Genomic DNA, 141,258 nt, shown 5'->3' on the forward strand with positions numbered 1-141,258 from the left:
CAAAACCTCTGCTGAGTCTGAAGAGTAACATCATGTTTATCTCATAGCTCTGCTTGGTCTATATGTTGCTTCCACTTGCCAGTCAAGACATTCTGGTTTCAGTAGGCTCAGGCTTCTGAGATGCTTTAATTACACAGCCAACTAAAAGAGAAAGAAAGGATTAGCACAGATCACATCCCTAATTCACCATAAATCAACGTTTCTCATCACCACTTGGTTTGAATTGCAGTGTATTAGAAATGTATTGTGTGCAAATCGATTTTCCAATGTGCTGCATTCTGTGCACTATCGATTCGGTGGAGAAGCCACACAGCTGAAACAGCCAAGAGTCTGCAGTCAGTAATGGTTTGTCTGACCTATTTATCCATAACCCGCCAGTGACTCTTCTGCTTTTTTTCCAGTAACTTCTGCCATACACACAATACTACAAAGATACACAAAGCAAGACACAATAAACCAGGAGATTATTGTATTTTTTAAAATATATATGTATTTTCTGTCACTAACACAAGAAAAGAACTTGCATTATGACAATTCCTGTTCACCTCTTGATTAACACAGATTTGGCAACGGGGACGAGTTCCCTCCAGGTAAGTAAAACGGGAAATATTTACTATCACTTTACATCCACTTTAGCCCCAGGACAAGAACTCTCAGACAAGTTTACACAAGATAGCTGTGTTTTCTAGGCATTTTTAAAACTGATAATTTTTCTTTTAGGTAAAACAAACACTGCCACTTTGAATACTTCACTTGAGATGCTTGAAACTCTTCTTGCACTCACGTCTAAGCACTTCCCAGCATCTAGGAAACATCTTTTTCACACAGGGACTTAATATTACAAGGATGTATTACGTCTGCACACATGAATACAGATGTAAATAAGTGTGTTGGAAGAAAAAAGTGTCGTTATCCTCATCCCATTCCTCAATATTTCTCAGAGCTTGAACTTGTGAGTCCCTCTCTCAGCACCCTGACTGCTCTGTAAGGTGGCTGTAAGGTTGGAGGAAAAAACAGCTGCTCCCACCTGTGTTACTTCCACTGCCATAAAGATTTCAGAAATAATCAGAAGAACTGCTTATATTTTTGGCAGCTTTTTTTCTTCATAGAGCATTGGTTCTAAATGGAAAAAAGCAGGGGAATCCCTGAACTGGTGATTGAGCACCTGGTGAAGGGATGCTGTTGGCCTAAGGAACACATTGTTTGCACCTGTGCTCTCCCATCTGCCCAGAAGGGCTGGACCATCCTGGGCTCATTTAAGGGGCAGCCACTGAAGGGTGAGCATTTCTTGGACCTAGGCTGCTTCTTGAGGAGTGCTGCATTGCCAGAGGTGCTTTCCACTAGCTGGGTGAGTTTAGATCTTCTTATTGTATATAACTATTGGTCTACTTGTGAGCACTTTGGTATTGCCTGGAGCCTGCCAGCAGCTGTTTTGCTCCTTTTTGAGCAGGATGAAAAGCCTCGCTGCTGCTTCTCAAGCACCTTCCTTGAGCTTCTTCTCAAACATCTTCCCTGATGTGCTTTCAGCAGCACAAAGACACCAACTCCAGGAGAAATGCCCACACAGCCCTTAAACCTGCTGACAATACTGAATGTACCATGGAGGCATAGGGCACCATTTTCATAGCCTGTGAGTCATCCAAGGTGCTGATGTGGCAGAAGACAAGGCTATGGCAATGCACAGCTGCTGCTGAGAGCTTAGGTCAGGGCTTACCTCAGCCCCAGGGTCAGCAAAGCACAGAATGCTTTACCTGTATCTGTAGCTCTCAGTGGTGATGCTCTTCATTTTGGGGTGAGTACTCCTGTTTCTTTGAAATGCAGAATGTTTCTGTGCTGTATGGCAGTACACTGCTGAATTCATGTGATCTTAGGGGGAATATGGTTTAAAGAAGCTTACACAAGATGCCACGGGGATGTGGAACTACTGCAGTAAAGGCAGAGAAATAAGTGGATGCAAACCTGCAGAGAACCAGGATTCGTGAGTTCTGTGCTCACATAATGCTGTATAAAGAGCTTCCCCTCTGATTCCAGAGCACACCTTCCCTTATGCAGCCTGACATCACTATCCTTCACCTTTCATGCAGCAGCTTGTCAAAGCAAGAGAATCCTCAGCTCACAGAGGATAAAAGAAAACGTGCATGTGGTAAAACTTAAATCTGTGTTTCAAAGCACTGCTGGAAGGAGAAGATGTGACCTCTGTGCCATGCTTTCAGCCACTGGGCTCTGCCTATAGCAGTCCACCTGGAATTAAGCACACTGCAGCGTGCCTGTAGCACCACACCTATTCCAGAAGCTAAAATGGTGTTTGTTTGGGGTATGTGGGAACATAAAAGCAGAGAATGCGTGCCAGTGCTTCATCCCAGAGACTGCTGCAGCTTTCTTTGCTGGTGTGAACTCGGGAGGTAGAAGAACAGGGTGCAAAAGGAGTGTTTCTTCAGACAGAAACAATGCAACTGATTAAGTACAAATATGGTATGTTATTGTTACAGTGCCCTAAAGAGCTTTTGTGGTCACGCTCTTAAGAAAAAGGCAGCTTTTCCAAGAAATCTATTGTAGGGATGCTGAGCATTAATGTCTTGTCTGTTTTGATGCTGTTTGCTGCAGCCACCACGGGCTGCAACGCTTCTTCAAATGCTGCAGCACAAAGCCCTCATCTGTGTGTATTCTAAGAAATGAGTGCAACAAAATGCTCACTCAACACAAGAACAGTTTGGCATTTCTGCAGTGAAATATGAAGCTAAGGCCAAATTCTAAGGTCAAGTTTTCAGGCAATGCTTTCCCAAACTCTGATGGCTGTCTGTGCAAATGAAGGCATCGCGCTTTGGCCTGTGACTTGCACAGTGTGTGGAAAGCATTTTTCTTCTAGAAAAACAGAGCAATTTGAGCTGCGTAATTCTGGCAAACTGGGCTGGTAGTTCTTGCATTAATCATTTTATAGGGAGAATTTCTTTAAAGATAATTCAGGCCATTTTAAAAGGACACTGCTTTAGAGTCCAGTGCTGAAGCCTCTGTTATATTTGGCACCATGAGAAAGGAATAAGAATTGTCTTATTAACCTTAAAAGATGTGAAGATCTGCTTGGTACACGCTCAAAAAAGAACGTATCCATGTGGCAGGTAAGAAACACCATGATCTCAAAGCTGCTTTTCCTTTTGCTTCACACCTTTCTGCATTATCTTCCACACGTTGGTGTCTTTTTTTTTTTTCCTGTGTCCAAAAGATTGTAGGGATAAGTGTCTCTGGATGGCTGCCCTCTTCTGGGTGGAATGGAAAGATGTTTGATTATTGCCACATTGAGAAAATGCACTGTTCTTATTTTCCGGGGAGGACATCCAAATAACTTCTGTTGCTTCTCTGTGCAATCACAAAGGCTAAATGATGATTGATTTCCAGGTGAGATCCCAGGTGGCTGCCTTGCAGTTCTCAGTGTAGTTAGCCAACTGCCTGTGGCTTTTCTTTATCTTCTGTAGTTCTTCACGTTTGTATTCCTTCTGTTGTCTATCAGTGCTTAAAACACACCATTGTTTCCTTGCTGCAAGTGCTTAATCCTCCTTCATAAAAAATAATGGAAAACATTTCCATATCTCTTTACTGCTCAAGGTAAGCATGTTAAACACGGAATATTATGGCTAGAAGGGATTCTACATAATCTTTTCCTCTGCCCCAAGTCAGGATCAAACATTTCTTTGCTACTCTTGAGCTGTGTTTGGCTGAGCCCTGTTAAAGAGGGCCAATAGTGGGGATTTCTGCAGGCAACCCAGTGCACTGCTTCCCCGGTTAACTGTTAGCGTTCCTTCAGGTTTGTTTATCAACAGATGACATCAGTGAAGGGCACCAGAGATGAATTTCAAAAGGGCCCATTAATTACAGAGCCCGGAGTTTCTTTAATTTGAGCGCAGGGATTAAGATGCAAAGTAGAAATGCTGAAGACCTGGGGAAAAAAAAAAAAAAAAACCACCCTTAAAGAGTGTCAGCTCTTGACAGTGGAACCAGGAAGTCGGAGGCTTTTCTTGCTATTATGCATGCACAGTCATACAAGCAGTGCATGCTTTCAAACTTTCACTGCACATCTGTCCGTCACTGCACGGGCTAGGCACCAAGCCAGCAGCAGAATTCCTACGAGTCTGTGCAGCTCCCACACGTTTACAGCACTAGGACCCTGAGGGAGCTTGATTTCTGTGAGTCAGTGCAGCTAGCTGAGCCCTGAGAGCAGTGAATGAGGCTGGGAAGGCAGAGGGAATGTGAATGGCTCTTCTGGCTTGGGAAAGTATCCGCAGACCGGGGTGCTACAGACTACAAAACAGCCTGGACAGCCCTCCGGATTCCCGTCCCCTCTAAGGTGAGTGACCACACATCAGCACTTTTCACAAAGCCAGTCGTGTGGGATTGAACCCTGAGTTGTGGAAGTTTGGGATCTTCAGCATCAGCCGATGTGGTTTTTTTTTTTTTCTTTTTTGCTGTGCAGTGATTTTTGCACTCTCTTGAAGAGGAGTGTTTGAAATACAGGGTGCTCCTTGCTTAGAAAAACCCTGTTTGCTCAGAAAAATGTTGGTCTGGTGAAGCTGAGGATTATATCTGCTAATGCATGGTAAACTGTCTGCATGTTTGGAGCGTGTTCATGGAGCTTCTGTGCTTAAATTCAAAGCTTGAAACAAATCTTTTGTAAGAACAGTTTAACCTTAGGGAGGTAAGTATTCTCCTTGTGGTTTTTATCCAGGTAAATAAAAATCTAGTTCTACTTGCACAGCACAGCAGTTACTTCTGTATGGAAATTCTTGATTGCTTTAGTTCTCAACATAAGGCTTAATTATTTTTTCCTTTTCTTTTATGGCAATTCTACTGAAAATAACTTTTTTCCCCCTAATATGAATAGGAATTGTGGTAGTGTGAATGGCCCAAGGCAGAAACCTTCCAGCTGTAGGGACGGCTGGAGGTTACACCATCTGTATCCTCTAGGATGTCCACTTGAAAAAGCTTACAAATTGCCTTGACAGACTGAAAGTGACAGTGCTTATTGATTTATATGGGTGCTAACGCTGCTCTGTCTGATGCATCGGTCAGAGGCAAAAATGGGGATTCCAGTCACAGGGACGAGAAGAATTTGTGTGCTGGGAACAAAAAGTGCTTGTGCTTGAGTTGCTTTCTTCACTTTAAATTTCCCTTATATGCTCAAGGAGTTTTAAAGAAACAGGGGAAGTGAGCGTGCTTGTCAGGCTGGTTTTTCCGAGCTGCCACAACTTCAAAGTTGCCTTGTAACTATAAGACAAATCACTGATGGGTGTTTTCAAGCCTCAGTGTCACAATAAAGCCTTTTTCCTACTTTTCTTTTTGCGAAGCGTAAGTAAAATGTGACAATTATCTGCAGAAAGATGGGCAGGAAGTGAACTTGCCAGCAAGTTCATTTGGTCTTTGCACTTCTGAGCTGGTTTAGATATTATGGAAAACAGGCTTTTGTGAAAGTGACCCTGACAACCATCCCATGTTTGTCTGAGAGTCAGGAGGTTACAATACTGCAGCGGTGGGATGGAGAACCAGTAAAATCAGCAAGATTTGTCCCTGAAAGATGTTGAAGTTAGAGATGAATCCTTTTCTAATAGATCTCAGTAAGATCTGGAGAGGAACTCATTCTGATGAATGTGTGCAGCATAGTCGTGTCACATCTTGACTGGTCCCAGCCCCTCACCCTGAAGGGATGCATCAGTCCCACAAAAATGACAGCAAAGAAAGTAACCATGGCTTTATTTTTCTCTCTCTTAGCAAAGCAGTGTCCATTTTCTCAATCAAAAGCTCAAATTATCCTTTCAGATGTCTTCATTTAAATTCAGTGGGGAATTAGCACAAAGGATCATTCGAACCCACACGCCAAGTAGTTGTTATATGGAATGATAAGTTAGCATTTTGCAGCCATTATGTAGATTAATTCAAACATCAGATCAGACAAATACTTAATATATATATATAAAGGTTGGCATTTTTGAGGGCAAAATGCCCTTCTTTAGTGGGATAAACAGAACAGGGTCAACACATTTAAAGACTAGATTACTTCTATCCATAGAATAAATTACTGCTCTGTGACTTTGGGCACAGAGAAATGTTCCTTTAAGTGTAAATTCCATGAATTGCTTTTCTCTACAAAATGCTTTTAGAGCTAATAGAATGCTGAATGCACAACAATTAGAATCAATTGAATTCAATTGAAAGCATGGAGGAAAAAGTGTATCCATAACTTCAAGGAGGTAACGTAGTTCTGCCATTTGTTTCAGTTCTTAAGAAGAAATGTTAAAAATAAAAGGTTAATAACACGAATGCTTCATTCCAAATGAGTTAATATTCTAGCACCAACAGTCAAATGATGGTATTGGTGGCCTTAGAAGTGTCTTTTGAATATTAGTCCAATAAAAACTAGTGAAACCCAGTGCCTATCAAATGGGCTGCAGTGATGGTGAGCTCTGCAGGTAACTGCCCTCTCACCAGGAGGATTCAAAGGGCTGATTCAGAAACTGGTAGTGAAATAGAACATCTTCTAGGTGAGCTGATATGCTTGGAGAAATGGAAGATAACATCTTCCAGCACGACTTGTCTCATGGTAAGAGGCACATGTAACAATCCTACTGCTTTTATTTCGGAGTAGAAAGGCAGTTCTCCCTATTCTGAATTTGATTGGTGCACACTTGTCCAAGCCAATGTATTTAAAAGTGTTCAAGTAGATCTCCTCCTTTGGGATGGATGTCCTATGGGATGCGTGTGGCTGTATGGAGCCTTTTTTACAGCTCTGCTGAATTAATTACACAAAAAATACATGGCCAAGCAAAGCAAGATCCTTTCTGCTTATGCCAAGATAGGTGATACCTATTAGAGCACACACACCACTTTATCTGCCAGATTCCACTGACATTAAAGCTACTTGTGCATTGTAGATGGTGGCAGGAAGAATTCAGGCTTTTGATAGAAGCCTACACTATGCCCAGTATGGGACATATATAGATCCTGAATATTGCTTGTGGTTCTCATCGTTATCCACATCTCAGGAAAAGAATAAAGTAAAACAAGGAAGCATACTGGCTGTATTGGTGGGGAGTTGTAAAGTCAACAAAGCTGGTGAGAGTTGACTACAGCAGCCTACAGGTCAGCATGTTTCTGAGTGCACGAGGTCCAAGTGAAGCACACCCAAGGGCACCACACAACTGCTTTCATGTGCTCAGGTGGATGAGAGCACTTGATTACTTACAGGCATAATGCCTGCGTGGTTATATTCATTTGAATGATGTTTAAATTACACCATTACTGTACAGCAGGAGAAAACACACAAAGTACTGTTCAGTAGTTGGAGCCTTGCATAGAGCCATTAAAATGAAAATTACCATATTAGGAAGAAATTCTTTGCAGGAAGAGTGGTGGTGCAGTGACAGTGCTGCCCAGGGGGGTGGTGGGGTCACCATCCCTGGAGGTGGTCAAGAACTGTGGAGATGTGGCACTGAGGGATGTGGTTACGGCCATGCTAGGCATGGGCTGGCAGCTGGACTTGGTGATCTTAGAGGTCTTTTCCAACCACAATGATTCTGTGGGTCTATATGTGCATAGACATCGGGCTGTACCTGCATGCACCCATGAATGAGACTTTGCTTAAGCTCAAAATGAAAATGCTTTCATGATGTATTTGGAGATAACACACAGATGGCTTTACTGCTAAGCTTCAGTGGTGCCACTGAACAATGAATGAAACACCTCTGACTCTTCCTTGCCTTCGAGGCAATGATTATTTGCTAGTAAAGACTTTTTTTTTTTCTCAGCTCTTGCCCTTACAGTAATGCTCTGCGATTTTACAGCATGGTAGTTCACAGTATCAGAAGATCCAAATCAATATCGGACTCCCATCCCCTACTGCTGGGAACGGTTGTATTGTATGAACTTGGCTTTCAGATTTCATTGTACTTTCCTTCCAAAGAAAATATTTCATGGATGTTTCGTGCACACAGCAAAAATCCTGGGCTGGATTTTAGAATCCAGGCCCCTGCGTGCTTCCCTCAGTCTGACAGGAATCCCTATAATGTTTTTCTGAATGGTCGCTTTCAGAAATCATACCTGCAGTAACCAGAAAGCTTCATGTGCTTCCTGAATTAGTTTCTTTGGGCACAGGCCATTACAGTGATTCCAAAAAAATGTGTCCTGATCCTTGTTCTTTACTCCAAAATGTAATTTCCTGTTTCCAAACAGTGTATAACAATGTGCTAATAAAAGATCAGAGTGTGCTCCCATTGAACTGTTGTATATTGAGACTGTCACTGTCAGTGCAAACAGATCCAACCACAAAGGTGGACAAAAAGATGTAAAACAGAAGATAAGATGATTTTTTCCATGTCATTTTTGGCCTCTGTTTACATAACATCGACAGCAGAACCATCACTGCACTTGTTATGCAAATATGAAACTTCCAGGAATAAAAATGAATGCAATAAGTGAACAACTGTCAGGACGAACCTGCTTCCTTGTCATAGCAGATCATTTATTTGAGAATTCTGTGTTTTTTAAACGTGGTTTTATTTGCTTGAGGATGACTGTTTAATTTTTTTTTCCCTATTCTTAATCAGTTTGTATCTTTTCCCTCTGTGTTGTCTGGGAATAGAGACAGACCTTTCTGCGGTCTGGTTTATTGACTTGCTTTGCTTGTCTTTATTTTGTTATTGATACAACTGTATTCAATCCAGGCCATTAAAAAAAAAAAAAAAAAAAAAAATTGGAAAATTTTGTAATGGAAATTAACCAGGTACCTCCTTGCTGTGCATTACTTCGATTACGACACGTTTAACAGCTCTATCTCAAAGAATATCTGTTTTTTCCATTTTGAAATATATCTTTTATTTCTGGAAGCCTTTACGGCCTGGGTGACTCAGGTATTAAACACTGCTTGTTCATAAAGGCATTTCTTTGCCCTGCGGTGAACAACACAGCCTGCACTTTCTGAAATGCATCATTTCCTGCCCATTATTTTCATGATCCTTTCGAGATACTCTGTGTAGCAGCCCCAGCTCTGCAAGGTGTTTACGCTCACGCTTTACGACAGCCATGTGAGCAGCTCAGATGTCAAGAAAAACTCACAGTTCTGATGAACACAGCTGATCAGTGCAGCTCTGCTGGAATGCCATCACTGCGCCGATGATGGAAATTATTCTATTAAGGCCTTTAGGAAGGGCCACCAGCGCCCATCTGCAGAGGGTCAGTAGGCTGAGTTAACTGCAAACTGGTTTTTCACTGCAGCTATCAATTTCTTTTAATTCCCTCTTGCCTTCACCCAAATGCTGTTTTTAGGAGGACTGAACATAAAGGTAGAGAGAGAAATTATTTCTGGTTTACGTTACGTAGTGCAAAAAATTGGACTGAAACCGGGCTGAAAAACTGGCATTATAAACAGATTGAAACTTGGTGGGTATTCAATACATGGTTCATAAAGGGCCCAGTGGGAATTGGGAGTGAGAATTTATATTGCTTTCCACATTCCCCAAAACTCACGAGGGGAAGCTCCACATTGCCTGGAGAATTAATATGGCCTTGTGTGAAGACACACAGCCCAGGAAACAGGTCTGAAGTCTGGAGAAGAGCTCTGACAAAACCCTTCTCCTGTTTCTTTGAGCTTTATTACACTTTTCTCCCAGCACTGCCATCATTCAACAAACCATAAAAGCCAAATAAGAAATCGTCCATTTCTGGTGTTTATGTTGGGTGAAGCCATTAGAAGAATTCATCACCTTACGCCAGCGGAAAAATATAAAAGCAGTTATTGTTTACTTTGTAATATCTTATCTAAGGCTCTCACACCTCCTTTGCACAGCCTGTAATGGAGCTGGGTGAAGATGTTTAATTCCAGGTGTGTGATTTGCAGCCAGATTCTGCGTTGTAAGGTTTATCATTCTATGACTGCTAACTGAAGACGAGTGCTGTGTCCTATCGTGGAGGCTACAGGATGATTAGGGATGCATTAACTGCAGCGTGGTATTAAGGTGTTTTTTGTGCTTGGAATTTCCGATATTACCCACGGGATGGAAGAGCTTCACATGACAAATATCCAATATTTTACGTCAATGCAAGCAGGCAGTAAAATTGTGAAGCCATGTGAGTGCAAGAAGCAAGATGAGTCATTTACAGATGTGCTGATGATAAATTCTTCATCACTGCACGTAACCTGGGGCATCAGGAACTAGACTAATGTTCAGATAACCACTGTTTTTCCAAACTCTTGCCAAAAATCGACAGGAACTTTCTTCAGCTCCTGTTTGAAATGCTCACTGCTAGATATAAGAAAAAAAAACCCATAGAAATAAACTTTTTGGGATCGATTCCTCTAGAAAACAACAACTGAACTTAACTGACTTCACTCCAAACTACCCCATTTCCTTTCCAGGTGGGATTTTTGCTGCTCGTGGTAATATCTGCAAGAGTTGCAGTAGGTTGATATCTTCTAAAAGCTTCTAAAAATTTGCTGCCTTCTGTGAGTCTAAATCAGGGAGTTTCTGCCACTTATCTGTCCCAAAAACAAGGCAGCATTGCAGCACTGTTCAGAAAGAAGAATGTGAAAGGGCAAGTGCTGTGTTCCAGTCCCTTCATCTGTACATTGCAGCGTAACATAACGTAAGCTTGTAAAAGGGGTAATAAATTTCCAGTTGGAGGGGGCCCTGGTGGAAATCTTCTAATTGTTTTCCCTGCAAAATACGAATTTTCAGGAATGGATCAACTGCATGATTGGGAGAAAAAAAATCCCCACTTTCCATTTTATCAAAAATTCATGGTTGATATTTTGAAACAGTTGATTGAACTCAGTCACTAGGTCTTGATTACAGTCTAGCATTTCCTTCTGCGTAGGCTGATCCATAGGGAATGCCATTCATTCCAGCACTGAACTAGAGCAGGATGACTCAGATGATTAATCAGCTTTACTTTTTCTTATTAAGAAGCAAATATTTGACTTCCCCATCTGCTAAAGTGATGAGTGTCAAGCTCATGTTATAACACACATCATTTTGGTCACCCTTGACTCATGTTCTATGAGAGGGAAAGTAAACTCCTAGCCTATGATCCGTTATACAACCACAGGATTAATGAACACAAACAGCAGTACTGTTGCCTGTGTTTTCTGTTTGACATACAGTCCTTGTCATCTGGGGCCTTCCTCGTTGCTTTCTGATCAATATTTGTCCCTAATTTGGAAGCAACCTTAAGCTCGTGGTTTATGGGTTCTGACAGTGGTTATCTATCAGCTGGTAGAAAAGCAGCCACTGAAACCTGTATTTTGCCAAATCACTTCCTAAGCTAGAAATGAGAACAGAATCTGCAGATGAACCACGTCTCTAATCTTCAATTCAAACATTTGCTGAATTTATGATGTTAACAATTCGGTTAAAGATTCTTCTTGCAAAAATCATCATAATTAACCACAGAGCCTTTTTTTTTTTTTCCTTTCACTAATAGGTAAACCACAACAGAAATGCAGCAAAGTTTGTGATCGCCATCATGAAACGGACATAATGAACCAAGTAAACAGATTTCAATTAAAAGGCACAATGATTCTAGACAGACAAACCATCACTCTCCCAGCTCCCAACTAAGTAGGTCTCTGCATGGAAAGGCTGCCAGCTATGGGGAACAGTTTAGAAAGTTAATGACATTAAGAATGGGATTCATTGGCGATTGTAATTCTAACTTCACTAAGCATTGCCAGAGGCATGACATGAAGAAACAAGTACTATTTCAAGCAGACTGCAAAGCCAAGGGACAGATTAGCATCTGTTGGAATCGGCTCCAGTTGAGATTATTTATCCTTGAACGTCACAAGACTTCAGAATGCCTAAAAATGATTATTTTTAAACTTTTTTTCACAAATCTCTGAATTCGGTTCCTAAATTTAAAATGACCTTTCCCTGCGTTTTCATTGAATGCTTTCAAATAAGTGAGTGCGAGGTAACTCGCAGTTGGAAGGCAGGGGAAGGGGCAGTTCTTTCAAATTACTCATTGTCAAATTTAACCTTTTATGTCACAGAGGACAGGGAGCAGTTCTGCTGCTGCAGTACAGGCGGTGCAGCCTCCAAGCTGCTGATTTTCACATTTAGGCTGCGTTGCTGTGGACTTTGTTTCTGCCTTATCCCTCTCTATCCTTACTAATAAGATTAAGCCTTCGTCCACATTCTTCTAATTAAAATGCCATAATTCTGGGAAGAGATTTCAGGCCTACTTTTAGCGTAGTGATCAGGTATTATCAGTGTATCTGTGAGTTCAAGTTATCATTTTTCAATATGAAAGTTTGCACAAAGCTAGCACTCTGCATGCGGGCCAGAGAAATGCTCCTAACAAAGGATTATGTTATGAGTTATGTCTGAATATAACTCGTTATCCACAGTGATTAGAATAGCAGGCTTCATTTTGTAGCAGCATCAACAACATCCAAACGCTACAGCTTAGCTGCAGTGCTGCTCAAGCTGATGAGTTCATGGGTTTGGAGATGTCATCCAATAATTTGAGCAAGCAGAGGTTCCTCATATCTTGCTTGGAGCATTTCTGCATTTATCTGCAATGTTTTTCCCTTACTTCACTGTAAGAAGCACGTCCTGAGGTTCAAGCTGTGTTGCATGTACCAGCTGCAGCCTTTAAATGTTACTTACAAGTTATTATTTCTGTAGCTTCTCGTTCCCATAACAAGTTACCGTTCCAGGATTTGCAAACAGTGCCTCCTCCCACTTCATCTCCTTCCTCTGTATGCTGTTTTTTTAAACTATGTGAAGCTGAAAAAGAAGTTTTTGTTTAGTCAGCTCCTTGAGACTGTTTTGAAGAATGTACGGTGAGAACATTTTTTTGCAGTGCTTTGGTCATCCCAGTTCCAAGCATTTGCACATTCAATCTAATCGATTTTTCACATTGTGGAACCAGAAAAATGTTCTTGCCAAATATAATATAAGACCACGGGGGTAATAATGTAATAAAAGCAGTTGCAGTGATTTTCTAATCCTTCTAGAAGTAGCCTTCTAATCTATTCTTAGAATTTGAAACTCTGTATAAGGGGAAAGTCAATGAGCCACACGTAGTTTAAGTGTGAACGATGTAACATCAGTGATTAGCATTAAGGTTTATTTAGATCTAGGACAAGGCCAGAGAATTCTAGATGAAAAGCTGTGGAACCATGCAAGAGCACAACAAAAGGGAAACAACACATCTCCCCTGTTATGCTTTTTGACTGTAGCAAAATCTGAATTCGGTAACCAGGTGATGATGGAATACCAAAAATAAAAATGTAGGAATATTTACTCTGCAAGGGTAAGTGGTGGGTCCTGCACTTGGGTCACAACAATCTATACAGCAGTACAGGCTTGGGTAAGAGTGGAAGAGCATCTGGAAGTTGCCCAGTGGACAAGGAGGGACCCAGGGGTGCTGGTCAGCATCTGGCTGAGTGTGGGCCAGCAGTGCGGGCAGGTGAACAAGGCAGTGCCATCCTGGCCTGTATCAGAATTAATGTTTCCAGCTAGGGAAATGCTTGTTGCCTTTTTTGCAGGCGCGTGCCTCAAATATTGTTCAGCTTTAGGTCCTCACTAAGGAGGACAGTAAATTGTTCAAGGGCGTGCAGAGAAATGCAACAAAGTTGGTGAAGGGATGAGAAAATAAGACTTTTGAGAGGTGACAGAGGGAATCGGGGTTGTTTAGTCTGGAAGAGGCTGAGAGGAGAACTTCAAAGCTGAAAGTTTTTCTTGCACCCAACTTAAGTGTTCAGTTGTTTTGAATGTATGGGGGAAAATGGGTCACAGAACCACAACAATGGGAGGATTGGATTGTTACAAGACAACAAGATCATTACAATCTTCAGAAAAAGCTCAGGTTTTGCAATGCAAGTATCTGCCCAAATCTTTGCATGTCACCCCATATACAGCAGCACATGGCTCCCTGGTCACCATTGCTTGTTTGCTACTCATTCCCAATCAACATACCTCTCAAATTTAATCCAACCACTTGTTTGACAACAAACAATTGCTTATTTTTTTTTATGCATTTTTAATTTTTTTTAAAGGCATTTTAAATCTTAAGTATTATTCCTATGTAATCACAAAATCATAACTTATACGTATTTTTAACAAAATGAGTTGAATAGGGTAAAATAAGGCAGATGTAGATTGAGTGTGACTGTGTTGGGAAATCAACTATAATAGAAGAAAGTCAGTTTCTAAAGCTCATTCTTATTTTCTTGTCACAGTTTCCATATAGTCAGGTAAAGTAAGTCATTAGAGAAGGTCTTCAACCATCAGGAAGTCTCCATAGGTCTCATGAAGGTAGAAGAGCTGGTTAAGAAATATCAATGAATATCTTACAAGTTTAAAAAAATAAAAAACAAGGGAGCATAGACAGCTTTTAGAGAAAGAAACTGCTCAGTAGGGATGCTGCATTGTTCTTCAGGTTCTTCACCTTCTACAAAAGGGATTTCTACAGATAGGCCATAAGTTAGTGACCAGTTTGATTAAGTGATCTAATTGATGCATTCAGTGGTTTGATATTTTTTTCATGGGAGATACTAAATAGCACATACTCAATTCCATTACTATTTCTCCACTATCTCAGAAATTTCTAAATGATCACAGGAACATCTCCATTTTGTAAGATGGGAGTTTTATTTTGCAATCCTTTATCTTCAAGTTGTTTCTTTAATGGAATAAAAATCCAATATATCACTGTGAGCTCCTCTGGCCACAGAGTTTTTATGGAGTGCAAGCAGCTCAGCAGAGGTCCAACATACATTTGAAGTTTCTCTCAACTTCAGCCCTCTTTGCTGCCTTCTTCCTATATTCTGACTTGCCAAAACCAGACAGAATTCATCTTCCCTTTGGTATTTTCAGAATCCCCACCAAAATACATCTGATGCTTTTAATCAGTATGAATGTATTGGGAGATAAGATGAAATTCCTTTTTGAGGTAAAGAATGAACGGAACGGGACAGTCTGAAACACAGAGCTATTAAACATTGAGAAGAGCATCACTATCATTTCTAGGTGCTGTTTGTGCTCACATAATGTTCTGTTCCAGGTTCCAAGGAAGGTCCCTAGATCCAAAGATCTAGAGAAGCATTACAGGTTATGGAATCTATCTTTGAGAATCTGAACGTGACATATCAGCTTACTTTATTTTCTTCATTTTTGGAGTCGTTACACTTCATGCATCACACTTGAAGATGTGTTCTATCTCTGAACATCTCATTTGTTCAAATTTGTTTGCACAGCGGTAGAAAAATGAAGAAAGATTTTAAAAAGAGAGCTTGAATTATTATTATTATTTTTTTAAAGCTAGTATCACTCTTAGAATTCAGATGGTTCTTATTAACAAAGGTTTGGACAAGAATCAGGATTTACATTCCCTTCTGAATAGCTGGAATAAGATCATTAGTTGGAAAAGCTTACTGGCCCTTAAAGACGTATTTTTCTGCTGTAACTACTTTTGGCTGTAAGATGGGATACTAACATTGTAGTCTGATTACCCTTTACTTTCTCTTTCCAGATGAATTCTAGTTTGATACTGGCACTATCATTATTAAAAAAAAAAAAAAAAAAAAAAAAAAAAAAAAGGGCTGAAATTCCAGCTCTTTCATGTGGTACAGCACATCTTTTAGTTCTTTGGACTTCATTTCGGGTCATTTCATATTGGAAACCAAAAATCCCAAGGTACACACCTGGCACAACCAGCTCCAGAACCATCTGGGAAAGGTGCAGAGAGAGGAAAGGACAAGGTGGGATGGATCTGTTTGCACGGATCTCAAACAGAGCCAACTTGGAGATGGATTTCTCCCATTCGTGCTGGCAGTAGTTTCCCTGTCAGTGCCTGAGATCTCCAGTCACTGCTGGTGCTGGGGAATTAGGGTGTAGGAAACCCTGCTGTCCTACGAAACACACACACACTTTGTAGTCCACGCTGAAAGCATCAAACAAATCAACATGTCATCACGTGTCAGTCTTTAATTTTAGGGTATGCTTTCAAACATTGTAATATGGAGATTAGATACAACTGTAATAGGTTAGGTAACTTCTTTCCAGCATTTTTCTCTCTAGCTAACTTCAGTTTACCATTTTTATTCCATTGAGGCCATTGACTTCAGGCTAATCAGATTCACATGATCCTTCTAAAGTTGGTTTCTGTTATTTATTTTCAGAGAGATTTATCTCAAGTGGCCATTAACTCATTTTTCCCTCACTGCACTAAAGGGATTTCTATCCAAACTGAGATCTGATATCTTTTATTTGTTGAATATCAGTTTGTTATCTTATATATGATATAATTGTCTGTCAAAGCAACTTTGTGCACGTTCATCAGTGTGTGAATGGTCAATCTGGCACAAAAAGAGCTGCATCCCATTGCAAGCTGAGCTCTGTGTGTCCTGTGCAAGAATCTTCTCCTTGTTGTGCTCTTCTGTTAAGAGTCTCCAATGTCTACTGCAAGAATCCAGCACCTGTTGCTGCAGGCTGCATCTCTCCTACTGGGTAGCTTCATTTGGAGTGACTGGCCTGTCAAAGAAGCCAGAAAGTTGATGGGCAATAGACTTGGTTTGTTTTCTGGGGTCAAAGTGTGTATAGAAATCCAAAGGAACTGTGCTCCTTCGTTCCGCTGCTGAGGGCTGAGGTTTGGGAACAAACAGAACTGGGGTTTTAGGAGCCCTTCGTGGTGCTCTGAAATCATCCCCTGAAGTGAGGCCCAGGCAGGCAGGCGCAGGGAAGATGTCATCTCAAGGTTGCTTCTTTGCAGAGGCATTAGCAATTGAAATATTTGGGTACCGGTTCAGGAGGATAGGAGTGACAAAATCAGGTGCTTGCAAATAAGTCATTCTGATTACTTACGGCCCAAGAAGAATAAAATGAAGCTTAAATAAAAATGCTTTCCAAATTCTGATAGGTTTCTGGTTTGAATCCTCACCCTGCAGACCATGATTCACAATACCCTTTTTCTTTAGCTGTCCAAGGACAGAAGCATGGTGGGCTATCAAGCATCCTTATTATTCTCACTGCCTAGATTAAGGCTGTGTCCATCCTGTGATGATGATGATCATGGTGACACAATGGATGATCAGGGCAGCATTTTTCTCAGTCTGCTGCTCTCCCTAGCAATACTCAAAGGAGCATTTCAGTACTGGAGGCCTTCAGAACAAAAGGAAGTACATGAGACACAGGTAATTTCCAACTGGCTCTTCAGCATACATAAACCTCTTATTTACAGGATGAGTCACTGTAGATGTAATAGAGGAATTAAATCTTGAATTCATTAAAAATTCCCATTTTCTTGCTCATCAGCTTAGTGAAGAGACTAAGGAATAGGAATAAGGTGATCTTTAATTTTTTTTTTCCCCCAAAGTTCGTATTCTTGAATGCATGTAAATTCTGAAGCGAGACATTAGGAGGATATTATATTCATCTCTGGGACTACTAGGTACAAAGGAATAGTGAGTAGATGCTGTCTTCAGCATCATTTGAATAACACTGCATGATTTACTGGATTCTGCCACAGCTGGCAATCCGGGAAGAAGACAGCAAAAGAACTTAAAAAAATACAACCTTCTGAAAATAAACTCTTTTGTGGTTAAATAAGCAGCCAGTTGGAACTGAAGCTGTGTTTTCTTAGGGTGGCAGAACAGTAGGAAAAGCTGTTGGATTGTTTTTGGCAGCGGTCACTATTTTAGATCTATCATTACTAAACTGACAGAGTACATTGAAAGGGTTATTGCTTTATTAGTACATTCTTCCAAAAAACACAGCATACAGAAGTGCTGCACAAAGCGATACAATGAGCACATAACACGAGCTCGGAAGATTTCAGGTTTATGAAAATGAAGCTGTTGTATTTGGATCTTGGTAGCAGAACCAAACACAGTAAGCACACAAAATGGCAGCCAGCTCTCCTGTGGACGTGTGGCAGGCGTAAAATGAAGTCAACTTCAGAAAAAATGGAGCATTACTTTGTACATTGATGTTAGGAGCATGCTCTCCATAGCAGCTGCACATTAATTTCCACACTGAATCTATCGGGATACTTTGCTATATGGGAGCACCTTGTACAACTCTGCTTTATCTTATTAAATGGGACAGATCAGTTACCTAAGTATTTAAGATGAATTTACAGTCTGAAACGTATTCTGCTGAGAAGAGAGCTGAATACTGGATTCATCTGAGAAGAAAGAGAATGGTTTTCCTTTGATTTGGGTCTAGGTGATCATTTGCAGTGTTACAATTAAGATGAGTTATTTTTTGCCTTGATAGTAGCCAGTGGTCCAGCACTTAAATCTGCGTCTTCGTGTGCCTGCAAATTTTGTACCCTCAAATTCTTTTCAAATATCAGCAAAAATCAGATAATTCTTTGATAACAAACAGCCATCTCATCATTCCCCTTTGGAATATCTGTTGAATTCAGGTTATGATGTGCAAGAGCACACATGAATGAAAGATTTTAAGCATCATCTCTTCACCAAAACAGTGCTGATTCCACACAATCAGCAGAGTCCCATCACCACCACTGGATATCCTGTGTGATGTTTCACCTGTATTATTTTTTTCCTTTGGAACTATCCTGTAGGTATTATAAATGCCTGTGTGGTCCTGGCAGACCTGCTTTAGGTGGCTCTACTTGAGCAGGTGGGTTGGATCAGATGGAGGGAAGGTTTGGATTGGATGTCAGGGGGAAGTTCTTCATAGAGAGAGCAGTGAGGTGCTGGAACAGCTGCCCAGAGAGGCTGTGGATGCCCCGTCCATCCCTGGAGGTGTTCAAGGCCAGGTTGGATGGGCCCTGGGCAGCCTGGGCTGGTGCCAGATCTGGAGGTTGGTGGCTCTGTATGTGGGGGTTGGAACTTGATGATCCTTGAGGTCCCTTCCAACCCAAGCCATTCTATGAGATGGCCTCTGGAGGTGCCTTCCAACCTAAACCATGCTGTGCTTTTGTCTCTGGTTTTCAGTGAGTACTGATGACATGTGGTGTCATCACCTGTAAGCAGATTTGCCTTCCAGATGAAGAAGATGGGAGGTCTGAATCCTCATCTGTCCGTATCTGTTGTGCAAACTGAGCTCAGATGGTTCCATCAGCAAGCATTGCTTGGTTATGCTGCATTTCTCCTGCTTACAGTGAGCCTGTAAGATGCCTGAGAGGGATTGGGGACAGTGGATAATTAAGTAGGATCTCGTAAAGGGGCTGAATAAGGTATCTTGTCTTACAAGCACACTGCTTGTGAAAGCCAAGATCGGCACTTCAGACAATTAATACAGCATAACAGTGAAAAAGGCACAGCTCAGAGAGTCAGGAGCGTGGATTTGTCCCTGTACTCCTGCTATTGGGTGGGGAAGGGCACTGAAAACATGTATTTGCTGGCTATTTACTGAAACAAATACTTCTAATTCTAGTTGAACACTGAGTAAGCAACTCCCAGACTCAGCTACGCAGCCAAACTGGCCCGATGGCATGCTGCAACAACCCCAGCTCAGCATCTGGATGAAATAAAGAGCTTTCTCAGGAGCAGCTTTTCGTGCAATATACACAGAGGTAAGCACAGCACACACACAGCAGACTGAAATCTTGTATTACCAGCATCACACAGCAGTCCAAACATCTCTACCAGGGGAAGTGTTTGTATGAGGATAGGTAGCAGGGCGTCTGATGAACAAATGAGGGAAGAACTGTCATCCTGAAATTAAAAAGTAATTGATCTGTCTTCTGAAAAGTGAAGATGAGGGCAGTTTGCATTTAATACTCTTATTTTTTGGAAATGCTTGGTTCTCTGACATATTAAACAAGCTGCATCACTGGTATCTGCTAGCTAGCTATTGTTTGGCTAATAGGGGAGTTCCCACGTATCTCTTCTTCCCATATTCTGCCTCCAGAAATGCCTTTTGTGGAAAATGGTTTATTACAATGAGAGAGAATTCACTTAGAAGTCACAGGGCTCATTAAATATCCTCTGGTTTTGTACAGCTGTTGCATTTTTGGTATTGAAAGGTTTGTGGTAACAGTTGTGGCCCATGTTACAAAGGCTGTAGTGCCAGCACTGGTGCTGCTGTGCATCTCCAGGGAAGCTCAGGTGGCTGCACTGGATGGGAACTATGTGAACACTTTGCAGAAAGGACCATGGAAGAGTCCAGTAGCTAAACACAGAACAAATTTAGAAACAACCCCCTAAAACAACTTGTAAAACACCTTCACATCAGCAAAAGTCACAATCCTGACAGTCTTAAGGCATGCCTATTCCATAAATGTTAATTCTTTTGCTTGCACTGTCTTTGAGATTAATCCACTTTTTGAATCTGTTTTTTTATTTCTAATTGTTTTCTACTATGTTATAATAGATTAAAAGATTCAGTTCTGAATCTTCAGGAAAGTACCACATACCCCAAATACATTTGCTTGTGTTTGGGCCACGATCCCATAGAATGCTTTGCCAGAAGGACAGGAAATACAAAGAAAGATTTAAAATATGCAACCTAAGAAGCTCGGAGAAAAAAGTATGGCAGAAAATCAGGAAAGAGCTCTTTGCTGGCATTGCTATGCCTCTTTTCTATAGAAGGGAATAATAAAAATGGGTATTATGTATAAAACGATAGGCTGAGGCTGTTCTGGCATGTCTGAATTGCGCCTGGAGTTCGTTCTGCAAACCTTTTCCATTAACATTTCTGTTGGAAAAGCCAACTTTTTAGAGATGCAGTGACCCATCTGATTTTAATTTGGTTGTTGAACAAGGGGTTACTCTTTGAGTTGTGCACAGCCAAGCTATTGAGCTACACCTAGTTCTATTTCCTTGTACAGCTGATGATGGCTGCTCAAGTATGAGCAGCATGTGGGCAAGCAGCAACCCTCAGCCTTCTTTTAAGTAAATTAAAGTAGCTGGAACAGTAAGGACTTTCTCTGTGAGAGGCATTTGACTCCTAACCATCATATCATCCAGTCCAAAGGCTGCAAGGAGAACTGCTACTGTTGCTTATGGCATTTCTCTCTTTTGTCCCCGTGATGCAGGGACTGTAGCATCTCTTCAGTCTATTTGGCATGTCCTGCTGATTTCTTAAATGCTTGCTCAGCCCTGCACAAACACAGCTGTTTATTTCATTTCAGCTCGTTTGAGATAAGAAGTATCCACACAGGACCCTATGGTGCACGTCAGGGTTCTGCATCCCAGCAAAGCTTTAGTGCCTCTTTGAATTCTAGTTTGAGAAAGCTGAGCAGGAAGGAGTGAAGTCAACAGTCATTGACCCAAACCCAGAAAAACATTAGGACATGCTGGGAAATCACAGCAGAATTGCACAGCCTGATTCCTCTGTTTGAAAAACCCTGTTTGTCCAGTGGGTGTGAGGCTGCCTGCCTGCTGGCTGGACGCTGCAATTCAGGGCCAGCTGAAGCACGTCATGCAAAACAGAGCACCAGGACAGGGGAGGAGCCTGCATTGATAGGGTTTTATGTTTTTTTCCTGTTTATATCCAGTCTGTACCTCATAGTTCTTCACAGAGGAATACAATGTCAGCCCTTGACTGCAATTTCAGATCATGTTTTCAATGCCTGTGCTGCTGATTTGTTCCCTAACATATGGCTGATTTAGTCAACACATGGCAGTTACCTAATAAAGCATTACTGCTGCTGGTGTTCCAGCATAATATTGTTCTTAGAGATATTTTAGATATTTGTCCCGCATTTTTCCACACCCAAACAGATGTGCACATTCTCCAGGCTACAGGAAGACTAGCACTGACTTTGGGTCTGCTATACAGGGACATGTGTGCAACTCCTTGCTCGTGGCACTGAAAAAAGGACGGTGTGTTCCTCTGTGCCCAGTACTGTGACCATAATGGTTTTAGCTATGCTCTACCTAAGATACCAACCAGAAATAGTCTGTCACCCATGGTGCTCCTATGTAATACCCATATTTGTCCTAATAGGCAGCCTGAACTTGGACAAATCCCATCTGCCCTTGTGACATGTGATGTCTGAGCTCTTCTGGGAAGGAGCGTGGGCTTTATCTGCCCCAAATCAGCAATGTGGTGCGTCCCGAAAGGGCAGATGGGATAGATGGAGGCTGCTGGAGGCTGCTGAGCCAGCCAGAGTGCTGGGGCCTGTCCACATGGCAGGTAAGTGTGGCTGGGAGTGTGTGCTAATGGCCGGATTCAGGGGGTTCCCCCACTTCCACAAACACCAGCTCGGTGGTCCCCACCCTCACCCAAAGGACAGCCATGCAGACGGATGAACTAAACAGACAGCTGTTTTAGCCAAGGTCCTATTTCTATGCTTGCTCCTCTGCAGGGTATTTGCAGCCAAAAGACCAGTGCTGGCCGAAAAGGTTATTGCAAAAATCACCAGAGATTTTACTCCTGGGAACATGCTGTCGCCATATGGTCTCCGCGTTAATAATACCAAACAAGTGCTTCACAGTGTTCTAATAACAAATACCAGAGGAATTAATAATAATCTAGCTATTATTTTCTAATGTTCTCACTTTATGAACAACTTTTATACTGTCTGAATGAGCTCTTCTGGAAGATCAACATCTGGCACCCACGTGAGAACCTGATGAAACCTGTATGGTCCTGGGTATCTTACACATTTATTGCCAGCAACACCATCTGTTTCTGCCAGCGTGGCTTACAGTAATACTACATTTTTCTTTTGTTCTAGGTGCATAGCGTAATGTCCATGCTGTACTACACTCTGATTATAGCTTTTTTGATCGGCACACAGGCAGCTCCAAAGTCAGAGGACAATGGTCCACTGGAGTATCCTGCAGAACACTCCTTACCCAGTACACAACAGAGTAACGGACAGCACATTTCCAAGGCAGCCCCACAGACAAGCCACGGCCGCTTTGCTTGGATGCCAGATGGAACGGAAGATTTAAATATCGCGATGGACCAAAATTTCTTTAAGAAGAAGCGTTTCCGGTCTTCTCGGGTCCTGTTCAGCACGCAGCCACCTCCAGTGTCGAGGAAAGGACAGAATACGGGATTTCTCAGCAGCGCAGTCTCTCTCAACAGGACTGCCAGGACCAAGAGGACTGCACATCCCGTACTGCACCGGGGAGAGTTCTCAGTGTGTGACAGTGTCAGCATGTGGGTCGGGGACAAAACCACAGCCACTGACATCAAAGGCAAAGAGGTGACCGTGCTGGGAGAGGTCAACATTAACAACAACGTTTTTAAGCAGTACTTTTTCGAGACCAAGTGCAGGGACCCTAGGCCAGTGTCCAGCGGGTGCCGAGGGATCGATGCGAAGCATTGGAACTCTTACTGCACCACAACACACACCTTCGTCAAAGCACTGACCATGGAGGGCAAGCAAGCAGCCTGGAGATTCATCCGGATTGACACAGCCTGTGTTTGCGTGCTCAGCAGGAAATCGGGGAGACCCTGAGACGGAGCTGAACCCCACAACAACATCCTCCTATCCCCCTACCTCAGCCTGTAAATTATTTTAAGTTAAAAAACAAAAAAAAGGACTGCATGGTGTATTTATAGTTTATACAATACAAAAAGAACCTCGTTATTTATTAAACTCTTTTGGAAACCTTTCGTGTTTTGCAATTCATTGACCAGCCGGACTCTTCAAAAGACATTCACCTTTGTCATAATGCAGCCCTACAGCTCTGAGCTGTTCAAAGGGCCACTGGACAATCTCTGTTCAGCATTCTGCAGAAGTGCAGTGCTTTTGCAGCCCTTACGTGTATCCCTCTCTTCCACAACAGTTTCCATCACGCAACCCGTCAGCTTACTTAGACAAATAAGCTGAAATGTTTTGAGCAGTTACCAAGAGGCTGAAAAAAAGTCTTTTCAAAACTTGACTCTCGTTCTACTAATTATCCGTAGAGGTATTAGTCTTATTAGTCATATCAGTGAATTCCTGGTAGAAAACACTAATCTTCATGATGCCAGATGCATTTCTAAGCATGACTCGTAGTGCGTTTTTTTACAAATTGGCAAAGTGTTTTCACTGCAAAAATGATCCATTCTCAATTATTTTTGAATATTTGTCTGCATACGAGCAGAATCCAGGTATATGTATTTTTTAATTAAAATGCTGTTCTACAGCTCATTGCTCATGTATATATTATACATGTAAACCTAAATATGTAAGTCAAAAACCTTCACGTAGTCGATAATTAAACAGTAGGAATGATCTGAAGGTGGTTTTTTGGCAGTGAGGCATTGACACAGGAGCAAATGTTTTCACGCGTGATAGAAAAAAAGATCTAAAAATACAAGTCCGTGTTTTAGCAAGGAGCCCCAAAACAAACCCTGTGCTCATCATTTCTGTGCTTTGGAGAACACTGATTTCGGGAAGCAACAGCGGAGCCTGAGCTCCATGCTGGGTGTTGCAGTCATTACTCAATGGATAAAGCTGTGTTTTCTCTCTCACTGTTTCCTTTGGAAGAACAACTGCTATCCATTGTAGAAACTGTTTCAAAACAAACACCATTAGGGTTTTTAGCTTTGTTTCTTCCAAATCCTAGAGGGCACACTTCACTCACACACTGTTCTTTCCGTGACGGAAAAAAGCAGCCCTAACATTTGCTTCTCCAACCTCAACAGCAAAGGACAGCAAACCTTCAGAGAAAATGTAAAATAGTGTCAGTGTGAGATATAAGGTGACAGTACAGAGCCCATTCCAGATAACCACTGGTACTCCACTTTTCAGCCTCCTTTAGGAAGCGATTATGGTGTGGGACAGCAATATTCCAGTAAGAATGTTATGTCCTCTCCAGAACAGCATTTCTGCAATATTTGCATGAATAACCAGTTATCTGAAAGGTCAGGGAGCGGGCAGGATCCTGACTGTCCTCAGTCCTCCAAATAATGACCTCCTGTTCTGTCGCGGGGGAGGCAATGAAAACTATGAAATACTTTGAGTGTGATCACATAGGCTCTGTCACAATAGCAGAATATGGTAAGCGTGGCAACCACCTGCCAGTCGGCACAGGAGGGATGGAAGAAGAACAGTGAAAAACACAGTATTTTGAAGCCAAGAAAAAAAAACAAACCAACAAAACCAACATAATTGGAGCAGAGTCATGCTTGTGCACTTCTGTGGCCTTAAAGCAATGGACAAAGGTCATAAATCTGGTCTTTACCATGAGTGACAGCATGACCAGGGAAAACTGTAGCCCTAAAACTGACCTTAAAGCAGTCTTGGGAGCTAATGGTCCTTCTGCAGCTAGCTGACTGTGCTACACCTTCAAGCATGTTCTTGCCATTCAGTCTCTGGAATCTGGAGGTTACCTGAGGGACTGAGGTAGGTGAGGGGTGTTTTGGGTGCAGCTGTGTGCCCAACTTGATGATTTTTTAGAGCACCTGACCAGGCTGTGACAGGAAGCTGCCAAGCTGAGGTGGATTCAGCAGTAAGAGAGATTGATTGATGCTTGGAACCAGAAAGGAGTGATCATGTTAGAAAAGTGCAGCTGTGGACCCAGTCATTACTGATGCCACTAAAAAAAAACAAAGGGTCTTTGAAATTGGAGGCTCTTTGCTGAGAGGCACTGAGGCACCCATCTGGATAACCTCTCTAGAGGGGTTTTCTGCCTGCTGGGAGCCTGCAACCAGAACATCAAGAAGAGGATACCAGGTATGGTAAAGCAGATCCACTACTATCCCCTCCTGGCTTTTCGAGCTGGGTTGCACGAGGCTGTGACCAGGAAATTAAATATCAAAAAAGACGTGAAGCCCCTTGGGAAGATGTTGAAGAGACTGGGAGTGCAGGTGGTGTTCTCAGTCCTTCCAGTTGGAGACTGGGATCTGGGCAGAAGGAGAATGGATCAGCTGAATGACTGGCTGTGTGGGTGGAGGCACACCCAGGGCTATGGGTTCTGTGATCTAGGACACACCTTCATAAACCAGGAATGTTGATGTGGGATGGGACACAACTGACTGGGAGGACTAGGTAACAAGCTGGCTGGACTCATCACCAGGGCTTTAAACTAGAGCTGCTGGGGGAAGGGGATCTACTGCTGAGTGACAGAGAAGAGCCAGGGAATGCTGTCACCTTAGGAAACAGCAAGGAAAAACATCAGATTTGTCCTGGAGGGTTGTGGGAGAGCTCCTCTAGGGAGGTAATGCATCCAAAAGCCCAGCTGAAGTGCCTCCATAATGCACACAGCATGGGAAATAAGCAAGAGAAGTTAGAAAGCACGATGCACTTGGAAAACTATGATCTTATTGCTGCCACAGAAACACGTGGAATGGTTCACATAACTGGAATGCCACCATTGAGGGCTGTAAGGTCTATAGAAGGGAAGGCAAGGTAGGATGGGTGGGGGAGTTGACCTCTATGTTAAAAAGTGGATAGACTGCAAGGAGCTCCCTCTGAGTAACTGTTAGGAACAAGTGGAGAGCTTATGGGTTAAGATAAGGGACTTAATGATCCTTAAGGTCCCTTCCAACCTAAGCCATTCTATGATTCTATGAAAAAGACACAACCTGTGCCCCAGAGTGAGAGAAAAAGAGCTGTCATTACAAGCTCTATGAGTTACTGTAACAAATCTGAACTTGATTAAAGTCACTGCTGGTAAACATTGAGCTAGTCATTATGGGGTGGTGAGAGGTGTATTTACTCTTGTAGATATTGCTGTGATCTATTCTGTGCTTATCACTTCAATTGATTTTGTGGTTCCAAGACTGCAACCAGGCTTCTGGTTCATCCTACATGATGGTGAACATGATGGTTTTTACTCACATTTCTTGCTGTTCATAAAACAAGGGGTCCAAAAAAGAGTGAGTAAAAAGAGTGAAAAGGACTCCACACAAGAGTTAATAAATCTTTTTTATTGAATTCATGCCCATAGCTGTCATCCAGCTACAGATGGGCTAAGAGAGAGCTTTTGAATAATAAATGTATACAGACCCTGCTAAAGTGGCTCCATACTTTTGGGATTTCAATACATAGATGAAGGAATACAGAAGCCACGTGACAGTTGCTAACAAATGCTACATCAATTTTTCTACAGCACATCAGGATCAAATAATTGAATAATAAACAGAACAAAACGCAGGAAAGCATTTTTAACACCGTTGCTGACATTCTGGAGGCTTAGCCTTCCAAATCACAATGGACCAAACAATATATCTTTCTTAAAGAGCTTCTGATTACATCAATGAAAGTATCCTCATGTGTCAGAGACAGGTGAACAGTCGTGGAAAAGTCTTTAATGTCTAACGTTAAAAGTCTTCTATGATTCTATGGTGAGGGCATCTTAGCATTTTCCAAATCATACCAGCAGTGCCTTCAAAGGGTGACTTAATGCTTCCATCACCTAACATGGGACTCATCCTTGCACCACCGCTGCTATTGCAGTTTACCTTTGGTGGTGGTGGTTTTTAGGTTTTGTATTGACGTGTCTGAAATCCTGCTGCGTCTGCACTGCTGAGTTGTACCAACAGCCTGTCGTGCCAAGAGTCCATTCTAACCTTCAGTCTTGCAATCAGGTTATAATCTGTTGAGCCTTGCCCTGATTATTTTCATTTCAATTGCAATATAGACAGGAGGTTTTGACACTGACAGAGGAAGAGCCTGGTTATAAAACAGGGGCACACTTTCCCTATACAATTCCTTTCATCATGACACTGATGCATTATCTAATCCCTTATTCAAACATGATTAAGAGAAGCGCTGTAGATGCCACACCCTTAGAATAATTTCTTCAGTAAGCAGCATCTTTCACTGGAGCAATTAATACCATTGTCAGAGATCTTTCTTGTAGAGATTGGAATCACTGTGTATTGTATTTTTATTTTTCTCTGTCTTCTAGAGGAGTTTCACTGTCTTCTAGAAAAGTCACATCTGACAAGATCACAGAATCATAGAATGGCTTGGGTTGGAAAGGGCCCCAAGGATCACCAAGTTCCAACCCCTGCCACAAGCAGGGCCACCAACCTCCAGATCTGGCAGCAGCCCAGGCTGCCCAGGGCCCATCCAACCTGGCTTTGAACACCTCCAGGGATGGACAGAGCATCCACAGCCTCTCTGGGAGAGAGTTCTTCATAGAGAGAGCAGTGAGGTGCTGGAACAGCTGCCCAGAGAGGCTGTGGATGCCCCGTCCATCCCTGGAGGTGTTCAAGGCCAGGTTGGATGGGGCCCTGGGCAGCCTGGGCTGGGATGAAATGGGGAGGTTGGTGGCCCTGCATGAGGCAGGGGGTTGGAGCTTCATGATCCTTGAGGTCCCTTCCAACCCTGGCCATTCTGTGATTCTGTGATTCTGTGAACTTCCCCTTGACATCCAATCTAAACCTTCCCTCCTTGAGCTTAAAACACTCCTCCCTGTCCTATTACTGTCTACCCTTGTAAAAAGCTGATTCACCAACATTATAAGAGTTACGAGAGTCACTGGACCTGACATGTGATCTTAAATTCCAGCACTTTGAAGATTGTTCATTGACACTTCAACCAAGTTACTTTTCAAAAAGTAAACAGAAACTAGCAGAAACTAAGGAACACTGAATGTTGTAGCCTGTAGTGGAAGAAACTATGGGAGAATATGGAAGAACCATTATACAGCAGTTTAATACTTAAAGAAAACAATCCAGCAGAACACCTGGAAGCACATAGAGGGACTTGAAATTAAGAAAATACAAGACAGAATTATCCAGGTTCTAATCTGGCTCTGGAAACAGTACTCACTGGTTTTAGACAGTATAGGAGAGTAACTACATGACCAAAATCTCAATACAAAAATGGATGTTCCTTTGATTAGGTTGGTGTTAAAGAACAAAACAACTTCATAATTGTTGAAAACTGTCAACATTAGCTCCACATCCTTACTGTTTGTGGCTTGGAAGTCTGCATTCCTTCAGCCCAATCAGCTGACAGCTTTTGGTATTTCAGATAAACAAAGGTAAGGTTCACATGCAGCTGATAATAGAAGACAACATCCCAATCATGACAACAGCAGAGAAGAAGGGGCTTTGTAGGTCTGTGCAGGTGTTCTCTATCTCTGCAGGACAGACTGGTGACTAACGATGGAAGTCCAATTCTCTCAATCTAGAAAGACAAATTCTCCTTCAAAGTGCACTCCCAAAGCTGAGCACTGATGCCCAAACCAGCAAATTTGGTAAGGGCTAAACAGCTTTTCAGATGTTTGAAGTAAGTTAATAGATAAGCTAAAGTGAGAGCAATTAGGCACCATTTTCATGTCTTCTAACATGTGTCTCTTGCCACCCGTCTTGCCAACTGCAGGAGTGTCACTGAGCTGTAAAAGCTAAGCAAGAAAACTGAAAATATACTGCTCCTGCTTTGCCATAAGACTGCTAGCTACTAGATGACACAGAAACAGCTGCTAAATGGAACACTTTGCAAGGCTGGCCCTTTTCAGTTATCTTGCAGGCTTAAGATACGAAAGTGGCCACACGATAAGTAAACAGTGGTTTGCCCTCATTTTATTTTTTTAATGGGACTGGAAATGAGCACAAATTCATACACAGATGGCATATACATCACTGTAATAATGCTCTTTCAAAAAATATGCACATTTCTGAAAAAGCCGTTTGTTGGTTGTTGTTCTGATTTATTTCTTTTTTATTTGTTTGAAGAAATAAAGTAGCTATGAGGGTCAGAAATGTTTCTGGGCTGAGTCCAATTCCTTTCCTGACTTTTTTTCCCATGACATTCTACCCAGGGTTGTTCAAACTAGAAATCAGTAGTTCTGTGGTTTACTCATCCAGGAGAAAAAAAAAAAAAAAGGAGCTCTGGTACTTTTTTAGCATATATTACTAAAAGGGTTCAAGAGTACCCTCTGTCATGTGGCTTTGGCTGTTCATAAACATTGCTCTGACCAGTGGGGGAAAATTTAGATATTTCTCAGAATGATTTGTTGCCTTCTCATGACAGTTGCAATTTCAGACTGGATTGGATCCAGTGGGAAAATGTTTAGACAAAATACTGCACCAAACAACACTCCTGAGAGATGTGCCCGTGGTGAGCCTGTAACAGAAAGTAAGTTGATAGGAAGATATTAAACAAAAATACATCACGCTGTGACTGCATGTTGCAGGGTAAATGGCCCATTCACTGGGAGTAACACCCCAAAGGGACTTCAGGCAAGAAAAGCTGAGCATCACCCAAACATGAAGTCATTCTCATGGTCTGTAACACCAATCATTTGGTTCAGCTCTGTATAAATCATATACAGTGACTGTACTGAAAGAGATAACAGAAAGAAAAAAGGAGGTACATGGGGAGACTAGAAAAGGAAGATATCTCTTAACACTTTCATGCAAACCTTTCCCTCCATGACCCCTTAAATTTTGGGTTTCAAGAGTGCTCAGGAAACATTTAGCTAAAAAAAAACTCCTTCAGCAGGCTATGCCAGCTTTGAACACACAGAAAATGTCTCTGTGTAGCCAACAATATCCTTACAATCAAGGGGAACCAGTGAAAGTGAGAAGATTCTTGCACAGAGGTCTGGAGGTTGCTCAGTATGACTCAGCAATGTTGCAATGGAATATTTTTATATCCCTGGACAAGAAGGAACATACAAACAGTAGAAGCTCAATGGCTGCTTAAAAGAATTTAGTTAACCTACTTCAGTAACTAAATTATAGATTTGGCTTTTGAAGGTCATTAATTATGCGTGTAACATCTTTACCCTCCAGAATGTAGCATCTTTTGGAGTGACAGGGTACTGGAATGGGCTGCCCAAGGGGTGTTGGAGCCTCCTTCTCTGGAGATATTCAAAACCCATCTGGATGCTTTCCTGTATAATCTAATGTAGGCAACTGCTTTAGCAGAGCACTGGACTGGAAGATCTCCATAGGTCCCTTCCAACCCATATGATTCTGATTCTGTTACCATGATTATAAATTTATTTCCAGAGCATCGAATAATTTTTTTTTCTTTTTCAAGAAAGGCACATTTTTAACAGACTTACTCTAAAAGAATTTGTTTGTTACATCTTTGGAAACTGTAGTGGAAATGCTAAGTCACAGCCTGAAGCAGTGATTGAGCACCTGGTGGGAAGGCAGGCCAACCCAGGGGAGCTCAGGTGCATGCAATGAACCTGAGTGACTGGAAGGGGTGGAGTCAGGATCCACCCCTTCCCAGATCTCATTTAAGGGTCAGCAGTGGAGGTGAGGGTATCTTTTGTTGGAGTTCCCTACCTATCAGAGGCCTTCAGCATTTTTCTTTTTTTTTTTCTCTCTCCTTCTTCTTCTCTCTTTCATTTCTCCACCCATGGATGTTGCATCTTGTTATCTTGTTTGCTGTAGCCAAAGACTTTGTCGCCCTGCTATTATCATCCCATTACAGAAACAAGCATCTATTCAAAATAAGAGGTGATATTATTCATCCATTTATATTCCAGGGCAGCACAGTCAAGGGTCTGTATTATATAAACAGGGAACAATGAGATGCAAATACTTCACCCTTCAATCCTCTATTTCCAATGATGGCCAAACTGGATACTTACAGAAAACAAGCCAATGTATGTTCTTATTTAATAGCTGGTAAAGCTTAAGTACAACTGAAGCCCCAAACCAAAGAGCACACTAAAACACCAACCACTCTGAAGAATCTCATAAATAGCATGTGTCTTGCCACTCGATAAAGAAATGTCTTTGTCTTCTACAGGAAGACAAAAAGCAAAAAAATCTGCTGTTAAATCTCAGAATCTATGAAAAAGGGAGGAATATATCAGGAAAAAAAAATTCTCTAGCCAGCAATAGCATTATTAAATTATTCTAATCAAGAGAGCTTCAAGGTTGCCAAGAATCAACTGCAAATCATTATTCATGAAGTTATGGTGTAATCTCACACTAACAGATTTGATAGGCCTCTGGAACTCACAGACCACAAACGTCTAGGCAAATCTTGGGCTTCTGGAACAGAGTGAAAGCAATCCGAACACAATATTGATCACTGTGCTATAACCAAAAGTTGTATTAATTTGTAATTGAAATGGAGCTTGAGGATACACTAGTTCTATCAGGAGTCTGGGAAATGCACATTTGGGAAAAACAAACAGTGGAAACAGGTCATTAGGAATTATAAAGGACACAGCAATATATGTTCAGTTGCATGACACAAACCTACTAGGAGGTAAAACGTTGCAGAAGGTAATCAACTAAGAATCCACATAACCTCTCATGATGTTTTTCTGCCATGCAATACATCATTACAATCATCCATTATCATGTATAGTATATACCACAGGCCTTATATCCTGTCATACCTTTGATATCTCTGCTATTAACCACCTTGAGCCATATCAGTTGGTATGTGAGGAATGCCAACATATTGTATCAACAAATGATGGTGTTTAATTGACAGGGCAACCTTCTTCCATTTTAAATAATGGTGGGTGCCATTCACATTGCAGCACAGGTCATGCTGTGTGCTGTTACGATGCAAATTGTATTGGAACACTAATTTGCAGAATTCTGATTGCTGGACCTGAAGGCAGCAAAGGTACTTGCTGTTCACTACTGTGGAATGTAGTCCAAAGAAGTACCAACATTGATTATTATATTAATCTTATATCTGACATTTGTTTGGACTTATGGTGTGTATACTACTCTTTTCATTCTCCCTTGCTTTAACATTTCATCATCTTCAATTTACATATATCATTGAAGTTTATATTTCAGAAACATATGTCTTCTTGGCCTTTGAAAATCACCAAGAAACACTTTACTCCCACAGTGCAGACCCACGTTGTCTGAAGTATATTTGCATGTTATATTAATAGAATTCAGAAGATTGCTCTACAAAATTCCTAAAAGAGAATCGGCCAAAGTTAGACTTGGCATCTGCACAAATCTCAGCTATTTTTTAGAATACTTTGACAACACTCATGTTATTGTCTCTCGGTTCATTTTTTCTGCTCATGTATTCCCCAAAGAAGGAAAGAGTGGTATTCCTGTTCTCTGAATAAGGACACATCTTTCTCGTTAGAGTGATTTCATTATTTATTTTTCCTTTTCCTTGAACTGCTGGATCCCCTAACTCTTGCTCTTCCACACAAGGGCACAGAAGTCATCCTACTGCTTCCAAGTCAAAGAAATCACAACAAAATTTTACTGGTAGAGGAGACACTTCTTTTCAATTCTTATTTTTTCAGCTAGATGCTGAAAAGGAAGTCTTCAGAGATCACAGAAAGTCTGTTAGTTAACTATACATAATTCAGTGACACGAAAGACCTGAGTTCAATGTCGACATGAGCTGTGTTGCAATGCACACTCCCAACTCCACTATTTTGTCTCACACATGCATCTAGAGACAAAATAAATGTGAGGCATAACCAGAGTTATGCTCCTATAAAGCTGTCTCTGAAGAAACTCTGCAGTCTTTAGAGAACATGTTCATCTTTCTCCATTTGGTCTTCTCTGCAACATACTTTTTGTATTACTCCTCACGTTTTACTTCCATCTGGTATCAGCTTTTGATTAGAAACTTGTAAGTTGAAAACTTCAACAGTTCAGTGCAAAGAACTGAGCTGCTTCCAAGCCATTTTTTTCCCTGAAACATCTCAATTCAGTTCTTTTTTTTTTTTTTTGCTGTATCCCTGCCTACACTGGAAACTGCATTCTTAGTAAATACTTTGCAACTCTTGCAAAGAGCAAAAATCCCTCATCTCTGCAAACAAAGGAGGGTTCTGTTACCCTAAAAGAAGCAAACCTTACAAAAAAAGAGGACACTGCTTCTAAAACATTTGCTATGCAAAGTGTCATTATGTCACTGGACAAACCCCAGCCCAAATAAAACTCTTTAACACCCATGTAGTATTAAGAAGTAGACACTGCTTTTCACTACAGCCCTGGATAAAAGGGGGATATTTCCATCTAATGTGTACACTGACAGAGCAAAGGTTCATCCCTTCTGTACATTAAGTTAGGTACTGCAAAACTGTGCCTACGTGTTTGGAGAGAGGTCTGCAGTCATCTTGAGATTTCAACCCCATGTCTCTTATGTGTGCCTCTTTGGTCAGTTCACATCAGGGCTAATCTCTCTTCCTGCAGGTTAGATATGCATGCTAATTGGCTCCATGTTTCCCCTTCAAGATACTCCCAGAAGACAAGACCAGTCATATCTACAATTATAGGGAAGCTAAATTGCTAGGTTTCTCAAGCAGGATACGATACATACTGAAAATGCTGTTTAACAAAGGGTTCAGTCCACAGCTCATTGCAGCACCAACGAAACAACACCCAAGTTACTGCTCAGAAAGAAAAGAATACAAAATGTTCAATAATAAGCATAGTCTAGATGAGAAATCTATTTTTTCCATGTACTAGACTGAGAGAAGCAGGCAATTTTCAGCTGTGTAGTTAGGCTGTTGGATGGTCCATTTTCACCACTGGATCATCTTTACAACTTCAAAGCACTAAAACAGCATATTGAGTCAGACCAAGGGCTGATCCACGTAATCACATTCAATTCCAAATCATCTGTGGGACTGTATTAAGTGATTCAGGCTGGTGAAAACAAGTTATTAGTTTTAAAAAGAGATAAAGCAATGAAGGTAATGATTCCTGCTAGCAAGCAAGCCACAGAATGAAATAGGAGTGCTGCCATCCACTTTTCATGTATGAGGAAAGATGAAGACTGTCTTGCTGCAGATGCCAGTTTTGTTCCTTAGGATGCTGCTAATGAGTTTGGTGCAAAAACACTGGATGGGGCACATGACTTCTCCTCACTTTGGGCGTATCAATCTAATTTATCTACCAAATTACCACTGCCTACAGCACACCTGTACAAACCTGATAACTTGAATCTTTGCTCTTTGTTTACCCAGTGCTGTCTTTAAACTTTAAAACCACTCCCGTTTAAAAGTTCCATTCACTTTCAGAGGTTTTTCTTAATCACTGCTTTTAATGAAATATGGGGATTCTTATCCCACAGGCCAAAGTACACGGCTTGGGTCTGCCCACAGCCTAGAGGTAACTTCTGGCACCCTAAAGGTTATGAATGCAGACAAACAGGTTCTCCTGCATACAGCTCCAAACCATTTATGAGGTTATTACAATCTGACATATTTTATTACCCATGTGCTCTAAATTCTAATTACAGCAGAACTGAAAAAAAAAACAAACAAAAAAACAAACAAAACAACCAACACCCTGCAAGATACTGCAGAAGGGCCAAAAGCTGAAAAAACACGAAGGATTCAAGTTATCAGGTTTGTACAGGTGTGCTGTAGGCAGTGGTAACTCAGTAGACAGATTAGATTGATGTGTCTGTTTTGAAGAGTATTGATGTGCCCCATCCAGTGTTTTTGCACCAAACTCATTAGCAGTTTCCAAGCATAACCCAATAGCATCCTAAAGAACAAAACTGGCATCTGCAGCAAAACATTCTTCATCTTTCCTCATACACGGAAAATGGATGGCAGCATTCCTGTTTCTCTTTGTGACATGCTTGCTAGCAGGAATCAGATCAAAAACACATCTTGCATGTGAATGGAATTCAGTGAGATCGGACGTGGCTCGTGGATCCTGTGAGGGCTTGTTCAGCAGCCCTCAGTCACTCCAGCAGAGCTTTCTCCCCTGCACAGTTTTTCTTTGCTACAGAAATGCCATGTATGCATGTCAGACGATCAAGTGACAAGGCCAACCTCAAGCTGCTAGGCAGAGGAAAAACTCCAACTCTGACCTGATATTCACGAGACCCAAGTACAGGAAAGCCAAAAAGGATAAGCTAGCAATATTTTTTTAAGAAGCTTTTCCCAACTCTGAATTATTTAACCAAACAACGGCAAAATGGCAGCCAACTAACTACATGTTTGCCAGCCTAGGCAACTTAAGCGGCTCCCACTACAACTCTTGCATCCTTCTCTGATCAAAAAATCACATTTTCATGTTTGTGTGTGATGCTAGGCTTAAACTAGATGGAAAAGATTGAAGGCCAAGGAGGGAGAACCAGGACCAACCTGTCGGGAAGACCTCAGGCCTAGCAATAAGGCAGCAGCAGTCACACGAGGCTGCTGCTGGCCCAGAAGTTTCTGCAGCAGACCTATGCTATGAGCTCATCCCACCAACCCCCAACGCCTTGCAGATGCTGCTCATGACCTCCTTACCACAGCCCTCAATCGAATCAGATGGGAAATAAACTCACACTCTGAACTGTCCCAAGGCCCTGCTTGACTTGTGAAGATGCTTTTTGTAACTGCTGCTTCAGTACTGCTGCTCTGGTGTTCCTGCACTGTGATGGTGGGGACTGGGAGCCTTCCAGTAGCAGGAAACCTGCATGAGCTGAGAGGAGCATTCAGTGGGAGCCTATGAGAGCAGGGGATCCACATCTGGCTGAGGATGAAGATGCAGTAGATCCATGCACTGAAGAACAAATGAAATTACTGAGAGAGGAGTGTAAGGAATAAAGGAGAGGAACCAGACTGGGAGAGAAACAGAGCAAGAACATCACAGTGATGGCAGAGCTGAGGGAGCTTGGAATTAAGGTATGAAAGATAGGAGGGTGAGGTATGAAAGGGTGGAGGCTAGAGGTTGTTTGAGAGACAGGAAAAGATCCCTAGATCAGCCATTGTTGCTGTACTGCAGGGTGTGTGTATTTAGCAGATATTTCACAGTTGATATAAAGGAGAGGTGACTGATGCACCAGGTCTCAGTCCTTTGTATGAAACCTGACTCACCAGGAGGCCTGTAATTGCCAAAATCTCTTATCCCTCGCAGCTTGCAGCTTCACTTCACTGACAACTGGGAGTGAAGATGCTGGGGATTAGAGTTCAGCTGCGTCTGCTGTCAAGGCATAAGGAGAACTGTTTGAAACCCAGCCAGATCAGTACTGCTTGCTCTGTGGACAGCTGCCAATTTTCATGCAAAGTATGTTTGACACGTACATTACCATCATTTGCTTGAAATGAATTTGTAGTTCTGCTGTGCAGCTACATCTGGAGCCAGTGGGATGCACAAAGCACACAGAATGCACAGGGAGTGGCTGTGCTGTGGGTCCAAGGCTCCAAAACTGCAACCCCAAAATGGAGAGGGGGGCTCAGATGGGGAGGCTTTGATCTCAGAGAGTTGTAAACCTGCTCTGAATATCCGCTATGTAAATAAAACTGCAGGCTGTGCACAGGTTAACGTGGGAGGGAGAAGGAGCTGCAAATGGGGAAGGTAAATACAAGATCTTAATCTGCTAAAGCTTTATCAGTACCTGTGCATGCTCCTGTCAAGTTAGAAGCCATTGCCCACAGTGCTGTTCAGTGATACGGTTTGTCCATACAGAATGATACTGCATGTGTTTCATTAAAACCACACCATTTTCTGAAAGCATATCTCTTGTGTTAGAAAAGAAAACATCAGGCAACAGAGAGAACCTACAAAACGTGACCTGTATAACACTAAGTACTCAAAATATATTTTTAATGAGGCCATATCTATAAATTAAGACCTGACCCATTTGCTCAGAACGCTTACATCTTGAGTTGTGGTCTCTCAATGAAAGCTTATAGTGCCAATAAAAAAGATTACATATGGAAATGTACACCAAATCCCCCACAAGAGGCTATGGGGGAACATCACTTGTTGTTCTACCAACACAATGCCCAGAAATCCAACTCATTCCCATGCTGAATTCTGTCCGCTGCTGCTCCTGTGTAAGCATTCTGCTATTGTGGCCTTTAATTAATGACTTTGGAAGGAACAGCTCAAGTGCCCTCTAGTGTAGCTTCAGAATACCTTAATCCGTGCTCCTCTCACTCTGTGGGGCTCAATTAGAGCTTGGAACATTTGCACAGGTCCATGTAATGTATCACATAAGCCACTGTGAGCAACTTGATTAAATGGTGATTGATTGTGGGCTGAGTGGCAGCTATGACTGGTTTTATAGGCTGGAATCTGTTTTATTCCTGAAATGCAGAACAACGGTATTTATTATACACTTCTAATCTTTTCTTCATTCTGTTTATGAATTAATGCTGTTGCTGGGTTTAGTGTTCTTCATTACAAACCTTAATGGGCTTATAATATCACAATCCTAGAAAAAAAAGTATAGTCCTACTTACTTTTTCCAGTTTTTTTGTCTTTCCAAACATTTAATTTATATTTATTGAAGTATCTCCCAGTGTAGTGAAATTCTCAGAACTGACTTGAAAGAAATGCTCCATATACAAACATACATTCTGTCATACCAATGGTCCATCTACGTTTTTGGTAGCTGACAGTAAATGCTTAAAGAAACAGCATAAGAATGCAAGTATAAGAATAGGTGGAGTACTTTCCTAGCATTAGCCTTCTGGAATCTAGTGATGTTTGTTTTAAAAAGTGAAACAGGAAAAAAAAATTAAAGTGAAAATAGTGGAAATAAAGGACAGCTATCCAGCTGTGGAATGATTTATGTGGAAAAATCCTGTAATTTGGCTCATCCTTACACAAACAAACTTAAACATTGGAACTGAGTCTCGAATTCTTCCCTCCAGTTCACAAGATGGTAACAAAACCCCAATACCTTTTCCCCTGGTTTTGCTAACCACATATTCCTATTCCACTTTGAATGCCTTTTTCTATTACTTCTAAGACCTGGGAAAATCCCAGAATCTATTTAAAATTATGGCAACTTTCCAATCAGAAGTAGCAGCTGTAGCTGGGATCAGCAGCTCTCCCTTTCAGAAATTGTATTCTGCTGTACAAATACAGTATCTCAGTATCATCACTATATTTCCTCTCTGCTTCATATCTTCATTCCTTATCCTTACATACTTTTCCCTGCAGTCCTGCATACACTCAGTTTTAATGTAGTGTATGTGCCCACATGCTAACGTGTCTTCTGCAACACTATTTTCCCCTTACATCATTGTGTAGCTCTCTAAAGAACACATTCTTGCCCACCCTGTTGTCCTTTCAAGTTCAGAAATAAGTGAATCCCCGCACCAAAAGAATTTTGACTATCATTAAAGGTCATCCAGTGACTAATTATGAAAAACACCAATTTAGACATGATGACTGTTTGCAAAACGTCTGTTCTGATAACTGCTGGTCTTTTGAAGAACAGCCCAGCTATCCCACAGCTGCCAGTGAGGGGAATCCGTTACAACTGAGTAATGTTCATAAAAGCAGGCTAGGCTTTTTCTTTTTTAGAACATTTCCTTCATCAAAATGAACTTCAGCTGTTGGGTTTTGTTTACATGGCTGTTGTTCATAATGGCTTTCTCTGGTATCTTCTTATTCACCTATATCCCTAAAATAAGTGCAAATTGTGATGTTTTCAAGCCAGAACAGAAGAGTAGTGCCCAAGAAGACACATAAAGGGAAAAGCAAATTAGATGCTATCATGTTTGGAATAAGGATTCATAAGAGATAGGACCAACTTAGCAAAGCGTATCCCAGTGCATCAGTGATTTTCCACACTGCAAAAGTTTTAATTTAATAAAACACAGTGAAGTATTGTATACTTTTGGAAGTGGAATCATTACCAGTATGCAGCCTGTAGAACACATTAAATAGCAGAGAAATATCATTAAGAATGAATAAAGTCATTTACAGTAAACCTTTTGGACTGAAGATTCCTTGTAATGGAAACCATAACTTCTTTTAGACGCCCTGTGTCCAAATATTCCTCTGATATAACACAGGCAAAGCTTTTGTATGCCAAGAGAAAAATAACATTACTATAATGAGAACACCCAAGCAGCTTCGTGGTCCCTCAGATATAACACTAATCAAATGATACTAATGGTGCAGCTTTCCAACTCCAAAATATTGTCTGTGTGCTCTAGAGGCTATCAGTAAGGAATGAAGCCTGTCACTAGAATATTAAGAAAAACAACAATAGGATTGCCAGACATCTTCATCTCCTTTCGTTTTTTTTTTTTTTTTTTTCAATTTATCCAAGGAAATTAACAACATTGCATTCTTTATGACAGTAAAGAACACGTGTTCAGATATCCATCTGCCCTGGGTATTTCTCAGTGATGCTGAGCACCGTGTACAAATCACACGTTATCTTCTGTTGCTGTAACTATTTGGCAAAATTAAAAAGAAAATGTCTGTACCTCTACCAGATGCTATGTTAAAGCAGTTCTGGGGAGGCAGACACTTCTAAGGATTTCTCATGCTTACTCAGTTACTTCATCCACAAATATGAGATGCAAGCCTTACAAGTATTAGTCAGTCCCTGCAGTTTATGGTCTTCATCTTCTGGATGGAATAATTATTCTGTTGGAATAATTATGCCATCTGGAGGTAGGTCTGGACAGAATTCAGAGGCTGTTGGTGGGAGCATGCCCAGCAGGACATCGCTCCTTCGCTTCCTAGGAGCAGATCCAACTCACAGACCTCACTGGTGGGACTGTTGGTTCTCATCAGGCTACAAATCACCACCGTCTTTTGTGTCAATAAACTGAAGCGCAGAAAATATGCGGCCCCGATTTCACCACTCAATTCTCCTGTTTCACATTCCAGTCAGGATGCATTTTTGAAGGACCACAGAAATGTGCAGTTTAAAACCTGTCTAGTAAACTTCCTCAATCCTGAGGCACAGGCTTAGAATTTAAGTCACTTTCTTTTTTTGTTGTTGTTGCCTTTTGGAACAGTTTCATTTTCCTACTTGGCTCAAAGCATCTCAAATCCAGACAGCAGCAACAACACGTTGTATCCTGTGGTGCAAGCTGTGATTTGGGGCCTTTGGGACCTCAGTGCTGACCGCATGAAATTCCAGGCAGTTACCCCATTCCTGGAAGGGCTGGAAATACTTGCAGTACCTCACATTACCACAGATTTCTGCTGTTGAGGCAGCACAGGAACCCTGTGACTTTCCAGGCGAAGAGCAGAACTGCGCAGCCTCCTCTAGATCATCACACACAGCACAGGGATTAGCAAAGCCTTCCATGAGCTTTCTCTAACAGACACTGCTAGACCATTGTGAAATAAAACACAGAATCATAGAATCACTGAATTGCTCAGGTTGGAAAAAATCATGTCCCTGAGCACCACATCCAGACGGTTTTTAAAGACATCCAGGGATGGTGACTCAACCACCTCCCTGTGCAGCCCATGCCAGTGCCTAACAACCCTTTCTGTAAAAAAGTTTTTCCTGATATCCAAACTAAACATCCCCTGGTGCAACTTGAGGCCATTTCCCCTCGTCCTGTCAGCAGTGAGAAGAGACCAGCCCTGTTCTGCTGCAGTCAGATTTCATGTTCATGAAGGGGAGCAATGTCTCCCCTCAGCCTCCTCTTCCCCAGACCAAACAGCCCCATTTCCTTCAGTCTCTCCTCATAGGCCATATTCTCCAAGCCCTTCCCCAGCCTTGTTGCCTTTCTTTGGACCTGCTTCAGCACCTCCATGTCCTTTTTGTTCTGAGGTGCCCAAAACTGAACGCAGCACTCGAGGTGAGGCCTCACCAGTGCCGAGTACAGGGGCAGGATTACAAACCCCTCCTTTCTTTTGTGTTAGATTATAATTCCCTAAAGAGAGGAACAGATTTACGTGAAATGTGAAGGCTGCATACTGCAAGACTGAGCTAGAAAATGTTCTCATGAACTTATAATTATTTGTAAGGTCCCTGCAGCAGCCCAGTCTCTCCGGGAAACCTCCGATTTCATGCTGGGCTTCAGTCTGGTTGTGCTACAGGCCTCGCTGTCCTGATCCCAGAATAAACAAACATAAAACAGCCAGAAGCTCTAGAAGAACAGCCCTTTCATGGGTCATCGGGCACTGGGACAAAAGCACTGACTGCACCTCGAGGCATTCAGACTGTAAAAATGAGAGTTGTAACATCAGTCCTTAGCTTTTCAGGCTTTGCAGACCGAAGTGTCATGGCAGCTCCCAAGGCAAAGCAAGTAAATAGACATATATAGATCTATGGAAGGAAAAAGCAGGCTGTGTGCTCCGCTGGGGAAGGCTGGGAAAGTGCAGCTTCTTCTATCTCTACTCCAGAGAGCCATTCCTGAGCTGCATTCTGAGACAGACGCAGTGTTGCCAGGCCCAGTGTTACTCAGGGGAGTGGAAATGGTGAGATAGATGCCAATGGGATGATGCAAGCTTCAGCATCCCTGTCAGAATGGGAGTCCAATATGGTATCTGCGCTGTTTCCTTGGAGTTTGAAGTCAGATGTACTTCCATGAAAATTACACATTTAAGTAAGGGGAAAAAAATATGAAGAGAACTTCTCATTTCTTGTCCTATGCTTCTCTGAAGGGTTATTTTGGGCCCTGAATGAGGAATTTGAGGCTAGCATGCATAAAAAAGGAACGACACTATGCAGAGATAAGAAGCACAAATATGAAAGTTTTTCGGTTCCTAAATCACAAAATGGGTTTGTACAACACATAGGGAAGATTTCAGAACTAGAAATAACAGTATTGTGCCTTCCTAATCCCTTGAAGGTTAATAGCTTAGTAAAGAACAGTTAGGAAGACAATTAGCAAGAGTAGGTCAGACCTGGAAGAAGAAAATGAAGAAAATTCAAGCCTGTAGGGAAACATTTTGAATGTTTTAATTCTAAAGTCAGCTTAGAGATTATCTTTACAGGATTAAAATCTCTGACTTTATTGTAATAAATGAATTTAAACAGATCTTGCTCAAGCAAGGCTGGTTTCTTATCTATCTGTCATTACAAATAAAAGTGATATCACATTTAGCAGTAGCTCAATATCTACTGCTACAGCTGGATAACACTTCTTTCCAAAATGTCCCAGCATGCTCTGTAATGAGAAAATAACCAAAAACAAATGGTCTTTGTCTGAGGATCTGCATAATTGTAAAACTAAGAGATGTCCATGTAAAAGCAAAGAGATGTCCATGCTACAAAGCTGTTGCAAATACTCATATGCTTATTGCATCTAAGCTATCCTGTGTGAAAAGAAGGAAGGGAGAAGACACTTGGTAATAGGAGGTTATACATAAAGCAAAGGTTGAGTGAGAAACAGTGTGTGGATTTTGAAGCTGGACGTGTTCAGGATGGAAATAAAATGCCAATCTTTGCAGCCAATGTGAAATAATTTTGTGGGTTGTCTGAGTGTTTACTTCACAATTTGGTAACCCTGTTCACAAGAATATTGTGAGATACTTTTTTTTCCCCCAAAAATGATATTGATTTGTGCCATAATACCCTGTGAAATAAAATATTAGTCACTTTGTAGTTTTTGTCAAAAATCACTAGGTAGGCAGAAATAAAAAATGTGATGATAATAAATTTCAAGGCAGCACAGACACCGACGACCAGGAAAAGAGGAAAAAAAAAAAAAAAAAGCAGAAATCATTAAGTGGGATGACAGATATTGGTACATTTAGGGCAAGAAACGTGTTGGATTTGAGATAGAAATCTACATACCTGAAGTAAGGCAGCCTCCCAAGTCAGGACAGCAGTACTAATATTGTGAGAGCATCAGAATGGTAGCATTTCAGATCAGATGTCCCTTCTTTTTTCCTTTCTGCCGGGCTTTTTAATTTCTCCTTTCCTTTGTTTTCATTTCCTCGTTTGCAAAGTGCTGAGGATTCTGTGACTTAGCTCTTGGTGCTGCTGCCTGACATTGCAAGCACCGGCTGCTTCGACCACATAGGAATTGACAGAAGAGGGTGCTGCCGCATTGCAAAACGCGAAAGGCATTGGAATAAGGAGAGGCAGACAGCTCTGGTGAGTTCTGAGCATCGATTTCTGAGGAGAAGATTGCAAAGGACAGTTGGTTTCAGTTCTGTGTTGTGACTGTGGTTCAGCTCCCATGCTGTACCCTGAGGTCCCATCCTGGGAGGGCTGTGGGGTCTGTGGCTGAGCTGGAAAAGCAGAGATGTTGGAGTTCAATAGGAACTGACTGTGTGCCCACTTGATGGAGAACTCATCAACATGGAAGCTTGGGGAAAAAGGGCAAGATATATATGGCACATGCTCCTTGCCATTAAATCTGTGAGTGATTTGTCTAATCTTCATTTGTACTTTCTGTAGAGTGAATATGTAGTCTTGATTAAATCGGTCTTGTGCCTCATGTTTTACAGTGGTAATTAAGGTAGCACACACTAAATCTAGTCAGGAAACAACACATATCAACTCTGTCCTCCAAAATAAAGGGATCCTGTCCTCACAGCTCCTCTGATGTATTCAGTTGGATTCTGAATCTGAACTCACAATGAGCTCCAGTTTCTTGAAAGAAAGAGGGAAGGGAAGGGAAGGGAAGGGAAGGGAAGGGAAGGGAAGGGAAGGGAAGGGAAGGGAAGGGAAGGGAAGGGAAGGGAAGGGAAGGGAAGGGAAGGGAAGGGAAGGGAAGGGAAGGGAAGGGAAGGGAAGGGAAGGGAAATTATCTTCACAGCTCTCAGCTCCCTCCTGTGAACTCACAGGAACAGATTTTGCTGGATCCAAATGTTGAAGAGCCTAAAATTTCTGCCCAGAGCTCTATGAGAAATTGTGGAATTCAAAATGAAAGTTTGTGAAAGATGATCTTTTGAACTGCTTCGTGGAAGGAGATACACTCTGTGCTTCTTCCTATGAGAATTTGGAGGTGAAGAGGCTGGGTGATGGGAGTGGGACCAATCCTAAAGCTCACAAGGTAGCATTTTCTGCATGGACTGTATGGCCCATTCACCTCCAAGAACAGAGTTTAGAGGAAGAACATTGAAGAAGCAGTTAAATAATCATTTCTGAAACATTTTTGAGAAGAATTGCAAAAGGCTGCACTCTGTTCCTAAACTATTTGGGGAAATTAGTTGAGAAATAAACGACTTGTTTAAAAAAACTATTTTTCCCTCGTGAGACATGCAAAACTGTTCCTTCGTTTACATTTTTTTCTTACATTTTCAAAGATGAGGAGATGATGATTTGCCATATTTTGTCTCTTCAAATGGATTCCTAGATGACAATTTAGAAGGGGTACAATGGGTCTGTAGGTCAGTGCCATTTATGACACTTTATGTCATAAAACAGCTTGAAAGTTTCCCTAAAACAACAACAGAAGATATTTCATTGCTAATGGAGCAAGAGATGCTTCATAAAGATCAGCAGTTGCAGTGAAAATAAACCGTTTGGGGTGGTTTAAACAAACAAACAAAGCAAAACAAAACCTGGCAGGCTTTTTTATAGCAGCAGAAAACAAAGTGGGCAAAAACAGAAAGCACCCCCAACGTCCTTTGGGATTATTGGATCCAAGGTTAGTGTAATTGCATTTAAAACAACAAAACCCAAGCATCTTTCTTATGCTTTTTTGCACTGTTTCCATGTATACCTTTAGAGAAACTGACTCTGAAACACAAAAGTGGATGGGTACAATTCTGCCATTACTGCAGTACAGTAGAAAGCAGGAAATGACTGCTTTATTCGTTGAGCACTGGCAGGAAATGCCCAACATAGAAACCGCACTTCTCAAGAGATTGTGCCTTCCATCAAAGGGCTGCAGGCAGCTTCAAAGTGATTTCCTAAGTGTAGGAAAAAGTCAGAGAGGGAGGAGCTATGGGTGTAGTAGGCGTGGCGAGGAAACGGAATGTGACGGGGTCAGGTTCCCTATGCTCCGAGCTTGCCAGGTGATAGGACAGCAAGCATGCAAGGGGTGTAGACAAAGCAGGACAAGAATGTGGGTATTTAAGTGCCTGCTACATTCAAATAAACGCCATTTTGCTTCACTTATACTGGGGGTCTGTGCAAGCATTTGGCCCCGACCTGCTCAGGGTCGGTCTCGCTGGGCCGTGGCGCCCTCGGTTGGCAGAGGACGAACAACACGAAGAAGCAACAAGTGGTGACCACGACGTGATCTGCCTATCGAGGGTTAACCAGCCGGCGTGCCCGTGAAGCGGAGAAGAGCCTGTGAGGTGGCGGCAGGTCGCGTGTGTAACCATGGAACAAGTGATTAAGGTACTTCTGCAGTTTTGTAAAGAGCACTGCGGTAAAAATGCTCCTTCGCGGAAGGAGATCGCCGCGGTGCTGTGGCTTTTAGAAAAAAAGGGGGGAGCTGGACTCTCCCCAACAAGTGTTAGATTCATGCAGGTGGGATTCACTCACCTCGGCACTGTGCCAGCGTGCCATGAACAACCAGAAAGCCGCAGAACTTAAAACGTGGGGTTTGATGCTTGGAGCCCTTAAGGCGGCTAAGGGGGAGGGTAAGCTTAGGGCGGAAAAGTAGGGGGGAGGGGCCTCGGGGAGCGGGACTTTGGAAACTTGCAGGTCCGGCGAACAAAGGACGGCGAGCGGGACGGCGAACGGGGGCGGAGACATGAAGAAAGGGGAACGGCCGGATCTGCCATGTGACCCAGCGGCTCCGCCTCCGCCCTGCCCTAGTTGGCCGTTATATCCTTCTTTGGAAAAGTTAGCTCAGACGGAACCGCCCACAGAGGGAAGCGCGAAAGGCAGGAGTCAGGTTGCAGATTGGATTAAGATTAAGGAGGAGGTAGAAGAGAGGGGCCTCACGAAACTGGTTGCGCTTCCGGTCGTGGTATCGGAGGAGGGAGGACCGATTTGGGTTCCGTTGGACCCGAAAGGGGTAGCGAGGGTGATCGAGGCGATAGAAAAGACCTACCCAGAGCGGTCCATGGTCCTGTTATCTTGGACTGCTTGTATCAGAAATCGAGCGGGGATATACGAGCCTTGCTGAGAGCGGCCTCAGAAAAGTTTCATACCCCTGGTGAGGTCATCAAATATGTACTGGACAAGCAGAAATCACGTTCATCTGTGGCAGGTGAGGTTGCCGCCGCAGTGGCAGAAGTACTGGTGGCACACGGAGAGGTTGGCCGCCAGATTGGAGATCGACCACTAGGACCATGTTTTAGGTGCGGTCAGCTGGGTCATATCAGGGCCCAATGCAGGAGCAACACAGGGGGAAGTGCGGTATGTCAGCTGTGTGGAAGGAAAGGTCACACAGTGCAGAGCTCGCAGGCCTCAACATCAGGGAAACATGGGGGGGAGGCAGTTTGTGACCCAGGACCCCTTTTCTCGTCCGCGTCTGGAACGAGCCGTTGATCTGAGTTTGCCAATGGCAGCCTTGTCTTTAAGTTGCGGAGAACGCCCTTTAGTGAGGGCTACCATCTCATACACCGATCTCCCGCCTGACTTCCAGGGCCCGCGTTCCATATTTGTTACTGCACTCGTTGACTCTGGCGCAGACGTGACGGTCATAGCGGAATCTGACTGGCCATCTACTTGGCCTAAGGGGGCCTCCCAGACGATCACGGGAGTCGGGGGCGCAACGCCCTCGCAAAGATCCTCTAATCAGGTGGAGATCATTGTGATTAATAGGGATGGCTTTCTGGAGAAGCCAGCACTGATTACTCCATTGGTGGCACGCGTCCCGGGAACCCTCCTGGGACGGGACTTCCTGCGGAGTGTAGAGGCTCGTATAACAAATTTATAGTGGGGGCCACAGTCTGCCAGTTGTCAGCGTGATATGCCATCCCATTGCGCTGGAAGCAGGACGTTCGCCCTGTATGGGTGGATCAGTGGCCCTTACCAGAGAATAAACTTGATACTTTGCAGGCATTAGTAGCACGGGAACTTCACTTAGGCCATATAGAACCTTCGCTTAGTAGATGGAATACCCCAGTGTTCGTTATTGAGAAACGGTCAGGATCCTTTCGTTTGTTGCACGATTTGCGTGCTGTTAATGCTCAGCTCATACCCTTTGGCGTGGTACAGCAGGGGGTGCCCGTGCTATCTGCGGTACCAAAGGGGTGGAAGATTGTTGCTATTGATTTGAAGGATTGCTTTTTCTCTATACCTTTGGCTGAGGAGGACAGGGAAGCTTTTGCTTTTACAGTCCCTGTTCGCAATAATCAAGGACTGGCTCAGCGATACCAATGGCGAGTACTCCCGCAAGGTATGGCTCCTGGGAAAGCCGAAGAAAGAGATGGAGACGAAGCCCCGGAGGCAGACAAAAAGCAAATCGGGAAAGCCAGGTGGGTACCAACCGTTGCTGCCGACGAGAAAACATACCTCTGCCCTGCAGCCAGTATGGCTAGTGTGTGTGATGGTCATTGCTTTGATATCGGGGGCTGGGGGAGCTCAGCTCTTGCCACAGCCAGGAAATGTGTGGGTCACCTGGGCAAATAGGACGGGCCAAAAGGACTTTTGCCTTAGCTTGCAATCAGCAACTTCGCCTTTTCGCACCTGCCTAATAGGTATCCCGCAATATACGTTGGAAGCCTTTGCGGGATACACCACGAACCATTCCAGTTGCCGTAATGACAGTGATCTAGCAAGCCAAACGGCATGTTTGATAAAATCTCTGAATGTGTCTCTTCCATGGGATCCGCAGGAATTAGATATCTTGGGGTCGCAAAAGGTACGAAATGGGTCACATAATGGCACGCGTACCTGTATTACCTTCGGGTCAGTGTGCTGGCAGGAAGGTCAATTCACTACCTGCGACTTGTTTGACGGGGTATTCAACGGCTCCGAGGGATTGGAAGGACAATTGCAGGCCCTAATTGCCCGGTGGACAGGAACAGATCCGCGGCTGAGGCCGTACAATGAGACCTCTTGGACTATAGTTAGCCCTACAAACACAGACGCTTTCTCTATCCAGTCGGGTTATTGCGGATATACCAAAAATGAAACACGGGTCTTCACAGGGCGCAATACAACCTGCTTGTCAAAGGGTGGGATCCCTTCTAATCCTAGCAATGGATCCTCATTTAAATGTACGGCAGTTTGGGACTTTTATGGGTATGGGTTCTCTTTCAAAAGGGGTGCCAACGAGGTGCTATGGAATAACAAAACGGCCAAGGCGTTGCCCCCTGGAATCTTCTTGATTTGTGGGGATAGAGCCTGGCAGGGCATCCCGCACAATGCCTTAGGGGGACCCTGTTACCTAGGGGAGCTGACGTTACTGTCTCCGAATTTCACGACATGGATGCAATACGGTCCGAACGTGACAAGCCATCGTGTTAAACGGTCGAGCCCTGTTCCGGAGAGCTGCAATGACGAGGTAGAGTTATGGAGTGCCACAGCACGGATATTCGCATCGTTTTTCGCCCCTGGGGTTGCCGCAGCACAGAGCTTGGCTCAGATAGAACGCCTAGCATGTTGGTCGGCTAAGCAGGCGAATTTAACGACATTAGTACTGAATGCGATGTTAGAGGACACGAACAGCATTCGACATGCGATGCTGCAAGATAGAGCGGCCATCGATTTCTTGCTCCTGGCACAGGGGCATGGGTGTGAGGACCTAGAAGGAATGTGTTGCTTCAATCTTAGCGACCACAGTGTATCCATCCATAAAGCGCTGAAAGCCCTGCAAGACCACTCAAATTAGATCCAAGTGGAAGACGATCCCATTGGGGACTGGCTTAAAGGTGTGTTTGGCAGCTTTGGAGGGTGGGTTGCGAAGATTATTAGGGTAGTTGCGCTAGTATTGCTTGTAATAATTTGTATTGCGGCCATTTTGCCATGCATAATCATGTGCTTCCAGAATTGCCTCTCAAGAATTATGTGGCAAGTTATGGATCAGCGGATACAGTATCACAAGGCGAAGGGTCAGCTATGAAGTTTGCGTTCGCACTGTGACGGGTTAGTAGCTTTTGAGCATAGGGAGGGGGAGATGTAGTAGGCGTGGCGAGGAAACGGAATGTGACGGGGTCAGGTTCCCTATGCTCCGAGCTTGCCAGGTGATGCCCTGTGATAGGACAGCAAGCATGCAAGGGGTGTAGACAAAGCAGGACAAGAATGTGGGTATTTAAGTGCCTGTTACATTCCAATAAACGCCATTTTGCTTCACCTATTCTGGGGGTCTGTGCAAGCATTTGGCCCTGACCTGCTCAGGGTCGGTCTCGCTGGGACGTGGTGCCCTCGGTTGGCAGAGGACGAACAACACGAAGAAGCAACATATGGGTTGGGGGAACAGTGAGCATTTCTGGTTGAATCTTGAGGAGAAAAGTGGAAGTGTGAGTGAGTGGAAAATAAGCTTGAAGGGGCCGCAGTTGATGAGTGGGAGAACAAACAAAACACAGAATCACAGAATGGTCTGGGTTGGAAGGGACCTCAAGGATCATGAAGCTCCAACCCCCTGCCACATGCAGGGCCACCAAATTCCAGATTTGATACCAGCCCAGGCTGCCCAGGGCCCCATCCAACCTGGCCTTGAACACCTCCAGGGATGGACAGGGCATCCACAGCCTCTCTGGGCAGCTGTTCCAGCACCTCACCACTCTCATAGCAAAGAACTTCCCTCTGACATCCAACCTCAATCTTCCCTCCCTCAACTTCAAACCATTTCCCCTCGTCCTGCTGTTATCTACCCTTTCAAAGAGTTGGTTCCCCTCCTGTTTGTAGGCTCCCTTTAGGTACTGAAACCTTTTCTCTAGCTGAACAAGCCCAGCTCCCTCAGCCTGTCTTTGTAGGGAGGTGCTGCAGCCCCCTGATCATCTTTGTGGCTCCTCTGGTTCCTCTCCAACAGCTCCCTGTCTTTCTTGTCCTGGGGGCTCCACACTTGGATGCAGTGTTCCAGACGGGGCCCCACAGGAGCAGAGCAGGTTAATTAGAGCCGAAGCTGTGCTTGGGCTTCATCCCACGGCCGCGCGGGGGCGGCCCGGCCCGCATGGAGCGGATTGCGCTGCGCCCTGCACCTGCCGCCCCGCCCCGCCCGCCGCCCGCCCCGCGGAGGCGCTGCCGAGTCGGGCCGGGCCGCCTGGGGAGCGGAGCCGCCGCCGCCGGAGCTGCGTCCGCTATGGGGACGGCGTACGCGCGGATGCGCTGCATCAAGATCTTGCTGTTCATCTTCAATCTGAGCTTCTGGGTGAGCGCCGGGCTGCGGGCGGAGTGGGAAGGGCGGAACGGCGGCACCTGCGGGACGCGGGCTGGGCGGGGGGCTGCGGAGGGCGCGGCCGGATCACCGACCTGGGCTGCAGCGTGCTGCCGAAAACCGGCCGTCCCGTCGCCCTGCCGGAGCCCGTAGTGCTGTCCTGCATCGCAGGAGGAGCTCTGCGAGTCCCCCTGTACGACGGGCTGAGTTCACACTGCGAGAGAGCAGCGTGCCTCTGCGCTGCCGTTTCGTAAAGGTGCATCTCGTCGTGGAAAAACTTGATGGAGGAGGGCATTGCCGAGAAGAGATAACATCTTGTTTTCAATGATAACTTGAAATAGCGACCATCTCCACGACAAACATAACTTTGCAAACTGCAGAGGCCGTGTGAGATTCTCCCAGCATCCCCTGCAGCTTCTTGCAGTACTTATCCACAGGATGATGAGATCTGGTTCAGTGGCTTTGGTGGTGGGAGGACGGTTAGACTTGATGATCTTGTAGGTCCTTTCCCACCTTGTGATTCTATGATTATGAGTCTATGATGCTTTCTCATAATTTCCTTTCAAATGGCAAAGAATAACACTCACTGCAACACCCTAAAGAGATCAGAGAATGCTGTTCCCTTTCTCCTGTCATAACAGATTTTCACTATGCTCACAGTTTCATAGCACAATTTATTTCAAGTTATCTTTTTCCCCATGTTGTATTTTCTCTTCTCATAGTTTTCTAGTTTCACGTTTAGAAACAGAGCTTTTTAAAACATCTTTTTCTTGCTTTCTGATTTGCTGGGGGAAAAGAAGGTCACACAATAATCCTGTTCAGCCTCTCTGGAGCAACCAGCTTTGAGATTTTGTCTCCTTTAAACACATTATACTAAATGCTTTTGCTTCTTGGTGACAGCTCTGCGAGCCCTGGGTACACAGTGCTGCTGTGCTCTGGGAACAGAATTATGTTGCTCAGCTGCAGCTGCAAGTTAGTGAGAGAAGGACAAAGCTTTGTCACAAGAGTGACAATTACTTGTGTTTTGTTATCTGTCTTTTCACTGAGATGGAAGAAAGCAGCTCCTCAGCTGGGCTGGGGCGTTCCTTTCAAATGCTTCCAGACTGTCACAAGCTCTCATAGCCTGGATGGACAAGAGGGTCTGTGCTGCCCAGCAGTCCACAAGCTGAGCCCGCTCTGTAAGCAGGGGAGCTACAGACACCAGCACTGGTTCTCTGTGGTGGGATGGATTTCATTCTTCACCTTCTTGGAGGGAAGTGTGAATTCCAAGCCATGTTTGCCTGCTTTCTTTGCTTTCTGTACAGTGCTAGCTGAATCATAGTGCCACAGAATGCAAGGTAGAAGCAGAAGGCACCAGGTGCACTGGGGTATGGTCAGCTGCGGGTGTTTGGTGACTTTGTTCAGGCTGGGTGGTTGCTGCAGACCTGAGCTCTGAGCCTCCATCAGTAACGTAGGAGAGCATTCATGGAATCCTAGAATATCCCAGCTTGGCAAGTACAAGGACACAAGGATTGAGTCCACAAAAGGACTGCTCCAGTTCCAAACTCTGAGGATTCCAAATGCTCCTTGAGGGCCAGCAGCTTGGGGCCATAATCAGTGCCCTAGGTGACCTGTTCTGTGCCCAGCCATCCTCTGTTGCAGAACAAGGGCACCCAGCATGGTGCAGCTCCATGCCGTCCCCTTGGTCCTGTCACTGTCACCAGAGAGCAGAGATTCCTCCCTGTGAGGAAGCTGTATGCTGCCATGAAGTGTCTGGAGGCCACATGAGGCATCCCCTCAGTCTCCTTTTCTCTGGAGAGATCAGACTAGGAGACATCAGCCACCCCTCACACATCTTGCTTTCCAGACCCTTCACCATCTTCATAGCCCTCCTTTGGGTGCTTTCTACACAGAACTGTGCCAGGTCCTATAGACCTGAGGCACTGCCTAGAGGTGTTTCCCCTCAGCTGATGTTCCTTGGCACTCCTGTTTGATCTTGCCATTTGCATTAAAAGGAACGTTTCCCTGAATTTGGTAGCCTCTCATGCTTCTTTGTTAACCATTTATATGATCCAAGGTATTGTGCACTGTACTAATCAATTTGCCTCCATATTCTGATAGGGAGTCCCATAGGAAAAATGCCCTGCCAAAGTTGGTCCAGAGACACTTGACTTTAGCACATACTGAAGAACAATAAGCCTCTAAACAGAATCTTCTCACAACTCAGCAGCAACAGTAATTCTGAAATGGCAGAAAGTTTTCCTCTTGTTTGGTATGATGATGGAGGTCCAGTTGGTCTCTCCATACCATCTTGTGACCTGGAGCTGGACTTGTGATGCCTACATGGAAAGGGGGATCTCTTAGCACAAAAGGCAGTTAATTTGCCCTGAAACGGATAAGAAGATTAAAAAAATGTCAATTAATATACTTCTTTCTGTTTGGTTTGTATCATGGCAGCAGCGGTCAATTACTGGTCCAGCAGCTCTCCCACAGATGATGCTTTTCCCACAGCAACAGCATCTTGGCTCCGTGCTGAGGCCATGAGTGGCCTGCTGCCTACAGTATGGCTGCAGTGCAGTGGTGGATCTTCTGGTAGGAAGGAAAGCAGTATTTCTCATTGGATTTGCATCCTGTCTGTTCTCATGGGTGCTCACAGCCTCACGTCTCTGGCCCTTCCTCTCCCCTGTTCCTATCGCGGTTCTATTGCAATTCAGGGCGAATTGTAATGTGTGGAGGAGCTTATGTTCAAGGTTTGGAAGTCACTGGTAAGTTGAGAGGCACCACTGAGCTGAGGAGCTAGAAGAACAGAGTGCATTGCACTATGATGGGAGTTCACGTTATCAAATACTGGCAAAAGCTTCCTGAATTTTCTGACAGTGTAATCTTGAGCTATGGGATTTCAAGAAAGTGTAAAATGCCACAGGCACCTTCTTTATGCTCTCCAGCCAATTGTTATTAAAGTATTGACTAATCTGTGTGTTTTCCAGCTGGCAGGATTGGCTGTCATTGCCTTTGGTCTGTGGCTGCGGTTTGGTGGGGCTATGGCAGAGTTTGCTTCAGACAAAAGGTCTCCAGAGTATTTCTTCATAGGTAAGTTGTGACGACAGCAGACATTAGCCTTGGCTTCATTCTAGGGCATGGGAAATAGCTCAATCACTGAATTATACAAAGGCCAGCAATACCTGAGCCAGACTGCACAAAACCGGGTGTTCTGGAGCTGTGAGTGATGGCCTTCACCCTCTCTCTGCTTGTTATCAGTTTCCTTAGGCCTAACTGAAAAGCCTTTCTCTGCTTGTTATCAGTTCCTTTATGTCTAACTGAACTCTTCTCTCAGACTTGATCACTTCTCACATATCCTAAATGAATTGTGCTTATACTGTTGCAGTAGTAACTGAGATGGGTGAGAGACTCCTGCAACATAGAGCTCAATATATCCTTCCATAGTTTTTTGTGCAGCTTGTAACCAGAAAAGCTACAGTGTCATTTCTCAATGCCTCTGGTACCAGCAGAGGAAAAAGAAAGACTTCTGCTCCCCAGTCCTCCCTTTGTCTGTAAGCAGGGGCCTTCAGTGTGATTTTAAGTATCAGAGCAAATCCTTCTACGGCTGAAAACTGCACAATGCTTGGTCATCTCAAGAGCTGTTCATCCAAGAGAGGCAGGAAGCAACAAGTTCCCCAACCCCCACAGTTGGTTTTGGTCACATCTAATTTTAGGCATTTAACAATTTTTTTTTCCTCCCTAGGATTCCCAGTTATGTTTTTGGGAAATACCACCTGTACGTGTCTATAGAAGTGTTTATAAGAGCAGCTGTCTAGGATGGCCAGCAGCTGCATTTCTTCATCCACTGGCAGTTGTAACTTGTCTTTATATTAGAAGGGAGAAAGGTTTTTTGGTTTTAATGTTTCCACCTTGAGTTAGACTCAGCCAATACAATCCAATTTGTACAATTACTTTTGCCATCTGAAAATGCCAGGTGTGAATGAATACCCATTCAGCCATCAATCCATCCTGGCACAGTGTCCAGGAGCTGACTTGACCCAGGATGTCCTAACAGTCAGTCACCCATCACAGGAACATTAACTGGATGTGCAGTTACTTTAGATACACCCATTCTCTTAACAAAGACCACCACCCTGCTACACCACAGTCTTAAGCCAAAGCCTTTTTGATATATGCATGGAACAAGGCCAGAAGCACAGAGCTGACTGTACAGCACTGAGGGAATAAATGGGTTGAGTGTTATGTCCAGCAAAGCTTTCGCTGGAGTTTAGAAGGCTGAATAAAACCATTCAGATGGAAATGTGACTGGGATCTGAGGGATGCTGCAAAGTGCTCTGTAGCATCTCCACCAACACAGAGAACCACAAAGTATCATTTACTTTTTCTCTTACATCTGAGCTGCTATGTCAGCAGCACAGTGGACCATTGCCTTTATTTCCAGATTCAATTTATACCTGCTGAATTTCCTGTGCTTTATCTTGAAACTCTCCCCTGCCTTACCCACTTGTATTTGATCCTGGAGTTTGAACAAGACGGAGGGAAGGTTCTGTCCTTCAAATTAACTACTGTTGGTTTGTTAGAAGCCAGAAAGTAAAACTTGTAGAGAAAACAAGTCCTAGCTTTGCAGTGTAGTGCTGTGTAAACAAGATTTTCTTTGGTGGCGGTCTCTGACAGATTTAATCTGCTCCAGTCCTGAGTAAGAACTGCAAAAGCTATTGAGAATTGTTCATTTTAGGAAGTCCTGGGGAATGTTGTTGTGAAAGTCTAGTCATGCTCTGTGACATTCAGCTACTGGGCTGATGGTCACATATATTTATGGAACTGTATGCTGTAATATGTAACTGCTAGCAGAGGAAGTGATAAGGAACAGGACATAAATATGTTGAGAATTCTTTTTAACCTGCACTTTTGGCTGAACTCGAAGGCAAGGTTTTGACCCTTTATTGTAGTAGGCAGACTTGAGCAAGACTGATAAAGAAAAAAAATAATAATAATCTGCTTCCCACTCTCATAACAAATCATGTTAAATGCTGTTATGACTTCTGAGCATCTGAGAGGTCAGCCAGTCAGAAATCTGAGCTTGTTAACAATCTGTGACTAAGGCAATGGTAAAAGAATGGTGATGAATTCAGTACCAGTGTTTTAGGCAGCAAGCATGGCTGCAACCAATGGTCATTCTTGAGTGCTTTAGCTCTGTAGGAAATTTCAGCTCTAAGTTCCTCAAACATTTGCGCATGCAAACACATCTCATGGTGTTTCTAGGAGTTCTGTTTATTTGGCCATGTGCATTTGCTCAGTAACGTGCAGTCTGGGCGACAGCCAGAACTTTGCATAGCAATTCTTAATATGGAATACTGTGCAGTCCACAAGAAGCAGCTGCCCAGAGGGCTGAAGGAGAAAGCAGATTGTCAGCATGACCTGGAGATATAAACGTACTGCTGTATGTCTAAAAACAATTTTCTTAGCTCTACTACACTGGTTGCTCTTGTGATAACTTATCCTCTGTGATCAGATCAGCTCCATGTCAGTGCTTAGAACAACACTGCAGTTGCACTTAGATGTTCGTAGGCTGGAACGCTGTCTGGAATCAGCATCTTTTGGGCTACATCTCCGTTTCTTGCTTTCAAAGAGCAGCATATTCTGTTGGGTTTTATTATTTGTTCCTTTTTTTTAAAAAAAAAAAAACAAAAAAAAACCTGTTTTGAGCTGCCAGCTGAAGCTACCCAGCCCCTCTCTGTTTCCTAGTGATTTTTTTTTCCTGGATCGGAAATTTTGTTTTAGTTTAAAATAATTGGTAATTATATCCTTGCATTTTCCATTAGGATGGAGTGAGTGTCCCTAAATAGCCCTGTTCTTTACCAGCAGTTCAACCCCTGGAATAGTTCAGGCCAGGACTTGGCACTCAGGCCTGTTGAACTTTTCCAGCCAATTGAATGTTTGTGTTGGTTTGAGAGCAGCTAGCAGGCAGCAGTGTTGAGGTCAAGCACATATGTGGTGTTAGTTTCCCATTGCTTGTGGTTTTGTGTTCAGTGATCTATATTCCCCACTGCAGGTTGCAGTTTTTTAACCCACAACATAAGGGAATAGAACTGGAACTCCTTGACCCATGCAGTCTCCATCTGCTCTCCAGGATGTATCTCACAGAGAAGATAAGTTTTCAACTATATATAAGGAGCAGCCTTCTAAAATTGGGCATCTTCTCCTTCCAGCTCCCCAGCTTTTGGAGATCCCATTGCAGTGATGAGGCATGACAATATTTTCGTGTTGTTCCATCCCATTATGGTTTAAAAAAAAAATAAAAAAGATAATTTCAGCAAAGGTCAACAGCTGGATAATAACATCTGAGTTGTCTGTGGCGCTGTACTGACCAAATGGGGAAAAGATCTTTTGCTCCTTTAATTAGTTATTTGTAATAGTGCTGTTCTTAAATTAAATATACATATATATATACACTTAAGCACAAATGTGAAGACTGAGTGCCAGCTGAGCACAAGTTCAGCATTTATGAATAGAGAACTAACTTTTAAAGTGTCAGTTCAAGACATTTACTCTCTTCTCTTTGTATGAAAGTCTGTTTTGGCTCCGTGGGCAGCATGGAGGACAAATTTAGTGTACCCTAATAAATGAAGTGCAGGGAGGGTCACCTCACTGCCAGTAGCACTGAAAATGAAGCCTCATCAAGAAAGGTAACAACTGATGAATGTGAATGGATCAACTTGGATGGCTCTCAGAACTGGCAGCACTGAATCATTGCTTCTCCAGCACAGACAGAGCTCACCAAATTTCTGCTATGTTATGGTCTTTGCTCCAGTTCTGTGCTTCAATCCAGAGCCAGGCCAGCTGTGGGTAGAAGTTTCAGGGTGGCTGTGGCTTTTTCGTGGGGTCTGAGAGAACATGAGCGATCATTCTGGCTTTGAACAGCACGGTTAGATGGTGCATGCCTTAGGATATGAAGTCATGTCTGGAGTTGAAGGATATTAGTATTTTTTCTCCATTGGAATGGGTGCCCATGCAAACAAGAGTTGGCTAGCAGTTAAATCCGTGTAAACTGCAATTCCTGTGCCTCATTCTGTTATATTTTATTCATGTATTTTGTAGTCAAGCACTGTACCCTTACTTAGCAGTATTTTCTCTCCAAAATTCATAGCCTCACAAATTCTGTCAGTCTTAACGTGAGAGCTGCTGACAAAGGAGTCTCTGTAGAGATGCAACACCACAAGTGGGGCATTGAGTGGTCCTGCATTGGGCCTTGCAGAGGCTTTTAGTATGTGCTTAGAATGTAAGCAGTGAACTGATATGTCTTTCTATCATCTTCTGTACAAGTTTCTTCTGCAGTTGAAGAGTGGTTTGGCAAAAGCTGATAGTGGCCCTGGGTGGAAAATGGAAGCTGCTGCACTGGAAATCAACTTAAAATATATAATCAGTGCCTCCTACCTCCAAAAAAAGAAAGAAAAGAAAAAAAAAAAGAAAAGAAAAGCACCCACTACCTGAACAGTAGTGATTCACACAGTGTATGGGGTATCCCCTGGCCTACCTCAGAGAGTGATTACACAGCTGTATTCTGTTCTGGTCCCACTGCCCATGCAGAGGCAGCTGGCAGCACAGTGGTGTGCAGGCCAGAGCTGCACAGGTTTAACAGTTCAGCTTTTCTAGAAGCAGCTCCAAAGCAAAGAAGGCAGTGATGTTCTTGCACGACTGAATAACTGCTGAAGGCTGTATGACACTGTGTAGAGATGATTCTGGTTGTTATCTTTAGTGTGTGTCAATTTAATCTTTAATCCTCAGTCTAACCATGTTAAAAATCATAAATGCAATGGTTATATGCAGAATTACGTAGCCACGTTGCCAAGTGTTTTCATTTTACTGTCCATTAAATATTTTAATAGGTGTATATAGAGGTGCTGGGAGGCATCAAGTCAGCTTGTATCTGCAATTCTTTTTGTGGTTCCAGGAAGATTAACTACATAATATTTGTCACATTCACACAAAATAAGGAATTATGTCTGTACGCTGTGCTCAAATTAAGGGTGTGCTCCAGTTCTCCAGAAATCCATCTTCCTTCAGAGGACACTGCTTCTCTTCTCCATGTATTTTATAAATGTATCCAAAATATGTATTTACTACAGATCTGTTAGCATAAAAATGATTATCTCTGTTAACAAGCCGGGTAACTCTGCCACTCAGTGCATCGCTTGTCTGGCTGGTTATTTCCAACCTCTACACGTGTTTCCCATCTTTTCCAACACTGCATTTGCTCTGTGGGTTCCTTGGTGTTCTAACTGAGGGCTTGAAAGCCTCAGTCCACCCAGTGAGATATCTCCAGGAGTGTAATTCACAATGTCAGGAAAACCTATTCTGGTCATGTCTGGGTTCTAGGACTCCTGTCATCACTGCCTCTGGATCATTTCTGCCAAGAACAGAGCTGCTTGTTTTCTCAGCAGACTACGAACAGTTGGTGTTTTGTTTGCTGTCAGTTACTCAGCCCAAAAAAAGAAAGAGTCGAACTATTTAAAATGGAAAGTGACCATAGCAGCCAGGTAAACAAGGAACCCATGTGAAATAAAGCCAGAGAGATGGTGTATGATTGTCTGCTCTGGCTCCTTACGATAGGCTCCAGACTTTTATTTGTACCTCAGAGCTGTCAGTAAGATTTTGAAGAAAACCAGCTCTGTGAATGAGCTCTGCTTCAAACCCTGAATTGAGTTCTTTACCAGTCTAGGAGGCTGGCAGAGTATTTCTGGTGGTGGTGGTGGTGGTGGATTCATGTCTGAAATAAGAATGGTTTTAACATCAGCAGGTTCCTAATCTGCCTGGTTTGCATTATGTTTCCTTTCTGCTTCATAAAGCATGGCATTATATATATCTGCCTATCAGATTGCAGTGGGATATCCCCTTTGCAACGGAAGCAAGCTGACAAGTAACCTGGTCACTCTGATTTTTTTACAAGGTAGTCTTCAATATACCTGGTTTGAGGCAATCCCAGACAGACTGGGCAATGGGTGGATAAAGTCCTGTGGAGGAGGACGTGGGGGGACTGGTGGATGAAAAGCTCAACTTGAACCACAGTGTGCACTTGCAGCCCAGAAAGGCAACCATATCTTGATCTGCTTCGAAAGAAGTGCATCTTGCAGAGGAGGTGATGGACCCCACCTGGGGCCTGCAGCATGAGAAGGACAAAGACCCATTGGATGGGACCAGAGGAGGGCAATGAAGATGATCGGAGGAATGCAGCACCTCTCCTATGAATTAAAGGCTGTAAAAGTTTGGGTTTTTAGCCTAGAGAAGGCTCCAGGGAGACTTTATAGTGGCCCTCCTGTACTTAAAGGAAGTGAAAAGATGGTGAGAGACTCCATCAGGGAGTGCAGTGACAGGAGAAGAGGGAATGGCTTTACACCCCAAAAGGGAAGGATGAGGTTAGATGTTCAGAAGAAATTATTCACACTGAGGGTGGTGAGGCCCAGCAAAATTGTGGATGCCCTGTTTCTGTGAGTGTTCAAGGCCAGGTTGGATGGGCCTTGGTTGGATGAGCAACCTGATGGAGAGGAAGGTATCCCTGTCCATGGCAGGAGGTTGGAACAAGATGGTCTTTAAGGTCCTTTCCAACCCAAACCATTCTATGTCTGTTATAAAAATGTCTTATTTCTGGGTGAAAGGTTGCATGTGTGTATGATACTTAAACACTTAAAAGCATCTTTGGTTCTACAGATATATATATATATATATTTACATGTCCTCAGTATCTTCCAACTAGGAATAGCACTCTGAGTATCAGCAGTTACTAATCCCAAGCTGAGCATGGACAAGCTCTAGAATTAACTCTCCTGAATCCAAGATGGAAGAAGGTGGATTTGAACTCCTGGCTAGCAAAACTGTGGGCCCAAGGGCAAACAGCAAATTCAGCTTTGTTTAGAGTGTGGTGTGAGAAGTTCTTCCTGTAGCATGCCTTAAAATGGAAGTTCTGACTGAGGTAGCGATTTAGTTGTGAGTCATGCATGTGAAATGCTAAGCCTGCTCCTCAGGAAAGAGCAAATCCAGAGTTTGGAAAGTGGTCCTACCCCTGAACCTCAGAGAACTTTGTCTTTGCTAGCTGGAAGCAGCAAAAAGAAATGGGAAGGTTTCTCTCCTGTTTTCCTAATAAAAGAGTCTCTCCTAAGTTGCCTGATAAGTAATTACAGGGACTGAAGTAGGAAGTAATATGCAGAAAACTGCCCAGGAAACATCTTGGTAATTACGCTGCATTTGTTACCATGGAGATCTCAGAAAACGGCAGTTTGGGTGTTTGGCAGTTGAACAGCAGGTTCTGCACCCTATGTTGAAACTGATGGCATTTTTTCCACTTCTCCTTTGATTGGGGCTGGCCTTTACTCCTGATCTACAGGCATCTTTGTATGTCTTTCCCTAAGTGAAAGCCACTGTGTTGTGAATATGTGTCCAAGCATTAGAATGCTCAGTCCTGGGAAGCCACAAGATGCTGAATATTAAAAATCTAGAAAATACATAATATGAGCTGCCAGCACTGTCAGCAGCAAATCCCACTCATCCACTGTCACAGATCTGGCAAAGCCATATTAATTATAATTGTTTTATCACTATTTATAAGAATGGGGTTTTTTTCCTCAGCAGTAATCCCTGGCACAGGGCATGAAGGATGGAGGAAGAGGAGAATTGCAATACCTGGGATGGATATCTGGCTAATACAGCTGATACAGTGGCACTCCAATGAATGGACAGCAGGCAGGAGCCTGCAGTGGCAGTATCCTCTGCGCTTGTCTATCCTCATATTTTTTCTGTTACTTTATTTTCATTTTCCTAGCACTCCATGCAAACTGTCAATTGCAGGGCTTTGTATAGGCTAGGTCACACGAGGTCTGATAGTAATAAATGCCTGCAGCTTTGAACATGACGTCAGACCTTAGTATCTTTCAGTTTGGAATTGAGAATGCTAAATGCTGTCACAAAAAGTTTGAGTAATCAGAGCTTAGAGGAGAGCTCACTGTGCCATCTAGTGTGCTCAGCCTGCAGCTCCAGTGTCCCTTCAGTACAGCTCAGGGAAGGAAATGAAGCTGCTTTTTCAGACAGCAGACTGGCATGGCAGATCTCTGTGTCCTCCATGTTGCCTACACAAGTCCAAGGCTGGAATTACAAGACACTATGCAGAGCCTTTGGTACTTTGGCTCGCATGGCATCCAGAGATAAAGCTCAGACACAATTGTGGTGGTTCGATAGAAACTGACACCACCATGAAGTCTGTTCATGTTTGCCTGTGAGGAAAGAGAATTGGTTTCTATAGGTCAACAACAATTTGGCTCTGGTTTCTTTCTGTCCCAGATAAAGCCTGTATTAATAAATAAAGAAATAAACTGTTGGGTAGAAGTATTTTCAGCAGCTTTATAGATGGTAGAAATGAATGCAATTCCTCTTACCCTGCAGTTTTTGCACTACAAGTTCTGGGCATAGCTGGCATGCTAAGTCTGTTGTTCTAAGTAAGTGTGGGGCTACAGTGTCATCTCCTGTGTCCTGTACTTGTCTCAGGATTGCCCTTTGTTGGCAGTCTCATCCACAGATTGCTTCATTATGCTCTTAATGCATTTAGTCTGATGATCTACTGCTTGGTCTTTACATCATTAAATTTGTCCACAGGCAGATAACTACTTTGGCCTGTAGCCTCAAGTCCATTCTGCAACACAGTCCCACAGAGAGGTTCCCTGAGGTGTCTGAGCATTCCCCAGCACCAGCCAACAACTGCAAAACATTCAGCTGTGAAAGTCCAGAACAAGAAAGCAGTTCAGTGTTGCCACTAGCTGCTGCATGTGGACAGCATGTGTCATGAGATATGTCGTGAGTTTATAGGCTGTGCATGCAAGGTTCCTGGTCTGAGCTGCTCTGGAGAATGGAAGCTTGGGAGGTGGAATTCCTTTCATTTGTCTCTATGCGATTTTCCAAGAATCCTGAAGAAGTCTTGTTTTGTGGTGAGAGCATCTTTTCTGGGTAGCAGATATTATTTGTCAAAGCCAGAGACCACTGTTACTTAAAAATATGTGTTTTTTGGCAAAACAGGCATCGAACTTTGAGAAGAGAAGCCTTAAATTCTGACCTTGATCTTTTCCCTAGGACTGTATGTATTGGTGGGAGCAGGGGCTCTCATGACCACAGTTGGATTCTTTGGGTGCTGTGGAGCAGCGCGGGAGTCTCAGTTCTTACTTGGAGCAGTAAGTGAAAGGTTTCAAGGGCCTGGAAGTGCTGTGAAATGATTCCAAAAATTCTTCTGTCATTAGCGGAGGGATCTTTGCTGTCCAAGATCTGAAATGTCCTCTGTCCTTTTACTGGCTAATCCATCATCTGTAGTCACTGTGTTAATGCATAGCTTCCATACATCTCTCCTGTAACACCTTGTCATTCCTGAAACTACCATCTGAGCCACACTGTGCCACTTCCACCTTTGTTTTCTTAGTACAAGAAGCCTGACTTGATGCCCTTATCACTGACACTGTTCATCAGCTTATTGTCATTCACTGTGTGAGCTCTTGAGGTCTAGACAAGGATAACAGGTTGAGTGGCAGTAAAGCACACTGTGCAGAATAAGCTAACATAAGGTTCTTTTCTCCCTCTGCAGTTCTTTGCTTGCTTGTTGGTGATATTTGCAGCTGAGATCACTGCTGGAGTGTTTGCATTTATAGGCAAGAAAGTGGTGAGTAGCAATCTACTTCTAAGGTAATAATGGGGCAGTTCTGGCTTCCTATGGCTGACTGACCTACAGGCTGGCTCATATTCAGGAGAACTTTCTTCCTAGCAAAACTCTTTAATATTCTTATCTGCAGTCAATTAGAGCTTGTGTTATCACAAATCCAACTTCAGAATGGGATGCTGATTTTGCCCCTCCTCCTCCTCAATAAAGACTGTCTGTGCTGTTGAAGGAGCATCAAGTAGAACTCTACAATAAGAGCTCCCTTCTTGGGAGAAGGGCAAATGAATTCAAACACTGAATTTATCCAGCTAAGAACTGTTTAGCCAAAACATAGAATACAGCAGATTCTGACCCACGCAGAGTATCTCTGAGTGCCATCAGGCCACAAAACCTCCTATCTTTCCTATCATGTCTACTTCAGTTTACCAGGAATTATTTTCTGCTCTGGAGGTTGATGACTCAAGCTGGAAATCTGCACTGGATTGAGAGTAAGACTTATTTGCCTCTCACTTGGCAAGTCTGATTTCTGCAGGCAATACAGGAAGCCCAGAAAATCTATGAAGACATTTATGAGGAATACATGAAAAACCCGGGGAAGGTGAACAGGACCATCTATCACTACCACGTGGCTGTGAGTAGTCATCCTGAGCTTAAATACCTTGTATTACTACTCTACTGTCACACTAGCATTTAAAATTCAGAATATCTCCCATGGAGGTAGGAAGGATAGAACTGAGTGCTGCTTAAAATGGACTTAAAATGGCTTATGGCTCCGTTTCCTGATGGTTGTGTCACAATTCTGGGTTTTAGATCCCAACTGATTCCTACCTTTGAAAGCTGGAGTGGCCAGGCTTTTAAATTTGAGCTAATGCTTCTGGTCTTTATTGTGCAGAAGATATGTCTACTATGGACATTGTTTTATTTTAAAATACACCAAAATGCAGAGAGAAATAGAAAGGTGAAAATCTGGGTTTTTTTTTCTGAGGAAAAACTGCCCAGAGGACCTACAGTGTTACCAACAGCAAGTGAAGTGACTGAACTCAGACTGAGCAAGTAGAGAAAAAACAAAAAGAATAGAATGCATGACTCCATTCAGGCCACCCAGAGAGTCAGTGTCTGAATCAGAATTAGGACCTGTGACTTGGGAATGTCCCTTGTGTCTGTCATCCTGAATCTACAGTGCCTCCCATGGAGACCCAGCCCTCGCTTACAGCATTCTCATGTTCTTTAGGGTAAACATTTCACAACCTCAGACCTTTTTGTCCTTCCTTCGTGGCTGTTATTTCTAAGCTGAAGAGGAATTTCAAGCATTTTGTGGGAGAAAGGCAAACAGGAAAAGCACTGACTTATTAGGGCCTGCAGTCCTAGCACTATATTGTCAGAATTCTGATATTCTCTGCTGGAGCGTTTGTGCATTGTTCATAATCTTGTATGTGATATTAGAACTTTCTGCATTTAAAAATACCATTTCCTTGGAGAAATCCACTTGTTTGTTTTGTTAATAAGATACTTGTGGAAGATTTTGTTCATACAAATTTGTCTGTTTGCTGTGAAATTGATTTTTGAGAACTTTGGCCCATGCAGTTGGAACTATCAGAGGTAGCAGTTGGTACAGTGAATACATTTATGACTTGATCAGTATTTTTTCTTTTTTTCCCAATTATTTGTTGTTATCAGATGACTCACAGTCTATGATTTTTCCTTCCTTTGACTCTCTCCCTCTCTCATTTAGCTCCAATGCTGTGGTAAAGATAATTTGGAACACATAGGATTACCTTGTCCAGAGAAAATGCAGGTGCCAAAGGCAAGTGTCCTCTGCTCTGGTTGTTCTGACACCTTTTTCATGTCAATCACTGAGTAATACTGGAATCACTCTATATGTAAAAGAATGAAAGAGTGTCCTTTTCCCCATGCAAATCCCAGCATGGAATTTCTGTATGAAGTTTAACAAAGCAGAAGCTGGATGCCCAGCCCTAAGTTCTAATGCCTGCTTGCAGCATCCCATGTTGCTGTGACAGTATTACACAGCCTGGGAGTCAAGATGGGAAGGATGTAGCAGATGAGGAGTCATAGAATCATAGGGTGGCTTGGGTTGGAAAGGGCCCCAAGGATCATCAAGTTCCAACCTCCCACCGCAGGCAGGGCCACCAGCCTCCAGATCTGGGACCAACCCAGGTTGCCCAACCTGGCCTTGAGTCCTAAATAAAGGCCACTTAAAAGCTGAATTCTGTCAGCAGCCTGATTAATGCATAGAGACTCCTGAATGGATGCTCTGTTGTTATTAAGGATACTTTTATTTCAATTTTGGGGGGAATTTGATTATGAGTACTATATCAGTCTGAAGGGATGTGCTTCATGTTTTATCATGGCCTATCACAGAAAGGGTCTTAAGCTGAGGGAAAACTGTTGTGAGAAGACTAATTGTGTGTGTCAGCATGTACAGACAGTAGGTAAATAGCAGCACATGCAGGTACCAGTGCCTCACTGGGAAAGGCAGTATGCTGTCAGAATTGTCCAACAAAGCAATGGTGCAAGAGTTAGAGCAGTGAGTGCAAGAATCCCTTTTGTGTTCATCTGCTGTTCAGAGAGAAGAGCTGGCAGAGTTGTGCAGTGTGTTTTCCTAGGAGTGAAAATCTTTCTGTTTTGTTTTTGAATAGAACTGCCTGGTTGAAATCCATAACGTAATCGATGCCAGCCTGCATCTAGTTGGGATTGTTGGAATTGCAATTGCTGGCACCACAGTGAGTAAATCCACATTCTCACTCTTTTTATTGGTATTTGGGCCCAATCCCCCAGCCTTTACTCATAGCTCTGTTAAGCAGCAATTGGTGAGATTTCTCAAAAGTGAAACTATTCTTACTGCTCTGTGTCTCCTCTCTCTGGGAATTGGTCACAACTGCACAAATGGACTCAGATGACTTTGTTTTACCAATTCATGTTGTGTCCCTAGATAAGGTTCAAAGAATCTAGTGGTAATCTCATTTTGTTGTAATAGTAGGAAAGTGGTTTACACATAGACTGGGTGGAAAACCAAAAAGCCACAGTGGCATTTCAGCTATTCCAAAACAATTGCAGACATGGATGTGTTAGAGCCTTAGAGGATCTATTATTTAAATTTCACATATGGAATAGAAAGTATGAATCCTTTCTACAGAAAACACCTTTTCAGGAAAATGCCATCTGTAGCATCAGTTCAACGTGAAGGACATAACATCAAGTCACAGTTAATGACATCAGTGCAATTTCTGTTAATAACATTAACATCTGGGGACTGTTGAGCTGGCCTTCCCATTTAGAATAAGGAACAGTGAAACCAGTGTGGGCACAAAATCTTTGCTTTGAGTATCAGTGAAAACTCTCTTCTGTTAATTGTTGATGTCTTGAGGTTTGTAATGGAAGCAGTCACTTGCTACCCTGAAATAAAAGCATTCAGATTGCAGGCTGTTCAATGCAGTCTATTTTACAATTGTTTTGTGAGTGGATCCCTAAACTGCATTCCTTCTCTTCTAGATCTTTGGCATGATATTCAGCATGGTTCTCTGCTGTGCCATCCGTAACACGAGAGACATGATCTAAAACTGTCACTGCACAGCTGTGTCCAGAAGCTTTACAAGAAGCGCTCTTCTACCCAGCTTAATAATTGTAATGTATTTTAATTAGTGTTTTAACATACTGAGAGGAAAATACCCCATTAGGTTTGGAGGTGAATTGTATTAGTGACAGTAAAACTGAAACGAACAAAAAAAGGGTTTTAAAACGTCCTTTTTAATGAAAAGAGCCGAGATGGCATCGAAGACTAATTTGATTTTTAATGTTTGTATATGTGCAATTAAGAGCTGACATATCTATAGGCATTGTGTAAGTACATGCATTTCTCTCATTACAGATATGTATGCACATTATCTGTGTATGTAGTACCTTATGTAGGTAAGTATGTGCAAATGGGATGTGTTGTGTGTCCACATTTGCATGCATATTTTTCCAGTCTCACTATGCAGGAGTGTGCACACACCCATAGGTTGCTTGAAACACTTTCATTCCGAGCCCCCCTTTGCCAAGAAGTGGTGGAGGAACAAATGCCATTTTAAAAATGACCCAGCATCCATTTTGTAACTGTTCCATCCCCGAAGAGGAAATGTGTTTTGTTTTAATGACTTTATTTTTACAAAAGGGTCTCTTCCAGCACCCTCCTTCCTGGGAGATCTTCCAAAGCCCCTGGATGTGGTCCTGGGCTCTCTGCCCTGCATGGCTCTGCTGCAGCACAGTGCCTGGATCAGAGGGATGCAGAGATCCCTTCCAATTTCAGCCATTCTGTGATTCTGTGACTTCACTGGCGTGCACAGACCTGAGTTTTGTTTTTGTTTAAGTCCAGTTGCGTTTTCGTGCAAGTACAGAAAGCTCTGTGGGAGGAAACAGTCCAAGGAGACCTGGGCTAAACAAAGAGGGGAGGAGGTAGGAAGCTGGCAGCATGCAGTCATTTGGGAGCGATTGTAACACACGGTGTGGTTAAGCTTCCCATACCAGCCTGAGACCAAAACCAAACCACCAAAACCTCTATGTGTTAAAGGGGCCACTAAAATCTTAGTTCAGAAGTCCCTTTATGCTGTAAGACTATGATCTATAATGCTGGTGCAGGAGTAGAACCTATGTTAAGAAAAGCAGCAGCTTTGTTTGATGCCCTGTAGAGCCTAACTGGTGTGTAGAATCCAATGGAGGAGAAAAAATAGTCAGGGAAAAACACACAGCACTTTAATATCCTCTGGTTTTGCTTCTGTGACTATCACAGCTTCCTGAGGGCTCCTACCTCAACCTCCCACCCCTTCCTGCAGGCGTAAGGCAGAAAAGAAAGATGGGACTTCTTTTCTAAAAAAGAAAAAAAAAAAAGAAAAAAGTAGAAGAGCAGAGCCACAAAGTAAATTTTCTTGCTGGCATTTGTAGATTGCATGTCAAGTATAAGAAAAAATACTGTTCTTGAAATACCTCAGGGCTTGCCTTTGCGTTATTTGTTTCTATATTGTTATTTTTATATTCTTCATACTTATTTATGAGAGTGTTCCTTCTAAAGCAGCCTAGAAGGGAGAAAGTTTGTTCCCAGAAAGAGCAAAAAAATTACAGCAAGGGCTCAGAATCTCTTAATTTTTTCCTTAGTCCAGTTAATTTAGCATTTCAAAGAATAACTTTCTGCTAGCAATGCCCCTTGAATTATTACTAGCTCCGAGTTCTTATGCAGTTGTTCTTTTTTAAGAGAATGGGTCTAAGAGCTCAGTTAAGTGTCTCAGTGGAATGGTCCATGATGCCTAATGAGATTTGGTGTTTACAAGTCATTTATCTCTCTAAAACATGATGGCACTTCAGGTAATACGTGCAGTGCAGTAGCTGTGTTTGTGTGTAACATACATCCCTCCTGATGTTTGTCTCTCATTTCCAACAGAAACTCCAATTTCTATCAGTTTTCTCTTATTTCATATATTGGAAATGGTGCTGCTGTTCCACGTTTCCCACTTAATTGACACATCTTGCTGTCTTTTACATGGATGTCACTTTCCAAATTGTTCACCCGCAAGCTGTGACTATCCAGTGCCATTGATACAGCTGTGCACTTGTAGGGGAACCCTTAGGTCGGGGCTTGAACTGGTGATTGAGCACCTGGTGAAGGGGTGCTGTTGGCCTCAGGAGCACATTGTTTGCACTTGTGCTCTCCCATCTGCCCAGAAGGGCTGAACCCAATGCAGAGCCATCCTGGGCTCATCTAAGGGGCAGCCACTGAGGGGAGGGCATCTCTTGGGCCTAGGCTGCTTCCTGAGGGGTGCTGCATTGCCAGAGAGCCCCTTCACCAGCTGGGTGAGTTCAGTGCTTCTTTCTGTATAATGCAGCTATTGGCCTACTGTGAGTGCTTTGTGTGGTGTCACCAAGAGCCTATCAGCAGCTGTTTTGCACAAAAATAGCATTAAAAATTGCACTAAACGTGAACTGTGATAACAGCTGCGTGCTCAGCAACGTGAGCAGTTTCCAGGCTGAACCTCAGGTCCCCATTTGCAGAGAGGTATTGCATCACAGACCAGTGGGCTCTGCTCGTTTCAACTCTTAATGGTGCAAGTCCTCTATTCTTCACTGGCAGTACGGAATCATTTCCAAGTAACTGCACTGTGCATCCTCAGTAAGAAGGATTTTTAGATGTAACTAAATCCAACTCAGTACTTGAGCTGCTTCAGGTACACTTCATGCTCCAAAGCTGAATATCAGGATTTAATTAAACAGCTTCTGCTCCAGATTGGTACTGACTGCCTCAGAAGTCAGCAGAAGTGCCCATCTAGTCAGGAAAGTGGCAACAGACCAAAACCTTCTGGGGATAACTCTGAAAGCACAGCACACATCTTCTTCCTACCCAGTCAGCCACCTTGTTCTCGAGTATAAACGTGTAAATAGTTGATTCTTTTCTTATTTCTTTCAAGATCATTATTCGTCATTCCCTTGTCTAGTTTTCCTGAGTAACAGCCTCCAGTGGGAGCTTCACGTATTACAAGCTAACTGCAGCCTATCTTGCAGAGACTGAGCAGGAGCTGATGAAGCACAGCCCTTTAATATCCCTACAGTGAGAATCATATTTCACTTTTATACCAAAAGTGATAGTTTTATAGCAAGACATATTTCATGTGTATTGAGAAGGAAATTGGGTTATCTTAAGCCTCCAAATGCTCTTACAGCCTTCAGAGGCTGATTAACAGCATCAGGTGCTGTTTGTAGGACACCCACATAATGAAGCTCACCAATCTCACTTCTCTGGTCACTACTGGGTTCTCCACTACACAAACTGCTTCCAAGGTGACATTTGTTTCTGCAGCACAAATTCTGATTTGGGGCAGAACTGGGATATTTGTCTGTAGCAGCATTATCTCTATCACAGCTCTCTGTGGGAAACGAGAAGGAAATGGAGCAATGCTTATCCTGTTGCTGAAGGCAGCTTTTGCTTTCCTTTGGTTTAATGTGTACTAAAGTGGAAATGTGTTGGTTTTATTGTCTTGAATTTGAAACGATGTTCTAATAAAAAATAACCAGCAATACAAGGCTCTCAGAGGCTGTCCTGGTGCCCTCCTGTGTGCTCCCATGCTTTGCTGTGATTTCCTGGCTGGATCTCAGATCTTTGCCTCTTCTCAACATCGTAGGACTGTCTGCACTTCCGTTGCTTGGTTATATGGAAAGACACCATGAGATACAGCACAGTCACCCAAGCGACTGACCTGAAGGAATTCCTGACTTGAGAAAGGGTTGTTGCTGGACTCAATGGTCTTCAACTTGAAAACACATTGCTGAAAGGCCAAAAGGGAAAAAGTGCTTTGAGAACATGCAAAGGGTATTTGAAATGATGCATAAGACTCACTCAAGTGCCTTAATTCTTGTTGTGATTTTTCTTTTTAGCACAAAAGAAATCATCCAACCCAAACCATTCTATGATTCTAGCTGTTTTTCTCTGTGCATTCCCATAGGCTTTAACCATACAACTGGGTTAACTTCTTTTTGCATGCATGCTGTTAGGCTGAAGGTGTGTCCATGCAGCCACGAGGGATCATAGCAATAATTTTGCTGTGTCACTTATTGCTGTAAGGAGGTATAGTTCCTTTTCTTCTTTCCTCCTGCTAAGTGAAAGTGTTACTGAATTGCAAAGCCAGATAACTTGTTCAGGACTTGATGGTCCAAAGCTTTCTTACATCTTCTTTCCCTATGCTTTTTATAGTTGTATTGGGGCTTGGGAAGTATCAGACATCCTCACTCCCAGGGAGTATTTTGCTCTGGAATGGTACCACATGCTGCTCTTGGGCAAAGCCTTTGGGAAGGTCAACGCGTGGTTTTAAGAACTGATTGGCACTTATCAAGGCAACAAAGCCTTTCCTAGGAAAAGTTACTACTTCTTCCTAAGTTACTATTTATTCCTAAGAATAAATAATGTATGCAGGAATGCAGATGATTTTAAAAGGGCAAGACGTATAGCAGATGTGTGCAACTTGCCTCCCATGCAAAGAAAAATTGAAACTTTCAGTTAATTCTAAAAAAAACAAAACTATAATGATATGTAATTTAATTGTGTTGTTTTGTAGAGCTTTTTCAACCCTCTTCTGGTGTTGCTGGAAGCAAAAATAAACAGGAAAAAAAAATGAATATAAGATCAGTGCTGAGTGCACAGTGACTGTGAGGTTATCAGCAGGTTAATTCTCAGTGGGCACAAAGGCAATTGCTGAGTGTGGATGAGGACTCAAGCTGAGCATAACAAGTTTGTTTTCACCTTTCTGGCTGTAGGGATGTTCTGGATTTGTTACTTGCCAAAATAAAGCAAGTATTTACCTGGATAGCTGAAAGAGCTTTTGTGTGTCTGCAGATGTAGATGATAGCAGCAGATAAATCTGTACCATTTAATGCTCCCTTTTAAGAGAAGAATCTTTCTATAATTACACATTTGCAATCACTGAATAATTAAGAGAGCTCTACTGAGATAACCCCCTTTACAGGCCAAAACAAATGGTTGGGGAGCAGCAATAAAATAAAGCTTTCAACAGTGATTTAAGATATTATAATGTTGTATTTAATGGGGCTTGGAAGCTCTCACTGCTGCACGGAGCTGCAATTCTGAAGTCATTCTTACAATTCCTTGTTGATAAAAAATATTTTTACCACGTTGTTTGTGCATACAGTAGATTTGTTCTCCTGGCTGCTTCTGCAAAGACCTGAATGGTGACCTTGTCCCTCACTCGTGGAAGCATGGAAGGTTTTACTTATTTCCTGCTGGCTGTATTCATGTCTTCAGTGCAGCCCTGCTGACCTACCTGCTGCTCTTGGATCAGCAGATGTCACACTTGCTTGAGCAGATGCAGGTCAAACTGTTTTCACCAGTCCTGTTGTAGGTGATAGAGATGAGGGGAAAAGCTGCAACTGCCAATGGATTCTGTATGTATTAGAGGCAGTTGAAGCAGGTGGAAACTAGCTCTCCTGCTCAGTGGTTGGTGTAGTGTGACCACAGCTTGCCCCTGAGTCACCAGCTCTAAAGAAAAGGAAACATTTATTATGTTACATTTATTTTCATATTCCTGGGTCTGCGTTTCTCCCCTGTTTGTGTTCAGCACGTGTGATGGACTCAGCCCCCCAGCACACTGAAAGGGCTGGCTGACCTGTGTGGGGAAAAAGAGCTTCTTTCTGAGCTTCACTGCTCCTCTTCCAGACAACAGTAGCAAGGCTTTTCAGTCTAATAGCACAATAAGAGGAACTTGCTCTGCTAGAGCAAAGACACGAGGCGCTATGCCTAATGATGCTAATGAGCACAGGTCTGGGTGATGCTAGGGATGAAGCAGAACTGTGTGCAACAGCACGTGCTTAGTTCTAGCTGAATGCACAGTACAGATAGGGTCCTCAAAGCATCCAGTGTTACATACGTGTAAAAACAGTTGCTGCTATAAGGGCTGCAAGGCTGTGTCAGTCTAATTGAAATGTTTAATACTGAGAGCATGCATAGTCCTAAGATATATCAATTATTTTGTTCATGCAGTACCTGGAGATTAAGAGCAAAGGCCCATAGATGCACGGTTCTTTTTTCTTTCCTAAAGTAAATTATAGCTGAGCACTAAATATGAATTTCAGTCCTATGGTTCTGCTTCTGTGCGTGAATATCCAGTTCATTGCAGTAACTCTTGTGATCCCTCTTCAGAATAAAACGTTGTGCACACCAGTTTGCAAACCTGTTATGAAATATTGTTTTATTTATGCTTGGTTGTGAGCAGAGAGGTACATTTCTGCCGTGTTCTGGTGGAAGCTCACATGTTACAGAGCTTCTGTGGCTTAGTGCAGTAGTTTGTCCTAACCTTCTCATGGACACAGTCACTGTAATCAGTGTTACATTTGCCACACTTGCAGCTTATGGCCACGGGGTAAGAATAGTAAGGGATGGTGTGATGAGGACAGCCCGGAATCAGTGCTGTTTGATACAGCATCTCTTTATATGTGCACACGTTTTGGGACAGAGCACTTTTGAGTAGCAGCTTCTTGCCATTGCTGTCCTACAAAGAAAAGAGAAACGTGTTGTTTCACTGAAGCGTACATGGATGTCAGATGTCTTCCTTTGACACGCTCTCAAATGTGCAGAAAGCAAAACCTCTTCATGTTTACACTAGCTCGGAAATTTGGGGTGTACTTCAGATCTGTTTCTTTGAATTTCATGTGACAGGAGCTCTCTACACCTCCAGTAATGCTCGCTGTGTTTTTGTGGTTTTAAGTAACTCCCTGCTCAGCTCTCAGCACTTTGTATTATGTATTCACTGCCTGCTGACCAGGGTGGAAATTAAAATGCAGTGTTGAAAGCAAAGCTCATAGTGTTTGGTGTGCCCACATGTGCAATATTCTCCACAGCTGGCTGTCACAGCAGGACTTCATTGCCTTTAGCACCTGACAGATGGGCTGGACTAGCAGTTACTCAAGTAATTTACATTAATTGAGAGTGACAAATTGTAATTCATTTCTTGCCTGTACCACCCTGACCCTACAAACTGCAGAAGCTCTGCAGCAACAGCAGCAATAAGTTTGTTGTTATGCTGCTGTTATAATCTCCATAGTAAAAATAATAATCATGGGGAAAGAAAAGGGGAAAACAAACAACCATCAGCATTAGGATTTGGGAAAAATGTAGAAAATTGTTACAGGAAGCTGGAAGCCAGAAGATAAACTTGTCTGAACAAAGGCCAGCTGTAATGCCAAGGGACATTACTAGGTGGAGACAAGCTGCTGATGTGAGTGCAAAGCCATCAGTAACTGCTTGTGGCTGACAAACCAGCGTACACGTGTACAGCACAAGCTGTTAGATAAGTTGTAAAAGGAGTGAAGATTTTAAAACCATCATCTCCAAGCTAATACTCCTTTGCTGGCTGATGCTGGTTTTCACAAGAACTGAAACGCTGAGGGAACTTGAACACATTGAGGAACAGGCTAGAATGGAGGCAGTATTTAAAGGGAGGACGCAGGCCCAGGTAGGACTGAAGGAGATGGCCTGACATCCATCCCTGGTCAATCAGGTTAGAGAGCAGAAAGTCGATACAGGATTTGAGCAGTGAAAATTAAAGGATGAGAACATAATTAATGCCAGTTGAGATGGTGTTACATAAAATAGGTCATGTCACACAAACCTGATTTTGTTTTTGGAGGTGATTACAAATTTGGTTGTTAAGGTAACTACGTAGATGTGAGCTCCTTAGTTCCATCTGTGCAGAGCCCTGCTGACATGGGAAGTTAGAGCTGTGGGGCAGTGTGCTGAATGCTGGCAGTTCTCCACAATTTCTGCAGGGTGTTTATTCGTTGTAATTTTTTTTTTACCCAGCCTCTGAATGCACTGCATTATAATCTCCATAGAGCTCAGGAGCCTTGGCTTTTCTCACCCCTGCTTTCCCATTAAGCTAAATAGAAACCATGACAATAATGTGATTTTTCTATGACGGACACAATTAGCCTGAACAAACTTTACGTCGCTCTCCAGCAAGAATAAGAACTTCTTTTCTTGATGGCTGTTATGGAAACCACCTAAAAGAAAGTAACATCCTGTACCCGTGTCATGCAGAATCCAGCGCAGATGGTGGTGTTGATGGCCAGGCAATAGGCACACTCCCGTTTCTCCACGTGGATTGTGTACTCTGAAGGAGCACAAATTGATGCTGTTTGACCAAAAGTCAGGCCAAAGAGGAGAGACATCATGAAGAAGGGACTCATGCTAGACAGGAGGGGGAAAAAACAGAAACCCTAATTAAAATTAGATGCGTCTTCATGTCCTTTCCTTAGAATTTGACAAGAACAGCTCTGACAGTCACACAGTAGAAGTAATCTCAACTTTTTCAGGCACAGCTTCACAAATTCTTTCTAATCCTGGAAATGCAATTGAAATAATTCTAACCACTGGACGGACAGAGGACAAATAACTCAAACATAACACACCATATTCACCTTTTCCCACTGAACCATATGACATAGAACTTTTCACTAACGAGTGATAAAACACTGTTGCAGAGAAATAGTAGTAGGTTTTCCTATCCTTTCCTGATAAAGGATTTGAGAATGTGACACATCAGAGGCTGTGAGCTCTAGAATTAACCAAAGCTGCTAAAATAATCTCATTAATTTAAAATATTTTTCTAAAGAAGGCATCTTATCAAATGCTCAAGGTAGGATAAAAAATAGTTGTGCATGTTAGACATTATATTAGACATTAGACACCGCTGTAATTTTTACTGTCAAGCTGGCTTAAAAACATGATGAAATGGGAGCGCTGGCAAGAATTAAATAATAGATGCAAGCAAATGACAACAGAGAACATCAGCAAAGAGTTCAAATTGATGAATCCACACTTAATCCCTCCGTTGCGCTGACCCCGTTTCCCAGGCCTGCTCAGGAATCCCAGAAACAAAGCTTTGCTTGGCTCCAGAACAGTTTCAGGATGTTTTCTCTCTCTCTTTGAAACTACAAATTCTACATGACAGAGCCTACAAATATCTGGAATCGCCCTCTAGTCTCTTCCAGCTGTCATTTTCCTATAACAAAAGCCATTCATTACACGATCCAGTTTACCCAGTGGCTGCAGTAGTACGAGTCTGGAAAGACCAACCTCTTGTCAGATGAATTCTTCCCTATTTCAGGAGCCTGATTCTGCCTTGAGCTGGGAGAGGCAGTGATCTAGCACCAACTCTGTGTGCTTTATACACTCCAGGCTAATTCCAGGCTTATCTTCCTGTTTATATAATTGCATCTGAATTGCTGCTTTCTTATCGCAGAGCCATCTATTGAAAATTCATACTAAACCACAAAGCAAATGTGATAGGAACAAACGTGTCCATAATATCCTAACCTGGAAATTGGAGCTGGAAATCTAATTATGTTAACAGTCGGTCTTTCTCTTGGGCTTTTAAACTAACCACTGCTTTTAAAAGGTTGGTATTGATTAATTTGCTGCATAGGACAGCAACGTCATGACAGTCAGGCTAGCATGGAAATGGAGTCATCCAGAATCACACCTGACTAATTCTACCTTTATGTTTTTTGGAAAATCCAGCTCATTCAGTATGTTCGTTACCTGGCAGGCACAAATGAGAGATGCAGTGCTATATACATAAAATAAATCTCAAATCCAAGCAATTGATTGCTTTGTAGCGTGGATGGGTAAAGCCTCACTTATTTACTCAAAAAAAAAAAAAAACCACCAAAAAACCCACAAAAAAAGAAACAATGATAAAAAGCCATGCAGGCAAATTATTGAGCCTATTGAGCAAGTACTGAAGTGAAAACGATTCACTGAAATACTGAGGATCAATTGGTTTCGCTTTGAGATGCCGCTTTTTGTCGCACAGTGAGAAGCAAAATGTTGTACCAATGTCATTGAAACTAAAATATCCTCCAATGGGGGAATGTTCCTGGTTGGGGCTTTGAGAAATACCAAAGAGGAGCACAGTGAGGAGGGGATTGAGTTAGTATGCATGTCTTGCATTGATTTAGCACAGAGCCACTGTAATCTATTGGTTCATCCATGTCTGGCCAACCTTCTCACTGTGTCCTTCACCACAGCTCTGACACCGTGATTCACCTCCCTGCCATCTGGACTTGGCTTTTATGCGTGCCTTAGGCAGGTCAGCCACGTTGTTGTCTTACATGGCCATAAGGAAGATGAGAAAGTTGAACAACACATTGTGTTGGGCTGTAGGAGGAGCGAGCCAGACAGTCCTAACAAACATTTACCTAATTCCTGAGTGATATTGTCTCCTTTACCAGTGGTTTCAGACTGCTGCATGCAACTTTGTGTCCTAAGCTAATTTTCTGTGGGATTTTGTGTATAATGTAATGAAGTTCTTGTTCATTTAGGATTAGCCAAATATTTGCTGTTTTGGTGGAATCTTTAATTTTGGGTTAATCTCTACCATGGCTTCTCAGGCAGCTTGTAGACATGAACATGGTATTGTTTGTGTACTCAGTAGCATCTGTCCAGCTGGACCTAGCAACAGAATAGAAGATTTTGCTACTACTCCTGCATGTTATTTAGCTTTATATCTTTCTGAGCTGTTTGAAATGTAGTTAGAAGTAAAGGTTGTATATACAGTATAAGCATCCGAACACACGTAGACAATGATATGTGTGTCATGCATACGTGCATGATAGATTTGTGTGGGTTTGGTTGTATAAAACTTCAATCAAAGGAAAAGATTTCACATTGATTTTGGTAGATGGAGCCGTTTTGTATACAGAAAGAACCAGACATCCAGGTTTAAAGTGCCTTCAACGTATCCTAACTACTTTGCATGTAGAAAGAGGATGGTAGATGGAAAAGAGCATGAAGGCAAGTATCCTTTACTGCTCTGAAGTGCCAGCTTTCTCAGTTCAAGAAAAGTGAGTGTGGTTGACTGGGAGCGGGATGCAGGTTGGGGAAAAAAGGGTTCTGAATTTGCTGTGAGAATATTTAGTGAAATGTTCTCCTCTGGAAACATGGATAGCCAAGAAAAGAAAAATAAAGAAACAAGAAATGTTTGCAAGTATATTTTGGTGAAGATAAGAAAGATGATACAGCAGTAAAAACGATAATGATGCAGAAAAGGGGAAAACAAACAACTGTCAGCATTAGGATTTGGGAAAAATGTAGAAAACTGTTACAGAAAGCTGGAAGACAGAAGATAAACTTGTCTGAACAAAGGCCAGCTGTAATGCCAAGGGACATTACTAGGTGGAGACAAGCTGCTGATGTGAGTGCAAAGCCATCAGTAACTGCTTGTGGCTGACAAACCAGCGTACACGTGTACAGCACAAGCTGTTAGATAAGTTGTAAAAGGAGTGAAGATTTTAAAACAAGACCTGAAATGCTGAGGGAACTTGAACACATTGAGGAACAGACTAGAATGGAGGCAGTATTTAAAGGGAGGACGCAGGCCCAGGTAAGACTGAAGGAGATGGCCTGACATCCATCCCTGGTCAATCAGGTTAGAGAGCAGAAAGTCGATACAGGATTTGAGCAGTGAAAATTAAAGGATGAGAACATAATTAATGCCAGTTGAGATGGTGTTACATAAAATAGGTCATGTCACACAAACCTGATTTTGTTTTTGGAGGTGATTACAAATTTGGTTGTTAAGGTAACTACGTAGATGTGAGCTCCTTAGTTCCATCTGTGCAGAGCCCTGCTGACATGGGAAGTTAGAGCTGTGGGGCAGTGTGCTGAATGCTGGCAGTTCTCCACAATTTCTGCAGGGTGTTTATTCGTTGTAATTTTTTTTTTACCCAGCCTCTGAATGCACTGCATTATAATCTCCATAGAGCTCAGGAGCCTTGGCTTTTCTCACCCATGTGTTACAGAGTTATCTGGCCAAGTATTAAGAATGGAAATTTCTTTTAGAAGTGCAATGGATTAGTGTGAGTGGACCTTCAGACTAATGAGACTTCTGCTCCTTGTACCCACATTAGCATTGTACTGCTATGGGTACAGAGACAGTCTCTTTCCTAGTGCCTGCTTTAAGGCATCCCTTAGCCTGCCTGCACATCAGAAAGGCACTGAGTATCACTGGAGTTGTGTTCCTGCTTCTTCAGTACTTTACACAAACTGTTAAGCTGGTAGAAAAACATTTCCCAGATTGTTCTGATGTGACCATAGACTTCTTTCTTTCACTGCTGACCTCTCTAAACATTTACTGGGGTGAGAACCCAGAACTTTCTGGGAACAGCAGGACAATGTGGCAGCACAACGAAGTACTGCGTGATGACCTGTGAGTGCAGAAAGCTGCTTTCCTACAGGTTGCTGAAATTCATAGTTCAGTATCTGATGCTTATGGATCCATTTCTTTGGTTGCCCCCCTGCTGACCTGCAGACTATTTAGAGATGCAAAGTTCAATGCGCTTTTACAGCCGTCAGCTTTGTAGCTGTTTTCTGGAACAGCCAGTTGTGCTTTAAATTATTTATCTTTAACCTTTCTCTTAACTAAACCATTCTATTCAGTCGCATCACTTATTTTACACTTTCATTAAGTGAAAGACAGTATGCTGATTTCTGTAAGAAGTGTTGGAAGTGATCTGTGTAAATGGAATTAAGGAAGCATAAAGTTCTTGGGTTTGTTACCTCCAGAGGTCTACAATGAGCCAGAGAAACTCAGCGCGTGGTGTGTAAAAACATAACAGGATTCTCTATCACTGACCAGTGCCTAAAGGAAAAGTAAGAACAGTGAAGATAAGTTACCATAAGTCATTCCTAGTCCTGTTAGTAGTACAACACATGGTGGGTTACTGTATAGAGCAGAATGAGCCAGTCTTAATTCCACTGCAGATAGGCATACAATACTGTGGACATTAAAACTGAAACATGTCCATCCTTCCAGACAACAAACTCAGAGGCTATGCTGATTGCAAATAAACAGAACAAGACAAAGCCTATTAGATTTCTAGCAGATTAGTATTCTGGTAGAGGAACTATTTCTGACTCCATCCTACTACAGGCCTCCTTAATATGCTGCCGTTGTTTTTTTTCCATAGGTTTTGCATTTAAACAGGCTGTGGCTGTTGAATTTTCAAAGCTCATCTGTCTATTGCCAGTCTCTCTGTGCCAGCTGGAAGTGTAGCTCTTATCTTTTAAATTAGTAGATTCACAGATGACCGTTCTTTCTTTCCTAGGATTAGCTGCAGCATCTCCTGTCAAGCACAGATTAAAGGGCATCTCTTTTCTCTGCATGTGGTACGACAACAATTTCCTCTTACAGTCTTAAAATGCTTCATAGTCCTATTAGTTGTTGTGGCTTGTATGATAGACTGGTTATGTTTCATTGTGGAGCACTGGATATGTCAGTTCCTGTTATTCTGAGATAAACAGTGTCTACATGCAGGACAAAACTAAAAAACAACAGCACAGACAGTTGTCAGTTTCTCGTGGTTGTCGTGCTGTTCTGATCTGACTGGCAATCCAAGAGGCAGGCAGTAGGTAATCCAAATCTTCATATGGAGACTTGGTGCTATGCAAGAACACTTCTTTTTTCAGATAAAAATGTAAGTTCTATCTGCTCAGTGTGAACACTGGTTTATGTTTCTCTCTCCTCTTAACAAAATTAAATACTTTAATAGATAGGAACAGAAAAGGCTCTAGGAAGTCAGTGATGACCATTAATACTGTGATTTGCACTGTGTTTTTGTTGTTAGAGTCCTTTAATATCTTTATAAATTTTCTTTAATGCTTTTGGTTTAGAAATTCAGTTGTCAAATGGAGTGAGTCTTGAAACTGCAAGTTCTTTAAGATTGTTTGGATTTCCTGCATTCCCTTTTGTGCTCTCTGCACTTTCAGCTGCACAAAAGAATGAAATACAAGTTTTGCTGCCCACTCCAGGAATTTCTGTTAATATTTTTAAGATGTCTTGTTATTCTTAGGCTCTGAAGCAGGGTCATTTTTTGTTGTTGTTGTTTTAATAATTGTGAAACCAAGATTAATTAGGGATTCATGCAGAAATCAATGTAATTCTATGCTTACCTAGCAGAAGCTGTTAGTTCTTGGGAAAGCTGCCCTGTGATTTATATCTGTGCCCTAATAAATAAAGGATCAACATACGGTCCCACACTGTACACTTTGAGATCAACAATTTAATGACATCTTAACACTGGTTACAATCTTAAACTATGTGTACGTATTTTGTTCCTAGTGATGCAGAGATCTTCTATTGAAAATAGAATTTTAGAAGTTTCAAAACTATTCTAACATAGGAGGAAGTAGCTACTGGCAACAAAACATTCAAAAAGAAGAAAATGCAAGAGAACTTTGGGTAAAAATGCTGCACATTAGCTGCTTCAGCATTTCATTTACTAAATAATATCATTTTGTGAATTAAGAAAGAGAGAATAAATTTTAAAGAACAAAACTGAATTTCTTTCAAGCCAGCATTTCTAGTAACAGATTTTTTCTTTTTCTTTTTTTTTTTTTGCAACAGTTTTTTTTAATTATTCTCATTTCAATATTAAAATGTCTCCAGACTGTTTATAACACGAATAAAACACTGAAAATGCTCTGCAGATTGTAGTTATATAAGGACTATCTGAATCAAGGAAATTTGTGTATTAAACATACTGAATTTGGCAGTAAATGCAACAAAGTACGAATGCTCAAAGAATACTGAGTTGTCCTAATCAAATAATGTTAGGGCTCTGCTCTTTTTTTTTAAGAGAAGAGTTTTTCAGCGTCTTTAATTTTTCTCTTCCTGTCCATTTTGGAAACTGCAGTCCATCCAGTCTCCCTCACTTTTCTCATAGTTGCAAGCTTTAGTGCAGAACTTGGAGCTTTCAGGTTTGATGTAGTTGGTTTCTAAGAAAAAAAAACAAAGCCATCCAATAGTTTATAAAACAAATATGATCTGCTCTTCATTTTGCTCTAAATAAAAGGGAACGTACCTGTTTTGGTGTCATTGCATATAATTGTGAAGCTTGTGGATAATCTTGGTATAATTTTTTAAATACTTCTTCATCTGAAACAAGGCTCTTAAATTAAAAATAGAAAGGTTATTTCCTTATACTACATTCAAAAATCTCTTTTCTTTCCCCTTAGGAATGAGTATGAAAAAGAAAGTATGAAACCTAAACAATTCCATACAAACAATGTAAAAATTCATTATAAGATTGGTATTTTTTGTCATAAAGTTACTAATTATTTATAAAATTCCAGAATGAGACAATTAAATAATAATATCCTCATAAATTATCTTATGTACAGAAGCCTTATTAAATCCTCAGATATAGCAGTATGCATAAAGAACTGTTAACCATGCAATTTGTTCTGAGTTTTACCAGAAGGTCGCTGTGTTCAGAGCTATCTGACTGAGCATCCAGCTGCAGAAGCACTTTTTGCTTTTTCCTCTGTTCTGAAATCAGACCTGAGCTTTCACTTTGCATTTTATGTACTGGAGGAGTCTTTACAGTGTATGTCTGGGAAAAAGATAGCATTTAAAATTACATTTTCAGTGGTAATCATGGAATCCAACACTAAACTCATAACCCAGTTTACAGACTCATATCAAGGAATGATTGCCTTTCCATTCAAAACTTGAAACAAAGTCATGCACAGAAATAAAAAAAAAAAGGAGGAAAAAAAAGCAGCAGTTGCAGAAGTACTGAGCTTTATGGCACACTATATCTAATCTTTTTAAGCTTATCTGCAGAAATTCAGTTGTCAGTTTGAACTGTAGTCACTATGGACAGACTATAACCAACATTCATGTAAATGCAAACAAGTCTGAAGGAGAAAGCTTTCAGAAAGATATTGATAGTGAGTGGCATCAAAAGCAAGACTGGTTTTATTTCAGTGGTTCTTACACTGGATGTTAAGCAGAAGGGAAAAATAGAGTCAGCGAAGTAAGAATGATTCATTAGTGTGAGTTACAAACCTTCAACGATCGTCTGACCAAAGGACTCTGTAGAAATGCTCGAGGAGATGTTTTTGTACTTTCCATCATGCTGGTTTTTATGGGAATATCACTCTGAGAGAATAGTTTTTTTACATTAATAGCTGCAGAGTCTGGATCTAAATGAGGTTTAGGAGTCTCAGAAAAATGAGTTTGTATTTTCTAGAATTAAGAAACGGTTGAAAAACATTTCAGTGCCTTTTGTCCAGAATGTATTATTTATCTCATTTAACTTTATATTATTTAACTTCAATTAGATTGCTTATGTACATATCACCCAACTTTAAAATTTTTTAATGAAGTTACAACTACCTTGTCCTTCTTTTCAGTTTCAGGAGCCCTACTTTTTGAGAGTTCTTTTGCAAGCTTCTCCTAAAAAGAGAGTAAATTTTTTATTTGTATTTAGCTATTAAATTTTTTTAGCTATTAAAAATCTTGTTGTTGTTATTACAGAAGTTCACACAAATATATGATCCAGGTTTAGTGCAGTTGCATTTGAAAAATATGACTTTTGTATTCCTGGTATTATTTCTTATACAACTTTTCCCATTTCTGATGGACAGTTCTTCTTGAGGTTTTTAATCTCTCCATGCTTCCCTCACTCATATTCAAGAATCATGAAGAACTTTCACCACCAGAAGGCATGATGACTTCAGAGAGCGTTAAGCTCTGATTTCAAGACTGCAAGACCTAGAATCAAAAACTCATTTCACACCTGTCATTGCTGCAGCATATGTGCCTGGGCCAAGCATGTCACCCATAGTGCTACATTAAAAAAAAAAAAAAAGAAAAAGAAATACCTTGTTTTCAGTTTCTGCTTTAAGCTGTTCCTTAAGGGATGACAGTTCACTTTTCAAACATGATAGTTCTGTTTCCTGAAACCAATTAGATAATGGAAAGGGTTAGCTATGCTTAACCTGGAAAAAAGAAAACAGTCTGAAAGAGATGTTAATTCATAGTGATATTCAGTATAAACAAAGAAAATTCAATTTGCTCAAATAGAGTAGTTTATCCATAAAGCTAGTATGGTGAAAGGTATTTATCTCCCTTTGTGAGATGATTCTAGCACTAGAATAACAGATGAACACAGAGTCAACTTTTCCTCATCTAAGAATAAATTAAAAAGATTTTTAAAAAATGTGTTGACTTGAGTCACAGTTTCTATAAAAGTAAAGAAATATTGTATGAAAGGAAATGTCAGAAAAAAGACTACATTTTAAATAGTTGTTATAGAACCACACTTTTATGGAAGTCTTGAGGGAATGCTTGCTCTCAGAATATTTCTCAAAGCTAAGTGTTCCAGAAAGGAAAATGGGGAAAAAAGGTTATGCAACTGTAGACTTGAAATGTTGTTCAAGCTTGTTTTAGAAAGTGATCAAGTACTATGAAGCAGTTACTGTTCAGAACCATTCAAGGAAAGAATTTTAAATATTTGTGAGAAGGGGAAAAAAATGAAAAAAGGCTATTTAATACTAAAATTTCTTAAGCAGACAGCGAGGTTAAAACATGATGCACTTTTGAATAAAGTAGACAGAAAAGCACACAGGTACTGCAATTAAGCAGCATTACATTGGCCCAAAACAACCCCTCTTTTCTCAGTGTGGCTCAGGCAAGCCAGAAGGTTGGACATTTTAGGAAAGCAGCCTTTCCATTTCATTATCCAGCACTGATGAGTACTCCTTACCAAAGCTCTTTTCAATGATGACTGCTCTTGCTCTTTTATCTTATATAGTTTTAACTCTGTATCTTTTTCTTCAACCATTTTATCATATTCATGCTGTATTTAAAAAAAAAAAAAAGAACTTTAGTCATTGGACTAAATGTTATAGATCTGTCCAATCTTAAAATATTATTTATTTTTTTAAATAAATCTCTTCTGGAGCTTCAGGAAACGTTGTGAACACACACTGACACCTCTGCAGAAACAGTACAACAGAAACTTCACAAGCAGTGCTGTTTGTTATTCCATAAGGCAACACAGAGTGCTTGATCTTTGCACAGTGATGTGTGCCCCAGTACGTAAAGCTGGACACGTTATTTTTGTTAATGTGATCTGCTAAATGTGCTGCAAAACAGAGTAATAAAAATGTCCATTCAAATATGTTAAGTTATAATGCTGAAGATCACTAAAGAGTCTCCTGATTGAAAGAAGAAATTGAAAAATACTGAAAATATTGACAAATGTTACATTAGGACTACAAAGCACAAACTTTGCCTACAGGACTTTTTCAAAAAACCATTACCACCATCACATCTCAGTTATTACTGGGAGTTCAAACGTGCTAATAGATCACATCGTGTTAAGATTCTCTGCAGCTTACACAAATGGAATTTATGTGGCAGTAGACACATTTTCAAAATCTGAAGGTGAATTTGTTTTTAAAAGATGAAAAATCAAGAGTGTTAAACCTCATGCTTCCACACTTGGGTCTCTGATGAAGTTTTACTTTCTAACTTGTAAATTCTGGTTTTGGAAGGTTTTTATTTATCATAATATCCTATACTAGGAAGCTTACCTTATGCTTTTCCATAAGTGCCACCATTTCAGTTATCTTGTGTTGACATCGGATATCAGTTTCTCTCTGTGCTATTGTTGCTTCATCAGCAAGTAACCTCATTTTTTCTACCTGTTAGTAACAAGGTTCTTTTAATTAATGCAATCTATATACAATCCCATTTAGTGAAATCTTTACCTGCTTGGAAGATTCTTTTCTAATCCTGCATCTTCTACACATTTGTTGAAATGGAAAAATATAGATTAAAAATACATCCATTCTTCCATGGCAGACAAGTGTCATTCTGAACCACAGTGCAATTTCAAACACTTGTGTAACATTTCTTTTATATTCCAATTAATATCTTGATGTCAAACAAAAAAGTGTGGCCAGGAAAACAGTAAAATGAGAAACATTATTAACCTATTTGCTTATTCTGTACTTATACCAAGAATAGAACATCTGTGAACAATAGCCTGACAAAAAATATTTTTTTTAACTGGGTTCTTATTTTTAAAGACATGTAAAGAGTTCAGATTAAAGGATTTAGTGTTCTAAAGCTTTGCTCACTGGCATACATAAGAAGTTAAATTTATGCTTACAAGACTATTATGTAAGTGCAGGGAATCTCATGGATATAGCTTCATAAAATATATCAAGCATTGATCTTCAGAAACTAATTAAAAGTTATGAAAAAAAATAACAACTCTCACCTCTTCAAGTAAGTTATTTTCAGTTACTCCTTTTGCTTCAATTTCTTTTTCATAAATGTCAACTCTTGCCTTATGTTGCTTGTTCATATTTTCCATCTCTAACTGTAGCTTGTTCACCTTTAGAGAGTACAGAAGTATTGTTATTTGTTCAAAAATTAATATGCCCATTTGGTCTTTTTCCATTTTATTTAAGTAGAGCCACTCTGTACTTTTCAGGTATGTGACTATATTACTTCCTATTTAATGTTCAGTTTTTATCTTAAACAGTTGAACTTTGGCCTGAAGAGACTTAGAAAATACATGTAGAAACATGACAGAGAAGACTGCAGTTCTGTCCATCCCAGTCAACAGAGCAGTCCTAAAACTAGAGCCTGCAAAGCACAAAGAATCATTACAGTATAGAGGAATGACCCAGCAGCAATCTGACACTATCCTGCCTTTTACACAGAAGACTCTTTAATATTGCTGGTGTGGAATGCTGGGTAAGAAAATGAAGCATAATCAGTTGTACAGTCATAGAATCCTAGAACAGCTGAGGTTGGAAGGGACTTTAAAGCTCATCCAGTTCCAACCCCGGCTGTGGGCTGTTTGTCACCCACTAGATCAGGTTGCCCAGTTGTGTGGCATTGCTGAGTAATGTTCAGTATTCTATCAATAAAAAAAAAAGGAAAATAACTTATTAGGATCATCATTCCTTGATAAGTGATGTTTCTTACAAATATCTGAAAGTCCTATATCCAATGACTGAAAATTGAATCACCTTCCAAAAATCATGGGCTTATTTAGCCCTGTAGAATCCATATCATAAATCCATAAAACATAGAAGAATGTGTTTAACGTTTTATCAATAATTATACAGAGACTTCAGAACTGCAGTAGTTGTGTTTTAACATCACCATATATATGACATGAATTAAACCTACCTTCCCTTCATAACTACTTGTTTTCTTGCTTTCTGCCGTCATTTTCTTTTTCAGTGCCTTATTCTGTTAAAGGAAAATAATATCAATAAAAGTGAATAGGGCTATGAAATGTTTTAATCTCATACCGTAAGTCTGAATCCCCAAATTCCAGCTTTCAGCAAGCAAATAACTCTCTTCTTGTTCTCCACTTCAGATTCCGGAACAAATCTCCAAATGAAAGTGTTAAACTACTTTAACAAACAGATATTAAGGAATGAGGATGTAGAAAAAGGAACAAAAACTAAGACACATAGTGTTTCCAGCTTTTGTTAAATGTAGCTTATATATAAATAAACATAATAGCATAACTGTGTTGTGCTATTAAGAAACAACAGATATTGTGATCTATTGATTCTAAGCAAGTGGTTTGAGAATTTTATTCTGGGGAAATGCTGCTGACAGAAAATGTGCAGATGTCATAAAAAGAAATACAAACTTGTATATTTTTACAGTACAGTTACTGACAATTTTCCAAATGTATAATTCTTTTCTAATGAGATAAATAAAGTATGATATCATAGATCGATGACGCCACATGCTAAATGAAAATAATAAAAGTTTATTAAATATATTATTACGATAGTTGCATTTTACAAAAGTAAGAATGATTTTGCAAATCAAGTAATTCCAGAGGTGACCCTTCAGTTCTCTCAAAGGTAAGAAAAGAAAGGAAATGTTATGAATTACATAAGTATGTCTAAAGAAATCACACCAGACTAGGACAGCTGAAGAGCAACCTCAGAATACCATGTTTTCTGTGTTCAATACTTCTAAAAAATGTACTTACCTCCTGTTGTAACTCTTCAATGCACTTTGTTTTATTTTCCACCTGTTTCTTCACAGTATTCAACTGAAGGGATATTTCAAACATTAATTGTTAAAAATGACTCGATGTCTTAGACACTACTGTGAAAGTTCTAAAACATGCATTTGAAAAGATATGATTCCAGTGAGACTGAAACAAATGCCAACATGTTATAACGGTTGGAGTTTTTACCATGAAGTGCCACAAGAATATTTCCAGCCCAATATCACGTAGTTTAATATCAGCTAACCAGGTCCTTATGAGAGAAATTAATTTACTTACCTTATTTTCTAGCATCTTCAACTGTCTTTCCTTTTTCAAAATTTCATTTTCAATACTCTTAGTCTGGAATTATAATTGTAAATCTAGTCAGAACATTGTGAGAACTTTTATACTTTCTTAAAAAAGAAAAATATGTAATTGCAGAATCGTTAATAAATAGTGTTACAATTTCAAAGCAGTTTCCTCAAAAATAATTAAGCTGATTCTGTTTTGTATTTATTTGTTAAAAAAAAAAAAAACCACCAAAAAACTAAGAAACCATCCCATGTCCTAAATACATTCTTTGAGTTTTATGATAAAATTTTGAAATCCATTGTGATGTTAAAAAAAAGCAGGTTTGCTTTGATAATGGAGTAAAAAAGCAGTAACACTTAAACACATTCAATCTGAAGCTCATATTGCTTACTGAGTATATGAAAATAATAAATCAAATGAGGTTCTAAATTTGCCTAAAATATGGCAAATCTGGACATTCCAGGCAAGGTACTTGTCTTTTAAAGTGTTAGGGCTCAGGATATATACATATGTTGACTCAATTGGTAGCAGCACTGAAAGAATAAAACCTCTAAGAGAGAACATCCCTACGTGTAGGGCTCTGCAGAATAGAAAAAAAACAACATCTAGATTATATCCTACAGGTGATGTTATATTTCAAATGAGAAACCATATTACATTTTCTTCACTTTCATCCAGTTTGCTTTTAACCTCTTCACCTTTCTTTGCCATCTTCTCTCTCAAAGACTCCAGTTCATTTCTAAATGCCAAATTAACAAATATTAGTAAATGTATATTTAAGAATATTACTTTTTCAATACAGCTTATTTACTATTTATCCATGATTTATTTCCATATAAGAGACATCCACATATAATAGAAAGCAGCACACAACATTCAGATGAACCATGAAGGAAACAAACTTACTTCCTTTAATTATATTGTACACTGAGATTGACTTGCCTTAGCTGACCATTTGCTTCTTCCAGGTGTTCTACTAACTGCTTTATATTTTCTTCTTTTTCCCTTTGATCCTAAATAAATACCCATATGAACAAAATAAGTAAAATTTGAAGTGACATCTTAATCAGTACGGTGACCTGCCACATTCACAAGAGTAACTGCATTTGTGTTGTTTTTTAAAGAAAAAAACAATTCAGATAATCTGCAGAAATATATCATCGGAGTTTACGAAATGATTTTTTTTTTTTAACATAACCCTGTCCTTTGAAAACAGATGGAAGATTGCAACTCACCTCATGACTTTCCTGCAGTTTCTTGAGTTCTGTAGCCATATTACTTTTCTCTTGTGCCATTTGTTCTTTCTCTAATAACAGTGTATTGATATTCACTGTTAGTTGCTCATTCTTTAGTCTAATTTAGGATAAACGGTCAAGAGAAATAAGAATGTATACTCTGAAATTTCTGTTAAAATTAGATTTATCTGTTATAAAATGTTACTTCACACTGAAAAAGTCCAGGCCTGAATCTGCAAATGCAATCTTTGCAACAAATTTAACATAGAGTCATAGTAACACAAAAAGGCGATAGGAGGACGAATGGGAATAAGTCAGTAGCATAAATATAATAGTTGACAAGAATGTAGTTTAACATCCATCTCAAAGCAGTTAATGGTGATTTCAGAAACACTCTAGTCATGTTAAAACAACTAAGACACTGAGATACAGTATAATTAAATGCACACATACATAAAATGTACGTTATAATTATAAAAAGAATGTAACGCTGTCTGTATAAGTTAAAAGTTTCCATAAGAAAAGAATCACAGATGATTTGGTTCTGTATTAAAATGACTTCTATGTAACACTGAAAATGATTAAATCAAAAATGATCATACGCCTCTCGTTCAAGATCTGCATTCAGTGTTGTGAGTTGTTTCAAATAATTTTGTTCCTTTTCAACTGAACAAGTCAGCTGTACTTTCAGATCACACATTTCTTTCTGTAGAAGAAAAACAATATTTTGAATGCACATAGATAAACTACAGTGCAAGGAAGCGGTAAGAATTGAACTGACAACACAAAGCTTTAAGATAAAACAAAGCCAAAGCCATAAACAACACAGACTTTATCTTTACATCAATCTGATGTAATGTGGAAGTATTGTGGGACATTAAACTCAGATGTGAATGAAAACGTATCCTCTATTTTGTAGCCTAAGTAGTCTGCAAAAGTTCTGACAAAATTACCTTTCCATGGGCATTTAAATAAAGTCAGTATCTTCTCTGACATAAGCTTTTGAATTCTCTTTATATTAAAAAAATAACAGAATTCTACCATTATGTAACAAGTAAATATTTTGGATGCATTCTGAACTACAAAGTGAAACCCTTCCGTCAGAAATGTGATGTTGTTACAGGAGAAGGCAAATATAATTTAGATACAAAGTATATAATTTTATAATGCATAAATGCTTTGAACACTAATTCTTCTGAATAACTAGTGATACAGTGAAACCATAGGTACTGGTATGCAGTTCATTTAAGCAGGGAGAGAGAGAAAGCATGTGGATCAGTGTATATTTAGTTAAGCATAGCATATAATGAACTTCTGGAATTTCTTATCACAGAAGGCTGTAGAGACTAATAGCATGAGCAGAGAAACAAAACAGATGAGACAAGTGAATGCATAAGTCTATAAACTGATAGCAAAGGGAACTGACAGGGATGTGTCCTCAAATATCCTTTGAATACAGTTATTGTAGGAATGTATGGAGGATGTACCACAGCTAATAGCCAGGCTCCTCTACTACCTAGTAACTTTGGCTGTCACTGTCAGAAGCAGAATGCTGCAGTGGATAGACCATTGGCCTAACTCTACATGACATTTATTATGTTACATATATACGCATATAAAAGTAATGAAGTAATTACTATCACCCTTTATTCAGACCTCTCTGACTTGAAGAATATTTTTCATCTCTTTTTCTCTCTCTTGCAAATTTTCAACAGTAGCCTCAAGATCTTTCTTCTTCACTAGAAGTTCTTCAGCTTTTCCCTGTTTAAGAACATTGATGAAACTCAGTTTAGAAAATTCAATGCATAGCAGTACTTAAGGTACATGTGGTAAATCACATTTGGTAACATGCAAACCTAGTTTCCTGTTATCTTGTTTTAACTGAGATAGTTTCCTCTGGGACTAGTGAATACAGCTCATAACTAACATAAGCCTGTATTAAAAGTATTCTTCATATAACTCAGGTTTCCATAACAGTAAATGAACCTCAGGAAACTTCCCTATAAGGAGATGAGAACACCATGGGAATACATCGTGTTATAACCATAAGACCTCCCAGCAGACTCAGACTCTTATATGTTTTCTCTAAAAAGGAACAGGTATCAACACAATAAGCAATGCTTCCTAGATATTGAACACTGAAGCATGGAGGAAACATCTCCATAATTAATACCTCTCAAACAGTAAAATAATTGCAATAGACATGTGAAGTAAGAAACCCATGAAATCTATGAAATTGCTTATTGAATCCATCATTTTGTTACACAAAAGCTTTTCACAAATTCCACTGCCTTTTCTGGGTGGTGTCAGAAGCTGGGTTATCCTTTCAATACCAAAGTAAGGTCAGCTTTTACAAGGTTTAATTTCTAAAGGATTATTATAAAGAAAGCCAACCACTCAAGGAATTATATTTACTGTTGAAAACTGGTTGATCCTTCAGACTTAAATATTATATGTTTGGTGTTCACAGTGCGTGAGCTAATGCTCATCACACACACAAAGTATTTTTCAGAAAGGTGAGGAAGTAGTGAGTACTGGGCATAACTAAAAGTAAGGAATCTTCATCTCCATGGAGAATGGTACCCGAATAGGCATGAATAAAGGAAGAAATGACCAGAAATCTTGAATAGAAGAAAAAAAACATATAAAACAGTAGAAAAAATCAGGTACCTCAAAGAAAATGGCAAAATAGTCTGGAAGACAGATAAGAAAGCAACATTAAGGCATATTAAACAGTGTTTATATGTCATATAAGGTACCCATGAGGCAAGAGAGACTTCACATAAAAGGTAAAGGCCATGAGACTAATAAAATGAACAACACTTACCAGTGTTTCAGACAGCTCTTCAAGTTGCATTTCTTTCTCACGTTTTAGTTTAGTCATCTCTTCTGCAGCATGTGCAATGTAAAGTTATTGAACAGATATTTAGCGTTACAGAATTTTGATATACAGCAGACAATAGAAATAATAAATCCGACTGCAGTACTCAGTTATCAAAACTTCTTGAATTAAGTTCAGAAATCTAAAAGCTTAATGATAACCTAAACTATTACTTAATCTGAATGTAGAGTTACATTATATATATATTCAGAAAGTTATTAGTGAGTGTACATCTGAACAAAAGCCATGTATTGATTTGAAATAAAATACAGAGCTTATTATGCTCTCTGTAGCCATGTTTTCAAATACTATAGTGTGGACTGTATTTATGTATACAAAGGAATAGTCTTGGTGTATTGATGAATTTGTAATTTTCTAGAAAAAAATCCGGATATGCTGAAAAAAGAATCCACTTATTAGTAACTTTGAAATGTGTTTTCTACATGCACATTCACATTATTGGTATTTATTTGCAAGTACTGTGCATCAAACTAATTTTTTTGCTCTGTTATTATTACAGGTCACATCTCACCTTGTTCTAGACAGGCCTTTATCAGCAATTTTTGAACAAATTTATATTCCCTCAAAACATATACTAAACCATGTTTCCTGTCTATCATATCAGGACTGTAGACATATGCTGCACATTGGGCAAACCGTACCAGTCTTGGTTTGGGGCTAAAGAGTGCCTATGTAGAAATCACAGGTTTAGTGGAAATGCAAAGTCATGGCCTGAAGCAGTGATTGAGCACTTGGTAGGAAGGTAGGGCCAAGCCAGGGGAGCTCGGCTGCATGCGGTGCACCTGAGTGGCTGGAAGGGGTGGAGCCAGGATCCACTCCTTCCAAAACCTCATTTAAGGGTTAGCAGAGCAGGTGAGTTTATCTTGCTTGAGATCCCTGCCTGTGGCCTTCTGAAGGTAAGCAGCTTCTTTCCTTTATTTTTGTGCTCATGGGTGTTGCAGGTGAGCAAACTCTCACTTGCTCAGCCTAGGGCCTGCTGTCATTGTTGTGCTTTTCATCACATTACAACAAGGTATCAAAGTAATATTTGAAGCTAACTACTGTAAGCACTAAGGGGTAAGCAGTCTGCAGGAAAGCCTAAGGCGGGTGTTATATCTCTGCTACGTACTACAGAAGTTATTCTTGGAATCTATTGTTCAGCAGCCTAACACTCTCCCTCTGAAACTGGTTTGGAGCACTGCTTGTCTTAACTGGAATAATGTGAGAAACCAAAATGACTTCCAGGAGTGACCATGAATAAAAAAAATGTTATTACTACTGTATTCTTTCTTTCTACAAATCTTACCAAGCTCAGCAGACTTATTTGTGAGCTCCAACATAAGCAGTTTTGACTCATCTTCGTTTTTCTTCAATCTAATAATTACAAACACTTTCTGTTTAGTATACAGTATTGCTTTTGAAAGCTTAGGGACAATAAGACTGTCATACCACAAATGTTTTATATAGATGCCTTTTTAACAGGCAGATACAGCTGTACCTCTTTATGAAAATCAGGAGGACAACGATTTATTTTCTCATAGATCAATATTAATCAGTATAATTTTAAAAATTACATTCTCTGCACTTAGGTTGATGCGCCAGAATATGAATTTCACCTTCATCTCCCTTTATTCTTTAGGTCTGCCGTAGCCTGTAACTACTTACTGCCACGTACACAAAATCGCTGTTCACTGAAAAACTCAGTTGTGATAATATTAAAATACACATCTACTGTTCTGTTCCCATTTTTAGAAAAGTTCATTTTAGTTGCTAAGGGTTTTTTTTTAACATATGCATAACTTTTAAAACTACAGAAGACCTGAAAAACAGGAATAGTAGAGATCAGTATTAAACAGTACTATCATCACATAACGAATAATATCTTCTTCATTAAAAGTTTCATTATTAAAGAACTTCTACATCACAAGTGAGATGCCTGCTCTGTTAGTCAAGAACTGCATCCATACAAAACCAAGCAGTGCAGCCATGTGCAGGGAGATCTAGTGGAGGTTGAGGGCTGTTGGAACTACATCATCTTTAAGGTTCCTTCCAACCCAAACTATTATATAACCATCTTTAAGGGCTAATAATGCAAATAATTAGGTAGGCAAAAGACGTATATATTTAAAAAAAAAAAAAAAAAAAAAAAAAAAAAAAAAAGGAAGGGAGGACAAAGAAGTGATATCTAAGTTAAATGATGACTCAGTGACTAAACTAACTTTGATTAAAAAGAAAACTTATTGCTGATTCAAAAAAAAAAACCCAAAAATTTCTTGCACCAGACCGTCACTTAGATTTTATTCCCAGCAGTTCTGGTATTTTACCTGTAAGAACAATCTTTGATTGTAAACAACTTAAATTACCTATTTTGTTCTTCTTGCAGCAAGCTTTTCAAATTGTAAGTAGAAGTCTCGAACTCTTCTATCATGGATGCATGCAAAGCCTTTGCTTCTTTACATTCTTCCATCTGTGTTTCTTTCTCCTGAGTGACCTGAATTAATGCTTTCACTGTACTCTGCAGTTCAGTTTCTAAGCTCTCTCGAGTAGCCTACAAAACAATTATATGATTTCCAAACACATAATGTAACAACCAGTTACAATTGTTCTGCGTCTAGAGTATCAGCAATTATTTTTGTGGTATAAATAGATTCTTAATTGCATAATTACAAACAAGCTATACCTCTGTTTTTTGCAATGAATTTTTAGCTTCTTCCAGTTCTGCCTTTAAATATTCTTGATTGAGCTGAGATTCCTTTAACATTTCCCCTTCATGTCCTGTGTAGAAAATATACAAAATTACATTTGGGAAAATAATGTTTCCTTCAAAATGCTTCAATTTGTGTTCTGCAGATAAACATATTCCTACAACTTAATCAAGTTGCATAATGTATTCATATAATTTTTAAGGAAAAAAACTACATGAGATGATTATTCAAATTAATTAGCAATTGTATCCAAAATGTAAAATTGGTAACATCTATAAAATTTAAGAAAATACAGTCACTCATGTATCTGGAATAAAAATGACACTAAACTTGCCTTTTTACTACCCAGGGAAGGGGAGACCAAGAACTGTCTCAGTTCTAAAGAACAAAGGTACTTGTATCATACAGTATAAATATTTTGTAATAGCTTTAGAAGTACTGAAAACGAAGTTCTAAAGCATAAGTTTTCCCAGCCACACCTGATTCTAAGTGTGCACAACTGAAGTATTTTCCCCTGTCTTCAAAAGCTTTCATTGCTTGACTCATCCTTGAGACAAAAGATCCTTTCAAAATTACTCATGCTTCTGATCTCAGGCTTTTGCCTGTTTGCAAATATGATCCCATTTAAAAGCTGTAACACTTGGAGTTACTTGTCAAATATGTGAAAATGTGTCTTGTTGAACACAGAACACTTATGGACTTCTGAACAGATATGAGATGATTGAACTTAAATAGATTAATGCGGTAAGCAGGAAAACACTATTATTTCCACATGTTTACTATCCAAACCAGTGGAAACAGAACAATCCCAAGAGCACAGGCAGGGCTGTGTCATGCTCTGGTGTATATATGGCACCTTTATAGCAGCATAACCATGTACGTGCAAGAGCATATGGAAAAGCAGGAGAAGACAAGTCCTGCACAGTGAAGTTCTCTTGTCAGTACAAGAAGAGGGTGTTGTCTAAGACTGAAGAGTAAAACTTTGTTATGAAATAAGGGCCTGTATTTTATATAAAAGGAGAATATGCTAAAAGTCCAGTTCACACCAGCAGAATCTTAATTGTTTCCAAATGAAAATAAGATCTGCAAGGTCCCAAATTCTCCTGTTAACTACTACCAGGATGAAATCATCATCGTTTCTGTTTTCCATACTCCTATAACCAAATGTATTTTAATATAGCAGAAATAATTCTTACTTTTTGCTTCTTCTAAGTCCGCAATCTTATTTTTTGATTCCTGCAGGTGAGTCTTGATGTCTCTTATTACATCATCTTTTTCATTACACCTTACAGTAAGAACTGAAATCTAACAAAATTAAAATAATCACACAGGTCTAAAAAAAGAAGGTAGATTTTCGTCTTTGTTTATTCACATATGAGTAGTAAACACACTGCTGTAATTCAAGTTAAATAAAGTGGTCAGGTCTTAAAGCTCTTCAGTTCAACATCAGAATATGAATTCCAACAGACTAAAGATACCAGAATGTCACTAAAGGTAGCAGAATCTGATGGCTCCAACTGTTATCTTTCCCATTTTTTATTCATTCAGTAATGAATGCCCCAAAACACTCTCTGCATCTTTGCTATGTCACATCCATCCTCAGAAAAAAAAACAACAGTGTTTGATCTTCCTGTACACACTGCTTTTCAGTCTCTTGCTTACAAATTAGAACTGTATCACAATTAAATTTTCAATTCCATCATCCATTACAGATGTCTCATCACTACAAATGCCTACTCCAGTCTCAGGCTCCTAAACCTCTCCTACTAATCCACAGCCTGCTATGGGTTATGGCCATTCTTCTCACCTTTCTTCTTAGCAGATATGAACAATACCTGCTTTCTGGTTAATTTTATACTTCTGCATAAGCTGCTTCTTTTACAGGCAATCTTATTTGGTGCTCATGTGTTACTGCTAAATCCCATCACAGAAACATCCCTCATTACAATACGGCAGCCAAATTCAAATTTTATTCCAAATAACTAAAGGAACACACTATCTGAATGTAATTTGCAATATTGATTCCCATCCTTCCAAACTACAAATATTTTGCAAATAACAAGCACTTTTAGAATGATAGTAATATCAGTGAGTCATGAAAGCAGATAGACATCAAATATTAATGAAACTGCAAGACTTGTGGCAAAAATAAGTCTGTGCATATTAGATTTTAAAACTGAGCAAACCTGCTTTTCCTTCATACTGACTTCTAGCTTGCATTCTCTTTCAAAGTTGTCCATTTTTTCTTCTGCTTCTTTTACTATTGATAAAAAAAAAAATCAAAATATCAATATTTAATATACTAGCTAAAACTCCAAGAGAAATGCAATTTTTATTTAAGATTGTTTACAATTGTACAACTGCACAATTTGTTTCCTAAAGAGGCATTGTTGAGGTCGTTTTTAAAATACCTTTCTAATCAGACAAAATACCATTTGTGTCAGCTTTCCACAACATTACTCCATTACTACATGTATTTGTTAATAGATTGCTATAAGAAAAATGGCAGAAGTATGTTTGTAAAAATGAGGCAGGCCCTTAGTGGTAGATAAAGCAAATACTTGATCAGAATTTCTGTACCTGTATACTAATGCATTAACATTTAAATAAACCAACCACATAAAATACGTAGTGATTTCCAGACTGTACTTCATAGACAAAACTAAAACTTTTAGTGACTATTACAAAAATAAGATTTCAATTCTGACCTAGTAGAAAAAACAATGAAGGGCCCAGACACAGCAGGTAGCATCAGTAAGACAGGGTCCAGACTTTCAGTAAATTACTAATTGTATTGATGGAACAATTAATCAGACGCAAAACTTAAACAAGAAGTATAAAAGTCTAAAAGGAAGCCTCCTGCACTGCAGTAAATCTACCTTTCCTAGGAAATTTGAAAGGCTTATCCCAAATTAAGAGAAGCTGAGGTGGTAATAAAGTCTTACCAGAGAAAGTAGTAGGCTATACCATGAGGAAGACTGTAACTCATTTTATAGGAATAAGACTCAGGTAAGAAATAAGAGGTTCCCTTGTCAAAGTGACTGAATTTAGCTGGTTATCTCCAACATCTGTTCCTTTAAAGTAAATAGTGATGCCTTCTATCACTCTAATATCATGCAATGTGGTTCTAGGACATAGTGTCAAAACAGTATTAATGTTCACAGTTCACCATTCTAGCATCCAGCCTGCAGCTGCAAGCAGTAGGATCTGTGAAGCCTGCAGCAGAAACACAGTAAGCACAACTCTCACATTTGAAACACATTTCCAGTCTGGTGTTCTCTGCTTGCACGCGAAGCTCTTCAAATGCCACTATCATTCTCTAAAAGTAAAATTTGATACATACATTTGTGTAAAACTAGGTACTTTCAGTAATAAGGAGCAATGTTTGTAGCATGTTTAAAAAACAAGAACAACAACAAAAAACACCAACAACAACAACAAAAAAAACCCACCACTATTACACACTTATTTATGTACATATAGGAAAAAAAGTTAAAATCTTTAGTCTGAGCATAAACATACTTTGAGTTAACAGATGCTGTTTTTTTGAAATTGGATGTTTAATAAGTTTTATTTAAATAATTTCAAGGATGAGATATCTTTCTTGGTCCTAAAATAATGGAGAAGGTGTTGTGCCTTTCTTAGTTGTTACAATGACTGATAATAACTAACTGTTATTCCATGTGCCCACTGACTCTGTTTACTATATAAAATTTGTCATTGACAATGATGCCTCATATTATAAGTGACATGTACACGTAATCCAGATATTTCAATGCATTTAACTTGGATTACATTTGAGCTTTTTAACACACCATGTCACTTACTTCAATGTTGTTATTAAGTTCCTCATATAGTTGCCTTGTTTCTTCTCTTTCATGTTCATCTATCAAAATAAGAATGTATGATAAAGTTATCCCTTTGGAAAAGAATGCCAGCTGTTCAAGTCATTATGCTTAAGCAGCATAGTGAATTAAAGGAAAGGAATTTTAAAAAGGCTCTTTTCCTATTTAAAACAAATAAACAAAAAAAAACCCAAAAACAACAACAAAAAAAACAAATTATGAAATAGTGTGCCAAAAGTTGTACACTTTATACAAGACAAAGTTTAGCACTTCCCATCAGCAGATATCCACGAGCACAGAACTGTCATTACAGAACTGTTACAATACTTCACCTTATAACGACTTCAGTTTTTGAATTTGTATTATTTTCCCGTAAGAAAACACATATAGAAAACAGTGAGAAACACAGCTACCGTAGGAGCACAGTAAATGTATACACAGCTATTTGTATTTGTCAGACTAAGAGTTATATACTTTTTAAGTATCCAGGATCAAGACAATCAAATTTTGAAGATTATCACCACAATTTCGAATTTCATATAAATTAAGATCACAAGTTAACCACATATTTTTAAAAACCTTGAGAATTTAATTAGGTTAGCCAGCTTTCTTGGATTGCCCAATTTAGTGTGAAGAGTTTCTAACTGCTCCAAACAGGAGCATACCGATCCCAAAGTTTTTTAAGATGGTAATGATAAATAAAATCAATTATACTGCTTAAAAAGAGGTATGAAGTGCCACCTAATAAATCTTAATATATTCAAGGTATATGGAAGGGACTGCCAAACATGACAAGATTTCAGGAAACTAGCACTCCTGTCCAGTGGTTATCAGTAGCTAATCAGTATTGCTTGCAGTGCCTAAACTTGTATCAGGATTTAGGTAAATAAATAACTCCCAGGCATGTAACATTTTAGCAAACATTCATACTAACTTCAGAACACCCCTGAATTTAGCATTACAAAACAGTCGTGTATTCAAATTCTTGCCTTATATCTGAACTTGACCCTGATGCACTGAACCTCACATAGCTTTATTCACAACTTAACAAGAGCTTTTTCATTCATGAGTTTAGAGAAAGTTCAAAGCAAATTTACTTTTATAAATCAAGATTTAAACAGCATTTACATTTGGTGGACTTCTCTGTGAAGTGACTACAGGTTTCTTTGAGTAGGTTACACAGGTGTCTTGAAGCACTGTTTCTAAAAGAAGACAAATAATGCTATAACATGCAGTCACAGGAAGGTATGGTACTTTGTACACTTGTGTAGTAATGATGTGAATGCTTTAATTCATTTTATAATTTAAGATAAGTTTAACTTTCTATACTAAAGCAGCTCTCAGTAAGAAAATCCATTCTTTTTACAAAAATATATTTGGCCATTACTTACTCTTTTAAAAGATCTTTATTTTCACATATCTCATCTTCCAGTTTCAAACTTAGCTTTTCATTTTCAAACTAATTTCACAGGAGACAAATATAAAATAGATTGTTACTGGAAAATATATTTGAAATGTACTTTCAGTTTTCAAATCTCATATGAAAAAAATATTTATCTGCACCCAGAGACAGAAATCTGCTTTATCTGACATTATGTACCAAGACATCTTTTCTTACATCTTTTATATAATTAAAGCAATAATTCCCCAGGAACTGAAGCACTTAAAAGCATCCTATCCAGCCATACATTTGCACACTGTGTGCGTGCCTTCTCATAGAACCATCTTCTTAAGGCAAAAGTTAAGTGATCAATGATGACTTTGTTTGCATTAGATTTGGTAACCTAACAACAGCAACAAGAAGTAAAAGGGCTGATAAATTGTTCAAAACATGTATTTCAGTCACAGAGCTCTGCACTGTTACCAACTAGATAAAAAACTGCTTTCTGTGTGTGCTGAGCATAGAAATATGCCTTGGCATAGTTGACACAGACCAGGAGCATGAAAGCTTATTCAGCCTTGAATAGGTTTCTGCAGCCCCACAGTATGTTGCATGTGTGAATAATCCAATAATAGAATGTGCATCGTTAAAGAAAAGGAACCTATTTTGAGAAACAAAAGATGCACTTTTTCCCTTTCAAAACAATAGAACCATAAGTTATTGATTCCAAGCCAAGTGGTTTTTTTAAATCATCACAAACTGTTAGAAATTATTTCTTCAACCTCTATAGCAATCTTTAACTGTATGAACAATATTTTCACACTAAGTCAGGAAGAGCTTTCTCTTTCATTTACATATTAAACACGTGTGTACAATACTGGCCTGCAATTCTTGAATGGCTTTACGCTGTGCTTCAATAATCTTCCTATTTTCTTGAAATTTTCTTTCCTTCTGCTTTAGTTCTGATTCTACAGCCAGTTTCCATCGCTTGATCTTTTCAGCCTCTTTGTAGAGTTTTGAATACAATTCATTGATTGTTTCCATATTCTATCAAAACAAGTTCCACAATTTAAATCTCAAATGTTATGAATAATGTTTTATGTACACATTTATCTCTTAGAAATATCACAGCAAGCCGTTCCCCCCCCCCCCCCCCCCCCCACAGATGGTGACACAAAATTGTAAATGCAGGAAATGATATTCATGTATCCGCTGTGTCTGTATCAGCAGACATCACAGAACATGTAAGTGACACAAGCACAAGTGAAAAATATCTTACTGCCTTCAGGTAGTGATATTACTGAACTGATAGCTCTAAAGATATCATAAACTGCACATCACCAAAAATCCATAAAATTTTGCTAGAATTATCAGTGGAGCCAGGATTCCTTCTGTTAGGCTCTTCATAGAACATTCCTGCTCTTGTAAGATCAGATCCTGCTAGTTTAAGAATCACAGATCTTGACACACAATGTATTCCTGCAGCTATCTCATATACAAAGTAACAAAAAGTACAACCAGCCTTGTGCTCTTAGAACGTCTTCAAAGCACTGTACAAGCCATGCTTGATCAGAGGCTTGGGCAGGTAAGAGTAGTTACAAGGCAGTTCTGTACGTGGGTATATTGCCATCTAATGCTGTCCTTCTTTTGGCAGCATTGTAGTATTTTTACAGTTCTGAACATCTAGTTCTAATATCTGCTAGGGCTAAAGAAGTTCAGTCCTCAGGGATATGAAAATCACTAAAAGGTCTGCAAGAAATAAGTTCTATTTTCTTGCTGCCACCAGCATTTCCTTCCTAGGCAGCACAGAAAGCTACCACAGAAAAATTAGCTTTACTGTTATACTTAAGCAGAACATTGGTAAAAAGAACATAGAATCAAATGCTTGAGACAACCACTCCACTAAAGACATTGCTTTACAGATAAAGCCAGACAAGGTAATTGCAATAATCTACTTGGTTTTCCAAAGGATAATCTTGACTTCAAACCCTTGTGCCTTCCAATTCAGAACCAGATTCACAAAAATATTCAATTCCTAATTGAAACTCCAAGACTTCCCAGGCACTATTGCTTTTGACTTGGAAATTCTCTTAATATCCAAAGATTTATCTGAAGGTCTGTTCATTGAATATGAAATAACTTTTCTAAATGACATATTTTCTGTGACTCCTGTTTAAAGCTAATGATTCCCCTCTCACTAGGTCCTCTAGCACCAGAGTGTGTACTTAATAATGCTTTAAATTAGGAGGCCCTAAGAAATTAAATATGAAAGGTTTATACTTAAAAGCAAAGTTTATACTTGGCTGACCTCTTCATCCACCTCAGAGCAAAGTTTTGTTTGCTGTGAAATTGAATCTGAAATGGGAAAAGATTTTGATCAATGTATTTCCAGAAAAGCAAACAAACTACAGCAAAAAGAGCAGTGTGGCTCTAACAGTATTACAACTATGACATTATAAAACTAAGGAAAAATATGCAGTATATATATTATAGGTATATATATTATAGAAATTATGTATCTATAATTTAGATATTTTATATATCTAAAAAAATATATATTTTTAATTAAAATAAATGCTTACATTAGCCTTACCTGCATCAGTGATTTCACCATGGCTTGCTGCAGTTGTCATTACAAAAGGTAAATTAAAATCATCACCTGGGCATTTGTTAAAACCCTGCAAAATTTAAATATTACTTTCTTACAGGTAGCTTTGCAAAGAAGGATTATAAAACTCCGAAAAAATACAGCTAACATTTAAAAATAAAAATAAAGCATTTCCCATTAATGAAGCTGCTGTTGACTATTCTGAAAGCCCAAAGGATGAGTGCTGGCTTTGGAGCTCCCCTACTTGCTTTACTTCACAGCAGCTTTTCCAACAGCTGGACTTTCTCTGTGCTTTACAGACTGTGGTAGACAAGTGGATGTTTCTAATGACAGTTATGAACTCAGTAGCTACTGAATGCTTGTTCACAGTTATAAAGGATAAAATACACCTTTTTTTTTAATATATATTTTTGCTTTATTCCCAGCAGTACTTCCGAAACACATCAGATTAAAGTTGCAGCACAAAAAATTGACTTTACAAGGCGGTTTGAAAGTCAAAGTAATTCATCTTTTAAATAGCATAGCTCAGCTCCTGTCAGGACACCATACATAAATCTAAATATGTTTAATAGGAAGTGTCAGTACTTGTGGAATTCACATAACTGCATTGCAGCATTGCTTTCACTGCACAGCTGACCTGGTGGGGCTGTTAAATCAGAGGGTAACGCTGTCTATCTGTGTGTACCTCTCACAGCAATGAATTAGTGGCACCAAACACAGACATCAATTCGTCATCAGTGCTGTACAGTTAAAATACACGGCCGAGATGCTTCCCTCTGGCTTTGTTGGGGGAAAATAGAATTAAAAAAAAAAAAAAAAAAGTAAAAGCCTTTGAAATTAAACTCGAAGTTGTTCACAGGCATCCCTCCAGCTTTCATTCATTTCAGCGCATTAATAAATTCATGCTTGTGTTCTCCTGGCTTCGCGTGGGCACGGCTCCCGCCGGGCAGCTCGGCGGCTGCGCCTCGGTTACCTGGCACGGCTCTGCGGGCCGAGCGCTGGTCTGGGGTTTGACCGCAGACACCTGACCGCCGCTCAAACGCGGCGGCACGAAGAGTTTAAACGCTTTTCCTTTTTCCATGGCTTCGAAGGAGCGGGTTAAGGGCTCAGAACCGGCGCCTCATCGCGGCCGCGCCATCCGCCCCGCCCTCCCTCTTTCTCTCGGCCGCTGAGGAGAACAAAAAGGCGGGAAGCGGCGGCGCGCGCTGAAGGCGGGACGGGGGGCGGATCGCACCGCTGACGGGAGCGCTGTGGCGGCGGGCGCCGCCTAGTGCAGCTCCCAGACCTCGCAGAGCAGCGCCGTCAGCCGCGGGTCCTTCGTCCGCCACGTCACCAGCACCTCGGCGTGGGTATGGTTAAGGGTGCGCAGCTGCGTCAGCCGCCCGATGAGGCGGGCGAAATGCTGCGGGTCTTCGGGATGATGGATCTTCGAGTACTTGTAGAGGATGCCCAGGAACGGCTCCTGCAGCTCTTCTACGTGCCGCTTGTTCCTCAGCAGCGGGCGGTCTGCGGGGGCACGAGGCACAGCGCGGTCACTGCGCGCCCGCCGCCGCCTGAGGGGGTGCGGGGCAGCGCGGGAACCGCCTACCTGAGAACAGCACCGTGGTCGCTACGAGCAGAGCGTACTCGGTCTCGGTGACTTTCAGTTCCCCCATGCTTCTGTAGAAGTAAAACAGCGCGGTGATGAACTCCTCGGTTATCCCTTGAAAATGGAAGAGGATCGTCAGAGCGTTATTGCGTTAGAGGCAGGTGCTGCTGTTGGTTTGTCCTCTTGTTTTAAAGTGCCGGGCTTTAAGCACACAACAGCTCACAAACGTAAAAAAAAAAAAAAAAAAAAAAAAAAAAAAAAAAAAAAACAATTTAAATTACTAAAGTAGTAATGAAAAAGGGCTGAAAAATTGCATGAGTTGCTTCTGCCATTCGTGTGTGGTGCCTGAGGGTGTGACACACTGACACGTGTGATGGAGAATAGAGCCAGCCGTGCAAAATACCCCCAAGGGTTGCAATCTGAGGCCATTTTACCTGTGGTGGTGGTGGAAGTCGGACTCTCTTCGCTGTGAGACATTTGAATGGAATACATGTTCTTGTCAAGGTTTGGAACGTGGCAGCACGTTGTGTGGTCAGAGCGTCTGATGTGACCTGGAACAAGAGAGGTGACAGCTGGCAGCTGAGCTTAACACAGCCGTGCATGTTGGGTGTGAATCTGCTTTGGGACACATCTCTAAAGTGTGCAGGTTTTTATCAGGTAGGGAAAAGAGTTGCTGATTTTTTTGGTTTTTTTTTTTTTTCTGCATTCTACACTGAGTTCATTGGTTACATTCCAGTTGGTAAAAATCTTGTGTCAAACTTGAAGCAGTATAGCAGTAATGTAGCTAATATTAACCATCCACCTCATAATTCGTGCAAGCTCACAGAAGCGTTGCTTTTTGTTCAGAATGGAGTAAAGCAAAAAAACATTTTTAATTTTTTTTTTTTTAATACTCTATGGAAAAATGCCTCTAGAATCGTAGAATTGTTCAAGTTGGAAAAGTTGGTGACTGTAAAGATCATCAAGTCCAACCACAACCTGACCATACTAACTATAACTACCCTCTACTAAATCATGTTCCTGAGCACCACATCCAGACTGTTTTTAAACACATTCAGGGATGGTGATTCAACCACCTCCCTGTGCAGCCCATTCCAGTGCTTAACAACCCTTTTTGTAAAGAAGTTTTTCCTGATATCCAACCTAAACCTCCCCTGGCACAACCTGAGGCTATTTCCCTCATCCTGTCAGCTGCTACTGCAATCAGCTTTCAGGTATTTGAAGAAAGCAATAAGGTCTCCCCTCACCCACCTCTTCCCCAGACTGAACAGCCCCAGTTCCTTCATTCTCTTCTTGTAGGCCATATTCTCCAAGCCCTTCCTCAGCCTTGTTGCCCTTCTTTGGGGGCTTTTACATATTGCTGGTACTATTGTAAGTAGTGCTGTGCTTGAATAGGGAATTGCTTCAGATTCATTAAATTGGAAGTTGTATCAAAATGGCTGAACTACTGGTGTTTATAGAAAGCCTGTTAGTCCAACTTACTTTCACTTGATGACTGGCATTCATTAATTCTTTGGTTGTATATCTGAGCGGAACACAAAAACATGGCCTCAACTGTTGACCCTTTTAGCAGCGCAATTTGATCTTCACTAGCTAAACTTTCAAATCCTGCAAAGAGAGAGACTTGTTAAGAATCAAGGCTGTGGCTGCCTTTAAGCATCTAAAGTGGTCTGATTTCTATCTCTGATTTTTTAAATAAATACCTTTAATGAAAAGGAGGATCCACTGTTAAAAGACTTTTGTACACAACACTATCTAATGCTGTTGCTTTTCTTCTTGCTAGTTCGTGGGCTAGAAACAAATTGCTGTTGTCAGTGTCCAGCGTATATCTTTGTTGCCTACAATGAGTTGCAAACTGAACTGGATTTCAGACAATTTGTTAAAATGGGAATTCACTCATGGTGGTGTTTTGAAGTCAAAGTACTGTCAGGAAAACATCTCTATTCCATGTCAGAAATTGGGAAAAAGTAGATCAGAATAAGCTTTTGAGAAAATGCTCTAATCTGTTCTCACATTGAATAAATGGTAATCCCAATTGTTAGTGTAAGATCAAGTAGTCAGTTGAATGAGTTTTCTTAAAGCCTGTATTTTTCTCACATTGATGCCATGAATACAGCTTCTGCTCCTTAAAAACAAAAAGTCAGACTACTCTATAACACTTCCCAAAGGAAGGAGTTTACCTGGGAGTCTTTTTGTGAAGTCCACTAACACTTGCACGTGGACAACTGCTGTCTCAGAGAGATGGAGAAAGCTTTCCTCAGGACTTGTGGTTTCTTGTAGCTGCATGAAAGAGCATTTAGACATCTGATACAGCCAAGATACATTGCCTAGAATAGTAACAACTCAGTAACAGAGGCTGATTGCTCTGTATACGTACAAACTTCCTTGCTTCCTCGAGGGGAATTGTGTATTTTTGGTGTGCTGCTACGATGTGGTCAAGAAGTTGATGTTCCCCTGGAGTAAGTTCCACCTTCTCCACAGTCTAATAAAATAAACAAATAAACCAATCAAACTGTAACGAGTTAAGGCAAACTAAATGACAAAAAAGTTATTTAAAATAGAAAAAATGTCCCACTTTTCCAGATCTTGTTGTAGATGATACATGCTTACTATTCAGTCCCTCATCTTCCAGTTTTATGTTGCAAAGTAAACTGCTCTTTTGTTTGAAATTCTTTCTGAGTCGCTTTGACTTGCACTGTACTTCAGTCAGCAAACCTGTGAGGCATGGAATTATGGATTAATGCACAACTTTTTTCAACAGATAACAATTTGAAATCAGGAGATATAAAGAACTATGCTTCCTGGAGAACATGGAATTGTGCTGTTGATTAAGTGAGTTGGTGTTCTGTATCCACAAAAGGCCTGAGTGTTTGCAGTCTTGCCATGTGACCTGGTTTGTGACTGGGACAGATGAGTATGAGAATTTTTCATAAAGGTTTTGTGCAATTTTTTTAATGCTTTATTTTTCTTTCCAAATGTGAACGCATATCTGATAAGCTTGGAAGCTGACAGCTGTACTATCAAAGTTTAGGGAATCTAGCTGTCTCGTTAGTACTTTCTGCTTTATTTTGTAATGCCTTTGAACAGCAGTCCTTTTAACTTCAGGAGCTACTCCCCAAGTATTGGTAGGTTCTGCACATGAAGATGCAGTGCTACAGACTTAAACTTTCCAAAAGTGAAATTAAGTTCAGATGAATACCACTTGGAATCACAGGATCATCTAGGTTGGAAAAAACCTTTAAGTTCATCAAGTCCAACCATCCACCTAACGTTACAAGTCCTCTGCTGAGCTGTGTCCCTGAGTGCCACATTCACACATCTCTGCCTTCAGGGACAGTAACCCCACCACCTCCCTGGGCAGCCTGCACAATGCCAAACCACCCTTTCAGTGAATAAGTTCTTCCCATCTTCCAATCTGAATCTCCCCTGATGCAACTTGAGGCCACTGTCTTGTGTTCTGTCACTTAAGCTATAATGAGATAAGGGATTGGCTATAGAAAAGAATTTATCAGGGGGAGCACTCACATTCTGCTAGCATTCCCACAGCTCTGCACTTCTTCAGGCGACATTCCTGGCACTTCCTCCTCATGTACATGTCCATTTCACAGTGACCACCATTCTTGCATCGATACACTGCATTTTTGGTTATGCTGCGTCTGAAGAAGCCTACAGAAGAACATGAGGTTATGACTAAAGGAATTTAAGGAGATTTACTTCATAATTCAAAGTTTTGTTATTTTCTTGACAATGAAAGTATTACCTTGGTTTCAAATTTTCTTTGTGATGAAGTGTTTTCTTTATGATGTGTTCTTTCTGACTAATATTAATTACTTGTTACAATTACAATTAATTAATTTCTTTAACTGATCAAGATAGCTCCCATATTAATAACTGAATTAATAGCATACTAACAGCTAGTAAGAACAATAATGATTTATAAATAAAGAACTCTATTAAATGACGATAAAAAAATAAGCATCCACTTAAACAAGTACTATTCCAATGAATACTCAATAGGAAATTCAGCTTTATTAAATGCTCCTCTTGAATATATACAGAGAAAACATTTCTTCAAAAATGTTTTAAAAATGTGCACCTGAAGGTATTGTGTTAGACAAAGGGTTCCTTAGGTTCATTACAGACACCCATAGAAAAATCAGTTTAATGAAGTGTGTTTGTTTACATGGCAGGTATGCAGTACTGCTCTGAGCACTGTGCAGAAAGGTACAGATGTGCCTCTTACCTTTACAACCTTCACAAGTAAGTGCATTGTAGTGGTAACCAGATGCTTTATCACCACAGACAACACACAGCTCTTCCTGTCCCTTCAACCTCAAAGAAGAGTGGTTTAATCTGGGCCTTTTTAGTGCTTGAAATCCACTGTCATCAGGGTGGGAAGCCGTGAAAGGAGGCTTGCTTAATTCACAGTTACTGATGATGTATTGCCCATCAGTGTACTGAGAGTCCAGGCTGTATGGACTGTACTGGGACTGTGAAGGTTGTGACTGTAATACTGGAGAAGGAATTTGAACTGATGAGTATTGACAGTAAGGTGCAGTCTGAAAATCAGTGTCTTGGAGCTGGTAATTGATGTGCTCTGGTAAAACATCTAGATAAAAGACGACAAAAGAAGAAGTTGAAAATGAAATAAAAACCTAGGGAATATCTTGATGTCAGTTACCTGATTTTTTTTAATTTAAAAAAAAAAAAAGCATTTTTTTAAGTCAAATAAGCAGAAATATTAGAAGAACACATTTTCTTGAAGACAGTCTGACGTACTCTTTTAAAACATGCTACCTGTAACTATAACTAATATTGAAGTGAAATGTTAAATGTTCTAGAAATGGCTTCTTAAATGCTTGGGCAATGACATGTGACTGACATGAATTCTTGATGGTAAATACTTGAATATTCTTAACTGAGTATATAGCTATAAAATTTACACTTAAGTATTTTTTATTTAGTTGTCTGCATTAAAGGAGAATGTTTTCTCATAAAAAAAAGAATATTTATTAATGAGTGAAATGTTTATTGTTGACATATATATTTCAGGCATAATTTTGAAAATATTGTACTGTAAGAATCTGAGAAACTACAGAGTGGTAAAATTTACTGTGGTGGGAGTCTCAAAGTTGAAACTCAGAAGAGTAAAAAGCAAAGACCTGTTTTATTTAACATTTTTCCACACTTAATCCTTTATAATTTTAATTATTAAAAAAAAAAAAAAGTATGCACAGAATTATGAAGAGGGCTTCTTCCTTTGTTCCTGCTTTTCTGGTTGTAGTATTTGAATTTAATCCAAGCCCCCTTAGATGCACACAGCTGTAGTGAAGAGCTCATGCAACAAGTATTGTTTTTTATTGTTCAGATCTCTGTAAAAACTGGAAGCTTTTCTAAAACTGTTTTGTATGTCCTTTGGTTTTTAATGGACTTTAAGTACTGCTTTAACTCACCCCTAGTCAAATTAGTTATCACAATTACAGTTATATAAGACAGCCATTATATATTTGTAACGTATTTGGAATGCTGTAATAAGATCTGTATCTTCTTGGTGTCAGTGAAAGGAAAGCAGCACCACTAATGTTTATATGAAATGATCAGTTGGCATAATCACACTGTGTACAGAAATCTGTACGAGCATATGCTCATATATTGGAATACTCTTTCTGTTTGACATTGTTAGTCAAATACATAGCTCCTAAGAGCTTATAATGTTATGCTAAAGTTAAGAAAACAATGGGAATTCCTGCAGACATTCATCTTACTTTACTGCTTTTTCACAATATTACAACTTAGCATTACTTACCATAATACTGTATGGGCTCAGCAAGACAGTACCCATCTGGTACAGTGACAAATGTATTTGCCATGTTTTGTTCCCAATCTCAATGTTTCATTCACTTTGCTATGGGATAAGCGTTTTAGAAAGAGACCTAGAGAAATGGAAACATAAAGGGAAGATGATGGGAGAAGGAATTGCTAGGTAGGCTTACCTGCAGAGCTGAACCCAGGAAACTCTGGAATATGAAACTATTTGCAGACTGTAAGAAAGATAGAGGTATGCATAAAGTCATGTAATACTTGCAATGAGTGGGAATTTGGTGTAGAGTCCATTCATAAATCTCCAAAGTGTATTTAGAACTATTTTGTTCCTAACTTTACTTTGCTAGCCAGGCAAGGAAAGGGATTGTCCCATTTCTCTGCCCACTGCAGCCTCACCTCAAGCACAGGGTGCAGGTTTGGGTGCCATAGTGTAAGAAGGACATAAAACTATTACAGAAGTTGTGACAAAAATATAAAATAAAAAAGTCTATATAGATGCTAGCAGGAATGATATTTGAGCTTATATATGTGTCAAGGCAATCTATGGCATTACTTGAACAGCTGAGTGACGTTAGGGTAGCTGACACATTATCAATTAAGAAATAGTTTATTTGCCCGCTTTTCCTTCTGTACAGGGGGAATGTGTGCCAGCATCACTGGGTTATAATACCTTGTGTCTGACAGCCAGTGAGTAAGCTCTGTACAAGACACTTTGCCAACGAGCTATTCAAAGGCTTTCTATGAACAGATAGGAAGGAGAATGAAAATTAAAAAGGCAAGTGTTCGGAAGCAAGCAAGAAAATGAAGCTCTTAGATGTGCAACCAGACTCTCTCTATGTGTCTTGTAGAGTTTATAGCAAATTGGATTTAAAGATCTTCTGTGAAAGACTCACATACTGGATATAAAGCAACACTTACACATAGCTACAGCTGAGGAAAGGAATGCATTGCTTTAAGGAGTCTGATCTAAAGTTGTGTCCCTTCCCCCAAACCTGACATAGCTTTGAAACTGAACACTTTGTGTTGCCAGTGGAAGGTGAAAAGGTACAGTGAGACTGGAATGCTCCTTTTTTTGTTGTTGTTGTTATCTCTGCTAGTAAATATTTGTTTGAAAGAGAAATTACTCATTGAATCATGAAGTCCTTATCAGTTAGATCAATTTGGCGTGGGCAAAGTCTGCATTTTTTCTAAAATATGTGTATTTGATGGAGAAATGTGTTTCTGGGTACCAGTGGTTCCTTTAAATAAAGTAATAAAAAACCAGAACCTAAAATAAAATTGCATTGATCCAGCCTGACGCAGATCTTGCATGAGAAGCATGAGGTACACATCGCTGGTGTGGGGTGGTCAGATCATTTCATCTCCTACATCTTGCTATCATTTAGTCAAGTTTTCCTCAATTTAGAGATGTCTGAGAAGGGTTTTAAGGACTTAGCCCTTCTTGTTGATTTTTTTAATGGCTAATAAGCTAGCAGCTGCAGACACAGAATTTCCAACTCAGAGTAAGATTTTGTAAATCAAAACATTTAAATTACAAGAATTTTATAGCAGAATTAGTACTAAATCTGTTATTTGGGGAATGTTATACCACCTTGAAATGAGATATAATAGTCATAGCACCTGTGTGTAAATTTTAATGGTTTCATTTTCTGACATTAGAGAACATAATGCTAACAAGTTTGTTCTTCTGATATGGAATTGCTTTGAGCCTTTTAAAACCAAACTATAGAAAACAAGACATATAGGGATGGAACTTAATGCTCTGAGACTGGAAAGCTTTGATGATTTGTAAGACTGACTGTCAAAATCACACCTCTGCCTCCCTAGATTATTCCTCCCTATATGTTTGATAAGTCAGCAGTATGGAAGCCTCCTCCGAACTTCAGGTATTGATAAACTGATGTGATTCTTCATATATTTGTCTATCAAAAATCCAGGTGACGTCCATAATCTCTAACAGCTCCCCAGGAATGCACCTCGATCTCAAGGACACTTCTTCAGCTCACACACACATTCATTAACCCTTTGCCATGCAAGCAAGTAAACACTCCATGCACACAGAGGTGAGCTACGCATTGTGAAATCATTAAAACCTTGACAGCATGTAGCACATGTAGCCAGTAGTAATTTTCAAAACAAAAAACTTGGACAAGGTTGAAATCAGACTGGGGGAAGAGCTTTGGGTGTTTTGTTCATTTACAGTCATGCCATTCCCAAGTCAAAATATTTTATCATCATTATCATGGATGCCCATTTTTCTCTTGTATATTTACTCAAAATGTAGCCATTCTTTCTGTGTGCTTTAAAAATAGGGAAAAAACAAAAACACAACAAAATATTTCCTAGAAAGGACTCAAAAAGATCTTTAGCCTTAAAAGTGGGAATAATTGGAAACAAAAGCAGCTGCATTTTTTAATAACTTGTTCCATGGTATCACAAGCAATACAGTTTTGAGTCCTTTATGAGAAATTCTGACTTCCGAGTAAATTTCAACATGCCATGTTGTGCCTTCCTTTTCCTTCTTCACTGTCTACACTGTTAGCTATTTCTGCTGTTTTGCTGTGTGTGAAATCCTGAACATTTGGAGATTACTTCTTCTTCTTTTTTTTTTAGGAGCCTCCACCAGCTGACAGATTCTTCTCCCTTCTTCTGAAAAGCTGACCTAAGAATAAGTTGCTTAAGTTCTTTTGAAGCTGTTGCACTTTTGCAGATTTATTTTTGACAGTTATCAGTTTTCTCAAATAAGAATGTTCAATGTAAACTGTAGTGTGTGTTTATTCAAAGCACTGGTTGTCCATCTTATACAGAAATTCAGTAATATTCAGTTATTAGTCCTAACTGGAAGACTTCATGATATCAAAATGGAAACCATCAAGTAGTTAATTGATTAAAAAATAACAGCATTTCAAAACAATTATAGTTTACTGTTATTCATGGCAAGAATTGTTTTTTGTGGTTTATTTCTTTTTTTTTCTTTCTTTCTTTCTTTTTTTTTTTCTTGCTATAAAGTACCACAAAATAAAGTAACATTATCAACTGCTATCAAATTTGTTAAGATGCAGAAAACCATTGCTTTCAGGAGAGGCTCTAAGGAGCTCTTAAGGAGTTATGTTATGACAGTACTTTAACTGCTATCATAAATATTTTGATAGTTGAGTCATAGGGAAATTTCTTGTTTGCAGGGAATTTTAGGAACTCAGCTGAAGTTCTACAATATTTATTTAGCATTCCTTGTGGCATGTTAACAAACAGCGTAACTAGAAGGTAAGTTTAACCTCTGTAGAGTCACAGTAATTTTGCTTCTGGAAAACATAGTTTTGTTTTTCAATTGGTGAGGTTAAAGTCAACAGAGTACAATCAATGGCTACTAAGTGTAATGCCAGGAGAAATACTGAGTTTCAATCAAGCAATTAATTAACAGCATCTGTAATTAAAGAGTGTGGATTTTTTTACAAGGAAAGTTGTAGGATCATTTGAATTGTCTCATATGCAGCTCATATGCATTATTAAATTTTTAATTGGTTTTCCTGGTTTGAATGTGCTGTGAAGCTCCCAAAAGCTGCTGCTTGAAGAAATCCCATTTTTCTCCTCATTAACTGTGTTCCTTCTTTGGCATAAAATACCCTTTTGAATCTTTCCTGTAATATAAATGACTTATTTCACTACTTGAGTTGCAGACAAAATCTGTTTTTGGAATTGTTTCCTCATTACGAATTATTGCAGAGGTATAGTTTATATCTATTGTAAAGTAAAAGGTTGGATGTTGTTTGAAACTTACAGCTTTCCTGGTACTTTGGGGAAGGTAGACAAACCACTGAATTAAAAATTTATTTTACGTCCTTATGTTCGTCCAATGAAATTGTTGGAAAAATATCTTGATAGCTAGGATACTTCATTTAATAGTGCTTGTTTTCTATATTAATTTAGCTAAGACTTTAAAAAGAAAAAAAAAAAATCCACAATACCTGTAATATTTTCACCTGGCAAATTGATTCATGACTACCACAACAATTTATAATCCCAGAGCACTAAGAGAAGTAAATGAATTACCTACGGCAGTTGCAGAGCTTTTCTTGTTTCCAGAGCAAGTCCGTGGGCTGTAGCAGTGATCCCAGCTCTGAGTCCAGCTGGAGCGAACTGGGCCTTCTCCCTATTTATCAGTTTGTGTGCATACACTCGGCTCCAGACAATCTGCAGAGCAATGCTACAGCTCTGAGACACGAACTTCCCACACAGCCTTTCCTGGGGTCGAAGCGAGGGCAGCTGCAAGTCCACATAAATCAAATAATAACTGGGTCATCAGGGACAGAGGCCATGGGGACCTTCACGTCATGGTTTCCCAGAGTTCTCCCTGACTGATTACCAAGTATTTGCTTTCTTGGTAGAATTTAAAATTCTCCCATTTTGATTGCTTAACGTTGACATGCCTGAGTGTTAATGGAAGATGTTCACTGCTTTGCAGAGAAAATACTGCAATGGTATAAATTCAGTGTATGTACAAGAAATAATAATTGAATTTGCAGACACTTGATTATGTTGGTATTTTGAAACAGAAAACACTCAGCAAGTTCTACCTGTTCTAATTCTAACATACCTGTGCAGGTGCAGCATGCAGAGGATTTCTGCAAGTTACCATGCTTTCCATGGGTCTGTGGCATCATGCACAGCAAAATGGCATTACCCTTCAAAGAAGAGCCGTGTTTGTGTTCAGCAGGTTCCAAAGAACAGCATGTTATTTATTTTCATACAGTCTGACAACATTCAGGAATCCACGAGTGTGCCTTTGGAGTAGGAACTGTTGAATTTGGCTTGCAAGAGAATAAAAGATTGCCTCACAGATGTTATTTGAGGATTTGACAAGATTTTTGAGCTTTCAAATGCGTTGTATTGGTCATGTGTGCTCACCAGGGACTGAAATGCAGGGGTTTTGAAGTATGGACAAAGATAACAATCTTGAAAATTAAACTATGAACAGCATTTGTCTTCCCAGTAAAATAACTTTATTTGGAACTTTCTAAGATATCAAAAAAAACCCCAACAACACCTTCAATAGTAAAAATAGAAAGTTTGTGATTGGTAGAATAGAGATATTTTGCACAGCATTTCTTTCACAAATACCATTGTCTTTTTCATCCATCTTTTTTGTCTGTCTCATGAAAAATAAGCAGAGATTTATGAAATGTTATCTCTTAAATACTATGGACTTCTAAAGCTTTTTGGGCTTTTTTTTTTTTTTTTTTTTTTGATAGAAGATAGTTCACTGGCAAGCTATTTAAACATGCCTGTGGGATGTAGGTACTTAAAGCCTACTGATTTCAAGTGTGTTAAGGCTGAAACCTAGGTTTTCAGAAGACATCTAGCACTGCTTCTGCTCAGTACTATAACAGCTACTGGATTCAGGGTAGATTTCTGAAATAACTATACAAAAACCTAAAACTAATCTGTAGTAGAAATTAGTAGTAGAGTTCCACATTAAATATTAGACCATGCCTATTTACTCCTATCCACGTGGCCATCTTCACAGTTGTGATAAATGCACAGTTTTGTAATAAAATTATTTTGCAGAGTCATGCAGTGATTCAGAGGAGTGGTCCATTGTAAATACATTTATTCGCACTATTTTAGCATTCTTTCTCCTATTCAAGGCTTAGCGTGGAAATAAAACACGGAAAATGAGAGAACCCACTTGAATCACATAAAGAACTGCTGCAAAGAAGAGAAAAATAAACTGTTTTCCATATTTTTAAAGAATACAACAAGCAATAAAAAGCTTAATTAGGAATTAATTAGGAATAAGGAACATTTACTATGACAGTAAAAATATCCCTGGAATAATTGCTTATACAGTCCTCATTACTGGAGATTCTGAAGATCAGGTTGGACTACATCACAGAACTCAAAAACTGCTATCTCATAGTTATTTTTTTTGATCCAGAAGGAAGAGAAAGGAATGGTAATATCTCTTCCAGCTCTAGTTTCTGTGATTTGTTTCAGATTTTAAGACAGTGATACTCTCTCTGATTAGTAATGTTCCTAATGCCATTTAAATAGGCAAAGGAAATCAGATAGTTTGAATGTGCTTTGCTAGAGGAGAGGAAACAAAATGTTATTCATAGGTAAAGACTGCAAATATTAGCTGAAAAAGCTCCAGAAGTGCCAATGAAGTGGAGTATAAGGGGCACAGAACATCTGAACACCTCACACTGCACCACTCCTGCAGCCTCATTCCATCACCAGTGTGAACTGCGAGCTTCTGTGAAGTCTCATCTCCATGGGGAGTCTTCCTTTCTGCAGGTAGGTCTAAGAATTTGAGGAGTGATGAAACTGCAGATTCAGAGAAATCTTCCCTACATAGGTGCCTGTTGAGAGAACTCATTTTCAAGGTGCAGAGAAATCTGCATTCATCAGAACTAGTGATTCTAGATCTCTGTAACTTGCTTGGTATTTGAATAGTTAAAGGAAATCCTATCTACTCCAGCTGGGTCTTCTCTGCATAACTGACCCATTCGGCTTGATCTGGTATTGGATTGTTTACGTAACTTCAGTAATTAACCACTCTCAACCTCATTAATGAAACATAAACCACCTCTTCTACTCATTTATTAAGCCCTTGTCAAACAAAACTTAAACAAAGGGCAAAATCTCAGCAAAGGAACAGTCCAAAAGCTACTGGGATCTGCCTACAAGTCGTTACGGCCACTTTGTTGTTGTTTTGCAGTACAAATTAAACAGAAGCGATGGCATTGTCTATTGCTTTTGGCTAACATCTCACAAAAACATCTGAGGTCTGTCACATGAGGGCAATGATGCCTCCACAACTATTTTGGTCATTTCAGTGCAAAATACCAATGTTCCAGTTCATTACTGTAAATCATTAAATGATGAAAGCAAGAGTCAAATACTAAACAAATGGGATACTTTGGAAAACTAATTGCTTATTACAGTGTACTTTGTTATATGTGAGTTAAAGGTTACGTTGAAATATAGATTATTTCATTACAGGATTAAGTTGTTCCTGCTAGCAAACTGTTCTGAGTTGTATTAAAAAGAGTATCAACCAAAAAATCAGATGTGCTAAAATGTTCTAAGTTAATCTTTACCTATTTTTGCTCTAGAGAAATGTTTTAGAGGTGGGCTGGCAGACATACAAAAAACATTGAGCTACTTAAATTTAGAATCTGTTGAGGAACTCGTGGGAAAAATAAAAGGAAAGAAATGGCAAATTTTCTGATTACCTTCTCTCACAGATTATTTGTTAATCTCCAAAAGATGCAGTGGTTCTGGCACTGCTTCTTGCATGGCATGGATGAACCTCAGCCCTGAGTGAAAACCAGTTTATGTAGTTGTTATTCTAAAGTGTAATTAATCAAGATGTTTGAGGGACGCCTGCATTTCTATTGTCAGCATCTGCCTCTGTTGCCTGCAACAGGGATCACCTTTGTCAGGTCACTTTTAGCTATAGAAAGTAAGTATAACAGGGCAGTGCCTGTCTTTTCCTTCATAAAGATATGGCCCCAATGGTTGGGGCCCTAACCAAAATGAACTGCTTAAGATCCAGTGTAATACTTGTAATAATACATGTATGTGCTCTTTGTATGATAAGTTCACATGTTTTAAGTGTGCTGATTTCCGTAGCTTCACAAAGTGTGTGACATTTCCTTTGGGCGCTGCTTTGCAAAGCTCTTATCTTCCCTACATGGAGCTTTTTGAAGCAGTGTTATTCATCTGCATAAATTAAAGAGTAGCAGTCTTCATAGAGCAAAACAATCTGTTTCAGCAGAGGAAGGAGTGTGAGACTACTCAGGGAAATTCATCAGGCAGTGCCTTTCAGTTTGAATTAATACATTACTATACATTATTTACTTTGCTGCCAGTTTCTGGGTTCATTAAGGGTCTTACCTGGTGCACACTGTTTTAAAATCTTCAGGACCAAACCCTGAACTCATCCCAGCTTCAGTGCTGAGAATTCAGTGCTGTGTCTGATACCAAGCCCTGTAATTGCCCTTCCTGTGCTTCTCTGGTCTGCCTAGAGTTCTTTCCTTTTGGATTTTCCAACTGCGTGCTCGAGCCTCCTAATGAATGATACTCAGAAACACTTATGTGTTTATTCCACCACAGAAATGCTATTGGTGATTTTACCAAGATGGCTCAGAAGTGGGTTTAATTCTATAGCGGCTTTACTGTTTCGAAGAGCCTCAATTTATATCTATCTAACATGTATTTTTCCTGCTAGAGCAAATCCATGTTCTGTTTGACAAAATACAGTCATGTGCTTAAGAGTTATTAAAAACATTAAAGCACTAACCTCTCGTAACCTCATTTTTCACTTTGTACACATACATAAGTGTTTAATCGAATTGAAGTTAAACACTAAGATGCTTGAGAGGCCAAATTTATACATTCTCTTCAGTTTATACAGAACTGATGTGATAAGCCAAAGGAATTATAAGACACCACTACTCCGAAAACGCTCATCCGTTGATTTGTTTAAGCTCTGTTGCTACAGAATAGAAGTTCTGGTGAGAAGCATGCCTAGCATTTAAATCAAGGAGTTTTGTCCTGCTGGGATCGGATCGGCCCTGGCGCCACACTAAGCTCATTCTGCTGTCCTCTGGAAGTTGAACAAATGATTCTGTGTCAAGAGATGTGCTGGAGAGGGAGCGAGCCGCGTCCCTGAGCGAGGACACCAGACTGAGAGCTCTGCAGTGGAAGCACAGTAGGACTCCATCTTCTTTTCATTCTGCATTTTTATTTCAGACAGTCAGAAACCCACAGAAGGGCTGCACCGATCCTGAAATGGAAGCCTGATAAAGCAGCGTCTCTCCCTTGTCTCCTCTTGGTATGAAAGGCTAGAATGTTATCTCTGAAGCCAGGGAAAAGTAAGCATTAAATCATGCCCAAAGGGAAGTAGAAATGCAAAGAATAGAACAGATCAAACGGATTCAGACATACAATCCAAGTGCAACTCCTGCTGAGGTGTAACAATCATTTCTGCTGTACGGGACTGCTTTTCCTTTATCTGACTTCGCAGCTGCTACGAATTGCAATTGCTGGTGCTACACTGATCTTACTGGGCACCCCCACCTGTAAAGCAAAATTTGAATGCTACAGGTTGCAAATTTGATATCACAGAACTTCCTTAATTAGAATAGGGTGGAAGACGAGAAGATACTTAACTGGTATGGAAAAGGAATCCTGATAACAACTACATTTTTGTTGTGTGTCTGTCTCAAAGGAGATTTAAGCTTGAAAGATGGCTCAAGGCATGTCCTGCTAACATACTGCTGGAAATACTGCTTACAAAGTTGGCACTATCAAATAAAAATGTGACACAACGAAAAGTAAAGCAGCAGAGACATCACGGGTTGCTAACGGTGGTTTCAGTTAGCAAATAAGAAAGAACGAAGTCAGCATTACAGAGCTTGTTATTTTAACTTGAGTAGAGGATGTTTACTGTTCGAGGGACAAACAAGAATACAGATAAGATGTCAGCTCAGCAGACCTCAGCCCAGAATTTATCACACACTGCTTAAAGGAGTTTTAAATAAAGATAACCAGGACCCCCCATGGGTCACGGCCACCTGCCCTCAGCAAACAGCACCCATTAACGGCTCCTGGGCTGCAGCTTTCCGCGTGGCTCTCCTCGTGCTCTGAGAGCAGCCTTGTGTGTGAGAATGGGGAGCTCTGAGAGCCATCTGTGCATGGAGTGCCAGCACAGAGAATCACAGAATCACCAAGGTTGGAAAAGACCACTAAAATCATCCAGTCCAACCATCCACCTATCACCAATAGTACTCACTAAACTATGTCCCTCAACACAAAATCCAACCGTGGAAATCACAACACAGTGGTTAAGACATCGATCTGATGCAGGTTTCTTTGTACTGCTATTTCAGTCGTGAGCTTGCCTCCCCTCAAAACAAACAAACAAACAAAAAAGCAAATGAGGGAGTCGTATTCTCCTTTTGAAACAATGCCATAAACTAGAGCTCCGTCCCCAGCTGGCCTTCATCGATCCATCCATCTGTCCATCCATCTGTCCATCCATCCATCTGTCCGTCCACCCACCCACCCACCCACCCATCCACCTGTCCATCCATCTACCCACCCATCCACCCACCCACCCACCCATCCATCCATCTATTCATCCTTCCATCCATCCACCCATCCATCCATCCACCCACCCATCCATCCATCCACCCATCCATCCATCCACCCACCCATCCATCCACCCATCCATCCATCCACCCACCCATCCACCCACCCATCCATCCACCCATCCATCCATCCACCCACCCATCCATCCACCCATCCATCCATCCACCCACCCATCCATCCACCCATCCATCCATCCACCCACCCATCCACCCACCCATCCATCCACCCATCCATCCATCCACCCACCCATCCATCCACCCATCCATCCATCCACCCATCCATCCATCCACCCACCCATCCATCCACCCATCCATCCACCCATCCATCCATCCACCTGTCCATCCATCCACCCATCCATCCATCCACCCACCCATCCATCCACCCATCCATCCATCCACCCACCCATCCATCCACCCATCCATCCACCCATCCATCCATCCACCCACCCATCCATCCACCCATCCATCCACCCATCCATCCATCCACCTGTCCATCCATCCACCCATCCATCCATCCACCCACCCATCCATCCACCCATCCATCCATCCACCCACCCATCCACCCACCCATCCATCCACCCATCCATCCACCCATCCATCCATCCACCCACCCATCCATCCACCCATCCATCCATCCACCCATCCATCCACCCACCCATCCATCCACCCATCCATCCACCCATCCATCCATCCACCTGTCCATCCATCCACCCATCCATCCATCCACCCACCCATCCATCCACCCATCCATCCATCCACCCACCCATCCATCCACCCATCCACCCACCCATCCATCCATCCATTCATCCACCCATCCGTCCACCCATCCATCCATCCACCCAACCATCCACCTGTCCGTCCATCCATCCATCCGTCCACCAATCTACCCGTCCGTCCGTCCGTCCGTCCGTCCATCCGTCCATCCATCCATCCATGCGTCCATGCGTCCATCCGTCCATCCGTCCATCCGTCCATCCATCCATCCATCCGTGCGTCCATCCGTCCATCCGTCCATCCATCCATCCGTCCATCCGTCCATCCATCCATGCGTCCATGCGTCCATGCGTCCATGCGTCCATGCGTCCATGCGTCCATCCGTCCATCCGTCCATGCGTCCATCCGTCCATCCGTCCATCCGTCCATCCGTCCATCCATCCATCCGTCCATCCGTCCATCCATCCATGCGTCCATGCGTCCATGCGTCCATGCGTCCATCCATCCATCCGTCCATGCGTCCATCCGTCCATCCGTCCATCCGTCCATCCATCCATCCAATCCACCCCGCGGCGGTGCGGTGCTCAGTGCGGCCGCCAGGCGGCGGCGCCGGCTCAGCGGCCGCTCCGGGTCTCCGCGCTTGCGCAGCTGCGGCGCGAGGAGCGCGGCCCGGAAAAGGCGGCGGAGCGCGCGGTGCGGACTCGTGGCTCGTAGCTCGTGGTTCGCAGCTCGGGCTGCCCGCTCCGCCGTCCGGGGCGCGCACTGCCGGCCATGGGGCCGCCGCGGGAGTGAGCAGCGCGGCCCTCCCTGCGCTCATCATGACCTGCACCATCGAGAAGATCCTCACGGACGCCAAGACCCTTTTGGAGCGGCTGAAGGAGCACGACACCGCAGCCGAGTCGCTCATCGATCAGTCCGCCGTCCTGCATCAACGCGTGGCCGCTATGAGAGAGGCGGGCGCGGCGCCGGTCGAGAAGGGCGGCGCGGCGGCGGCGCCCACAGCCGCGTCTCGGCGGGGCCGGAGCGTCCCGGCGGATGGAGCGGACGGCTCTCGGCTGCGGCCGCACATGTTGCTGTGCCAGGAGAACACGCAGATCCGCGACCTGCGGCAGGAGAACCGCGGTGAGCCGGCCGGGATGGGCCCGGGGGGGTGGTGGGGGCAGCCGGGGCTGCGCTGCGCCGGACGGCTGTTATCGGAACGGTGCGAGCGGGGCTGCCGGCTGTCAGCGCGGCGCGGGGTCGCGTGGGGCCGCCGAGCGGAGCTGAGGGCAACCGGGCGGCCTCCGAGGTAACGCCGTGCTGCGATCCGTGTCCCTTAGCGCTGTGGATCTCTCTGGAGGAGCACCAGGATGCGTTAGAGCTGATCATGAGCAAATACAGAAAGCAGATGTTGCAGCTGTTGCAAGGGAGAAAAGGTGAAGATGCGGAACCGGTCCTGAAAGTTCATCAGGCCAACTCTGTGGTAAGGTGGGGTGGGAGGGGAGGGGGAATAGGAAACTTGCTCTCATTTGCTTTCGTGCAGTGTTAGTTTTCTTTCATGGCCCCACTCTGCTCCAGGATGCGTTCTTTGAAGCTCTGGTTCCTTTAGCATATTTTTCCCCTGCATTCTGTTTACAGCATCCAGGTTGTAATGGTTGTCATAGAGGATCCTGACCAGCACAAGCCTTTCGTTGCCCACGTGTTGTGTGTGCACTGGGTGGTGAATTCCTTGCGTTAAGCTTTAATGAATCACAAAATCACAGAATGGCCCAGGTTGGAAGGGACCTCAAGGATCACGAAGCTCCAACCCCCTGCCTCATGCAGGGCCACCAACCTCCCCATTTCATACCAGCCCAGGCTGCCCAGGGCCCCATCCAACCTGGCCTTGAACACCTCCAGGGATGGACGGGGCATCCACAGCCTCTCTGGGCAGCTGTTCCAGCACCTCACCACTCATAGGAAAGAACTTCCCCCTGAATTGCATTGTTTTCACTGAAGAGGAGCACATCAGAGGTGTTATTGTTACTGTTGAGTAATTGTAACAAAGGGAAAAGAGCCTCCGAAATCCCTGTAAGCTGCGGTGTGTTGAGGGCTTAATAAATAATCACTTCCAAATGCTTTTAAATCCAGATAGGCAGTACAACAGCCTAACGTGTGTGTGTAACTCTGTGTGTGACATAGAGTGACTTCAGGAGGCCAGGGAATGACTGCTGATAACTGTCTGTTGGTTTACATTTAGATATCTGATAATGCAATAATGTAGGGTATGTGATTAAAGGTTATTAAGTTAAGTATTTGTTAAAATGCATGTTTATGTGATGAGAACATAGCAGGCTGGTTCAACCTAAAAAGATCTCATATCTTGTGGGTTTTTTGTTTAACTCTGTTTTGTGCTGATTAGGGGTCTTCCATTGCTTGCTTAGGTGCCAGATTGCTTTGTTGATGAAGACTAATAATTTGGACAAAACTTCTAACGTTCCCTATCACTGTTTTTGCTTCATTGTAATGGCACAGGAATACAAAGCTGGAAGGATTTGGAGGAACCTCTTAAACCATGGTGGGATATACCTAGGCTGCTTAAACACTAAGGCAAAATCTTCAAACTAAGTTTATGAATTCTTTTCTAATTACAACTTTGGAGAATAGTCATCACATTTTAATTGCTTTTGATATTTGACATTCTTATTTAACCATCTTCCTGTTTGACAGACATCATTCTCAGATTATGTAAACTTGTTCCTCTAGCTCTCTACGTAGTCTAATCTGTTTACATGTTTTTTTCAATATTGGAATTCAAAACTGGGTTCTCTTCTCAGGTGGTACATCTGTCTTCCAGAGGCAGAGCAGAGTAATTGTGGGCATTTATTGAGAGGAAACTACGCCCTATAATGTTATGATGTTTCCCACAGTGCCTTGTGATATCATATTATGTTGTATTAAAATGCTTCAGAGGCTTCCAAATCCTTGTTTTATAACTCTTTGTGAATGGCTGATAGGTTTGTGTTCACATGCATGAGTTCCTCCCTAAGAATTTTATTTTGGAAACTGAATGTTCTTCAGATAAGAACTAATGCTGTGTTGCGTGTTGGAATAATTCCGTGTGCATTATATACTTATTTCTGAGCTTAAAAAAGGAAAAAAAGATAACTTCCCAAAGTTCTAGCATTTCTAGACAGACTCTGTTGGAAATATACAGGAGATTCCAGTCTTCTTCATTGTTCAGTGGTTTTGTTTTTAGTTTGATTGTTTTATTCAGTTTTAAAGTTTTACATACATTTGAGTCAGATGTTCTTATAAATTCAGTCAAGCTTTTCTAGCAAAGCAATGTAGAAATTGCTGTATACTAATTGTATTCACTTAAGCAGGAATCTGTTCTCTTAGTCCTTCTCGTACTTGAAATGGTATCCATGTGTGTGAGGGTGCATCACTGACTGTTCTGCTCACTGTTCTCATTGATGACTGATGATAGTGGACATGATGCTATCTTAAAATACTGTATAAGCAGGGAGGATTACAAGTGGTTGGGAGGAAAAGATTAATATTCAAAATAGGAAACTAGTCCAGAATTAATAAGATGAAAGTAAATGATTCATAAGGAATATATTACTACTGCTTTTGCCTGAACGTATTAACTGTGGGTTTTTTTTTCCATGTCTTTCAGGAAATTGAAGGTCAAATAGATAGAATATGTGAGATGGGTGAGGTGATGAGAAAAGCTATACAAGTTGATGAGGATCAGTTTTTTAAGGTTCAGGAGAAACTAGCTCAGCTGGAGGTAAGAACCCACATCATTGCTAAGGACAGATCAAGCTTTTGGAGGCTCTAGACTTGCTCTAGAGTTTGATTGTGTGTGTCAGGTATTTAATAACAATAAAAAATGGGGATGGTGGCTGAGGTTGGGAGGCAAGGAATGTTTTCTGTTTATTTTCAAATTCTTGGTATTTCTATCACTGTAATAATAAAGCCAAAAGTAAAAGGTGTACTTTAAATGATGTGGTTCACCTCTTGCTAACACTGCATTAATGTTTGAGTTATAAAATTAGAGTTTTATTAGGCTCTGAAGGAATGGGCTACATAATTAAAGGTCTGTAATATTGTGAATTAGCTCATCTGTTTCAGCCAAAATACTGATTGACTTTATTTTATTTTATTTTATTTTTTTTCCAGCTTGAAAACAAAGAGCTACGTGAACTATTGTCAATCAGCAAAGAATCTTTTGAGGTCAGGAGAGAAGATATGCGTGACAGTGAAACTTAGGTCACAAAATATCCAAATCTTGACTTCAGAGACTGTTATGAAGCCACCCAACAAGGATGATCTGTAACTTGTTCTTTCAGGTGTTTCATGTTTGTTTTATCTATCCAAATGTGTGGCCTGTTTTCTCTGTTATTCTGAAATCATATACTCCTGATGGCAAAGGCTTGCATTGCTGCTCTGTCATAAATTGCAGTGTACAAATGTATAACAATTAAGTACTTTTGGTGCATACTCTTTTGTGACAGTTTATCTCATGAATGTTATTTTTGGTAAGCTTTAGTCAGTAATTCTAACTGTGTTGATGTCACTTAAAACTGCCTCATCAGTACTTGGTGAACATAATACAGATTCTGGTTATTTTATGTGCTGGAAAGAATAAGATAATTTGAAAGCTACATTATAAATAATAGGTTCACATCTTGCTTTGCCTGCACAGAGTGGGCATGTGGAGCTTTTGCTTTGCTTTGAAGACCCAACACTCAGTATTTGGTAACATTCATACTTGAAAAACTGCTAAGAGGCAGAATATCAGATGGCCAACAGAGCACTTTTAATTACTAACTTATATCAGGAGTATAGTTTGCCTTGATTTAGAGAAGACCAGTGAGAATGACCCTTCCTCACACATCAGCATGTTTTTATTGCAGATCTGAGGCTTTCTTTTGCTGTAGGCAGACCTGTTCTTTCTTTACCTATGCTTTGGATGCTGATCTGAAAGCAGTGTGCTCAAGTCAGGATAGTTTCTGTTACAGAGAATGCTGTGCTTTCAGATCAAAGCTGTGTGGCCTCCCACCGCTTTGAATTTCAGGAAGGGTGAGGTGTGCCTCAAACTAAACCAAAACCAACCACATGGACAGGTTTTTAATGTCACGTTGCAGGTAAGTCTAGTGACAGATGTTAGTTACTGCAAAATCCTAGATTGGGTGAAATTGAAGTTGCAGTTAGTAGGATTTTATCAATGTTGTGATGCTTTCAGTGGCATTTTAATGGTGTTTTTTGGTCTTTCTTGCCAGCGATCAAGAAAATACTTCAGTAACAGTAAACATCGAATTGTTAATACTGTGTTTTTTATGCTGTTTTTATCTGTGCAAGAATTTTGATAGATACAGAAGGCGATTTAGGTCTTATTGTGAGATGATATGGAATATGCAGAAAAAAAGGGTTTAGTTGATAGAGGGGATTCGTGTTCAGCAACACTGTACAAAATTCTTTCCTAAAATATTTTAAGAGGGAATAAAAAGAAAAAAAACACCAAACTCCAGGCACCCTTTCCTCGTTGTATTCTTTCTGTAAAGCGTGGCAGTGATTCAGTGTGCTGCCTGTACCCAGCTGCTGCATCCTGCTCTCATTTCACATCATTGCTGGAATCAAAAACGGTGCGTTTGAGCTCCTTGCAATCAGCACAGCCTGCAATGCGTGCGGTGGTGCGTTTTTACCTCAATTACAAGCTAACGTTCCTATAAGGAGGGGGCTGCTGAGTTATCACTCGTATCGAGTCAGCAGAGCTGGCTTAGTTGCCACCATCTCCATGTTATTCGGTGGGGAAGCAGCCAGGCTGCTCGCCCAGCGCTGCCGCAGCTCTGTGCCCAGCACAGCGTCCAGTACAGCAGGGAGGCGGACCGGCAAAGCCCCGTCAGCTCTCCGCCCCGTCCGCCCAGCCGCCGCTCCCAGCCCGTCCCACGCGGAGCCCGAGCACGAAGCACGACGCATGCGCGGTACCGCCGGTGCCGTTGGCCTCCAGCCTGCGCGCATGCGCGCCATGCGGCCGCCGGTGATCGCGACGGCGCAGGCGCGGCCCCGCCCCGCGTTCTCGCGAGAGGCCGGGATTTATTCCTACGTGCGGTGCCGTGCTGCTCATGGCGGCGCTGGAGCGGGGGCGCTGAGCTGTTGGGGTGAGTACGGCGGGGCGGGGAGCGAAGGGCGCCCGGCGCCGCGGCGGACGGCGCCCGCGCGGCTTAAGGGGAACCGGTGCCCGCGGGAGGCGGCGAAAGAGGCGGAGCGCGCCTTTGATCCCGCAGCCCGGCCGCCTCTCGTTCGCGGCGGTCTCGGCGGGGCGAAGCCGCTCGGGGCCTCCCCCCGGCCGCGCTACGTGGGGCGATGGAAGGGTGGGGGCGGGGCGGGCCGGCCGCCCCCGGGGACGAAGCGCCGGCGGCCTCGGGCCCGCTGGGCCGTGCCGTCGCGCGCACTACGTTTCCCGGCGTCCCGCGGGCAGCCGCCCCGCCGCGGGGCCGGGTCCCGCCGGGCTGCGGGGCGGGGCCACGGCGGCGCTGGGACTCGCCTTCCCGGCGTGCCTCGCGCCCGCCCCGCCGCGGGGCCTGCCGGGACCTGCAGGTCGGGGGCCGCGGCCCGGTCAGGGGCGGCGCCGAGGGGGGACTACGGGTCCCGGCGAGCCCCGGGCGGCGCTCGGCGCTAGGGCTGCTGGGGACGGGCCGGCGGGGCGGGCGCGGGGGCGGGCGGGCGGCGGAGCGCAACTCCCGGCGTGCCGCGCGCGCGGCCCCGCCCGCTGCAGAGCCGGGCTCCGTCCCTTTGTGTGCGGGGGAGCGGCCGCCATCGCCCCCCTTTGTGTGCGGGCAGGGCGGCCCCTCCTCTCCTCCCCGCCGCCCGCCCCGCGCGCCCCCCGCCCCTTCCTCGGCCCGGAGGCGGCCCGGCCCCGCTCGATCCCGCGCTGTCACGCCGTGGGCCGCGGCAGCCCCCGCTGGCGGCGCCGCCCCTCCGCGCGGCGCGCGGCTCCGCTCCGCCGCCTCCATCTTGGGGCGCCCGGCGGCCGCTCCCGGAGCTCCGCAGCGCCGTGCGCCCAGCCCTGTCAGATCCGCATTAGGGACGCGCGCAGAGCCCTCCATCCTTCAAACAAAACTCGCTCCAGCGTTACTGCCCCGCTCTTATTTTATTTCTTTTTTTCTTCGGGGTTGTTGCTTAAACGCACGAAAATGACCGCTGATATCTTGTTAAAGCTTTTATTTTTTAAAATCCCTGAGCGCCGTGGGCGATCTGGTGAATATCAGAGCGCAGAGGCTGCTGTCACGCATTGTTTGCAGCATTCGGGAGGTGGCACGCGGCGCTGCTCACACGTCACACATCCTCAGATGGCCACGTTTGTTTCCCAGTGATATCTGATGGCTGTGCTGTGCCTGCATACTAAAAATACAGTGTTTTGTCTTCGTTAGAGAGTTAGCCTGTGCTCTAGGTCTGTGGAGTGTGATTTTTATTTGGAGAAGGTTGGGAGAACTCATTGCAACCTTCCAGTGCTTGAAGGGAGTGTATAAACAGAAGGAGGAACGGCTGTTGCTGAGGGTGGGTAGTGATAGGACAAGGGGGAATGGTTTTAAACTGAGCCAGGGGAGGTTTAGGCTGGATATGAGGAGGAAGTTTTTCACCCAGAGGGTGGTGAGGCACTGGAACAGGTTGCCCAAGGAGGCTGTGGATGCCCCATCCCTGCAGGCATCCAAGGCCAGGCTGGATGTGGCTCTGGGCAGCCTGGGCTGCTGGTTGGTGACCTGCACACAGCAGGGGGTTGGAATAGATGAGTATTGTGGGCCTTTTTCAACCCAGGCCACTCTGTGAATGTATGTTATTGATGTTACATACCTGTGTTTGTGGAGGAAATGAGAACCAAAGCAGCGTCTGTCACTTGGCAGCCTTGTCTGTGTATGCATTTCAGGCTTTGAGCAGTACTGTGCATCTTGCTGTCATTTAGCAAAATCCACAGTGAAAAGAGCTCAGGAGCAGCACATCTCTGGCCCTGCCTCCTCCTTGTTCTTGCACAAACCAATTCTACTGTAGATACACAAATGCAGAACCCAGTGTGATGTGGGGGCTGGGCACCTGCTCAGCGTGTTTACCATTTGGAGAAGTATTTATAGTAGCTGCATTAAAAAGTAAAGAACTTGAGATATACGCACACTAATTTTCTTTTTCTTTTTTTAATTTGTAATGAGCTAAATACAGTAAATGAATTATTGTGTCCAACCTGCTCTTAGGGGGCAAGCTGATGCTTTATGCCATTGCTTGACAAAAGTTACTTCAGTTATCTTTGGGCAGACAGAAATATTTTGATTGTAATATGTAGGTGTGCACTCCATGCCCTGAAAGATAAAAAAGGTGATGTAAGTTGTAGTGCTGGAAAAGTTCTGATGATATTAGATGAGGGAGAAGTGTGAATGTGTGTAATGAGATTCCAAGTGTCTCCATGCAGTTCCTGTGCTGTAGTGTGTGCCTGCTTCATTTCTCTTGAACTTGATTGAGGGATGTTTACATTATTCTGGAAGGGGTTGTGATAAAGGTTGCTTGAATGTTAGGGGGAGTTTTGTGAGAACAGTGCTGAGTGTTTTATTTTTGCATTACCTTATTTCAGTGTTTTTTACAATTGAGTCCTTCACTGCAAGCCTGTGCTGGGTGCTGGTTTGTACCTGGGCATAGAATTCTGCCCTAATCTAGTTTTTGTGTAGGTGTAGGAAGACTTATTCAGCCCAGAGTTGTTCTAAGAGTGATGGGGAAGATGTTTTCTGTGGAGGATGTCATTGAAGTACTTCTGTGGAAAACAGGCGTTGAGTTTGCATGCATCCTTTGTATGCTTTGGAGGTTCAGAATTGTTCTCTGTATTGGCTAACTGTAGTCAGCATTTTCACTGCAATAAGTGTAAGGGTGTCTTTGTAGTCACGTAAGTTTGTTTTTTCCTTTTTTCCAAGTATGTAGTTCCTCTTCCTAATTCACTAAAGGAAATCCAGAGCTCAACATAAATTGAGAAGTAGTGGTTCATTACATTGGGGAAATCAGCTTGCATCCAAATGAAGTTGCTGTTTTAGTTGGTACAAACTGGGACCTTTCCTGGAATGTGTAACTGCATCTGAAGTGTTTAAAATTAGAAATCGTGTATCACTGGTATGGAGGTAGAGTTTCTTGGGAAACCAGAACTGAAAATGGGAGTACAAAATAAATATATGAACCAGCTTCCCCTAATATGAATCAAACCCATGGTATCAAAGTAGAGGATATGCACTCATTCACAGAAACACGTAGGGCTGATGTGTAATTTCTGTTACAGTTTTCTTCAGTGCATGTCTTTTTGTTTTTCTCTCTCCAGTATGAAGTGAAACAGAACAGAATTTACCACCTGAAACTGCTGCTTCAAGTTCAGATCAGGAAAAGAATATACCGCATCGTAACAACAATTCAAGACCAAAGAAGAGGAAACTTACACTGAAGACACAAGGCTTGATCTGAAACCAGAAGTTTGTGCCTACTCAACAGCTTCAAAAGAGCACGTCCCAACGCTGCTAGTAGTCTTTGTTTTCTCCAGTGCTGTATTGAAACTGCCCAGGGCAGCAGCGCTTGTATTCTTTATTAGTGTGCTCTCTCTCTCTTTTTTTTTTTTTTCTTTCTATCTTTCTCCCTTTCTCTCTCTGTGTCAATAGCAGTCTTCATCCTTTGAAACTTCGTACTGAAGCAGAAGAATCGGCTAATACTACTGAAAGTGCAATATTTGAATATCACTGCGAGGTTTGTGCATGTGCTATGTCGTTATAGCATTCCAAACTTAGTTGCAAACAACAACAGGAGGCTGTGTTTTCTGTGATGTTGGTTTTTTTCAGCTATTCTGTGCTGTTACATTGGTTTGATTGTAGTGTGATGAAGTGGTGATACCTTTTTTCCAAGTGTGCAGTTCCTCTTCCTAATTCGCTAAAGGAAATTCAGAGCTCAACATAAGTTACAGTTTCGTGTTTCTTTATTTTAGTAGCAGTGTTGTGATTACAATCCCTTTTTCTTTCCAAAGCTTACACTATTTTCATTGGTTTGCAATCTCTGTTTAGTTTTCTTTAAGTCTTTAGTACAGTTTGTTGTTTTTTTTTCCAAGTATTGCAGTTCCAAGTTTTGTTAATTGATGGGTCAGCTGTTGTGAGTAAACTGTTGGTAGTCAACACCACAGCTAGTTGTGGTTCAGTATGTACTCATTATATTTCAGGTCTGAGCAGGTCTTGTTTGTGCATTAATGTGTTGTAGGCTATTCCTAGAAGGTTCTTAAGGAACTGTTCTGCTAGCTGTTTCTTAGAGAACAGTTTTATGACAATACTTCCATTTTTCTGTATGTATCACTCTGCAGAAGTTGATATTTTTTTTTCCCAATTTATTTATATGTAGTTTTTTGTTGTGCTCTATTACTTTGTTTGAACAGCTGTAGCAACATGGAAGGCATCTAGAAAGACTGCTGACACTATCATTCCCTGTCTTTCTTTCTACAGCAGATGTTAGTGTCATCTTGAGAAGTACATCCCTCCTTGAACTTCAGCTGTCAGGCTTTAGCTGATCTGTGGTCAGCAATACTGATCAATAGTGGTTTGAGCAAGAGTTAGCAGCGTTGTTTTCTAACCCTGAGCCTTGGCCATTCTGAACTTGGTTTGAGGTAGATTTTGTTAGTAAGCTCCTACTTATCCTCCCTGTTAGCAGGGGTGATGTGTGTTTGTGTGCTTAGCTTACGCTGGAGATGTGAAGAGATGATTTTGTCCATGACTCACAAAAAGCATTTGTAGCACTGATTGGAGCTTTCGTAATAACCAAAACCATCAACCTGTTATTCAGCAAATGAGTTTAATAATACATCACGTTCCCTTCCCCCAATCATTTTACCTGCAAGGCTGGTTTAATTTCCAAAAATGTTTTGAACTCTAAGATGGCGTAAAATCAAACATGTCAGCCTCTTCCTTTCTTTGGTTGTCCTAGGGACTGCCTTCTTCAAAAGGTGAGGGTTTGTATGTGATGGTGACAGGAACAAACATGCAGTGTATGTTGCCAGTCTGAGTTGTAAGGATTGTTTTCTGAGAGCTAGACAACTTGAACATTTTTTACTCTATTTAAAAACAGAACTTTTAGAATTTACTTGTGGCAATAACTTCCGTAAGCTTTTTGTGTCTGTTGTTATGTTTATGTGGTGAAAGGAGATGTGAGTAACGTTTGGTTTACTTTCTGCTGTTTTCTTTTGAATAGATGAGCTTTGATCCAAACCTTCTCCACAACAATGGACACAACGGGTACCCCAATGGTACTTCGGCAGCGCTGCGCGAGACTGGCGTTATAGAGAAACTGTTGACTTCCTATGGATTCATTCAGTGCTCAGAACGGCAGGCTAGACTGTTCTTCCACTGCTCACAGTATAATGGCAACTTACAGGAGCTCAAAGTAGGAGGTAATTAGACAGCTGTTGGAGTTTCTCTACCAAATGAGAACAAGTCTCTTTTGTTTTCCATAGGAAATCATTTTATCTTGTGGCACGAACAGATGCCTTCTGTTGCTATTAATGAGTTAAAACGTCAGAGAATTCATCATCTGCCACTCCTGATGAGAGTTTTGTTTTGTTTTTTACTTCTGCATGCTTAATGCAAATGTGGCCATTCTGAAAAAGGTGTACAGTGTGAAGTCCAAGCTGCAAAACTAAGGTGCAAACAAGCGTTTAGACTGGAGGTGCCATGCCTCATGTACTTAGTATTTGGGTTTTTTTGAGAATTAGTTGGAAGATGTTTGTCTTGCAGAGTAGGAGTGCTGCTGGTAGTTTGTAGTAATGAAGTTTATAGACTGTGCAGTAGCAGTTTTACATAATCTGAGCTCCTTCAGTGCGAGGCTGACTGTTAAGTGAGCGCAGGGAAGGATGGGGGAAATACAGCAGGGCAAAAGCAGTTAGAGTGGAGCAGTTCCAGAAGTAACAGCAAATGGTGCATCCTTAGGTATGAGCAGTTAACTATGAGACTGAACCAGTTAGTAATGTTTAAAAATTGCAGTCTGTGATGTCATATCGTGTTTGATTGCTTTGTAGATGATGTTGAATTTGAAGTGTCTTCTGATCGCCGAACTGGAAAACCCATTGCTGTTAAATTGGTGAAGATCAAACCAGAAATATTATCTGAAGAACGAATGAATGGACAAGTCAGTGGCTATGATGTCTGTTTTCTATGCATTCAACTGCCATCTTTTACTTTAGGAGGACCAGATTCATTGAGCATGCATGCTAACTACATACAGAATTCAGTTACACTGAAATCTTTTTTTGTTATTCTAGTAGAAATTTAGAGTTTCTATGTGAGCTCTTTGCTCCAAGCAACTCTTCACAAGGCAACAGATGCTCCATAAGATTGAAATGTTACAGCATGACATTCCCTGGTGGTTTAAACTAGAAGTTAATCCCCAAGTGTACAGTACAGGATACTGAGATTCATTTTGTTTTCTACGCTGCTACTCCTGGAATGACTAGCCATGGATTTTTTCTTTTTTTTTTTTTTTGGCTGGTAGGTTGTGTGTGCTGTTCCTCACAATTTAGAGAGTAAATCTCCAGCTGCCCCGGGTCAGAGTCCAACAGGGAGTGTATGCTACGAACGTAATGGGGTAAAGCTTATGTATTTTATTTGAACTCTTGACTGATCTATAATAGTGGTCTGTGAGCAAAAAACAAAACAAACAAACAAAAAAAACCCACGCTTGAATGTGGACAACTGACACTTTTAAGAACTGTAGTTCTTAGTAAGAAAAAAAAAAAGCATACGTAGGCAATTGCTACAAACAGATGTTAATTTTAGAGCTTGCTTGTCCACCTGTCTCTATGGGGAACTCAATGTAGAGCCAAATAATTGTTTTTTTGTTTTAAAACTTAAAGAAGCTGAATTGTGTAACGTTCACGTATCCTTATTTTGAACTTTGAAATACCAATTTCTAAACTTCCAAGATGGCCACCTACAAACTCTCAATTAAGTTGCTTTTTACAGACTCCATAAAAGCAGCCCAATGGAAGAAAGAATGTTTTTGCATGCCATATTTGATCATTTTCAGTTTTCTCACTAAATCCATTTATATAAAAAGAGTTGTTGCTTCTAAACAGAAATGTGCTAATCATCCTTTGAATTGACAAGTGGAATAATATTAGTCAATGTTAATTTACAGGAAGTATTTTACCTGACTTACACTCCAGAAGATGTTGAAGGAAATATTCAGCTGGAAACAGGAGATAAAATAAACTTTGTAATTGATACAAATAAACAGTAAGTTGATATCATGTTTCTGATCTCATGATCTCTTTTAGTAGTCGGGCAGCACTTCGTGCCTTTTCCAAGAACTGAAATAACATTATGAAATATAATCTTAATACTGCCTCTGGTTTTCAGACATTTCAGCTTTGTTCTTTTTCTTCCCTTTAGTACTGGTGCTGTAAGTGCTCGTAACATTATGCTATTAAAAAAGAAACAAGCCCGTTGTCAAGGAGTAGTCTGTGCCATGAAAGTAAGTGATGTTTCAGCTTCAAAATACTATTAAACGATGAAATGCTTTTCTGTCGAGTTCTCTAAATAGTAAATTCAGTGCATTAAGAGCTATTAAGATTTTGGAAGTGTGAATGCAAACTAGGTCAGTTTAAACAGCTAATCTTGAGTACACACACTCCTTGAAAACAGGAAAGTTTTAATTGTTTCCTGTAATGCATTTGTTGTAGTATGAGCTGAATACAATCAAGGTTGCTGCACTGAAGTGGTGAAGTCTTATTTTTAGAATGTGTAAAACGTTTTCTTAATAATACATTAAGAGATTGGGCAATCTACTGAACACTTTCTTCTGTTCTTAGGAAGCCTTTGGATTTATTGAGAGGGGTGATGTCGTGAAGGAGATATTCTTTCACTATAGTGAATTTAAAGGTGACCTAGAAGCCTTACAGCCTGGTGATGATGTGGAGTTTACAATCAAAGACAGAAATGTAAGATGAACTCCAGTAAAAACTGAAGACAAGATCCTGGACAACTGCCTGTTTATTCAAAATCACTTCTAAAAAAAAAAGGGGGGGGGGAGTTGTGGGGCGGAGCAGGGTTAGTAGGAAAATGATCTTATTGTTTTTATCACTTCTTTAGGGATATTTGACTGATTTTGTGCTTTTAGGGTAAAGAAGTTGCAACAGATGTAAGACTGCTGCCTCAAGGAACTGTCATCTTTGAAGATATCAGCATAGAACACTTTGAAGGAACTGTAACCAAAGTAATTCCAAAAGTACCCAGCAAAAACCAGGTGTGTTTCAGTATTCAATTTAAGGGAAATACTGCATTGATTTCCAGTCAGAGTGCAAATATTCTCCTTTCTCTGTGGAAGTCTGCTGTTAGGCATCACATCAGAGATCGCTGCAGAGTAGAAGAGTAAGTTTGGACTGCTTAACTTGTGCCAACCATTGACAGCAGTCACAGGAAGCAGTTTTGTTTTGTTTTTTTACTAAAATTTAAAGGTCCAGGAAATAGGGTAATACACAGTAGTGTGAAGTGTGTCTTTAAGCTTTGAAGTACTTCTGGTTGAAAAACGGGGGTGTTAAAGGTGCATTCTTCAAACAAAAAATAACAACAAAGAAGACTCTTAAGGCAAAAACACAGTGTGCTTTATGGGCTCCTTTGAGCATTGGCATTTAATCTGGTTGTGTAGAAGAATTGTGGCTCTTAATGTTTGGCTTAGAGTAGAGGATATGCACAAAAACACTTCTCTAAAGTGCTCAGGCTACTCTGCATCCTTGTTTTTTGTTTTGCTGGTTGGGATTTTGGAGGCTGTAGGGGAATGTTTTTTTTGTGTGTTTGAACTCAATAGTAAGACCTCTTAGAAGTAGGGTAAGTATGGTTATGAACTTAATTCTCAACGTTAATTTTTGGTTTCGTTGGCAATTTGGTGCATCTGATGGATAAAGTAGAAACTAAGTTAAATTCTAGTCATGACAGTGTAATCTGGGAGTGGTCACTCAAACATGGTGCCTTCTTAACCCAAATGCTCAATAAGGCTTTGAGTGCTGAGACTTGTGGGTGTACTGACTTTTTCTGTTGCGTTTTTCTGTCTTCTAGAATGATCCATTACCTGGCCGCATCAAAGTTGATTTTGTGATTCCTAAAGAACTTCCATTTGGAGACAAAGATACAAAATCCAAGGTGACTTTGCTGGAAAGTGACCACGTTCGATTCAATATTTCGACAGACAGACGTGACAAACTGGAACGAGCCACCAATATTGAGGTTCTCCCCAATACTTTCCAGTTTACTAATGAAACTAGGGAAATGGTAAGTATCTATTTTTAAAAGTTTTTATTGTTGAGGAGAGGAAATAAAGGTGAAAAATAGTTTCAGAAACAATATAACAATTGCCAGTCTCTGACATGTCTGCAGTCAGATCCTCAGATCTTCAGTAAATGTGCAAGTGTGCCTAAATGGCAGAAAACTCTGAATTAATGCTATACACTTTTTCTAGTCAGGGAATTAAATCATATTAGGAAAGCAAATATGTTGTATCTCTTGGAGTGGATTGCTCTTTGGTTATAGCAGGCATAGCAGTCATGCAGCCATGAAGAAATTAAAAACTCATCTTCCTTAGGAAAACTGAAAGAACCTGATGCTGCTCTGGTTCAGGCAATGAAAAGTCTTAAGAATCAGAGGAGGTACTGGGTACAGCTCTTGAATCTTGATCTTCAACTGCCATCTTTTACTTTAGGAGGACCAGATTCATTGAGCATGCATGCTAACTACATACAGAACTGTTGAAATTCTGTTCAGATTGTTCTTTGCACAATCTCTGCCTGAGGATCAAACAGAAGGGTGATAAGGAGCTGAATTCTGTCATGTGCAGAGAAGCTTCTAATGGGTCAGAGTGACTGAGATAGTTGTGCTTATCACTATGAAAGAACATCTTTTGTTCTGATAAAGTGCTGGAAAACCTAACCTGTGTGTGTGTAGCAGTGACTTCCAGTTCTTTGGTTTTTCTTAGTCCTTTTGTGGCTTAAATTCATCTTCACTTTTTACTACTTATGACTCAGGGAGCAAGTAGAAAAAAAAAATTAGGTAAGTAGGATTTGCTTGCATTTAAGATTGACTGTAACCATTTGCACTACAGTTTGCAAGGAAGCTTATTGAGTAGTGGTGGTGTTTTTTTGTTTTTTTTTTTTGTTTTGTTTGTTTTTTTTTAGAATTTGAGGTTTGTGTTCAGATTATTAGATACTCCATAGCTGTCTTTTTAAGACAGATGTTAACGAAGTAAAACTGTAATTGTTCTTCTATTTACAGGGAGTGATTGCTGCGATGAGAGATGGCTTTGGCTTCATTAAGTGTGTTGACAGGGATGCTCGCATGTTCTTTCACTTCAGTGAAATTATGGATGGAAACCAACTCCATATTTCTGATGAAGTAGAGTTTACTGTGGTTCCTGTGAGTGGTACAATTTCTTTGAAAACTAGGATTTCACAAAAGCATGTGTATGCAGTCTGTCTAAAATCACATTGATCTTATTTTTCAGGATATGCTGTCTGCCCAAAGAAATCATGCTATAAGGATTAAAAAACTTCCAAAAGGCACAGTTTCTTTCCACACCCAATCAGATCACCGTTTTGTGGGCACTATAGATAAAGAAGCCACTCCAGCCAAAGCCACTAGCCCAAATAAAGGCAAAGAGAAGGTAGTACACAAGTAAAAGTAACTATATTGTGTTTCTTGCTTTGCAGGCAGGGACTACTGCTTTAAAGTCTATAATTTCAACATTCTGAAGCGCTTTTTATCTTCTATAAATATGGACTGTGTTGGATTGCTAATTACAGTGCTCAGTGAAGGCCAACTTAGGTGAAACAATATAGCAAAAACACAGTTAGTGGTGTTTCTATTGAGGATAACTTCCAAGAGCTTAGTGGGAAGATTCTACCTCCTGCAGTGGAAGGTAGAACCACAGAATACCCTAAGTTAGGAGGGACCCAGAAGGATCATTGAGTCCAACTCCTGGCTTCACACAGGACCTCCCAAAGTTCAAACCCTGTGTCTGAGTGCATGGTCCAAATGTTTCTTGAGCTCTGGCAGCTTGGAGCCATGTCTGCTGCCCCAGGGTGACATTTCCAGGGCCTGACTGCCCTGTTGGTGAAGAAACTTTTCCTAAGATGCTAGAATTGGTTGAAACCTAATGTTCTGGGGCTTGAGAAGAGCCTCTGTTTAGTCATGCTGCTTAAAACTAGAATAAAATAAACTTTCAGTAAATAATTAATGGAAACAGTATTGTTAGAGGAAATAAAGTAATACCATTGTCTAGTAAAAGCTACAATTTGTCATTTAAAGCTTGTGTCTTTTGATCATCTTAGTGTTTATTGGTCTTTGTTTTCACCAGATGCTTTGCTGTTGTTGCAGAACAAGTGAATGTTCAGTGCTTGCATTGTATATACTAAGCTTGTTTGCAAACAAATAAAACACCTGTTTGTCTTTTTTTTTTTTTCCCCTAGGAAGCTGAAGATGGAATAATTGTTTATGATGACTGTGGAGTAAAACTGACCATTCCTTACCAAGCCAAGGATGTGGAAGGATCTGCTAATCCCCAGATAGGAGATAAGGCAATGCATCTAAGTATACCATTGGGAAATACTTTTTGGTTTTTTAAATATGTGAGCTTTGTTCCTGGATTTGTTGTCCTTTTTAAGTGAAGGACAAGGCATCTACATAGTCACCTATTTCTTTTTTTTCTCTCCTAGGTTTGTAGCTTTATTTTCTGTGTAACTAAGAAACATCTTGAAACCTGATACCACGCATGAAAATACTTTTTTGCTATGCAAATTGTTTTAATTAAAGAAATTCTTACACTTGTCCACTGTCCTTATAAGCAAGTCCACTTGTGAATACTTAAGAGGAGAGAGATTAATATAAAGACATCAAGATGGATGTTGAAGAATGAGAACACCCACTTATGAGTGAAATAACTAGAGATAATGGCTGGGGAAAGGGTTGAGAGATATGGAATAGCAGCCTAAAAACTGTTAGTGCTGAGGTGCTGTGCTAGGAATGCTGTGATTATTATTATTAAAAATCTAAAATGAGCAAGCCAAACCAGCTACATATTGTCGGTGGGCGACTGGTAATGTATGGTGCAGAGGTAAATCATAGAGGTAAGAGATAATCTATTTGATAGGTAGAAGAAGCAGAGTGCTAGAGGCTAACTTGCCTTTCCAGGTGTTGCAGCTGTGATTCTGCCACTCTTTGAATGTCCTACATGTCAGCAAGTGACAGATATTTTGGGGAGAGGAGTGGCTAGAAGATGCCTTTCCAGCAGAGCCTAGATGTTGATTACAGCAGTGCAGCTTTGAAATAAGTTGTTTGGGTTTTTGTTTATTGCTTTTGGTGGTTGTGCTTTTTTTCTGTCTGTAGTATTTATAACATACCTCTTCAACAGGTTGAGTTCAGTGTTTGTGAAGTGAAGAGAACTGGTCTGCAAACAGCAGTTTCTGTCAGAATGCTTGGACGCAATTACAGTTCCAAGAGACTTTTGGGATATGTGGCAGCCCTGAAAGATAACTTTGGGTTTATTGAAACAGCCAATCATGATAAGGAGATCTTCTTCCACTACAGGTGAGTGATAGTTCCATTTGTAGGAATGAGTGTTTGTTGCCTCACATGTTCACATGCTTTGGTGTCTGAACTTCAATTTGTGACCTCTGCTGAGCTGGCTCAGGCTTTTCTGTTAGTCAGTGTTCTCTGTGATCTATGCCTCTGAATCTCAGGCCAAGAATTTCCTGAATGAGGATTCGTTGGAAATGTGAGATGCTGAAGCAATTAAATGTGTTCTAAATCAACCTATGTAAATGTTGGATGAGCATTACTGTTGTCGTGAAACTAAAAGAAATTTACACGTAATTCTCTTCCTGTAGTGAGTACTGTGGTGATATTGATAGCCTGGAACTTGGAGACACAGTTGAATACAGCTTGTCAAAAGGCAAAGGAAACAAAGTTAGTGCAGAAAAGGTGAACAAAACGCATGCAGGTAAGGCTGTACCTGTTAATTTCTTCTTAAAAGGGTCTTGACAGATGCTGGTGGTTAAATTGGTAGTTCTGATGACAACTGGAATTTAAAGCAAGAGGAAGATGCTTAATGCGATGGTCAGTAGTCAAGCCTGCTAAGCACTAATATCATCACACAATTTTATGAAGCCTGTTTATTGTGTTCACTAAAAGGGAAGTGCAGACCAAGAGCACTGTATGCAGTAGCAACTTTTTCTTATCTTTGTCTCTACTCTTTAGTTGGAAGGTTAGAAGAAAACACCCAATTTGGATGATTTTGCCACTAGTAGTTCTACTAGTTTTGCTGTTTCTTAAAGAAGAAAAATTGTAGTAGGAACTGCAGATGTGAATATTAAGGATTTTGGGGATGCAAAATGTGTACTTAATCAATTTGCATGATGAAAGGGAGCTGGAAATAGAGTGACAGAGAAGCAAGATCTTTCAGTGTGCTTTTTCAAATTCTATGGCCTCTAATTTCATGAGGAATTAGTATCCTTCTACTTCTGCAGTGGAACAGTGGTGGTGATTAGCAAAGCTATCGTCATGTGTTTCTAAGTTAGGGCTGTTCCAGTTCTAGAGAACTATATGTGCTGTATTAACATGTGTTGCAGTGCAAACTAGTCTCCTGGTGAATGTGAATTGGTCAGTCCTTCTTAAAAGAAAAAGTATGACAAGAACTTCCTGATTCTTGCACTGTCTCTTTCTTTTCAGTGAATGGTATCACTGAAGAAGCTGATCCAACTGTTTACTCTGGTAAAGTAATTCGTCCTTTGCGGAGTGTAGATCCAACACAGACTGAATACCAAGGCATGATTGAAGTCATGGAGGATGGTAAGACCTGGTGCTTTTACCTCAAGCTTTCTTTAATAAATTTAATAAACAGTTGTTCATCAGAGGTAAATCTGTCAGTGCTCTTTGCTGGCACACAGGAAGCATAGAAATGTAATAAACTACACGTTAATAGAGGTGATGAGGATTGTATTCACCGTAATAAGCTGACAATAGAAGTAAATACCAGATGTAAATTCTAAATGCCCTCAAGAACAAAAAGGCTTAATCTTGTGTCTTTTCTTCTCCAGGTGAAATGAAAGGAGAATTCTATCCATTTGGAATTGTTGGAATGGCAAACAAAGGTGACTGTCTGCAGAAGGGAGAGACAGTAAAGTTCCAGCTGTGTGTTCTTGGTCAGAATGGGCAGACAATGGCTGTCAACATCACACCGTTCCGCAGAGCCACTGTGGAATGTGTGAAAGACCAGGTGAGCAAATGCTGCTAATTGGAAACTGTTGGAGATGGCATAGAGAAGGTCAGGACCTGCTTTAACACCTGAATGTGGAAAGTCTGTTGTG

The 141,258-nt window shown here is 41.1% G+C and overlaps 8 protein-coding genes, 2 long non-coding RNA genes and 1 pseudogene across 21 annotated transcripts in view; 7 read left to right on the forward strand and 4 right to left on the reverse strand.

Moving 5' to 3' along the window:
* Positions 1-4,001: 4,001 nt before the first annotated feature.
* NGF (nerve growth factor) lies at positions 4,002-23,530 on the forward strand. Of its 3 annotated transcripts, none has more exons than XM_090124358.1 (3): positions 4,002-4,339; positions 19,392-19,530; positions 21,909-23,530. In XM_090124358.1, the coding sequence occupies exon 3, from the start codon at positions 22,654-22,656 to the stop codon at positions 23,371-23,373; it is 720 nt and encodes a 239-aa protein (XP_089980484.1). In that variant the 5' UTR covers positions 4,002-4,339; positions 19,392-19,530; positions 21,909-22,653; the 3' UTR covers positions 23,374-23,530. The 3 variants fall into 3 exon arrangements, with proteins under 3 accessions (XP_089980484.1, XP_031461792.2, XP_089980483.1); XM_031605932.2 differs by having other exon boundaries at positions 22,642-23,530; XM_090124357.1 differs by lacking the exons at positions 4,002-4,339; positions 19,392-19,530 and having other exon boundaries at positions 21,957-22,097; positions 22,642-23,530.
* Positions 12,088-45,953, reverse strand: LOC149915033 (uncharacterized). The gene is made up of 3 exons (XR_016459825.1): positions 45,871-45,953; positions 43,222-43,661; positions 12,088-12,767 (listed from the first exon to the last, which is right to left on the reverse strand). It is a non-coding gene; the product is annotated as an uncharacterized LOC149915033 (long non-coding RNA).
* LOC116237009 (uncharacterized) lies at positions 45,301-49,579 on the forward strand. Its single transcript, XM_031605919.2, has 2 exons — positions 45,301-45,723; positions 47,618-49,579. Exons 1-2 carry the CDS (start codon positions 45,706-45,708, stop codon positions 49,112-49,114), a joined length of 1,515 nt encoding a protein of 504 aa, XP_031461779.2. The 5' UTR covers positions 45,301-45,705; the 3' UTR covers positions 49,115-49,579.
* Positions 46,082-47,738, forward strand: LOC149915034 (uncharacterized; annotated as a pseudogene).
* An 875-nt stretch (positions 49,580-50,454) lies between the features above and the next one.
* Positions 50,455-72,649, forward strand: TSPAN2 (tetraspanin 2). Of its 2 annotated transcripts, XR_016459935.1 has the most exons (9): positions 50,455-50,593; positions 53,566-53,668; positions 62,690-62,787; positions 63,192-63,266; positions 63,796-63,894; positions 64,996-65,067; positions 65,921-66,004; positions 66,774-66,905; positions 67,150-72,649. XR_016459935.1 is itself a non-coding variant. In XM_031605727.2 (8 exons), exons 1-8 carry the CDS (start codon positions 50,525-50,527, stop codon positions 66,837-66,839), a joined length of 666 nt encoding a protein of 221 aa, XP_031461587.2. In that variant the 5' UTR covers positions 50,455-50,524; the 3' UTR covers positions 66,840-72,649. The 2 variants fall into 2 exon arrangements, 1 of the variants encoding a protein (XP_031461587.2); XM_031605727.2 differs by having other exon boundaries at positions 66,774-72,649.
* Positions 72,649-80,553, reverse strand: TSHB (thyroid stimulating hormone subunit beta). Its single transcript, XM_031605728.2, has 3 exons — positions 79,372-80,553; positions 74,838-75,000; positions 72,649-73,303 (listed from the first exon to the last, which is right to left on the reverse strand). The coding sequence occupies exons 2-3, from the start codon at positions 74,997-74,999 to the stop codon at positions 73,061-73,063; spliced, it is 405 nt and encodes a 134-aa protein (XP_031461588.1). The 5' UTR covers position 75,000; positions 79,372-80,553; the 3' UTR covers positions 72,649-73,060.
* A 239-nt stretch (positions 80,554-80,792) lies between these two features.
* Positions 80,793-103,696, reverse strand: SYCP1 (synaptonemal complex protein 1). The gene is made up of 31 exons (XM_031605725.2): positions 103,582-103,696; positions 102,594-102,678; positions 102,309-102,355; positions 100,883-101,047; positions 100,011-100,078; positions 99,748-99,821; positions 98,602-98,660; positions 98,024-98,093; positions 96,961-97,034; positions 95,971-96,079; positions 94,750-94,844; positions 94,433-94,617; positions 93,376-93,443; positions 92,016-92,077; positions 90,845-90,949; positions 89,791-89,894; positions 89,189-89,306; positions 88,896-88,966; positions 88,611-88,692; positions 87,939-88,001; positions 87,639-87,701; positions 86,813-86,875; positions 85,890-86,006; positions 85,198-85,308; positions 84,366-84,458; positions 83,482-83,556; positions 82,994-83,053; positions 82,664-82,843; positions 82,068-82,205; positions 81,675-81,761; positions 80,793-81,588 (listed from the first exon to the last, which is right to left on the reverse strand). Exons 1-31 carry the CDS (start codon positions 103,687-103,689, stop codon positions 81,445-81,447), a joined length of 2,943 nt encoding a protein of 980 aa, XP_031461585.2. The 5' UTR covers positions 103,690-103,696; the 3' UTR covers positions 80,793-81,444.
* A 179-nt stretch (positions 103,697-103,875) lies between these two features.
* On the reverse strand, positions 103,876-114,301 carry LOC116236899 (bile acid receptor-like). The gene is made up of 11 exons (XM_031605726.2): positions 114,070-114,301; positions 110,003-110,129; positions 108,440-108,805; positions 107,722-107,862; positions 106,772-106,911; positions 106,574-106,678; positions 106,377-106,476; positions 105,679-105,804; positions 104,631-104,747; positions 104,197-104,310; positions 103,876-104,114 (listed from the first exon to the last, which is right to left on the reverse strand). The coding sequence occupies exons 2-11, from the start codon at positions 110,064-110,066 to the stop codon at positions 103,876-103,878; spliced, it is 1,512 nt and encodes a 503-aa protein (XP_031461586.1). The 5' UTR covers positions 110,067-110,129; positions 114,070-114,301.
* Positions 104,254-115,229, forward strand: LOC116236900 (uncharacterized). 8 transcript variants are annotated; one of them, XR_016459938.1, is made up of 6 exons: positions 104,747-104,853; positions 106,958-107,131; positions 108,387-108,456; positions 111,957-112,082; positions 112,633-113,283; positions 114,622-115,229. It is a non-coding gene; the product is annotated as an uncharacterized LOC116236900 (long non-coding RNA). The 8 variants fall into 8 exon arrangements; XR_016459939.1 differs by lacking the exon at positions 114,622-115,229 and adding an exon at positions 110,655-111,063 and having other exon boundaries at positions 112,633-114,056; XR_016459941.1 differs by lacking the exon at positions 114,622-115,229 and adding an exon at positions 110,655-111,063 and having other exon boundaries at positions 106,958-107,110; positions 112,633-114,056.
* A 6,303-nt stretch (positions 115,230-121,532) lies between these two features.
* On the forward strand, positions 121,533-126,181 carry SIKE1 (suppressor of IKBKE 1). Its single transcript, XM_031605724.2, has 4 exons — positions 121,533-122,012; positions 122,210-122,352; positions 124,531-124,644; positions 125,037-126,181. The coding sequence occupies exons 1-4, from the start codon at positions 121,709-121,711 to the stop codon at positions 125,124-125,126; spliced, it is 651 nt and encodes a 216-aa protein (XP_031461584.1). The 5' UTR covers positions 121,533-121,708; the 3' UTR covers positions 125,127-126,181.
* A 683-nt stretch (positions 126,182-126,864) lies between these two features.
* CSDE1 (cold shock domain containing E1) overlaps positions 126,865-141,258 on the forward strand; it is a 17,716-nt gene continuing 3,322 nt past the window's right edge. The window contains exons 1-17 of one of the 2 annotated variants that reach the window (XM_031605723.2): positions 126,865-127,018; positions 130,207-130,622; positions 132,105-132,303; positions 132,928-133,037; positions 133,401-133,493; positions 134,046-134,143; positions 134,300-134,381; positions 134,719-134,847; positions 135,027-135,152; positions 135,962-136,174; positions 137,171-137,311; positions 137,400-137,558; positions 138,364-138,471; positions 139,305-139,480; positions 139,780-139,892; positions 140,621-140,740; positions 140,989-141,167. In XM_031605723.2, the coding sequence (XP_031461583.1) occupies positions 132,105-132,303; positions 132,928-133,037; positions 133,401-133,493; positions 134,046-134,143; positions 134,300-134,381; positions 134,719-134,847; positions 135,027-135,152; positions 135,962-136,174; positions 137,171-137,311; positions 137,400-137,558; positions 138,364-138,471; positions 139,305-139,480; positions 139,780-139,892; positions 140,621-140,740; positions 140,989-141,167 (2,046 nt within the window). In that variant the 5' untranslated portion in view covers positions 126,865-127,018; positions 130,207-130,622. The remainder of the gene's footprint in view (positions 127,019-130,206; positions 130,623-132,104; positions 132,304-132,927; positions 133,038-133,400; positions 133,494-134,045; positions 134,144-134,299; positions 134,382-134,718; positions 134,848-135,026; positions 135,153-135,961; positions 136,175-137,170; positions 137,312-137,399; positions 137,559-138,363; positions 138,472-139,304; positions 139,481-139,779; positions 139,893-140,620; positions 140,741-140,988; positions 141,168-141,258) is intronic. The other variant, XM_090124409.1, reaches the window with a different exon arrangement.

This window comes from Phasianus colchicus, chromosome 25 (genome assembly GCF_987193195.1).
Source record: "Phasianus colchicus chromosome 25, bPhaCol1.hap1.1, whole genome shotgun sequence".
NCBI lineage: Eukaryota > Metazoa > Chordata > Aves > Galliformes > Phasianidae > Phasianus > Phasianus colchicus.

Coding starts and splice junctions, on each gene's coding strand:
- NGF (XM_090124358.1), top strand. CDS start 22,654: ATGTCCATGCTGTACTACACTCTGATTATAGCTTTTTTGATCGGCACA.
- TSPAN2 (XM_031605727.2), top strand. CDS start 50,525: ATGGGGACGGCGTACGCGCGGATGCGCTGCATCAAGATCTTGCTGTTC. Junction 65,068..65,920: donor AGAAAATGCAGGTGCCAAAG/GCAAGTGTCCTC, acceptor GTTTTTGAATAG/AACTGCCTGGTTGAAATCCA. Junction 66,005..66,773: donor TTGCAATTGCTGGCACCACA/GTGAGTAAATCC, acceptor CTTCTCTTCTAG/ATCTTTGGCATGATATTCAG.
- TSHB (XM_031605728.2), bottom strand. CDS start 74,999: ATGAGTCCCTTCTTCATGATGTCTCTCCTCTTTGGCCTGACTTTTGGT. Junction 73,304..74,837: donor CTGGATTCTGCATGACACGG/GTACAGGATGTT, acceptor TTTTCTTTGTAG/GACAGCAATGGCAAGAAGCT.
- SYCP1 (XM_031605725.2), bottom strand. CDS start 103,689: ATGGAAAAAGGAAAAGCGTTTAAACTCTTCGTGCCGCCGCGTTTGAGC. Junction 84,459..85,197: donor CACTTATGGAAAAGCATAAG/GTAAGCTTCCTA, acceptor TTTTAAATACAG/CATGAATATGATAAAATGGT. Junction 83,054..83,481: donor AAGCAGAAACTGAAAACAAG/GTATTTCTTTTT, acceptor CTCTCTTTTTAG/GAGAAGCTTGCAAAAGAACT.
- LOC116236899 (XM_031605726.2), bottom strand. CDS start 110,066: ATGGCAAATACATTTGTCACTGTACCAGATGGGTACTGTCTTGCTGAG. Junction 106,912..107,721: donor TGTGGGAATGCTAGCAGAAT/GTGAGTGCTCCC, acceptor CATGCCTCACAG/GTTTGCTGACTGAAGTACAG. Junction 104,311..104,630: donor GACTTCCACCACCACCACAG/GTAAAATGGCCT, acceptor TCCATTTTCAAG/GGATAACCGAGGAGTTCATC.
- SIKE1 (XM_031605724.2), top strand. CDS start 121,709: ATGACCTGCACCATCGAGAAGATCCTCACGGACGCCAAGACCCTTTTG. Junction 122,013..122,209: donor CCTGCGGCAGGAGAACCGCG/GTGAGCCGGCCG, acceptor CGTGTCCCTTAG/CGCTGTGGATCTCTCTGGAG. Junction 124,645..125,036: donor AGAAACTAGCTCAGCTGGAG/GTAAGAACCCAC, acceptor TTTTTTTTCCAG/CTTGAAAACAAAGAGCTACG.